Raw genomic sequence first — 120,571 nt, 5'->3', positions numbered from 1 at the left:
GGCTCGCGGACTACAAGTCCCGGCAGGCCGCGCGCCGCAGCGCATGCTCGGCGGGCGTCCCTTCGCGAGCCCGGCCGAGCCCGAAGGCCCTGTCTTCCCCATTGTCTGGCCGGCGGGGGCGGGGCGGGCGGGGCAAGGGCGCGCTCATTGGCCGGGCGGCGCGTCAATCGCGCCCCGCGCCCACCCCTATGCAGGCCCCGCCCCGCGCGCCCGCGCCCGGCCGCCTGGCGCCCCGCCCGCGCCTCAGGACCGGCGGGGCCGCGCGGCGCATCCTGCGGGCGGCGGCGGCGGGCGCGGCGCCGGCGGCCGGACGCAAGATGATGAAGTTTCGGTTCCGGCGGCAGGGCGCCGACCCGCAGCGCGAGAAGCTCAAGCAGGAGCTCTTCGCCTTCAACAAGGTGCGGCGGTGGCGGCGGAGGCGGCCCGGTCGCGCGGGAGGGGGCGGGCCGGGGCCGGGGGCCGGAGCCACGTCGGGCCGGGGGAGGGGGCGCCCGGCTGGGGCGCGGCGCGGGTCTGTCTCGCGGACTCCCGTGCCGCCTCTCCGGGTCCCGGGCCTCGCCGGCCGCGCTGCAGCCGCGGTTGCCGGGGCCCTGCGCCCCTCAGCCTCTGCCTGTGCCTGGGAGGGGGCTCGGCCGTGGGCCCGTGTCGCTGCGTCTCTCGTCTCCGTGTCTCTCCCCCGCCGTGTCTCCGAGGTCTCTTGAACTCGCGCTCTCTCCTCTCTGGCTCTTGGTCTCGGCCCCCCGCGCCCTGCTCATCCCTGGGGGCGGCAGGCCCGGGTTTGTTTTGCTTCGCCCCCGGGCTGGGCGGGACGGGCGGGAGTGGAGGCAGATGTTGGGGGGTGGGGCCGGGAGGTCCCTGTCCTGGCCTTCCCCGCGCCCTGACGCCTGGCTGTGTCCCAAGCCGCACTTGGGGTCGCGGGGCCTCCGTTTTCCTTGCCGTGAAATGGGCCCGCTTCCCCCCTGCTGTGGCTGCCGCCCCATGTCGCGTGGGCGGCTGGCCGAGGGGCGGGTGGGCGTCTGCGGCGTGCTTCTCCCCGGGTAGGGCGGAGGGGCCCGGAGGAAGGGCCCTGGCCCCGCCTGCCCGCGCGCCCCTCCCGGGGCTTGCTCCGGGCTCCGTTCTGCTCCAGAGCCCTCTCACTGCGCAGCCCGCGCTGCCCTTGGGGTAGAGTCGTTATCCCCGTCGCACGGATGAGAAAATCGGGGTTCAGGAAGGGCTGACGACTTGCCCAAGTCACAGTGAGCTGGTCGCTTTGTCCTTGTGTCCCCTTGTCGGTGGGGTTTGACTTTAGCTCGGAGGGGCAGGGATTTTCTCAGGGGCCACTGTGGTCCAGGAGGTCACTCTGCCCCTTTTGCAGGGACAGCTGGGCCTGGAGGGGCAGAGGCACCGAACGTCTCTTGGGGCAGGCAGGGTTTCCAAGGTGCTAGTGGGGGCCTCCAGGACTCTCAGACTTAGTGGCCCAGAGCCTGAGGCCGAGGGCCGGCCCCCTTCCTGTGCTGCTGGTGGGCGGGCCAGCCCCTGTGCGGCCGCTGGGCTGAGGTCGCCTCCCCAGCGGTCAGGCGCAGTGTAGAGGGGGACCTCGGCCCACCTGGCTGGCCCTTGGTCAGAAGCAGGGCTGCAGCTGAGGAGGGTGAGACCATTCTGAGTGGCTGGCAGGGGTGGGGGGTGTGGTCTTGGGCAAGGAGCTTGGTCACCAGAAGGGTCACCACTGAAAATAGGCCCCAGGTTCTCTAGCTGGGGGCCAGGTCAGAGGCGAGCACTGCCTTGGGACTCAGTCTTGGTCCAGGTCCCAGCGCTGCCCTCATGTTGCCTGTGGGAGGTCCATTCTGTGTCAGTTTAACACGTGCTGAGCTCCTGCTGTGTGTGAGTTCTCCTAGGTGCTGGGGATACCGTAGTGACCCGAAGGGACAAACACCTCTTCACTCAGGGGCTGATGTACAAGTGGAGGAGACAGTGAAAAGCCAAATCAAGAGTAAAATATGCAGCAGGTTGGGTGGTGGCCAGTGCTGTGGATTAAATAAAGCAAGTGGGGGCCAGGCATGGACCCTTTGGGCAGGAGTGGCTGCTAGAGCCAGGGGGCCTTAGCGGGCCTTGAGGAGTTGATGCCTGAGCTGAGACCTGAGTGCTGGGAAGGAGCCCGCCCTGAGGCTTTCTGGGTAAAGTGCCTTCCTACTAGAGGGACTGGAGGTGCAAAGGCCCGGAGAGGGGCCTGCCTAGGAAATTGGAGGAGAGCAAAAGATCCCTGGGCCTGGAGTCAAGTGAGCCAGGGGAGAGTGGGGAATGGAGGACAGAGGGGCCAGATGTGAGGATTTGGCTTTGCCAGAGTGAGCTGGGAGCCCGCGAGGGTCCTGAGCAGAGGAGGGGCCTGGGCAGACACCGTCAGGTCCGGAATGGGCATGGCAGTGCCAGTGGGAAAGGGATGCTGCCTCCCTGCCCCTGGCCACAAGGGTGACACTGTCCTCAGGTAGACTTACTGCCCCCAGTGCCCAGGTGGGAAACTGAGGCCTGGAGAGTCCTGAGACTAGCCTAAGGCTGAGCCAACTGCCCACAGGGCTGAGCCTATCTAGATAGGATGAGGCAGGAGGAAGGCTGGGGTGAGAGGCCTGGGGACCAGAGTTTCTTACAAAGTATGTGTCTTGCTGACGCAGTGGTCAGGAGGAACCACTGGCCCACATCTGGTGCCCCACATTGGTGTTGAGGACAGGGGGATGGGGACCCAGGGCTGCAGGCTCCCCAGGGACACTCCACCCCACCTCCAGGCCTCAGGGGCTGAGTATGAGCTGCTTGGGGGGGTGTGCAAACGGAGGAAAACACAAGTGAGTGGAATCAAGGAGCGAGTTCTGTCGACACCCCCAGTGCACAAGCCCCCTTCACACCATCCCCACCACAGATGGGAGGGGAATCTTGTTCTCCAGTTTCCAGGTAGGGGACCCAAGTCTTGGAAGTGAGTGACACCGTCAGAGACTGGGCAGGAAGCTCCCTCTCTCTGGGCCTCAGTCTCCCTGTCTCTGAGTCTGGGGGTGGGGCTGGGTATGAAGAGCCTCTGCCTAGCTAACTTGTGGGTGTTGGCCTCTGACCTCTGCATGGGGTCTGTGTCGGGGAGCCCGTGGACTTCACGTGGGAGCTCAGGCGGCATGACGCCTCCACGAGCTTCAGTCTGTGCCTTTAGGAGTCGGGTGCGGAGCCCCACCCCCCGGGGCAGGTGGAGTCCACTTCCAAGCCTGCACCGTGTTGAGCTTTGTTCTCCCTGTTTGTTGCCAGAGCCCTCTGCACAGTGAAGAGGACAGGGGTTTTGAGAGGGACGGGGCCTCGGCTGGAGGAAGGTCTGTGTGGTGGGGCCAGGGGCTCAGACCCTTGTGCAGTGATTGGAGGTGTGATTGCCCATTTCACAGTTGGAGACACTGAGGCACAGAGTGCAGATGGACCCAGCGCTAGTCCTGCTGTGCAGCAGAGGCAGAACCTGCAGACTGCCTTGGGGTGGGTCTCAGGGTAGGCCGGGGGCAGCCATGCCTGTGTGAGTACCCTCCCTCCCCGCCCCACCCCTGTAGACTGTGGAGCATGGCTTCCCCAACCAGCCCAGCGCCCTGGCCTTCGACCCGGAGCTTCGCATCATGGCCATCGGCACAAGGTCTGGGGCCGTCAAGATGTATCCTTTGCAGGCCGTGGCCTTGGGGGCCTGTGAGGACCACCTGCTTGTGGCTCCCTGTGTGCTGGACTCCTTGGGCTGGGCCCAGCCTAGGAGGCTGACGTAGGTGCTGGGATCCTGGTGGAAGCCCGTGCAGCTTCTACCCTGGGATATCTCCTCACAGAGATGAGGTGTCGATCAACTTGCAGTGGCCACAGCTGTCCCTCAGTGCATTTCAGCCAGCCAGTTACCTAGGTGACCCTGCCATCGTCCCAGCAACTGTGACTGGGGAGGCTGGGCCAGGGGGGCTGGCTGAGCATGGTACCCATCAAGGGTGGTTGGAGGGCGGGGATCACATAGTTGGCTCTTGCCCTGGTGACTGGGCACATGTGTGTGTGCGAAGACACATGTGTTCGGCCGAGGGGCTGGTGGCAGTGCCAGGCTCGGCATGGTGAGCGCAGCTCGGCCCCCACCTGGATGCTGGCGGTCACACAATGGGCTGTGTGAGCTGCACAAAGCGGGCATTTTCCCTGCAGGCGCAGGGTGGGGGTGGGGTGGGGGCAAGCAGGCAGCTGAATGCCTCCTTGCCTGCCATGGAGAATCCCACCCCAACTGCTCGCAGTGAAGCCCTTCAGGCCAGGAAACCGAGGTGCAGAGTCTGGCTGCCCGCTGCTTGGTGAGGAGTGCCTGCCCCCACCCCTCCCTGTTTGACCCTCTGGGTCTCAGTACCCTCGCTGGGGACATCAGTTGGCACAAAGTGAGTCAGTGCCTGAAAAGAGGTGGGCTGGAGGTGGGGGTCTCCCCACCCCGGGGCTGGGGGCACTGGCCAGGCAGGGGTGGGCGCCTGGGCCTGTGGTTTGAGCTTGCCTGCTCTAGGGAATGTGGCCGGGCCTGAACGCCCCTCCTCTCCCTCCCTGGCCCCCTGCCCCCAGGCCCCCACCTGGCCTGGGGGGCACCCACTCCCTGGCCTGCTACTCCCGCCCCTTGCAGGTGCTGTGCTGCCCCACACGTGTGTTGTGTCCCCACAGTGCCCCGCTCCACGTCTCTCTCTGTCAGCCTCTCGAGCGTCCCTGCTGGTGTCCTGGTCTTTCTTGTGCACTGACTCCTCGTGCTCACAAGGAACCTGGTGTGCAGGCAAGGAGATAGCCTCAGAGGAGACCAGAGCCCTCCCCTCCCTCCCTCTTTCCCCGCAAACCACCCCAGCCCAGAGCCCTGGGTGGGGAAACTGAGGCTGGAGAGGACGACGGGCCCTGGCCACAAAAGCTGCCCCTCCCCCTCAAGGCTGGCCCCGTCTCCTTGGCGACCCTGGTTCCCGCCCAGCACTCATGCCCCCTCTTTTGTCCCCTCTTCTGTTCTCCTGGCTCCTGCAGGGAATCCCAACTCCAGCTCCAAGCAACGGCTCCTTCCTTGTTGCCGGGTGATGTTACTGCCCCCTCCCTAGTCTTCCTTCCTGGGGCCCCCTTGGCCCTGCCCATCTGCCATCAAACCTGGAGTTGCTGGGACTCTGGCACTGAGCCTGGGCACTTGAAACCAGTTACCCAACCTCTCCAAGCCTCTGTGTGCTTGCCTGTAAAATGGGCAGGCCGTGGCCTCTCCTCCCTCCTGGTGGGGGCCACTGGCTGCCCGTCCCGGAGAGAGGTTGGTTTCCTTGTCCACAGCTGGAGTTAGGCCTGGAGCTGTGGGAAGGGGCAGCCTGAACTCTCCTCTGCCCTGGGCTTCCCTGCCCAGGCCTGGCCTGGCATCTCTGCCTGTGGGATCCTGACCTGCAGGGCTGGGCTCTCGTGCACATAGACACACACAAGGCTGGCACCGAGTGGAGCCTTGGCTGTGTGCCAGGCCTAGGCAGCATACTGGATGTGTTTTTATTCTTACCTGCCCTGTGCCAGCCCTATGAGGTGGGAGTCACTAGCCCATTTCAGATGAGGAAGTGAAGGTCATACAGCAGCAGCAATTTACAGGAGTTGAGTGGAGCCTGCACTCTGAGCCTGGAGATCCCTTGTGGGTGCAGGATGGTGCTTCCTCAGGGAGGGGCCCCTCCTGGGCTCTGGGGGCTCCTGGATAGGCAGGCCTGGCTGGGACCATTGGAATGGTCCTGGGAAGGAGGTGGCTTGGGCATCTCCTGTGCCTTGGTTTCTTGGTTCTGGGTCCGTGCCTGCTTGTATCTGCCCTTGACCTGTTGCCCTCAGCTACGGTGCACCAGGTGTGGAGTTCACGGGCCTGCACCGAGACACAACCACTGTCACTCAGATGCACTTCCTGCCTGGCCAGGTGAGCCTCTCTCCCCACCAGCTGGCTCCCATGGCCCCCAGGCCCCCCTCCCCAGGCCAGCCCAGTCTTGGTCTTTGCTCACCCTCCAGGGCCGCCTCCTGACTCTGCTGGACGACAGCAGCCTGCATCTTTGGGAGATCCTTCACCATGATGGCTGTGCCCATCTGGAGGAAGCACTCAGCTTTCAGCCACCTAGTCGGCCGGGCTTTGATGGTGCCAGGTACTGGAGGACTTGGCCAGGGACCAGCCACCAGTCATAGGGGAGCTGGGCGGGGGCTGTGGAAACCAGCCGTGCAAAGGTGTGTTAGGGACAGGAAGCTGTCCAGGGGTGGGGTTCAGAGTGGCTGGGTACGTTGAGTTGGGCTTGGGTCCCAGAAGGCAGCATTTGGACCCCTCTTGACTGAGATGTGCTACCTGGACTTTGTGGGTATTAGATGGGGGGTGTTCTGGCTGAGTCCAAGGAGAGCAGGTAGGGTCCGTGCTAGGCCCTAGGACTGCTAGGGCCTTGAGGCCCGGGATGGGAGAGTGTGGGTGTTGTGTCCCAGACTCCTGGTACCTGATGCGTGGCACTGTGCTCCCTGCAATGATGGAGGTGTCTGGGGCCATGGGGCAGATCTAAGCTGAGTGATATCAGCAAGGGTCGCCTGGCCCCTTGAGTTGGGGGTGGGTTGACAGGCAGGTGAAACAGCAGGTTTTGGGGCAAGAAGGGTCCTGCTGGGCTGTGCTGTGTGAGGTGTCAGCAGGAAGCCTCAGAGGCCAACAGAGTGGCCTGGACCACTGGTGAGAGTGAAAGGGGCCTTAGTCCCTGGCTCTGCTGGCCCTTACTGAAATGGCTGGAGTGGGCGAGTCCTTCACGCTGCGAGATGCCTTTTTCTAGCTCAGTGAGAGGCTTGTACTGCTCCTGTTGCGGGCTGGATGACACCCCCACACATCCAGCTGTAACCTAGGGGTGCAGTCCTGGGGTCTCCCAGTCTCTGCAGGCAGGGGTGGTCTAGGTCCCCCTGCAAAGTCAGGGAGGCATCCAGAGGGCTGGTGGCAGGGGTTCCTGGGTGGGGCTCAGGAGAGCTGTGTGTCCTGGAGCTCCTGGTCCTGGCCCAAGGGGTGGCCTGGTTCCTGCATTCCCTTCCTGGTGGGTGGGAGGGGCTTGGGAGCCCGTCTCCAGAACCTGGGGAGCCTATTTTTATCCCTCTCACTGCCGACATCCTGATGAATAATTGAGCGAGCTAATTGCGATGCCCACAGCCACCACCGTCGCCTTGCTGGTCACCAGCCTACTTGATAATCAGGCCCCAGTGAACACAGAGGAGCTGTAACGAACTAACAGTAGTAGCCCAGCTCCCTTTACACCCTCCTCAGCTGGTGGATGGGCCTGCACCCTCACCCGCCTCCCCTTATCTCTCACAGTGGCCCCCCCAGCCTCACCCGCGTCACAGTGGTCCTGCTGGTAGCTGCTGGTGACATGGCAGCCCTGGGCACCGAAGGTGGCAGTGTCTTCTTCCTGGATGTTCCCACCTTGACTTTGCTTGAGGGCCAGACCCTTGGTCCTGATGAGGTCCTGCGAAGGTGAGAGGCAGGCAGACTTCCCAGCACCCGCTTGATGCCCAGACAGAGCTGCTGCTGGCTCACCTGAGCTCCCTCTGCAGTGTGCCAGATGACTACCGGTGTGGGAAGGCACTGGGCCCCGTGGAGGCGCTTGAGGGACACCTGCGGGACCCCACCAAGATCCTCATTGGCTATAGCCGGGGCCTGCTGGTCATCTGGAACCAGGCCGCACAGTGTGCAGACCATATCTTCCTGGGGAACCAGGTATGTGTGTGTTGCCGGTGCCTGCAGCTGGGGCCCTCTGCTCACGGCTGCCTTGCTCATGCCCATCCACCCTGCCCCGCAGCAGCTAGAGAGCTTGTGCTGGGAGCGCAGCGGCAGCACTCTGGTCAGCTCACACAGCGATGGCAGCTATGCCATCTGGTCTGCAGACACCGGCAGCTCCCCGACAACGCAGCCCATGGTAGCCACCACACCCTATGGTGAGTGCTAGGGAGGCCGAGGGCAGCCCCCACTGCCTGAGCACGGGTTGACGGCCGATCCCAAGCTCAGGCACTGGGAGCTGTGTGGCCTTGGTGGGGCTATCCAGGAACACTTGTGGAAGGCGGCAGTGCCAAGCCAAATCTGCAGAGTTGAGACCCTGGGAGGCATGGTGAGGGGCAGTGGCCTTCCTGTTGGAGAGGCAGAAAGCAGCTGCAAGGCGGGGGAGTGATAGAGGCAGGATGTGAATGGGAGAAGAGGTGAAAGGTGCAATCTGGGGCTCTTCTGAGTCCAGCCAGCGAGTGAGCCTGACACTGTCCCATCCCTCCAGGCCCCTTCCCCTGCAAAGCTATCAACAAGATTCTGTGGCGAAACTGTGAATCTGGGTAGGTGGGGAGCCGGGTCTCATGTGTGGGTTGGGGCCTGTGTCTGACTGTGGAGGCAGAGGGTGTGTTCTGGAACATAGGAATGTCCCGCGATGCTCTCTCTGGATCGGTCAGTGTGTGCTCTGGGCCCAAGTGGATCACGTGGCTCCTCTACCCTGCGCAGGGGCCACTTTATCATCTTCAGTGGTGGCATGCCCCGCGCCAGCTATGGTGACCGCCACTGTGTGAGTGTGCTCCAGGCCGAGACTCTGGTGACGCTGGACTTCACCTCCCGCATCATCGACTTCTTCACGGTGCACAGCACGAGGCCCGAGGATGGTGTGTTCCTTGCCCCCCTCCACGCAGTGCCCAGCGCCACCTATCTGTGCTCACTCTACCTCTGTCCCACAGAGTTTGACCAGCCCCAGGCCCTGGCTGTGTTGCTCGAAGAGGAGCTGGTGGTGCTCGACCTGCAAACACCCGGTTGGCCAGCTGTGCCTGCTCCGTATCTGGCCCCGCTGCACTCGTCTGCTATCACCTGTTCAGCCCACGTCGCCAACGTCCCTGCCAAGCTCTGGGCCCGCATTGTGAGCGCTGGCGAGCAGCAGAGCCCGCAGCCTGCCTCCACTGCCTTGGTGTGTGTCGGGGTATCCTGCGGGGCAAGATCTTGGGGAGGGAGGAGGAAGGGTGTTCTCAGTGGAGGGCACTGCGGGCACAGGCCTGGAGGTGGTTAATGTGGCAGCTGTAGATGGGGAACGCGGGAGTGGTTTGGGTCGTGGATGCCCTGCCTGGGGTGAGAGAGAGAAGACGTTTGTCCCGACCTTCCACTTACATCTCTGCCTCCCTCTCTCAGAGCTGGCCTATAACTGGGGGCCGGAACCTGGCCCAGGAGCCATCACAGCGAGGGCTGCTGCTGACTGGGTAGGGCAGACATGTGTGTCCCCTGGACAAGCACAGTTGTGACGTGTGTGTGTGCATGTGTATGTGGGTGAGCAGGGCCTGATAGAGCCCACATAAGTGCAGGAGAGCCCATTCTGGGCCTGGCGGGTACCAACCTGCCTGGTGACTCAGGCCCTGGCCCCTGGTGGGACCAGGTCACCCCCTCCCACCAGGTGGATTGGGATGAAGCCTCCCTAGACCCTGGTTCAAGGCCCTGCCCTGCCCTGCCTTTTGGCCTGGAACTGAGCTCCACCCACCCAGCCTGCCTTGGGACCGGAAAATCTGGGCCGGCCCACGCCGAGCTGCCCAGGGCAGGTGTTGGGGAGCCTGCCCTGCGCCTGGCGGGCGCTGACGTGCTTGGTGACTCAGGCCCCCACTTCCTGCCCTGCCCTTGCCGCCCGCCTGTGCTGGGACCCTCGGGGCTCTGACTCTGACGTCCGCTCCCTTGCTTGAGAACTCTTACCTGTGGTTCTCAGGGCTACTGGAGGTGTCCCAGCCAGCCCTACAGGCTCGCACATCTTCTCACATCCTGGCTCTGGGCTCCTTCCACTGCCCAAGGGCTCCCCACTGGGGCTCTGCAGCTGTGTCCCAAGGCTGCACCCCAGATTTGTTTGCCCCTCCCCACCTGGTCCCTTCCCTGCTTCCTCCCTACCTCCCCAGTCTTCCTGCTGCTCTGCCTACATGGCTGCCTCGTGCCCCGGCTGATCCCTCTGCTCTGTGACTGGCTAACTCCTGATCACCTTTCTGGATGCTCCCATGGGGGCGGAACCCCCGTTCCTTCCCCTGCTCATCACACTGGTGGTTCTTTCCACGCCTTTCCCCCTGTTTGGAGAGCTCAGGTGCTTGTGGCCTGGGATGCAGCAGGTGCTCAGTTATGTGTTAGCCCTGTACATAGGTTCTTCCTGTTTGTGGTGTGCTGTAGGAGTCTGCTCAGTGTTTAGCATATGCAGTGGGTGCTCAGTGAGTGGCCAGTGGATGAGTGGAGGGAGGGGTGCACAGGGACCTGGCATGGGCCTGATGTTGCCGTCCTTGCAGCCACGAGGATGGCACCGTGCGGTTCTGGGATGCCTCTGGGGTGGCTCTGCGGCCGCTCTACAAGCTGAGCACAGCTGGCCTCTTCCAGACGGACTGTGAGCATGCCGACAGCCTGGCCCAGGCTGCCGAGGACGACTGGCCACCTTTCCGCAAGGTGGGCCCCTCCCCCAGCCCCATGGAGCCTGGTCCCAGCTCTGCCCCATGTCATCGCTCCATCCCGCTCCCCAGGTGGGCTGCTTTGACCCCTACAGCGATGATCCCCGGCTCGGCGTGCAGAAGGTGGTACTCTGCAAGTACACAGCCCAGATGGTGGTGGCTGGCACTGCAGGCCAGGTAGGCCTGAGGCCTCCTCAGGGTTGGGGGTCTCAGAGGGCTTTCGGAAGGAAGTGGGCCTGAACTGGAGGGTCTAGTGGAGTGGTAGAGAGACCAACACAGGCAGAAGCCCAGAGGTGGGAATGGGGCTCCAGGTGGGGCCAGCCAGGGAGGTGGGGCCTGTCGTTGGGGGCCTTGAGTCCAAGCTCTGGCTGTAGGGACCCATGGAGGGTTGGGGCCAGGGGCAGGAGCACAGGTGGTAGATAAGCCCTGGGAGGGCAGGGGCCACTGGGTCTTGGTCATTGCTATGCCCCCAGCATTTGTACACTATACAGAAGGTGCTCTACTTGTGCTTATTGCTAAATGGGAGACAGGCTTGGTGCAGGGGGATTTCTTTGCTCCAGAAGGCCAGGGACCAGTGGGTCTTGATCACCACTAGGTTCCAGGGTCCTAGTATACAGTAGGCATTCAGTAAGTGCCTATTCAGCAGATGAACTGGAGACAGTCCTGGGACCAGCCTGGCAGTGGCTTTACAGGATCAGTGGGGCACGGGTGGCCCCATCCTCCATGCTCGCTCCTCCCTTGCCCCGGCTGTGGGCTCAGGTGCTGGTGCTGGAGCTGAGTGACGTGCCATCAGAGCAGGCAGTCAGTGTGTCCAGTGTGGACCTCCTCCAGGACCGTGAGGGCTTCACGTGGAAGGGCCACGAGCGGCTGAGCCCACGCACCGGGCCTCTGCCTTGGCCCACTGGCTTCCAGCCCCGCGTGCTGGTTCAGTGCCTGCCGCCAGCTGCCGTCACCGCAGTCACGCTCCATGCCGAGTGGAGCCTCGTGGCCTTTGGCACCAGTCATGGCTTTGGTCTCTTTGACTATCAGCGCAAGTGTCCTGTTCTGGCCAGGTATGTGGGGGGCAGGCCTGGAGCCTGGTGAGATGGGGTCTGCATCTCTACCTGGCCCCAGCCTCCTCTGGGACTTCTGGTGCTTCCCCATACCTGCCTGGGCCTCAGTTTCCCCTTCTAAGGCTTGGTGTGATGAAGGTGGTCCTGTCGTCTGTGGTAGCTCTGTCCTTATGTGAAGGGCTGCTGGTGGAGTTCTCAGGCCTCCAGCTGCCGGGTTGGTGGGGCAGCATAGACCGGCACCCCTGATGCCTGGCCCCCGGGCCAGCAGGGGCACGGTGGCTGCTCCAGGAGGCTGCTTTCTAGCACGACTGGCGCCTGCCTGCCCTCAGGTGCACCCTTCACCCCAATGACTCTTTGGCCATGGAGGGGCCGCTCTCCCGGGTGAAGTCACTCAAGAAGTCGCTGCGCCAGTCTTTCCGGCGCATCCGCAAGAGCCGAGTGTCAGGCAAGAAGCGGGCTGCTAATGCCAACAGCAAGGTGAGCTGGGGCAAGGCTGCCCAGGTGCTGCTTCTGCAGGCTGTGCTGTGGAAGTGGAGCCTCCTGGGACCCCAGGCTGACCTGGGTGAGTTGGGGAGGGTGGTGGGATATTGGGCGCCAGGCCGTACGGGAGCGGATGGGATGCAGGGAAGGTGGTGTTCCGGAGCGCCACGCCCTTCCAGTTGCAGGAGGCTAACGCACAGCTGGCGGAACAGGCCTGCCCGCATGACGTGGAGATGACGCCTGTGCAGCGCCGCATCGAGCCGCGCTCAGCTGACGACTCCCTCTCGGGTGTGGTGCGCTGCCTCTACTTTGCTGACACATTCCTTCGAGATGGTGAGGCCAGGGGAGGGATGGGCTGGGGAGATGGGCCTCCATTGGCCATCGAGGAAACAGATGGACGTGCAGAAGGGGTGGGACCACACCTTGCAGAGGCCGGAAAGCATTCTGGGTGCCTGATGTGTGCAGGCTGTGTTGGCAACAGGGTCCATCCAGACAGCCCCCTGGAACTTCTGACGGTGCAGGGCTGTTAAGTGAGCCACTGGGGCCTCGGAGACCCAAATGGAGAGAAGGGAGCCCGAGATCGGGGGGAAGAGAGTGTGCGGGGTCGGCCAGTACCAAGGCCCTGAGGTGGCATGTGTTTGGGAGAGTGCCCAGGTGGTGTCTGGAGTGGAGGGACAGGGCTCTGGGAGGCAGTGGTGCTGGCCACCTTGCCGAGGAGCTGGCTTTGACCCTGAGTGGTGGGAACCCTGGGACGGTCTTACTCGGAGAAGAGGCATGGCCAGGTTTATTGACCGATTCATTGGTTGATTTTTAACTTGTATAACGGACAATTTCAACCATACACAAAATTAGTGACAAGGGCAGTCGCCCACATCCCTCCCCTGGTGCCACGGGCTGGCTGCTGCTGCAGCTGTTCCCACCCCACACTCTGTCGTTTATCTGGTTGGAGCATTTTCAGTGAAAACCCTCATGTGAGCTCTTCAGTGTGTCTGACAGATGGAGGCATAGCCACGGTGCGTGCGTCGCACCACGGAGCTGACGCTGATGGAGTCTTGTCATACCTGGTCCATGGGCAGCTCTCTTCATTCATCTCAGAGATGCCTTTCTATAGCTGGTGTCGGGTCAGCATCCAGGGAGTCCGCACATGGCATTCACTGATGCGTCTTTCGGCCTCTGAGTGATTGGGGCGTCCCCCCTTCTGGTGTCGTTTATTTGTTGAGAGCCCTTTGCCCAGTGACTTTTCCCACCGTCTGGACATGGCAGCCCCAGCGGACTTCACCCTGTTCCAGCATCCCTGTGAGAAGGCCGCTGGAGTTCAGGCGCCCAGCCAGCCTGGGCGTTGGGGTGTCTTGGCTGGCCGCATTTTGAGTTGCTCACCAGCTGTTCGCTGGGGTTTGGCTCCCCCTGATGGTTGTTGCTGAGGTCATCAGTTCCTCGGGGCACACAGTGCTGGCGCCTGGGTCCACCTTGCTCCCGTGTCTTTACCTCTGACCTTCCACTAAAGGACCTTCCGCAGAGGTTCAGCTCACACACGTGCGCAGGCTAGACGCCCAGGGCTGGCCTCAGTTCATTTCATCCCGGGCCTGGGACCTTCTGGGTCTGGCTGCCGTGGAAAATGCACCAAGAGGGGTGGGGGTGAAGCAGGGGGCCAGCAGAGGGGCACACCCGGGACCCTGATGCCCCTTCCCGGTGAGGGTCCAGTTGCGAGTATTGATAGGACTAATGATGGGGTGTTGGGGGAGGGTAGGGCTTTATGACGGGGCTGCCTTGCTGAGATGGGGCTGAGGGGGCAGGAGGGTGGGGTTGGAAAGATCAGGGTCCAGTTTGGGTGCCGTTGATGTCCCCATGGAGATGACTGAGAGGCTGTTCCTGTCTCTGCGGAAGACTGTGCCCAAGGCTCCCACTATTGTCAGCAGTCTAAAGAAGGTGCCCAAGGCCATGAGGCTGGCTGAGGTCATTGGGGAGGCACGGGATAGGAGAGAACCAGTCCTGGGTGCTGGAGGTTCAGGCGGGAGAAACCTGCAGCATGCAGGCAGACACCCCGCCTCACCAGCTGTCGCCCTGCAGCGGCCCACCATGGACCCACCATGTGGGCAGGCACCAACTCAGGCTCCGTGTTTGCCTACGCACTGGAGGTGCCAACGGCAGTGGCGGGTGGCGAGAAGCGGCCCGAGCGGGCGGTGGAGGCCGTGCTGGGCAAGGAGGTGCAGCTGATGCACCGTGCACCTGTGGTGGCCATCGCTGTGTTGGACGGGCGGGGCCGCCCACTACCCGAGCCATATGAGGCCTCTCGGGACCTGGCACAGGCACCTGACATGCAAGGTGGCCATGCTGTGCTCATCGCATCTGAGGAGCAGTTCAAGGTGAGCTGCGTGGAGACCCTACAGGTCCCCGCCTCCCTGACACCCTTGGACTCTCTAGAACCCTTGGCCTGCCTATACCCCATACCTCTTGAGACCCCCAAGTTACCCCAACAAGCAGAAATGCCCCCTCAGCCTGTCACATTTCTGCAGGACCCTTCCACCTGAGTCCCACCAGGACCCCTTGACTGTCCCCAGGGCTGTTTGGCGGGAACTTGTGGTCTGGGGGGATACCAGCCATCTAACCCTTACCACCAAGTGTGACTGGTTTTGCCACAGATAGAGGGGCTCTGGGAGGTTTCCGGGAGCAGTGTGAAGCCGAGGTCAAGTCTGAGAATGGCACTTGGGGCGGGAGGGTCTTGTCCAGGCAGAGAAGGTAGTGTGGTCAGGGGTGTGGGACTAATTGGCAGCCTGGGTTCGGAGTGGGGGCTGGTGCTGGCAGCCAGGAAAGATGGGCCCTCGGGGGCATGGACTCCAGTCTCTGCTCACCAGCCACCTGCCCCTGGCCAGGTATTCACACTGCCTAAGGTGAGCGCCAAGACCAAGTTCAAGCTGACGGCCCACGAGGGTTGTCGTGTGCGCAAGGTGGCACTGGCCACATTTGCCAGCGTGGCCTGTGAGGACTACGCTGAGACCTGCCTGGCCTGCCTCACCAACCTGGGCGATGTGCACGTCTTCTCGGTGCCTGGCCTGCGGCCCCAGGTGCACTACTCCTGCATCCGGAAGGAGGACATCAGTGGCATTGCCTCCTGTGTCTTCACGCGCCACGGCCAGGGTGAGGCGAAGGCTTCCTGGGCCAGGGGCCCTGCAGGGCCCGGAGAGTTGCCAGGGAGTGTCAGCAGAGGGCGTTCTAGGCGGGGGGGGGGTCACGTCACCAGCCAAGGTGGGGCAGGTGCCAGGTAGGAGTCTAGCTGAGGGTTGTGACTGAGTTGCCTCTCGTAACTGCCTTCTTCATTCCTCCTCTCCCCACACCCAGGTTTCTACTTGATTTCCCCATCGGAGTTTGAACGCTTCTCCCTAAGTGCCCGGAACATCACAGAGCCACTCTGCTCTCTGGACATTAGTTGGCCTGGCGATGCTGCCCGTGCCAGGTACATGGAGCGGGGAGCCCCTGCCCCCCAAGGCCTGTGACCAAGGCTGGTCTCATCCCCACCCCCACATTCTACATAGAGCAAGGGTGGTTCTCCTTGGTGTCACCCCTTTCTGGTCCCTGGGCTTGGGAATGGGAACCTTGAGGTGCCTGCCTGTGGCCCCCATCATGGCCCCATTTTTGCAGCTACGGGCTCCGAGAGTCGCCCAAGCTGAGCCAGGCTAATGGGACCCCGGGCATCGTCCTGGCCCCACGGAGCCATGATGGAAGCCCCAGTCCTGTCCGCAGCATGGGAACTGGTGAGGGGGCTGGGCATGACATGAGGGGGTGGGGGTACCCGCACGGCTCCGACATCAAGCCAGGTCTCTGCAGGAGGCAAGACTGGAAGTTGGGGCGGGGCATGCAGGCAGGAGACCGGTGGGGGTGTCTGTTGGTGCTGCATCCCACTGTGGGCTGGGTTTGGGACTGGGTCCCCAGGTGCACAGGGTGCCCAGGGATCCTGGCAGGGGCTTGATCACTTCCTCCCTGCAGATACCCCACAGCCACCTGAGGCTACACTCTCACCCATGTCTATTGACTCGGCCACCAGTGCTGATACCACGCTGGACACAACAGGAGACGTCACAGTGGAGGACGTGACGGATTTCCTGGGGTGAGGCGAGTGGGCGGGTCCACAGGAGGGGCTACCCCAGCTCCCCAGTCTTCCTTCTGCCGGGCTTAGGTCCAAGCTGGCGTGGAGGGCCAAGGAGGGGCCAGACCCCAGACGGTGTGGTCACTGCTCTCTTTCCCCAGCTCTTCAGAGGAATCGGAGAAGAATCTGAGGAACCTGGCAGAAGACGAAGCTCGAGCCTGTGCCATCCTGATCAAATGAAGGGCTTCAGGTACGGGACCCTGGACCCACCTGCGCCTTCCCCCTCAGCCTTGACCCTCGAGCCCCAGCCCTGGTCTCCCCACTGAAAGCCTGGCAGGCCCCTGTGGTGGCAGGACTCCTCGAGACCTGGTGCCTGCCAGAGGTGTCCTGGCAGCGACTTCAGGGGCCCACAGAGACAGGATTTTCGTGGTTTGGTGTTAGAAAAACAGGGCCAGCCCGTCAGCCCCTGGATGTCATGGGTGGTTTCTGGAACAAGGTCAGACCAAAACTTAGAGGTGGCAGCAGCTTGGGGCTCAGGGGCTGGATGGCTAGCTCATTTCAGCAGCTGAGATCACCTAGGCACACAAGGTCGGGCCCTGCCAGGTGAGCCCCAAGAGTGGGGCCTGACTCAAGGCCGGCCAGGCCCCGCTCCGGGCTCAGGAGGCCTCCTGCCCAGGTCTGGGGCCCATAGGTCTGACCAACCTATTAGATATCCAGTGCCCCCGCCCACACAGCCTTGCCCTGCACCAGGTACAGACACCCCAGCTGTCTCTTTGCTTTTTGCTGGGGTCACCACTGCCCCCTCTCTGGCCGCGTCCTGACCTCTGTGGGCTGGATGTGGTCAGTGCTCAGAAACTCGGCAAACCCACCTTAGGCTGTCTCTGCAGGGTCCTTGTCCCTAGATGCCTGGGGTGGTTCTTTTGCCTGCCCTGGGCGGGGGGCTGAGTGGTGACACCTGTGTGGCAAGGTCACCTGCCCCTTTGGGCCTCCCTGGCCTTCTGCTGACCCCCCTCCTCTTCCTCTACCAGGAAGGCCAGAGCTACCCAGCCACCACCTGCCCTGTTGGGAGCTGGGATCCGGGACGCCTGGCTCCACCCAGCCCTTCCATAGACCCATGTCTGCTAACCTGTGGCTCCAGCGGGACCTGCCCACCCCGGCCCAGGGCAGCCCAAGGTGTGGGCCCAGGCCTCGGCTCAGAGCCTCTGGGGTGGATTCAGGCCGGCCTCTCCCAGAGACCGTTGGCTCCCCTGGAGGCCGGGTGCCATGGGGGGAGGACAGCTGAGGCTGGCAGCCCATGCCACCTCCCACTCCACACACCATCCTTCCCCCACTCTTTGCAGAGTATTTTTCTAACGCCTGTTCCTGGCTGGACAGTCATTTCTAAAACTATTTTGGTACTTGCCCCTGGGCCAGCCCCCCCGCCTGAGCGTGAGTGCACGTGTGTGCGAGCGTGGATGTGAGTGACTGGGAGCTCCACCAGGACTGGGGCCCAGTCAGGTGTGTGTGGGAGGTCAGGATGGATTTCCCTGTAGATTGTACCTTGGGTTTTTTTTCTATCATTTTGTTAAAATTAGTGTTTTAATATTAAAAATACTGATTTTTAATACTGAAAATAAAAGCATTTAATATCTCTTAAAGGGTAACCACATCTGCTTTCTCTCTGGCATGGGAGGGGGCATCACACGTGAGCTCACACTGGAGGGAGTCCAATTTCTAAGCCCCCTGAGGGCACAGGTCAGGGTTACCCCCACTGGTGCTACTTCAGCTGTGCTGCTGGGGACCATGGCGCTGGGGGGGTGGCTGGAGCAGGGGCCGGCACCTGCATGGACAGACAGGCCCCTAGAGCTGGGGGCGCCACAGGCGGGGCGCTGCCCTAGGCCGGGGCCTGGCGGAAGGCGCCCCAGGCATGGAAGCAGCGGGTGAAGGCGTGCTGCTCGTTGCCCTTGCGGACCAGGCGCAGGCGGCGGGGACGCTCGTGCTCTTTGGAGCGCATGTGCTGGATGTACACCTGGTGAGCGGGACGAAGCGTGAGCCCCGGGCAGTCCTCCCAGCCCGCCGCCCCGCCGCCCCCTCCCCTCCACCCGCTCACCTGGCAGGCCTTCAGACTCAGTTTGATCTCCACTTGGCTTGTCTGGGTCCCCACCCACATGTAGACCTGTGGGGACGGCAGGGCACGTGGGCTCGTGGGGGACTCAGGAACACCTCTCCTCTCCCGGCCTCAGAATGCTTATCTCCGAGTGGGCAGGCTCCTTGAATGGGCATGGTCAGGGGTCTCACCTCTTGGCCATTGTCTAACAACATGATGTCATCGTCTGCCAGGTCATCTTGGCAAAAGTCAGAGCATTTCTCAGTCACTGCAAAGTAGCCCTTCTCGTTGGAGCACCTGGGGGTCAAGGGTCAGGGAAAGGCGTTGGGTCATAAGCAGAGTGCCAAGACTAAGGAGAAAGCTGGGCAGGGGTCAGGGCCCGGCCTCACCGGAAGAGCCGGGTGTGCTTCATGTATTCTGCGTCATCGTCATAAGGCTTCTGTGCCCCGATGCCCACCCAGAAAAAGTTCTCAGGCTCCTCTCCTTCGTTGATGACCTGTGGGAAGAGGGTTGGTCCCAGCCCAAGGCCCTGTCTGTCCTTGCTTGCCTGCTCGTCCCCTGCCCGTCCTAGTCACCTGCTTGCTGTAGGAGGCATCAAACATGGTGTTCAGGATATCCTCGGCCAGCTTGGCCTCGTCGGGATCCGAGGCCCGGCCCACCCACGCGTACACGATGCCCTGGTTGTCCTCGCTTTCAAAGGGAACCTGGGGAGTGTGCAGGGGTTCAGGTCAGGTCCAGCCTACAACCCACCACCCTGACCCACAGTCCTGGTCATCCACGACCCCACCTTGAGGATGAAGCAGAACTCGGAGTTGAGAAGGCTGGAGTCAGTGTTGATCTGAATGCACCTGGAGGAGGGTTGGGTGTCAGCAAGGAGTCAGTGACCCCGCCCACCTGCCCGCCCCTTTACTGTCCCCACAGCCAGGCACCGGGTGCAGAGGGCACTGCCGTTGGTGCGAATCTGGTAGAGGCTGGGTTGCAGGGCACCCTGGGCTGCCTTCCTCTTGCCCCGGTGGATGATGAACTTCCTCTTGAAATGGGACAGGAACTTGGGGTTCTCCTGCTGCTGGGTCATGCGTACCACCTGGGGGTGTAGAAGTGTCAGGGGAAGCCCCCTGGAGTCCCATTTTGCCCATCGCAGGCCAAGCCTGCCTTGAGTCCCACCCCCAGACACCCCCAGGAGGCCCAGGGGTGGCCGTGCACCTCCAGCTTGCCCGGGAAGAGGCTCTCGAACTTCTTCTGCAGGCTGAAGGTGAAGGTGAGCCAGCCCATGTTGGAGGCTTCGCGGCCCTGCCAGAAGTACACGACGCACTGGAAGTCCTCCTCCGGCTGCTTCTCCTCCGCCTCGGCCGCCGCCTCCTCGTCTTCTCTGCCCTCGGCCCCAGCCGCCTTCTCTTCCTTCTTCTCCTCCTCCTCCTCGTACTCCACGGGGACCCAATACCTGTGGCGTCAGAGGGCCGTCAGAAGGGGCCGCCAGCAGCAGGGCAGGGCCAGCAGAGGACGGCACAGGCGCGGCACCTGCACAGGAAGACGTAGCAGTCCTGCGTGTGGAAGTGGCCGAACTCCTCCTCGGGCAGCCGCGCGAACTTCTTGCCCTCGAGCACGAAGCCCTCCATGCCGTCCAGGTCCTCGTTCCACTCCTCCATCAGCTGCTCGGCCTGCGTGTTAGCGCCGCTCGTTGGCCGCCCGGGCCCTCCTCGCCGGCGGGACCCCCACGGCAGCCCCCCACGACGGCCCCACGGCCGCCCGCCCGCGTCGGGGTAGAACCCAGTCCCGCAGCCCCAGCGCGGCCCCGCGCACCTCGGCCAGCGCCATGGGCGGCTGCCGCGGCAGGAAGAGCGCCGTGAGGTCGGCCTTCATCTGGTCTTTCTTTTCGGCGTCGCGCTTCACCTTCCCGGCGAGTCCCGGGCCCTGCAGCACGGCCTCCGCGTTGCGCGTGTAGTCCACCGTCAACACGTCATCCCAGTTCTTGAACTTGGCCTTGAACACCTGCCAGGGCGGAGTGTGGAGGGGGAACTGGGCACGGTTAAGGTTACCGCCGCGGGAGGTCGGGAGGCGGGGCCGGGCAAGTGGGAGGGGCAGGTGGGGGCGGCAGGGGATTGTCCAAGGAAAAGGGTCCTAGGGGGTTGGGGGGCAGGATAGGGGCGGGCCTACGCGGCAGTTCCGGGAAGAGGGGGGCTTGGGCCCAGCTCTGCAGGGTGGTAAGGGACCCACAGAGGGTCAGGGCCTGAACCGTCCGCAGGCTCCTGGGGAGGCGGCCTATGGCCGTGGCCCGCACGGGCGGGTCCACACCGCGCACCTGCGCCTCGGTGCCCTCGAGGCTGCGGCTGACCACGGCGTGGCGCGGCCGGTGCAGCATCCCGCACAGCTCCTGGCCCAGCTTGAGAGCGGCAGCACGCACCAGGCGCGGGGACTTGCGGCCGAGCCAGATGAACACGTCGGACCAACAGTCCAGGATGTACACGCAGCGCGTGTCCAGCAGGCTCTGCAGCTGTGGGGCCGGAGGCTGGAGGTCAGTGCTGGGGCAGGGCCTCTGGGGGGAGATCCCGGCCCCTCGCCCTCCTCCCTTGCGTCTCACCAGCCGCATCCTGGGCATCAGTTCCACCTTGGGCCGCGTCTTATGTTCCACAGACAGCTTGTAGTTGATCTGCGGCAGCTCCAGGTAGCCCAAGCCCAGGCCCACCTGGCAGCGGGAAGAGGCAGCCTGGCGGGGCGGGGTCTGGGACATGAGCCCCGCCCACACCGGCCCCAGATTTGGAGTCTGGCCCTGCCTTGCTGTGCTCTCAGGTCCACTGCCTGCTCCTCTCTGGACACGGTTTCCTCCTTTCACCCCGAAGTGGTTCTTCAGCTATCAGTGGAAGGGCTTTGAAACGCTGCTTTCCTTGCCTGCCCTCTTCGGGTCCTTACTGTTGTTTCTAATTCCCTAACTTGTCCTCTTCCTGCCCACGACACCCCATGGCTTCCTGTCACCTACAGAATTAAGATGAGGTTCCCAGGCCTGGCACCCAGGCACTTCTCAGCCTCGCTCTCCAGCCCCACCTTCCTGGAAACACACAGCCTAATACTATTTCTCCTGGCCCCACTCAGAGCCAACTTCCAGATCTTTGCTCAGGCTACTCCCTGTCCAGAAGGTGGCACCCTCTCCACACAGAAGTCCAGGTGGAACCCACAGCCACCTCAGCGATGCATGGCCCATTCCTCCACCCTGACCGCTGGGGAAGTCAGGCCCGCCCCGCACCCCAGCTCACCTTATAGAGCTTGGGCTGGGGCGGCCAGAAGTCATCAGGCACGTGCTTCTTGATCTCAGAGGGCTCTCCGCCCAGTGCCTCCCAGAACTCTGGGGGCTCCTGGCCCTGCACCATCAGTGTGATCTCTGCCTTCCCTTTCCGCTCATTCTTGTTAATCTTCTCTGCAAAGAGCCTGAGGGCGGGTGCAAAGCCCTTAGTAGGCCCATTCCCGGTCACCATTTTTCTTTGCACAAACACCCCACCATGTCTCAGTGGGGCAGTCCTCGTACCTCGCCTTGGTAGTGCTACTCAGCGTGGCCTGGGCCCCCCGCCACACGTAGATGTCCAGCCCTTGGTCCAGCAGGAAAACAAACCTGGACAGGAGGGGCAGGTGGAGCTGTGATGGGCACAGGCAACGAGTGCCCCCTCCCCCTAACCTCCCCCACCAAATCCCTCGTTATGGAGTCATAGCCCCACTTGCTGATCCTGCCAAGCTCGTGGACAGGAGTTAAAGGGGGTGCTGGAGGCCTCTTCTCCCAGAGCCCAAGCCTGCTCCCCACCGGTGGGAGAAGTTTCGGGGTCATGCACCCCCACCTCATACCATGGGGGCTCACCTCGGGTCCAGGGAGGCCCCCTTGAGTGGCACGGGCTCCAGCTTGACGTTCTTTTTCCCATACACACGGTACATCCTGGGGGCCGGAGCAAGAATGGCTAGGTGGGGGCACCAAGGGGCTGACAGACCCCTAACACTCTCCTCCCAATCCTTCCCAGCTAAGCCCAGCTCAGTGCCGCCCACCCACAGACACCCTCACCTGGTGACATAGTGTGTGTCCTCCACAGTGTAAAAGCCACTGGCTGTTCCGCCCTCGATGTAGGAGATGTCGTTGTCGAACACCTGTGTGCGTGAGGGTGCGCTCCTTCAGCACTGCGCCACCCACCCCCACCAAATACCACCCGTCCGGCGGGTACGGAACTGCGTGCAGCTGCAGCAGGTGCCGCAAATCCATGAGGAAGTGAAAAAAAAACCATAAGATCTGTGGCTATACACGTAAACACACGTTGGAGTGTAAGGATGTACAAAAATGAGTGTCTTCCCTGCAGTGTAGGGTCAGAGACACACAGCACGTTTAGACAGGCGTGCAGCAGGCCGCAGGGGCAAGCAGGGCCACAGAAGAAGCCAACTTGGGCGACCCGATAAACCTGGTGTGGGGTGTCTACAGGTAACCAGCTGGCCCCTGGGCCAGCACAGCTCCCTAACCCTGGCCTCTGGGACTCTGGCCTGCCCTTGGCCCTGCCTCCTTGGTGTCCAGCTGGTGGCCCCGGCCCCTTAGCCGCTATTGGTCCCAGCTCCCCATCTCTCTCCTGGCCTTCCCTGACGCAGGCTCCTGCCCTTTGGCCTCAGCTTGCTCCCTTGACTTCACCCTAGTCGTCCCTGCTGTCTGCCTTAGGTCTCGACCTCACCACCTGTGGTCTCAGCTCCCCGCCCTGCCCCAGCGCCCGGCCTGCCTGCCTTTGGCCACCCCGTGCCCCTGTCCCGCCCCTCTGCGACCCCACCTCCCCAAGGCCCTTCTAGTGGGTTGGCACCTGCAGGAACTCCTCGCTCTCATCGCCCATCTCCTCCCGCACGGTGCGGCACTCGGCACCCAGGTAGTTGCGCAGGTTCACGGCGTGGATGGCAGAGCAAGCCTTCTTGTCGAGTGTGGCCTCCCCGCCAATCCAGTAGTAGATCTCCCAGTTCAGAGAGCCGCTGTCATCTAGAAAGGTCTGGGCGCCAGGCCGCAGGCTGTCAGCCTTCAGCAGGAAGTCCTGGCTTCCCAGCTCAGCCCAGAGAGGCCGCTCGGAGGGGCACTGCGACGCCTCCGCCTGGGCCACCTCCATTGTCCTCCTCTGCAAAGCCCTCCCTCCCACTGTGCCTCGATAAGCACAACTGTGGAGCTGGGGGTTCTGAGCCATCTAAGAAGAGGTCACTGGGGGTCAGGGAGCTGCAGCAGCGTGCCCGGCCCTCACCTTGAGCACGATGTAGCAGTCGGCCTCGTAGAACTTGCCGTGGAAGGCTTCCTCCACCAGCACAGGCACAAAGTTCTCAATCTGCCAGATGGTCAGGCCAGGCAGCTGGCCCACGTCCTCCGTGAAGAACTCGGAGTAGTCGAGGCGAGGCTTCTCCAGGCCCTGGTCCCAGCGCCGCACCTTGCCCCCGGGGGCTCGGGCATCAGTGTTCTCCTGGAGTCACAGTCACAATGCATGGACGGACTCTGTGCAGCCATTCAGGCTGGTCTCTCTACTTGCTACCCACCTCAGGGCCTTTGCATAGGCTGTTCTCTCTGCCCAGAGTACCCTCTCCCTCTTGGCCTGGTCACATTGTCTGTCTTGAGCAGAGCCCAGAGCCGTTGGCCTGGCTTACCTCCTGCTTTTTGTTCTTTTCCTGGGCCACATCTGACATGCCCTTCAACACCTGCTTGGCCTGGTCATCCTGGGCTGAATCCTTGCGCCTCCGTAGCCGCATCTTTCGAGCCAGGGGGTCCTTGGGCCCACTCCCTGCTGGTGGAGGGACAAACAGCTGAGTTCTGGCTGGGCCTGCCCCCTGGGGCATCCAGCCAACCACCTTGCCCCAGGGTCCAGAGAGCTGGGTCCCACCCAATTTACAGATGGGTAAGTTGAGGCCCAGAGAGGTGCCCTCCCCTCCCTCCACTCCCAGGCCAGACGTCCCCCTGCTCACCAGCTGCTGCCGCTGCCACTGTGGCAGGGGAGGCACCCGCCAGCCGTAGCTGGTTCTGCAGCGAGAAGTCGATGTTGTACCACTCGGCGGCACGGTCAGCGGGCTTGGGAGGCATGACCAGGCTGGGGTTCTCGCGCACGTCCAGAACCTGCCTCGGGGGGTGAGCAGAGCTGGCACTGAGCCTCAGTCCCACCTCCCAGCCACACCAAATCGGCTTCTTGCTCTTTGCAGCCACCAGGGCTGAGAGGCCCAGGGCTGGGGTCCGGGGCCTGGGTTCTCCTCCCAGCTCTGTGGCTGCCCCTCATGGGCTCCGGTCTCCCTCTGTGAACTGTGACCTTGCTGGCTGGCTGTGGGCCTTAACGATGCTATCAAGCATGATATGGACATAGGGACGTGGCTCTCCTTGTCCCCAAAGGCACACCGGCACTGGCCCCCCTCCCGTGGCCTCACTGGGTCTCCCGCACGCCAAGGACACCCCTTCGCTTGGTCTGTCCTGAGGTCTGCCTGCACCTCTGCCCTCCCCCCAGGCCATGCCCTCCCGGTGCCAGCCGGGCTCTGCTCTAACCTCGATCTCAGTCAGGAAGTGGATGGCCTCTGGGAGGGTCACCAGGCGGTTCTTGTTCAGGACGAGCTTCCTCAGCTTCGTGCACCTGTGAGGACAGGGCCAGGCTCAGGGAGGCGACAGATCAGAGGCAGGGAACCTCCCAGTCCTGGGGGAGGGGAGGCAGACGGGGCCGGAGGAACTGAGCAGCCCGGCTAGTTAGGAAGCCAGTGGGCCCCGACACGCCGGGGAGGACAGGCTGGAGCCGCGGGGCTGGAGTCTCCTCAAGCTGCGTGACTGGGAAGCTCTTTTTGTGACTTCCTTGGAGTAACATTTTTCAAAATGGCATTCTGCAAAATTAAGGGCCCTCACATATGAGCAAGTGGGCACCAAAAAACATGTTCGGTCCTCAAACTAGCTTGGACGCTGCTAGGGGGTCCTCTGTTCTCTGCTGAAGAGCCGGGAGACCAGCTAGTGGACACTGTGATCTCCACAGGGGACAGAGGTGGCACTGTGTCCCAAACTCAGGCGGCAGTGGAACCCCTCTGGCATCGTCCCTGTCAGTGTCCTCCAAGGGCGCTCTTGGGGAACCCACACTGGGAATCCCTGGCGTGGGCCGTGTGGTCTTTATGCAGAAAGCCAGATCAACCCATCTATCGTGCACGATGCACGAGGACCACAGGGCGGGTCCCGCTACAATTCGGGGTCTATGCCACGAGCCCCGATGCCACCCCCGCACCTGCACAGGCTTTCAGGGATCAGTTCCAGGTTGTTGTTGGCAGCCATGAACTCCTCCAGGCTGGCCAGCTTGCCAATGCCCGAGGGCAGCCCGTCAAAGTCCAGCTTGTTGGAGTTCAGGTACAGCTTCTTCAGCTTGGTTAGCTTGCAAATGGCTGACTGGAGGGGACACAGGCAGGGGTGGGAGTCAGGGTGGCAGCCAGGGTGGCGCAGGGGCCTTCTCCTCCCCCTCCCGGGCCCGGACGCACGGGCAGTGAGGTGAGCTGGTTGCGGGACAGGTTCAGGGTCTCCACGTGCAGCCACTGGTCGATGCACAGGGACAGCTCCGTGATCTGGTTGCTGCTGAGGTTGAGGCGGCGCAGGCTGGGGAGGGTGTACAGGCACTCGGGCACCCGAGGCAGGTCATTGCAGGACAGGTCCACATCTGGGAGACAGGCTGGCGCGCATCAGCCGGGGCCCACAGAGCAGGCTCCAGGGGTAGCCAGCCCTACTGTGAACCGCAGCTCCACCACCTCCAGGCTCTGTGGCCTGAGGCAGGAGACTTAACCTCTCTGAACCTCAGTTTCTCCATTTGGAGAAACCTCCTCAAACCAGGTGGATCTAGACGTAAAGTCTGTGCTCATAACTTGGTGTTACTACTAGTAATCACAATAATGACACAAATAATCATAACATAACCACATTCTTTTCCCTCTGGAAGGGGGTCAGAGAAGCAGGCTTCAACTCCTTCCTCTATAAGGAAGCGAGGAACCTGAGGGGACCAGAGCCTGAGGGGGTCACCCAGGGACTGCCAACCTGTGAGGTTGCTCAGGCCCTCCAGGCTGGTGGGGAGGTTGCCTGGGGTGCGCTGCGTGTTCCGCAGGTGCAGGGTCTGCAGGGCCGTCAGAGCCGGGAGCTGCCTGCGGGGAGACGTGGGCAGTCAGGCCAGGGGCAGGCCCAGGAGCACGGTGTCGAGAGGGCCTGAGGGGACAAGGCCAAGGGTGGCTTCGGGCAGCGTGGGATGGGACAGGGGACTGAGGCGGGGCATGATGCTTAGGAAGGATGGGGTCCGAGCAGCACAGCCCACGTGGGAGCGGTGAGGGTGTGGCCAGGCCAACTCGGGAAGGGCCGGGTCTACTGGGGAATTCAGGGACCAGGCCACATGCCCCAGGGTGAGTTCCGAAGGGGCGTGGCCTGAGCAGGCGCCCACCGGAGCTGTGCGTGCAGCAGCGGGTTCCCATTGAGCACGAGCGTCTGCAGGTGCACCAGACGGCGCATCTGGGGGGGCAGGCTCTCCAGGCGGTTCTCGCTGAGGTCCAGGTACAGCAGGTCGGTGAGGTTGATGAAGAGCTGGTTGGGGATGGTGTCGATGCTGCAGGCAAGAGGGAAGGAGGGAGCCAGGCAGGCAGGGGCCGCTGAGTCAGTGCCACTCACCCACCCTCAAGACCCGCCTGGCTCCCTGCCATGTCGCTCAGACCCCCCCACACCCCCACCGCCCGCCAGGCACCTGTTATGGCTGAGATTTAGCACCAGCATGTTCTTGGCGTTCTCCAGCTCCCTCGGGCACTCTGTCAGCTGGTTGTGGCTCAAGTCCTGGGTAGGAGGGATGCGGCGGGTCGGGGAGTCAGGGCTGGCCCCACCCCCCCAGTTCTCTGCCAGGCCGGGGGATCAGGCAGGGCACCGAGAGGGGAGCAGACGAGGGAGTGTCAGGGCCAAAGGGAGACAGCGGGACCCTCGAAGGAAGGGTGCCTAGATTAGGGATCTGCCTCCAAGAGCAACCTTGGGCAAGGCACTGCCCACTCTAAGCCTCAGTTTCCCCATCTGTAAAATGGGATAACAATGGCTCCAGAAACCACTGTAGTGAGCGGGGACCAAATGGTGGGGCCGGCACAGGAGCCAGGTGGGGGGGTAACCACTGACCAGGACTGAGAGGTCATCCAGCTTGAAGATGTCATCAGGCACTCCGGAATTCTTCAGGCTGTTGGCTCGAGCCACGATGGCCTGGGGATAAACCATGAGAGGCCCTGACTCCTGGCTTCTACCTCAGGAAGGAGCAGAGAGCTCAGGGAGGGACACTTCCTCAGAAAGACCACCGGAGGCCAGGCCTGAGGCCTGTCCCACCCTGCCCTTTGCTCGTAGTCCCTCCACCTGGCGAGCTCCTTCTATCCTCCCAAGGAGCTCCTATTCGCATCTCAAAGCCCAGCTCAGATGTGCCCCACAGCCCAGCACAGGGTCCTCAGGGAATCTTTTCTGATCTAACAATCCCTCTTCTTGCCAATTCCAGAGGGCGAGATAGGGGTGCAGCTGAGTCAGGGTTTCTAAACAGAGGGAGAAAGGTGGACCAAAGAGACACCAGAGCGGGGACTGAGAGCACGTCTATTTTCTCTCCCCTGAGGGCTGAAGCCTCCTCACGCCACAGATGTGCAGGGAGCACACGCAGGACGGCTGAGCGGAGAGGGGCCAGGGTCGCCGCCATGACTGCAAGCGACAACAGAACTAACAGCGGTGGCCGTTCGTTCAGCCCTGCTGCCTGCGTGGTGCCACTCTGCCCTTCACAGGTGCCCCCGAGCCCTCCCCAGAGAGGGAAGGGTGCCCAAGGCCCTGTGGCCAGGAAGTGGGGGAGCTCAGATTTGAACTCGGGCAGCCCGAGTCCGGAGGCTGTGCCCTCAACACCTCAGGGCTCCGCCCTTGCATGGGAATGACCCTTGCAGAGGCCTAAAGGGTCTGGGCCAGGGGCCTGATGTTCTGGGAAGTCAGCGGCTCCATGGAGAGCAGAGGGGTACGTGGTCCACCCCGACCACCTCCCCTCCCAGCCAAACCCCGCCCTACCCCAGCTCTACCGCTGCCTGGCTGTGTGGCCTCGGGCAAGCGACCTGCCTCTGTGGCCAAGTGGCCTCATCTGTGAATTTGGTGGAGGTCAGAATTATATGAAAAAACCCTCATGGAATAGTTGGAACACTGCTTAGCTGGTATCAGCTGTCATTGTTATAGTTGTACAAAATGGGTGGGATTTTGGATTTTTAACCTTTCTCTCAACGGGTGACTTAACACGGGTCATCACTGTATCCTCTCCCCTTACGGTCAGACCCCCAAGCCTGACAGTGACGGCAGAGGTGATGGTCCAGCCTGGGGTCTGGCCCTGCCCTCACGCCCCTGGCTGGACTCCAGCCCCCCTCCCAAGCTCAGCGGGTTCTGGCAGCACTCACCCGCAGTGACGGCAGGCTGGACAGCTCCCCGTGAAGTGTGGTCAGGTTGTTGTGGCTCACAGACAAGTGCTCCTGGGTCAGGACAGAGAACAGAGGCTCAGCAGGGTGGGCAGCGTGTCTAGAGTCCCGCCACAACCTTCACCATCCAGGGGGGCCCTCAGCCACACAGGCGCAGTCTACCTCTGCAGCCTCCCTCCCTCACAGACCCAGCCTCTCTTGCACACCTCCAAGGACAGGGGGCTTACTTCCTCTCCGTCAGCTCTGCTCATGGCCATCAACGTCTTCCTCTATGTCATCAGCCTCCTGCACAGCCCCATCCACAGGGACCCTCCGCGCCTGCCCCCAGCCCCTTACCAGCTTCTGAAGGGCAGCCAACTCCTCGGGCAGGTAGCAGAGGCCGGTGCGGTTCAGCTTCAGCCATCGCAGACTGGTCATGGCCTTGACATTCTCAGGGAAGTAGCCACCCTGGGGAGGGGGTCACGGTGAGGCTGGTCTGGGAGAGGGCCACCCCCACTCTACCGCCCTCCGTGTCCCCCACTGCCCATGGGAGCTCTTAGGGAGCAGCAGAGCCCGCTCTCACCAGCTGTGCAACCCTGGGTAACTCTGTGCCTCAATTTCCTCACCATGAATAGGGATAATAAAAGCCCCTCATGACAAAAGTGTTGTGAGGACCAACGAATTATCAGGATGGCTGTTGGCCAAAGATCTGTCTCTTCTGATGGATTCTGAGCCCCAGGAGGGCCAGGACGGCACCGGCTTGCTCCAGGGGACATCCCCAGCACCCAGCTGTGGTTAGCTCAGCTCAAATGCCTTTGTCTGGCATTCCAGGCCGTGCCTGGGCCACCTGGGGTGAGGGGACCCTTGAGCCTGTGCCCCCATCCTGCCATCAGCATACAGGCCATTTGTAGTAAGGTCCATGCCCCTCGAGCCCCACCCTGCACAGGGGTGCCTGGATGTTGGGTCACTCACTCATCAATCCCTCATACCTGAACGCCCACCTCAGCACCCCAGCCCTGATGGCAGGGAGCCTGGGGCAGCACATGCCTTCAGTGCCCTTGGCTGGTATCCCCTTCCCCCTGTAGCCACATTCCTGGCCAGTGACTCAGACTCTCCCAGTCCGGAGAGGACATATGGAGACCCCAGGTGATGATGGTAGGAATGGAGGCAGAGGAAAGTGGTGTGGCTGCCCGTGCATGGGGTCAAAAGTGTGTGCACACGCTGGTGAATGCAGGAAGAACCTGCCTGCTTCCTTGGCCCTGGTCGGACCTCTGACCCCAGCCAAAGCTTAGGCCCCTGACCCTCCAGAGCCGGGCTGACACTACACGACCCAGCCTGAGTCTGTGGGCTGCCCCCTGCAGCCGGGCTGCCCCTCCCAGGACCAGGCCAGCTCTCAGCTCCACTCCTGCCCTGCCTCCTCTCTGGCCACCAGGGCTCCCACCTCATGCCTGACTCCAGAACTGCTACCCAGTGCCGGCAGGCTGGGCTCGGGTTCCTGTGACCCTGGGCTCTCAGTCCAGCAGCTGCTCAGACAGCTGCCCGCCAGGCCGCACACGCCTGACTGACACTCTCCAAACAAGCTAAACCAGGCCTCCAAGAGGGTGACTTAAAGCCTCTTCACCGGAGGAGAAAACCGAGGCTCCGAGAGGGGAAGTGACTTGCCCAAGACCACACAGGATGGGGTGGCGGGGACAGGACACTGATGAGTCGGCTCCAGACCCGCCCCAGCGGCTCGGCTGTGAGTCAGGGCTTGCGTTGGGCGTGTGACCTCAGAGGGGTGGGGAAGCAGGACCCGGGAGGAGTACAGGCTCCCCGATGGCCGGGCCACTCTCCGGCCCGGGCGGGGCCCACAGCCCGGGAAGGGGCAGGGGGTGGGGGTCGCAGCGCGCCCCAGCGCGACTCCAGCCCAGGCGTCCGCGCCGGCCCTGGCCATCCCGCGCAGACCTCGAGCGGGGCCTCAGGGTCGGTCCGGCGGGGGCCTGGGCCCCGGAGAGCGCCACCGGGGCCCGCCCCAGGCCGGGGCGGCGCAGGCCCCGAGCGCGCGGGGCAGGAGGAGGAGACCGCGCGGGGCGCAGCGGAAGAGAGGCCTGGAGGGAGGCTCGCCGGCCGCCGGCTCACCTTGAAGTCGTTGCCGCTGAGGTCCACGCCGCGCACGAACGGCAGCACCCCGGTAGCCTCCATGGCGCCGCTGTCGCTCCGCGGCCGGCCGGGCGGGGGCAGCGGGGAGCGCCCGGGCTGAGCCAGCGCCCGCTCCGCCTCTCAGCCCGCCCCGCGCGGCCGGCGGGGAGGCGGGGCGACCGCACCCTCGGGCTCCGCGCGCCCCTCTCCGGGCCTCCCCGGCCGCGGTCCCCAGTCTGCTGGGTGACTGGAGGGGTCCGGAGGAGGCCGGGCGCCCCCTGTGCTTGCGCGCCCCTCGCCCCGCAGGTCCCGCCACTGGCCCCGGCGCTGCTGAAGCGGCTGGAGTTGGCGCGGCCCCGGGAGATTCTGCACCCAGTCCCGGGGCGCGGGGACCCGGGGAGGCTGTCTCTGCCCGCTGGGCCCTGCATGGCAACGACTAGTAGGAGGACGCCTGAGTCCTTGGGTCCTAGAGCCCTAGGCAAGCCCCAGGTCTGCTCCTGCCTCAGTTTCCTCATCTGTGAAGTGCTTCCCAAGACTGTTGTCAGGAACAAATGAACAAACGCATGTGTGACTCGCGGCATACAGCAGGCGCTCAATAAGCGGCGCGTTATCGTTCCCGCTTACAGTCAACACCCCCTCCCCGTCTGCTCATTATTTGCGCGCTCGCCCCCCTGCTGGCACGTAGCAGGCCCCATAAACAAACGCTGGATGAGCCAGAGGTTATATGCACAACATCCTTCGCAGGGGTGGAGGGGTCTGGGGTCCCCATTTCGCAAGCGAAAAGACTGAGGCGCGGGCGGAGAGGTGGCCCGCACAAAGTCACATGGAGCAGGTGGCAGGGGAGACCCTTAGTCCTGTCGTGTGCCTGGCGGGGCAACAGATAAGAACAATGGGGCCGCCAAGGCGCTCTCCCAGAGGCGACCTGCGGCTGTCGGCCCGGGCCCCGGAAGGAACGTGGGCCCAGACAGCTGGTTCCACACGGGAGGCTCACGGTACAACCGCACGCGCGTCACGGCGGGAGCTGGGAGCTGGCTCACCCCGCGCCGGGTCACACCATTCACACCACCCGGCCTCGGAACGGGTGCCTGTGCCTTTAAATCCGGAGTGCGTCGGAGCGCCCCGCCCCCGAGGGAGCGCGCAGGGCGGCCAGGGGGCGTGGCCCGCCGCCATTGGCTGAGCCGCGTAGTATTTTGGAACGTGAGTGGGAACCTCGAGCGCTCCGATTGGGCCTGGGGCCTGCTCGTCTGCGTGCCTCGGAGTCAGCGCCCGCCCCGGGGGCCTCGGAGTTCGGTTCCCGGGTCCTCCACGTTCTATTATCAGGCAGGTCCGGGGTCCGGGGCCGGAACAGGCCCGCCGCGTCTGCCGGTCGGTGCGCTGAAGCCGCGACTCAGGTACGGCCGGAGCGCGGCGGGGCGGCCCCGGCATCAGCCGCGGGCCTGGAGCGCGCCCCGGACGCAGGTCGGGGGCGTGGCCTCCGCTGGGGCCCACGGTCGCGGCCCGGGAGGGAGCGAGGGGCTTTGGGCCCCAGGCCTGCGTTCTGCTTTCACCCTGCCCCTTCCCGTCTTGGGTACATCACGCCCCGGGGCCGCGGTGTCCCCCGCCGTGAACGGGGCCCTGAGAGGCACACCCCGCGGCTGCGCCCCGGCCCTGGGTTTGGCGGCCGAGGGGGCGGAGAGGAGGCGTCCCAGGGCGCTGTGGGGCCCGGCTGCGCGGAGCCGGGTTATTTTTAACCCCCCGCGCCCTCTCCCCCTTCCCAGAGCAGGCTGCGGGTTGGGGCCTGCGCAGCCCCGCCAGGGGTGGGCTGAGTCCCAAGTTAGGCAGGTGGAGGTATTTAAAGCGCTTTGCAGTTTGCGAAGTGGACTCCTGGTCCCGCTGGAGGCAGGTGGTAGTATTGATCATCGATGAGGAAACTGAAACTGGTTGCAGGGCTGTGCTGGGTCACCCGGCTAGCCTTTGACCAACCCTGGGCCCTCTTGTTCTATTTTTAGCATGGGCGATTCGGGGGGCGGGTGTTGGCGCTGAATCCTGCAGTGCTTCAGGCTTCAGCTGCTCCAGGCATCTCCTCACTTGGCAACTGAGCCCCGGCCACCCACAGCCGAGCAGGGAGGGCGGAAGTCCTTGGTGTCCAAGCTGGCTCTGAGCTCACGGTCATCTGCTCAAGGCGTCCTCAGCGAGACAGTTCTGCCTGGTGTCTGACTGAGCTTGTCCCCTCACCCTAAACTTGGCCCTTGGTCACACCCCCTCTGCTCTCAGGGCTTGAGGGCAGGGGTCCCCTGGAGGAATCCGAGGCTGGGGCTTGGTGGACTGCTTCCCCTGCCCAAGAGCTTGGCCCGTCTAGTCTCACACAGCCCCACACTTCCGGGCTCTGCACTTGTAACCCTTCCTTGTGGCAGCCTGTGCCATTCTACAGGTGAGCAGACAGCTGGGGCTTCAGGCCCTCAGCTTACCTTCTTTGTTGCTTGGTCTCAGCAGCTGAGGGCAGCCCCCCTGCCCCCCCAGTGTCCCAAGCCCGAGACACCCACAGAGACCGCTATCCAGGATAGTGTGCTGGTCCTCTGTTTGGAGTCTTGTCTTGAGAGGTACCTTGCTCACTGCCCCCACAGCGGGCTGTCAGCCTTGACTGACACATACTTGTTGACAGGCAGCTCCTGGCCTCCCCTCCCCCAGCTCAGCCTGGGCCATCTTACTAGTTCTGTCTCATCCTGTTCTCTGACTTGGTAGTTCTGCCTCTGGGGGCGGCCCTGTCGAGATCTGGAGGGTAGCTGTGGCTCCCTGAGCTTCACCAAGGGCCCGCCGAAGGTCTGAGAGGCCCTCCAGGGCAGGCTGTCTGGGACCCCGAGTTGTGGTCCTCTCTGGGCCTTGGTTTCCTCCTGCTGTGCCCAGCCCTGGTTAGGAACCGGGGTGAGACAGCCTCTAGGACCTGACCATAGGCCTCCAGGGGCCTGATCGGACCATGGGGGTGGGCGAGAGTCTGGAGGCTTTGAGATCCCACCACTCACTGTGTGGTTTGGCAAGCTGTTTCTCTGTAAATTGCGAATGCTGGTGATAAGACCCACCTCACAGTCTTTGGTGATGTTAGGGGTCCTCGAGGGTGAGATTAGGGAGATGGGCCCCCTTCTCTGACCTGCCACAGGCCTCAGGGCCTTCCTGTGCAAGCTCCCCTTTGCAGGGGTGAGTCGGTTGTTTGGGGGAGGGGCCTCAGGCAGCTCCCCATCTCCTCCCAGTAAATGGTTCCTTTCTCCTGAGAAATCCTCAGGAACCTCACGTGTGGGTTTGATTCAGCGACCCCAGCATGGCGGCAGCCAGAGCACGTGCCCACACCTGCCCTGCTGCCAGCCTGGCCGTCCCCACCAAGCCATCTCTGCACTTTGGCTCTCTTACAGACAGAAGACCATGGCAGAGTTCTCCCAGAAACGGGGGAAGCGGCGTGACGATGAGGTGCTGGGCAGCGCTGTGGACTTCCTCCTGGCCAATGCCCGTCTGGTGCTGGGTGTGGGCGGAGCTGCCGTGTTGGGCATTGCCACCCTCGCTGTGAAGCGGGTAAGGCCAGCCTGGGCTGGCTACACCTGGGGCTCCCAGAGGAGGATGACAGGGCTGGGGCCTGCTGCCAGGCCCCAAGAGGTGGGCAGGACTGCCCAAAGCTGGCATCTGTTTCTCTACCCTAGCGACCTGGTTGCTTTGCCCTAAGCTTTGTCAAAGCCGCCTAGGCCCCAAGAGGTGGGCAGGACTGCCCAAAGCTGGCATCTGTTTCTCTACCCTAGCGACCTGGTTGGCTTTGCCCTAAGCTTTGTCAAAGCCGCCTAGGCCCCAAGAGGTGGGCAGGACTGCCCAAAGCTGGCATCTGTTTCTCTACCCTAGCGACCTGGTGGCTTTGCCCTAAGCTTTGTCAAGGCCGCCTAGGCCCCAAGAGGTGGGCAGGACTGCCCAAAGCTGGCATCTGTTTCTCTACCCTAGCGACCTGGTGGCTTTGCCCTAAGCTTTGTCAAGGCCGCCTAGGCCCCAAGAGGTGGGCAGGACTGCCCAAAGCTGGCATCTGTTTCTCTACCCTAGCGACCTGGTGGCTTTGCCCTAAGCTTTGTCAAGGCCGCCTAGGCCCCAAGAGGTGGGCAGGACTGCCCAAAGCTGGCATCTGTTTCTCTACCCTAGCGACCTGGTGGCTTTGCCCTCAGCTTTGTCAAGGCCGCCTCCTAGGCTTTGGATGCTCTTATGTCTCTGCCTGCAGCTCATTGACAGGGCCACCAGCCCACGGGGCGAGGATGAAGCCAAGGGGGACACCACGTGCCTGGAGGACAGCTGGAAGGAACTGAGCCTGCTCAAGGCCACACCGTGCCTACAGCCCCGGCCCCCACCTGCTGCCCTCAGTCAGCCCCTGTCACCCCTGCCCCCCTCCCCCTCCGCCCCAGGTGAGTAGCACTCCTTCCCCTCTGACCTGGGTGAGTACCCCTTTGGTGGTCACATTTGGGAGGTGCAGCCCAGGCTCCACCACTGGCAGACCATGCGACCGGTGCAGGTGCCTGCTCCTCCAGGACCGTGGGCTCCCTATGTGTTTAATGGTGGCGTGTTTCCCCACCCTCCTACCCCCTGGGTGGTGCTGAGGCTCCAGCTACCAGAACATGTGGAGTGGGAGGGTGGGACTGGAGCAAGGCAGCAGCATTATGACAGTGGGGGGAGGGGGTGAGGTGGAGAAATTGAGGTCCAGGGCCTGTCTCTGACTCTACATGAAGCTGTTTTAGCCCCAGGGTGTTGGGCAGCTGGGGCGATGAGAATTTGTCGTCAGGCATCACTATACGTGAGGGCTTTAAGTGCTTTCTCAGGTGGTCACTTTACAGGTGAAGAAAATGAGGCCGAGGGACGGCACACAGCTAGTAATCGGGTAGTACTTTCTTGGCTCATCATGGAGCATTCTGACACGTCCCCTGGCCCTTTCACTCTGCAGAGGGGCCTGCAGATGACCATCCTCAGATGTCACCTCCTTGTAGTTCCCCAGCACCGTTGTGCCTCACGTTCCAGGAGAAGCTGCTGGCATTTGAGCGGGACCACGTGACTATCCCAGTGGCCCATGTGGCTCTGGCCAAACAGCTGGCCGGTGACATTGCCCTTGAGCTGCAGGCCTACTTGCGGAACAAGTTCCCAGAACTGCCCTTCGGGGCGCTTGTGCCCAGCGGGCCCCTCTACGATGGGCTGCAGGCGGGGCTTGCTGACCACGTGCGTCTCCTGGTTCCCCTGGTGCTGGAGCCAGGCCTGTGGAGCCTGGTACCTGGTGTGGACACTGTGGCCAGAGACCCTCGCTGCTGGGCCGTGCACAGGACTCAGCTTGAGTTCCGCTCCCGAGGGAGCAGCCCCTGGGACCGCTTCCTGGTGGGTGGCTACCTCTCTTCCCGTGCCCTGCTGGAGCTGCTCCGCAAGGCCCTGGCCACCTCCGTCAACTGGCCAGCTATTGGCAGCCTTCTTGGGTGCCTGATCCGGCCCAGCGTGGCCTCAGAGGAGCTGCTGCTTGAGGTGCAGCACGAGCACCTGGAGCTCAATGTTGCGGTGCTCTTGGCGGTCACTGGCACCAACGCCGAAGACCGCCTCCTTCTGGCCTGGCCCCTGGAGGGGCTGGCTGGGAACCTCTGGCTGCAGGACTTGTACCCAGCAGAGGCCGCCAGACTGCGGGCTCTGGATGACCATGATACGGGGACCCGCCGGCGACTGCTGCTGCTGCTGTGTGGGGTCTGCCACAGCCACCCGGCCCTGAGCCGGCTGGGCCGGCGCCACCTGACCCAGGTGGTTCTGCGCCTTGGGGAGGAAGAGGTGGACTGGGCCGAGGCGGCCTTGGGGGAGCGCTTCCTGCAGGCCCTGGAGTTGCTCATCAGCGGCCTAGAGCGGGCCAGCCTGCCCTGCCACTTCAACCCAGGCGTGAACCTCTTCAGCAGCCTGCGCGAGGAGGAGATTGATGACATTGGCTATGCACTGTACAGTGGTCTGCAGGCCCCTGAGTGGCTGCTCTAGGTGGGTGGGGACAGGGCAGCCGGCGTGTGTTCTGATGCTGGTGAGCTGTGAATGCCTCCCTTCCAGGAATTTAAATTTGGAAAGCACTTTTCTTGCTTTTAGCCAGAATAAAGAAGAGAGCTTCCTAAGCTCATGGGGTTGGCTTGTGTGTCGGCTACAGTCACTGGAGCCCCGAGAGAGCTTGGGTTGCTGTCACCTGAGCGCAGCCTGGAGTGCCCGCAGCCTGGAGTGCCCGCTGCTCACGCCCTCAGGGCCAGCCCCAGGACCTTGGGCTCAGTCCTTCATCACCAGCAGTGAATTGCTGACAACACAGCTTCTGCAGTTCTCGGCGGGGGATAAGGCCAGCTCTGTTTTCTGTTAAGAGGCTGCGTTAGCGCTCTCTGGGGTGCCAGCTCCAGTCATTTCCAGGCTTCTGGTGCTGGATGGTAAATACCATGTGTTTTGTCGCCCAAGAGCTAGGGTCACCTGGTACCCCTGGAATACAGTCTGTGGCTGATGTAAAGGCTGGTGTTTTCTGATGTCCACTGTGTGCCTAGTTTGCTTGTCGAGCTCCCTCCTCTAGCCTGGAGTGGAGGCTCAGCCTGACGTGCTGCTCACCTCATATCTCGGGGAAAATCCCTCCTCTCTCCAAGTAGGCGAGTTTTTCTTTTTTTGAGGAAGATTAGCCCTGAGCTAACATCTGCTGCTAATCCTCTTTTTGCTGAGGAAGTCTGGCCCTGAGCTAACATTCGTGCCCATCTTCTACTTTGTATTTGGGATGCCTGCCACAGCATGGTTTGTCAAGCAGTGCCATGTCTGCACCCAGGATCCAAACCGGTGAACCCCGGGCTGCCGAAGCAGAACGTGCGCACTTAACCGCTGTGCCACTGGGCCGGCCCCTGTGAGTTTTCTCTTTGGGCAGTGGAGGCCCCTGGGAGAGCCCCTTCCCTGCCTGGGGAGCCAAGGTTCTTTGTGCTGCCCGTCTTGCCCAGAGCCAGGGGTGTCCCACTAGCTGCTACAGGGCCTGGCTGAAGAGCAGGGCCCGGGGCCTCCCGGAGAGGCCTGGTGTGCAGGCCCGGCCTCTGCAGTGCCAACAGGAACTGCTCTCAGCTGACTTCTGTGTTCTCAATGAAGTCTGGCAAAGGCGGGGGCTAGGGGCGGGAGGGTTTGCCTCCCTTCCCAGGCGTCCCTCTCGTCTTTGGCGTCTTTCCTGCTAAAGCAAAGCTATGCCTCAAAGAATGTGAACAAGAATAAAAAGAAAACTTCAAGCATCCGTGTGACTCGTGCTGGTCTCTCACATGCAGCTGTTTGAAGTTCTGGAAGCTTGGGATCAACCTGGAGGTGGTAGGGTTTAACTGGAAGAGGTTATGTGGAAGGGAGAAGATTATAAGGTGCCTGTGTGATGTCTCACTTTGGTAGTAGGAGCCAACTAGTTAGGGTTTTGTTTCTTCCCCAGAGCCTCAATTCCTGAGCCCCCCCTGTGCTTTCTTGATGGGCAGGCCCAAAGCCCTTCTGCCAGCATTGTCAGTTTTCAGAGAAACATGGTCTCTCCATCTCTCCTGCCTCTCCTTGTGGCCCACGTCGGGGGCAAACTGCCCCCCTTGTATAGACAGGGAAGCAAGTGCATCTCAGCGTCCCCGCAGGAGCATACCTGGGGCTCCCTTCCTCTGTCACCACTCGACAGACAAGGGTTTTGGGCCATGTGGGCTTGGAGTGCAGCCACCACAGCTGTGCTGTTCCCATCCTGCTGCTCTCTTCATCCCATCATATTTCCTGAGGCGCCCCCCACCCCTTCAAACTGACTACAGGACAAGGAGGGGGACAGGAGCGGAGTCCTCCTTCGTCCAAGGAGCCGTGTCACATGGGACAGTTGAGATTCCTGTGTATACCGCTGGCTGCAGGACCATGGGCTGCTTCTGGAGGTCACAAGAGATCTGCCTCGGTGATGTTCACACGGGCTTGATGGCTCGGCACAGAGAGGCAATGGCGAGGGTCAAAGAGCAGGAGATTGTCTTAGCCATGGGCCACTCAGATCACGTGGTTCAGGAGCTGCACCTGGGCCTGATGCTCCCGGTGCAGGGAGAGCACCGAGCAGCTGTGTGGCAGCAAGGGTGCAGGCTGGAGGTGGAGGGTGTGCCCTGATATTCGCGTCGGTGAGACAGGGAACCAGGTGATACCTACTTCACAGGGCGGCTCTAAGGAGTAACTGCTGGCTTGGCAGTGTTAACCCAGTGCCTGGCACAAGGTAAACCGCCCCCGAACCAGAGATTTGTGGGCCTCACTGCCTCCCTGACCAACGTCACAGAGCCCAAGCACAGCAAGGAGCTCCTGCTGCCAGGCCTGCATCTGCCCAAGGTCGTGCCCCTTGGGACCACTGGTTATGAAGCGTCTCGGCTCTGTGAGGGGCTGACGTGGGCACAGCTGGGCAGCGGTCAGGAAGCGAGCTGGGTCGAGAGCCCCTCTTCTTAGATGACCAAGCCCCAACACGCAGTCTCCGTGGCAGTCTCCTGCTTCAGCTATCTCTGGATTTCCCCTCACACCATGATTTCAGTAAGAAAAAAAACCAGGAGGAACTAAGAGAGAGAGAAAGGAGGTGTCTGTGGCTACATTGCTCATCTGAGGTTAATGTCTGGGGCTTCGGTTTCTAGAGAATTGGACACAAACCAGCGTTTTGCCGGGAGCCTCTGCAGAGCTCAGTCCTGGGCTGTGCCACCGCGTGGGAAGCCGCTGCTGTTTCACTCACTCCCCTTTGACACAAGGACGATTCCAACTCGGTCTGAGCCAGGTGTGGGCTCAGCCCAGGGTCTAAACGTCTTCATACTTAGGTCGTGGTGGCATAACTTAGCATCCAAGTCCTTGGTGTGACTTCACCAAGTGACCCGAGGCCTGGAGTTCCGATGACTGTGGCCAAGCAGTGATGCTCCCTACTCAGAATGAAAGGACTGCCTGTGCAGACTGAAAGATAACACAAAAATGGCAAATAGAAATGCAGTAATTTAAAACATCACCCGATTTCCTCAACCCTAACTCAAGAATAAGTCTCCCCATATACAAAACGTGTTCCTTTTGAGAATTCACTGGAAAGCATGTCTCCTTAGGAATACTAAGCTGCAGAACAGCTACCAAGGGAGGTTACCTTTCATCCCCTTGAGCTGACCTGTCCAGCTGTTTTAATCTTTGTTTTTTTTTTTAAAAAAGAGCCCTAAAGAAAGTCTTTGTGCACACCAGCTTTGTCATCAGGAGATTCCTGGAAGGGGAAAGTGTTCAAACATTGTTCAGATCCCGTAGGATGTTGCCAAACTGCATTCCAAAGGGACTTCAGTCAGCAGCCAGAAAACCAGCCCCAGAGCATGCGCTGGGCCTGGGGCAGCAAGGGAAGAGCGGCTGCGTTTGGGAGATGGAAGCACGTGACGCCAACCCCCACCACCAGCCTTCACTACCACCTTGCTGCTTTCTCCTAAGCTCCTTTCATCAGATTTTATTACTTTGAGTGGAAAATGGAAGTGCAATTCATACTTCACCTGCAACATCCGTGTGGGTGGCTCGCCGCATTTGCCTGGTGTGGGCTGAGGAAAAATGAAGTCAGCTCAGCGTTAGCTGAGGAGCCTCCTGGTTCGGAGACCTTAACAGGCCAGAAGCCACCTCGAGGACAAGTGCCCCTGAGCTAGTGGACGAGGTACACAAGGAAAGCACTTCCTGACTTGTGGTCCCAAATGGGCCCTTCCTCTTCAGACAGGGGCTTAGCTGGCTGTGAGGCCAGGCCTCGGAGCCCCCAGGAGCAGACACAGAGCTTGCAGGGGCAGATGTGCACCTCCTCTGGGGGCAGGAAGGGCACTGGGCCCGGGGTCAGGGTCAGGGGTTGGAACAGCTCACCCCACAGCCAGAAATCCAGGGCCACTCCTCCACCTCTGTCCTGTTCTCTAAAAAAGGGGCCTCCAACCTGCTACATCATATGTGCCTGTGACACATTTGCATTTTTCATAAGCACATTTTTTTTTTTTTGGTAATCAGAAAAATAAAGATACAGTCTCTAAGAAAATCCTAGTTAACACTACAATTTGGTTGCACTGAATTCACTGAGGAAGCTGAGGCTGTATGGACAAAACTCCAGAGTGGATTCTGAAGGCCAACACAAGCTACTCCGGGGATGCTGTTCTGGGGCGTCCTCGCATGCCTGCCGGGTTCCTCAGACAGCATGGTTCAGGTGGCTGGGGCCACAGGCCCATTCACTTGCGTGATTTCAGAACCAACTCTCCAGACCAACACTGAGCACCGCCTCACAGCATGAACACTGGTGGTCTAAGGCAGGGGTGGGGCACACACATCTATCTGTCCCTCACAGGGACGGCCACTGGGGGTGAGCAGCACCGCTGTGAGTTGAACCTGAGCCACCTTTGTAGTTGAGGGAACTCAGACAGTGTGCGTGATCGCTGAGTCTGACATCTTAAGTTCTGAGCTGCAATAGGCCCTGAAAAGAAAGGCGGCTGTGAATTCACCCCAAAGGGCAGTGGGGTCTCTGCCCAGCATCACAAGAGCTCGTGCTCAATGTGGCACGGCACTGTCGGGCACACTGAGCCTGGCGCGCCAAGAATGACTGGCTGCCCACAAACGGCGCTTATTTTTAGCTTCCAGCTGCTCCAAGACCAGCGCGCAGCAGAGGCAGACCCCCTCAAGCACGAGCAGCTGCGCAGGGTGGCCCACTCGTGCTGTTCGCCGGACTGGGCAGGCAGGGCTGCCTGGAGGAACAGCGCAGGGCGAGTTGGCCAGACTTCCTCTTCTCGAGGACCGGTAGGGGCTGTCCCACTGCCATGGGCGCAGGGGGCTCTTCATCTGGGCATGCAAAATGGTCTGGATTCTCCAAGAGCTCTGAGGTGTAGACGGCGTCAGAGATTTGGTTTCTGCTCCAGCTTAGCTGCTTGTGGGGGAAAGCATTTGTCTGTCAGAGGCTCAGTTCCCACCAAACAGGCAGCAGGTGCTGGCTTGCAGGGGGGCTGGGGGCTGGGAACAGTGTGTGAGCCACCTGGCCTAGCGCCCAGTCGCAGCCAGGGCTCAGTAAGTGGGGGCTGTTTTCTCCTCAGTCCTGCATTGCATAAGCTGCAGATGGGGTTCAAACCTTTCTAATCACCGTCATTGGGGAAGGATCAGTTTCTCCTTGCGCTGAATGCTGTTGGCCTGAGTGAGCAACCAAGAGACACGAACAATTCCCTCACAGGTTCTCTTTGGGAAGTTCTCACCGCACCTGGGCCTGAGTGTAACCCTCCGAGAAAGGGCCTTGGGTTGAACAGCTCCCCATTAGAGGAGGCTCATGGTGAAGGCACAAGCCCGGGGAGGCAGAGCGCGTCAGTAGTCAGGACCCGAGCCAGGTCTGACCTTGGCACAGCCCAATCCAGCAGTTCTCAGTCTTGGCAAACACAGGAGTTACCTGTGGAAAGATTAACCCACAAATGCATCTGGTATGCAGAATCTATAAAGAACTCCTACAACTCAACAACAAAAAGACAAACCCCCCAACTGAAAAATGGGCAAAAGATGTGAATAGACGTTTCTCAAAGATATACAGAACGGCCAATAAGCACATGAAAAGCTGCTCAACATCAACAGTCATGAGAAAAATGCAAATCAAAAAGACAATGAGATACCACTTCACACCACTAGGATGGCCATAATTTAAAAAAAAAAGAAAAGAAAAGAAGTGTTGGGCAGGATGTGGAGAAATAGGAACCCTCCTGCACTGCTAGTGGGAATGTAAACTGGCGCTGTGGAAAATAGTTTAGTGGTTAAACACAGGATTACTATATGACCCAGCAACGCCACTCTTAGGTATATGCCCCAAAGAATTGAAAACAAGTATTCATGAATATTTACAGCAGCATTATTCATAAGAGCCAAAAAGTAGAAACCACCTAACAGTCCATCGACTAACGGATAAACATAATGTGGTCCATTCACACAACAGAATGCCATTCAGTTATAAAAAGGACTGAGGTACCAACGCATGCTACAATGTGGATGACTCTTGCAAACACTACGCTGCGTGAAAGAAGCCAGACACAGAGGGCCAAATACGGCATGATTCCACTTACATGAAGTGTCCAGAATAGGTAAAACCATAGAAAGTAGACTGGTGGCTGCCAAGGGCTGGAGGGAAGGGAAACCCCCACAAACACAGGGCCATGACCCACACCCGCTGACCAGCTCCTCCACGAGCAATTCCAAGCATCCTGACACCCAGCCAGGGCACAAAGCTATTGGTCTAAGAGAAGACATGGAGCCAGGAGTCCCAAGACCTGAGGACGGTTCATTTCTTCACCAACTAGCAATGTGACTCTAGCTAATTCACATCTCATCTCTGCTTATCCTCTAAACCATAAAATTATGCTACTATGGTTATGTATCATTCACAGCGGCAATCCTCTCTGCTCCTCAAGACCAACTGTGCGGCCAGGAGAAGCCAGGCTTACTGCCTACCCTGGGGACAGGGAGGCAGGGCGGGGCTGGGAGGGGAAGTCATGAGAGCCAGTGGATGGCAAGAGGTCCCTTGGGCACTGGCTGGTGTTTGTCCCCGCAGCTCCTGCCAATCTTCACCAGACACTGCAAGATACCCACCACAAGATACCAAGGGGGGGAATTCTTTATTAAGGCACGTGAGCACATGCGTGTCCTGGCAGCAGCATCTACATAAAGGAGGATAAACTTCTTGTAGAGACACCAGCGCCACTTCCTTGCATCACACCCTCCTTTATGGGGATGTGTGGGGAGGGAAGCCCCTTCCAGGCCAGAGCCTGCACTGGCAGTGCCGGCCTTCCCTCAGAAGGCTTTCAGGAGGCCAAGGCAGTCCCGGAGCCACAGCTGAAAGCTCTAGCTACCAGCCTCTCGGCTACACTGACAGCGACAATCCCTGTGGGGTTGCAGGGAGCAGCTTCCATGACTTCTCAGCAGTGCTGCGATCATTCCTGAGCCCCAGGCAAAGGGCCACTGTCCAACAGAGGTGGACTTCTCGAGAAAGCAGTCTGGATCTTGACTCCTTCACACAGGCAGGTCAGACCCCAAAAGTTGCCACTTTCCTCAAAGCCTCCTGGGCAGTGAAGGGCCACCCGGTCCTAGAGAAAACAACTTATTTCCGACCAAAGGGGCAGGCAGAGGAAGTGGCCTCTCTCCCCTCCTCTGCCCTCATCTGTTCTGAGGACAGAAGGGACGGGTGTGTCCAGGCTCATGGCAAAGGCTGCACTTCCGGGGTTTCTTGGTCATGGATCCTGTGTCTGAGGAACCGGCTCGGGCTCTTTTGCTTCTGGCCTCTGGCCTCTGGGTTTTTCCTCTGCCTCCTGGCCAGGGTAGGGCTCCAAAAGCCCCTGTGGGAAGAGTCAGGGGAAGGCTGAATTTAGAATGGACACGCTGACGTAACAGGAAATACAGGTTCCAGTGTTTGGTGGAGGGTGTCCTCCCAACCTTCATGTAGTGACGTCCAGCCCAAAGCCTGCACTCCCTTCACTCCATGTCAACACAGGACGCGTCACCACCTTACACTACCCGGATGCGTCTCCCTAAAGAACCCTGAGTTCTCAAAGGTCTTGGCCCACTCTCGCTGTCCTGGTAAGGAGGGCACTGTTGTCACTTCATACATGCCCTACGCCCTTTTTACAGCAGTAACCAAGCAAGCAACTGGTCTGAGGTCATGTGTGGAGGCAGCATAGACAAGCAGGCCTGTGACCAACAACCTGCTCCCCATCTTCTAAGCAAGGAAACCCGAGGTCCCAGTCTTTTTTTTTTTTTTAAAGATTTTTTTCCTTTTTCTCCCCAAAGCCCCCCAGTACATAACTATATATTCTTCATTGTGGGTCCTTCTAGTTGTAGCCTGTGGGACGCTGCCTCAGTGTGTTTTGATGAGCAGTGCCATGTCTGCGCCCAGGATTCAAACCAATGAAACACTGGGCCGCCTGCAGCGGAGCGCACAAACTTAACCACTCGGCCACGGGGCCAGCCCCCCTCCCAGTCCTTAAGCAGGCCTCTTAGTACTGACTGCGCTGCTACCCAGGACAACTAATCAGCTGGCCTGCAGCTCAGACACCACTTGCTTCCAACGAGGGCACCAGTGGCTCTTGCACGTATGAAGTGTATGCAAGGCCGACTACCTCAAATGGGGGTCTGTCATGGCAATGGCCGTCTCTGGGCCCCCTGGCAGAGTTCTTGGTTCTTCCTGGATGTGTGAGCTGCTCATGTGTTAGAATCACAGTCTGAGACCAACTAAACTCCTTTATAAAACAGGAACCCTAAGAAAGGTATGCAGGTGCCCATCTTATGGTGGAAACTGAGGCTGAGAGGCTGAGTCGTTTGTTCAAGGTTGTACGGCTGGGCTTCGGAACCAGCTCTGTCCAGCAACAAAGCCCCCACCAGGCCTTTTGGTCATTCTCAGAAGCTGAAGCGTCTGCTATATACCGGAGGGGGCAGGGACCATTTCTAAGAGTCTTCAGGTACCTGATCAACCCTGAGCCAATGTCCGGGTACCAGTCCTCACCATCCCCATTTTTGGGGCACGAGACCCAAACTGTGTAAGCTTGGGCAGGTTCCTAGCCATATCAGGGCCAGTTTCTTCATCTGAAGAAATGAGGCCAATGATAATAATCTTGCAAGGGTGACAAGGGCTAGAGGGGCAGAGGGCTGTGGAATCAGGCTGACCTACGTTCAGATCTTGGGCCGTGTTGCTGTGTGATCCTGAGCAAAGTCACTTCCTTTGTCAGGGCTTCACCTTCTTCATGTGTAACATTGTGATCACATGCTTACTTGATGAAGATGAAAGACGCGTATGAAGTACACTTAGCACAGTGCCAGGCACACAGCAAGCTAGTCAATTAATGGTAGCCACTCTAAACTGGAATGAAGACTGTGCCGTTCATTACCTTGCTGAAAGTGATCAGGTGAGGAGATGGAGGAGCAAGGCCACCCACACCTCTCCCAGTCCCACCACGGCCCCCTGCCTTCTCTCTGCTGCCTTTGGTCTCTGAGGTGGACACCACCGTGCAAACCGCAGGCAGGGACCTGCATGCCCCCACCCCCCCAGCCCAGCTCAGGAGCTGCTCCCCTGCAGTGCCGCTGTGGGGACGGCCTGTGTTCTCCTCACCTGGGGCTGCATTCTCGTCCACCCACTGAAAGAAGCCGCACTGCTGCTCTCTTGGCTTGGCGCATGTGTGGAACTGGCGCCCCTTGTTGGGCCCATCCTTCTGCACAGTCCGTGTAATGGCAGGTTGGCTGCACAGGCAGGACGTGCCACCACCACTGTCATCACCAAGGCTGCCAAACCTACCCGAGTGGTTCCCTGAGCTGGGTGGGCGGTCCAGTGAGCCGCCCAGGGGTCTCAATGCAGAGGAAGGAGGCCCTCCTGCCTCCAGATGGCTGCTATCAGCCCACAGGAAGAAGTTGCAACTGCCACTGTTGCACTTATAGAACTGCCGGCCCTGGTTGGGACCCTCCTTCCGGACAGTGAGCAGCACGGCCTCCTGGCCACAGTTGCAGGTCACAGCGTTGCCTTCACCAGTGGCAGTGGCTGGTGGTAGAGCCGGAGCCAGAGCCTTTGAGGGCCTGGTGGGCCTGGTGTCAGGAGGCTGGGGGTGGCTGTGCTGGCTGCTGTCCATTCTGTTCAGGGACTGGCTAGCCTGAAGGTAGCCAGAGGGCCGGCTGCCTGGCTGGTAAGCTCTGGGGGGGCCCTGTGAAAATCTCAGGTCCAAGATCTCCCTCAGGGTCTCATCACATCCGCCAATGCAGCCAACAAACTCCAGAGGCATGGTCGGGGGAAGGCTACCACGTTTGAACTTTAACTTCAACCTAGTGAGGCCAGAAGATGAAAAAAACGTTAGCAGGTGCAAGAGTCTTCTCCTTGGTCCACAGAGGGCTGTGGGCATCCTAGGCCTCCCCTCACCATCCCCACACCCCAGGAAGTCCAAGCAAGGCAGCAGCCAACCACCAGCCCCCTCCAGTCGTCACAAGAGCACAAAGGGGGAGGCAGATGACATCTAAGACTCCAATGAATCACCAAGACACAGAAGCCTCTAAAGGTTCACTTCCCTGCACCAGCAGTTCTCAAAGCGTGGTTCAGGGCCTCCGGGGCTCCTGGGCCCTTTCAAGGTGAGCTCGAAACTATTTTGTAACAACACTAAGAAGTTACATCTGTTTTGCTCTCCTTCTTCCACGTGTGTGCACTAGAGTTTTCCAGAGGCTACAACGCACACAATAAACTCAGCCGACTGACGGCGGAAGCAGACGTGAGAACCCACACCTCTACTAATCCAGACATTAGACTTGCAAAAAGCGGAAACAATGCATCCTTGTTATTTTTTTGCTTTGGAAAATAGGTATTGTATTCTAAAAACATGTTATTTATGTTAGTATGCAATGCATTTGTTATAAACAAATTAATAAATATTCTATCTCCACCTTAACTTAGAATACGGTAAATATTGACAAAACATAACCCACAGTGAAAGCTCTTTGGGTTCCTCAACGATTTTTAAGAGTGTACGGGGTCCTGTGACCACAAGGTTTGAGAACCAGTGCGACAGGGCCCTGGGCCTTTGACCGGAGCTTGGAAATGGTACTGAAAACATGAACACTTTCCTAAGCCCTCGAAGCAGCCTCTAGCTGGACAGGACACGGAAAGGGTGTCTGCGGTTCTTCACGGGGGCTCCTCCTGAGGCACCCCCCCCCCGCCCCCGCGGGCTTCCACACCTACAGAGGCGGAGATGGGGCACGACCACAACTTAGGACCACTGACCTGGCCACTGCTGAGTGCGGCGAACCTCCCCCCGCTCCAGGTGCCTAGAATTAAAGTCCCCGGAGAGGCCCCCGGGGCTGTCTTGCAGCTGACTCAAGCGCGCAGCTTACCTGTAAACAGGGTGTGGCTGACAAACTGGACACACGCTCCCATCCCTGCTGGCCTCCAGCACAGAGCTGGGGAACCACACGGCCGAGCGACATTCTGGGAAACCCGTGCAGCTGAGGTAGAACCTGGGGAGTATGGGAGCAGGGTCAGGAAGGAACCACCAGACCACGCGAGAGATGGGCAATACTCCTAGGCTGGCGCCCACCTGCTAAGGAAACTTCTTCAGCTAATGAAGGAAGACACTCACTTTTCTGGAGGACACTTAAATAAGATACACAGTCACTGATAATGAATGACTTAGAAAAACTGGCCTGCAGTTGATTTCCAACTCCCTAAAAAAAGAAACAGCTATTGCTGACTCTGCTTTCTACTTCACCAAGCCACATACGAACACTTGGACCAGAGCAGGGCCAAGCGCCAAGGGTTCTCACACCCTCCATAACTTCCTTCTCCCAACATCCTATGGATGTTACATTGGAGCAAAGTGAGGCATGGAACAGTCTGGAAACCTGCCCAAGGATGCACATGCAGTGAGTCTTGAAGGACTAGACCTCATCTGTCTGAGGAAAGAGCCTTTACTCTGAACACCTATACCACGTATTTCTTGGCCAACATTTCCTGACGTCTTCCGGTCATGAAACTTTAGGGCTGGACTAGTCAACATGAACGTGATTTACAATGTCCTTTGACCATGCCTGGGTATGACTAGTCCAGGGCAAAGAAACCAACAAACTCTAAACCCCAGTTGTGTAAAGAGCAAACCCACAAACTGAGAAATGGAAATTATCAGATAAACATTGGAGTTGTAAATTCCAGAAGACAATCTCCAGACCTCCCTGAGTGACTCAAATACTTGGAGAATTCACAGCTAACACAGAAGCAAGTATTCTTTCCCCTTGTATTTCAATGATTACTAACCCATTTACCCACTGGTGGCAAAGAAAAAAGCCATCAATAGTGTTTATTAAGCACTTACACGTGACTATCGGGCACAGGCTAAGCCTACAGTGGGACCGGCTTCTACAATGTCTGTGCGCAACATAAGCCCTGCCACCTGCTGCCAGGTCAGGCCCACCGACCTCTGGTTTCTGAAAGCTGGGGAGTCAGGCCAGTGACGGCTGGCTGAGGAGCTAGGGAAATCACCTGCCCACGTAGCAGCATGGAGGCAGCACAATGCTGCAGCGTGAGGGGACCAGCAGAATGGTGAAGGGCCGTGGAGGCTTAAGTTCAAATCCTGCCATCCCTGCTCCCCAGGGCTGCCTAGCTGTGGATGAGCCACCTGAACCTGCGAAGCCTTGGTCTTCACTTCTCAGAAAACTGGGGTAGAAACACCTATCCTGTAGGGTGGTTACGGTGAAGAACGAGATGATGACTGCAGAGCACCCTGCCTCATGTCAGCCACAGGAATGGCATGCGCTAAATGATGGCTGCCGGCACCACTCACCATTCCTGCTGTGAACTTCCCCTAGGCCAGGCTGGGCAGCCTAACCACGGGGTAAGCTGCCCACTCTGACCTACTGCATTGAAAATGGAAAGGCATCTGAGATGCTCAGATCCAACTCAGAGCCAAAAGTAGGAGAGAAGAAGAGAGCAGTGTGGTTGAGTGTCTCGCTCGGTGCTAGACTCTGGACCCTTTTCACTGAATCCTCACCCTTCCCACAGCTTTGAGAGGTAGATGCCATTGCCCTGAGTTTATGGAAGAGGAAACTGGGGCTCAGAGTAGTTAAGTAAGCTGCTTCGGGTACAAAGCTTATATGTGGCAGAAGTGGGATTTGAGCCCAGAGTCATGTGGGTCTGAAGCTCATGCTTCTCCACCATTCTCCACACACTGGGTGAGAGACATCCTAGTCACTGGTGACATAGCCCTGCCATCTCCCAGGACCTCCTCCTCTAAGTTCCCACAGCACTTCCCACTTCCAAGGCCAGGTGCGAGTCTGCTACCATTCTATCTCCAACACCTAGTCCTGGGGCTGGCGACAGCAGGCCTGCCTTTAAAGAATGACACAGAAATGAAACACAGTTTTACAGAGCTGTCCAGCCAACCCGGCAGGTGCTGGGCAAGCAGAGGGGGCGGGGCATGAGCTGGACACTGACCCGCCACTCTTCTTGGTCTTGAGGACCATGTCCTTGTTGCATTGTGGACACTTCCTGATGGGCTCTGGCACGGTTGGGTAGATGGCTTCTTGCTGGGGCACCTCTGCTCCTTCCCCAAAGTACTGGGACAAGGCTTCATCCAATCTGAAGAAACGGCAAAGCATTTACAACCTTCTTATGTGCACACAACATGAGTGTGACCTAGGAACCAGCTGGCTGGTCAGCCACAGGCCTGATGCAGAGAATGGAGGCAGACGGGGAATGGTGCTGGCCAAGCAGCCGTGGCTCTTCTCTGACTCCTGGCTCCTGGTAGCTCCCAGGAGTGATCTAGCTACAGGTTAGATTTCACCTCGACACTGGCCCCAATCAAATAAAGACCGCACAGAGTCCACACACACACTGCCGAAGGGTCTGTGTGGGTTTCCGTTTAAACTAGCTCATGTAGTTCTTTTCACAATTGGCACAGAGGAGAAAACACGTTATTTATATCCAAATGCACACGTGCTGCCAATTGGCCACCTCCAAATACCCCAGAGAACAAGTGAGTCACACACCACACTTGGGTTCAGTGATATTTGAGGTGGTGCTGTCTACTAATTCAAGACACAAAGAAAATCAAGAGAATGGCATTTCTAAAGCTAACAGCCCAGAATAACCGGACCAGATGTCTCTGCTTATTGTTTCTATACTGACAAAGCTCTATGGAAAGGAACACACAAAACTCAGGAGGAAAACCTGAAGGGGGAGGAACTTCATGTGGACAGCTCTGCGCGGTAACGAGACCACTGATGAAGATGAGCTTACCCGGCAGGGACTGAGGAACTCAAAGGGCATGGGCTATGAGGAGTCACACCACCTGGTTTCTGCTGAATCCGCACCCCCCACCCCCAGACTCCCCATTCCTTGGGAAAGTGATGTCTACTGCAGCAGAGATGAACCACCTCGTGCACAGGACAGCAGGCTCTGGCACTCACTTCTTCGCTTTAGCCACTGCTTCAATGAACACCTGCTTGTATTTCTGGACCTGCTGCCTTAAAACCACAAATTTGTCCTTCTTCCCCTCACAGATCAGCTTCAGATCGGCTTCCAGCTCAGCTCGGAGGTCAGGCTTGGACATCTCATAACCCATGGAGTCATAACCTGCAGGGAAAAGAGCAGTGTTTAATGGCCCTGAATGACACCTCAGGGACATTAGCGACATGGCCTCCCCAGCTACCCATTGCAAGCACCCTCCTCCTTACCTTCCACAAGTCCCATGCCCAGGTGCCCAGGGAGAAACCGCTTGTCTGCTGTTAGCCCAACATACATCCGGGCTTTGATTGTCTCGATGTGCTCCGCATGAGTGGCGTCAGTACCTGAAAGCCACCCCTGGTTACTGAGGTTAATGCAGACCCCCCCCCAGGTGTCCCACAGGCACCTTCTTCTGCCTAGACATCCTATTCTAGGTATGACCCCTCCAACCACAATGGCAACCTCACCTCTCTCTCACATCTGCTTACTCACTAAAGCTGTCAGTTCCAGCTTTGAAACTCCTGTAAGTCTTTCCCTTCCACTCCATGTGTCAGAGCCATGGCTGGAGCCCACAGCATCTTATTTGCATCATTACAACACCCTCAGTCTCCTCGTTTTTGCCCTCTTCCTCCACCCACCCCATTCTTCATGCTGTGGCCAAAGGGATCTTTTAAAATGTAGCTCTGCCATCAGGGAAAACAAAATCAAAACCACAAAGAAACATCACTTCATACCCACTTGGAGGGATATAACCAACAAGACAATAACAAATATTGGCGAGGATGTGAAGAAACTCAGCCCTCTTACATTGCTGGAGAATTATGAATTGGTGAAGCCACTGTGAAAAACAGTCTGGACGTTCCTCAAAAGGTTAAACATAGTTATCGTACGACCCAGCAATTCTATTCCTAGGAATATACCCAAAAGAAGTGAAAGCACGTCCACTCAAGAACTTGTATACAAACGTTCATAGCAGCATCATTGATACTAGCCAAAAAATGGAGACCATCCAAATGTCCAACTGAGGAACGACTACACAAAACACAGATCCCTTCAACGTGCACACGGTCCATCCACATGAGAGAGTGCTCACTCGTGAAAAGGAATGAAGTCCTGAGACATGCTGCAACACGGATGCACCCTGACAACATGCTCAGTGAAAGAAGCCAGTTATACAAGGCCACGTATTGCACAGTTCCATTTATAAGAAATATCTAAAACAGGCAACTCTATTGAGTCAGAAAGATTAGTGGTTGCCTAGGGCGGGGAGGACTGGAGACGAGGGGGAGTGGGGAGTGACTACTAATGGGTATGGAGTTTCTTTGTGAGGCGATAAATATATCCTAAAATTGATTGTGGTGATGGTTCCACAATTTTGTGAATATACTAAATACTGAATTGTACATTTCAAATCAATGAATTGGATGGTATGTGAATTATATCTCAATAAAGCTGTTAACATTCTTTAAAAATGTAGCTCTATATTGCTCCTTTCCTTAGAAATCTTAGATGGTTCTCTGCTGACCAGGGGCCAACATTGGAACCCCTCAGCCTGGTGCACCAGGCCCTGCCTCACCTTCTATGACACAACCCCCCTTCACCTCATCTCCCTGCCACAGTGGCATGTGCTTTCCTGTTCCTGTGTCATTCCTCAGGCCCTGCCTATGCTGGGCTTGACTTCATTCATAAGGAATTCTTCCTATGAGGTGTTAAGGTCCCCGCCTGCTCCTTGCAGAACCCATTACACTGTATTTAGTGTGTTGGTTTGGTTTGTTTCTCCTGAAGGGGAGGCCTCTTTGTGTCTTCTTTGTATCCCCAGGCCCTAGACCAAGGTCTAGCTCTTAGGGCCTTAAATTTTTCATGACTAAATCATGATGGGTAAACTAGCTCTAATTTTACCTAAACCGATGGCTTTCTGGAGAGTACAGTGATGGCCAGTGGACTACAGGTGGGAGTGCTTCTTCCTAAGTCAAACAAAACTCACTTTCTAATGAGGCAGCTGTGCCCCAGAGGGAACGGCTTGCTCTGGACACCCCAGGGAGTCGCACTCACCCTCCACCCACTTCCCTCTCCATTGTGCCGCTGGCCCTTCTGGACTACCTTTGCCAGAGACAATCCTTGGAGCCGTGACGAAAACTGACAAGGGGGCAGCAGATCAGCTACAGGGACCCACTTGTAAACCCTGGGCCTCAGGACTTAGTGGGAAAAAAATTCTGGCCCAGTTTTCTCTTTTTGAAACCTGATTTCTGATTCTTAAACAATTATGGGACATGTTTTAATAAACGCTAAGCATATAGCGACCCAAGGCTAACAGCAGGGTGGCAAACTCAGACTCCTCAGGGGCCTGGCACGTAACGAGTAGGTGAGCGAAGCCAAGTGTTAGCAATTGAGAATGCATATCTGGAGAGGGCTGCCACGCAGAGCCAAGCGGCCGCTTCCACACGGGAGTGAAGGCTCAGGTTGCCAGACCTCCTGATACTTCCAGAGATGAAGATACAGATTTTTATGAGGAATCTCTCAAGTTTTAAATGTTGGTACCTTATTAAAAATAAAACAAAAACAACAAAAAAATCCCTGTGTAGGCTAAAAATAGAGTCTATGAAGAGGACGTGGGAAGGGTGCTCCCAGCTGAGACCTCTGAGTTATGGGAAACGTCTATGTCCTTATATGGATGGTGCAGAGCAGCGCTTAAGAATATTGACTGTAGAGTTATTCGAACTCAGGTTTTAATAACACAGTCTGTGACTTTAGGTAAGTTCTTAACTTCTCTAAGCCTCAGTTCAGCTATAAAGTGGGGTGGAGAATATAACACCCACATTGGAGTTCTCATGAAGATCAGAAGAGATATAGTGCCTGGTACATGCACAGCACTCAAGAGCTGCTGGTTACCATGACGACACACTACTGACCGATGCCATGCTTCTCCATGAGGGCAATGAGGTCGGCTTCAGTGAGCAGCTGGGGTGGACTGGTCTCCCCATCCACCATCTCCACAGTGCTGGGCTGAAAGCAGAAGCCTCTCTCATAGACAGGGAGGGTCTACAGAAAGCAGGAGAAGCGTCAGTCAAACCATCCTGCTGTGGCAATCAGGCAAAAGACAACATCCATTTCAAAGAACAAGGCCCCGCTCCATCAGATGGCACCAGGTTTGGAACATGACTATCCTTCCCTCTCCCTGAGGCCCACAGGGTGAGACACGGATTCTGACCTCTGACTGGACCTATGATTTATCACCTTGTTACTCCAGTGATCATATGGGTATACATCCAGATAGTTTCGGGCCAGGATCACGAGGCCATGGGCCACAAAGCGCTCCTGAGCGATGTCAATCTCCACAGTGGTCTCCTGCCCCTGTGCATCCTGGGAGCAGCAAGCTAGGAAATGGCGAACAATAAACTCATATAGTCGCTGTTCGTCTCCCTACAGAGAAAAGAAAAGAGCCTGAAACTCCCTCCAGAATATTACCTCTCAAGGATCTCAGCATCCTTGGTAGTTTAACCTGGTTAATGCCACCCTTCAGCCTAAAGTTCTGCACAGAACAGAGCACACCACTCCTGCAGCCCCCCGCACTAACGTGGAGTGCCAGCCAAAAGTTCTGCATGCTTATGGGTTTAGGCTAATAAACCTCAAATAATCAGGCAAAGATAAGAAAGGGAGTCATCTGCCCTCAAGACTGGGAAGTGAAGCAGCAAAGAAGGAGAAAGCATAATAAGTTAAGAGACCACGTGTATATAAGACACACAAAGATGCGCCTGGCAGTCTTAGACCAATGTGATGAACACAAGGTTTGTGGTGATTTTCTATCAATTCAGTAGTCAAGGATTTAGTGAGGCTCAATCTATCAAAAGCCCATAAGATGTTCATAATCATATCCAATAATTCTCCTTCTAAGGATGTATTCAAAGGAAATAATGAGAGATCTGCACAAATAGTTATCTATACAAACGTTAACTACAGTATATCATGTATCTAAAAGTTGGAAACAGGCGTGACATCAGCATCATGGTGGTGAGTTGTTCCCTTCGTCTCTCCCCTGTTACAACTAAATGGACACCCATGAACCAAGAGAGGATTCCCTACAACAGGACACCTGAGAGATCCATGCAGTTACACATCTGAAGCAGTGGCAGGTGGAATCTGTGACCAGAAGCATCAGGAACCATAGCAGAACCAGTGGCCCAGGCCCCAGTGGTGGCAAGCCTGACACCAGCTCTCCACTAGCAGCAGGGACTGCATACAAGTCCCTGGGTCCCCAAGCCGCCGACAGTGACAGTGACAGTGACAGTGACGCCTGTAAACCCAGCACTTTTGGCAGGGGTGCAAGCAGCACCCCAAGACAACCCAGGAACAGCAGTGAAGCGGTGCATGGGGCACAGTGTCTGAGTCCACGGAGAGTCAGTGGAGGAACATGAGGCATAGACGACCAGAAGCAAAGTAACCAAAGCCACACCCAAATAAGAAAAGGTGATCGTTACCACAAATGCACTGGCAGAGGGTCCACTCAACAGATACCAGGAAGAACTACACTGACACAATAGAACAGAAGGAAAACGACAATTCCCCAGAAACCAAACCTGAAGTCAGAGAAGACTACAATCTAAGTGACAGAGTATTCAAAGTATTTGTCATAAAGAAAACAAGAAAACTCAGCAGACAGTTCAGGGCAGACTCCTGGCCTAACGGTTAATGTTCTGCATGCTCCACTTTGGTGGCCCAGGATTGTGGGTCTGGATCACTGGCGTGGACATACGCACACCACTTGTCTGCCATGCTGCCACAATGACCCACATACAAAATAGAGGAAGACTGGCACAGATGTTAGCTCAGGGCTAATTTTCCTCAAGCAAAACAAAACAAAGTTTAATGAGCTCAGGAAGGAAATTAATTAACAGAAGGAATACTTCAACAAAGAAACTGAAGCTCTAAAAAAACAACCAAACAAATTCTGTATATGAAGAACACAATGAGATAAAAATTAATATAGAAAACATAAAAAACAGAGCAGACGTTACAGAGGAGAGAATTAGTGAGCTTGAAGATAGAAACCTAGTAATGCTTCACGTGGAGCGGGAAGAGGGAACTGAGATTTTAAAAAAATGAAGAAATTCTTCAAGAAACACCCAACTCAATTAGGAAAAGTAAAACGAGGATCATAGGTATCTCAGAGGGAGAAAGGAGCAGAGATCTTGTTCAAAGAAACAGTAGCTGAGAACTTCCCAAACCAGGGGAAGGAACTGGACATACAAGTACATGAAGCCAATAGAACTCCTAATTACATCAATCAATTACAACAAAGTTGGAGATATCAAACTTCCTGAATTCAAATTATACTACAAAGCTATAGTAATCAAAACAGCATGGTACTGGCAGAAAAATAGACACACTTATCAGTGGAACAGAACTGAGACCCAAGAAATAAAACCATACATCTACGGACAGCAAATCTTAGACACAGGAGCCAAGAACACAGTGTAGAAAGGAAAGTCTCTTCAATAAGTGATACTGAGAAAACTGGACATCCACATGCAAAAGAATGAAAGTAGACCACTGTCTTACACCACACACAAAAATTAATTCAAAATGGATTAAAGACTTGAATCTAACACCTGAAAACATAAAATTCCTAGAAGAAAATATAGGCAATACACTTTCTGACATAGGTCTCAAAGCAGTTATCTTTTTGAATACCTCGTCTACTCAGACAAGGGAAACAAAAGAAAAAACAAATAGGACTAGATCAGATTAAAAAGCTTCTGCAGGGGCCGGCCCCATGGCCGAGCGGTAAGTTCCTGCGCTCTGCTTTGGCGGCCCAGGGTTTCGCCAGTTCGGATCATGGGCGCAGACATGGCATCGCTCATCAAGCCATGCTGAGGCTGCATCCCACATGCCACAAGTAGAAGGACCCACAACTAAAAATACACAACTATGTACCGGGGGGCTTTGGGAAAAAAAGGAAAAATAAAATCTTAAAAAAAAAGCTTCTGCATAGCAAAGGAAACCATCAACAAAATGAAAAGAAAATCCACCAACTGGGAGAAAATATTTGCAAATTATCTATCTGACAAGGGGTTAATTTCCAAAACATATAAAGAACTCATATGACCCAACAACAAAAAAAACTCAGTCAAAAAACGGGCAGAGGCAAGAAATAAAACCACACATCTATGGACAGCTTATCTTTGACAAAGGAGCTGAGGGCATACAATGGAGAAAAGAAAGTCTTTTCAACAAGTGGTGCTGGGAAAACTGGAAAGCCACATGTAAAAGAATGAAAATTGACCATTCTTTTTCACCATTCACCAAAATAAACTCAAAATGGATCAAAGACCTAAAGGTGAGACCTGAAACCATAAGCCTTCTAGAAGAAAACGTAGGCAGTACACTCTTTGACATCAGTATTAAAAGGATCTTTTTGGACACCATGCCTTCTCAGAGAAGGGAAACAATAGAAAGAATAAACAAATGGGACTTCATCAGACTAAAGAGCTTCTTTAAGGCAAATGAAAACAGGATTGAAACAAAAAAACAACCCACTAACTGGGAAAAAATATTTGCAAGTCATATATCTGACAAAGGCTTAATATCCATAATATATAAAGAACTCTCGCAACTCAACAACAAAAAATCAAGCAACCCAATCAAAAAATGGGCTGGAGACATGAACAGACATTTCTCCAAAGAAGATATACTGATGGCCAATAGGCACATGAAAAGATGCTCATCATCGCTGATCATCAGGGAAATGCAAATCAAAACTACACTAAGATATCACCTTATACCCATTAGAATGACAAAAATATCTAAAACTAATAGTAACAAATGTTGGACAGGTTGTGGAGAAAAAGGAACCCTCATACACTGCTGGTGGGAATGCAAACTGGTGCAGCCACTATGGAAAACAGTATGGAGATTCCTCAAAAAATTAAAAATAGAACTACCATACGATCCAGCCATCCCACTACTGGGTATTTATCCAAAGAGCTTGAAGTCAGCAATCCCAAAAGTCCTATGCACCCCAATGTTCATTGCAGCATTATCTACAATAGCCAAGACATGGAAGCAACCTAAGTGCCCATCAACAGATGAATGGATAAAGAAGATGTGGTACATATTTACAATGGAATACTACTCAGCTGTAAAACAGAACAAAATCGTCCCATTTGCAATAACATGGATGGACCTTGAGGGAATTATGTTAAGTGAAATAAGCCAGCTAGAGAAGGATAATCTGTGTATGACTCCACTCATATGAGGAATTTAAAAATGTGGACTAAGAACAGTTTAGTGGCTACCAGGGGAAAGGTGGGATGGGGGGTGGGGACAAAGGGTGAAGTGGTGCACCTACAACACGAATGACAAACATTAATGTACAAGTGAAATTTCACAAGATTGTAACCTATCATTAACTCAATTAAAAAAAAAAAAACGGGCAGAGGATATGAATAGACATTTTTCCAAAGAAAATACACAGATGGCCAACAGGCACATGAAAAGATGTTCAATAATCTAATTATTAGTGAAATTCAAATCAAAACTACAATCAGATGTCACCTCACACCCATCAGAATGGCTATAATTAACAAGACAAGAAATAACAAGTGTTAGAGAGGGTGTGGAGAAAATGGAATCCCCATACACTTCTGGTGGGAATGCAAAACTGGTATAGCCACTATGGAAAACAGTATGGAGATTTCTTAAAAAATTAAAAATAGAAATATTATATGACCCAGCCATCCGACTGCTGGGTATTTAACCAAAGAACATGAAATCAACAATTCAAAGAGATTTAGGCACCCCTATGTTCCTCGCAGCATTATTCACAATATCCAAGACATGCTAGCAACCCAAGTGCCCGTCATAAAGATGTGGTATATATACACAATAGAATACTACCCAGCCATAAAAAGACAAAATCATGCCATTTGTGACAACACGGATGGACCCTGAGGGTATTATGTTAAGTGAAATAAGTCAGAGAAACACAAATACCATATGAATTTTCACTCACATGTGGAAGATAAACACATAGATATGGCGAAAAGATTAGTGGTTACCAAAGGAGGAGGGGTGGGAGGAGGGAAAAAGGCATAAAGGGGCACACATGTATGGTGACAGATAAAAATTAGACTATTGGTGGTGAACACAATGCACTATATAAGAAACTGAAATATAATAATGTACACCTGAAATTTACACAATGTTATAAGCCAATATGATCTCATTTAAAAAAAAGTTGGAAACAATCTTTCGAAAAGAGACTTGGCAAAATAAATTACGGTACATCTGTGCAATCACTAAATATCATACTTTAAAATATTTCAGCATATGGGGAAATGCTCATGATATAAAACAGAAAAAAGCAGCTTACAAAGCTATTCAAGGTTATAATTTTATTGCAAGAGTATTACACCCATGCATAGAACAAAGGTGGTTCTTGGTAGGAGGTAAGATTCTGGGTAATTTATTTCTTCCTTATAATCTTTTACATTTCTAAATTGTCTAAAATGAACATGCATTACTTCTAAAGTTAGCAAGAACAATACATGTTATTAAAAGAAAGAAAAAAAGACATTTACTTAGCTTTGTGATAAGCCTGCAGATGCCAAACAAGCCTGACTAGTTCCGGCCCTCAAGGAGCTCATTCCCCAGCTGAGAAAATGACTGAAACATGACACGCTCAAGGACAGCTGAGTGTAGAAACCCTGCAGTGGCTGGGGTATGACAGGGGGGTGATTGTAAAGTTTCGGGAACAGATGGAAACCGATCTGGTCTTGGAAGGATAGACAGGATTCTTCTAGTTAACAAGGATCGAGAAGGCCAAGCAGTTCCATGTGGGTGTGGGGGCTGAGGAGGTACGGGAAACGTGAACTGCCTAGTTCGTGTGTGGAGGGATCATCGAAGCAGCAGAGGGAGCTGATAGAGTGCGGAAATGGGCCTGGATAGAGAACAGAGCCCACCATGGGGGTCTTTCATGAAAGCCAGGCAGAAGATGGTGAAACAGGAGAATTTTAACACTGACATCTCTTTTCCAAAATGGAAGGGATATCTTAAAATCACTTAGTTCCTAAAATAAGAGCCCACAGAGGAAATTCAAATCCTACTACTGAACCCTCACCTCCCTCCGGGTTCCAGCAAGCAGCACAGGCAGGGAAACCAACCTGCAAGTTGCTGGTGTATTTGGTGGGGTGGATAGGAGGGTGAGCTTGGTCAGATTTGTTCCCGTTGCGTGGGGTAGGGCCACCCCGCTCTAAAATGCTCTGGGCAAAGGCCCCCCAGCGTGGATCCGGGGTCTGCTGCTCCACCAGCGCCGTCAGGTTTAGGTCTCTGGGGAAAATGTTTGTTTCAGTTCGTGGATAGCTGATGTACCTAAAACGAAGGCAAACAAATGGAATGAGAAATTGCTACAACTGGTCTATAAACAAACGAATGAGATTGAAAACACCTGGTGACACCTGCATTAACCGATCCAATCCAGCCAACTCAATGGAAGGTAACGCAGGTTACCTACACTGATTAAAGTTCTGAGACGTGACGCCCTAAAGTGCTGAGGAGCAGTAGGCTCTCTTGCTAGGACACTCAAAGAAGCCAAAGGATCAATGAGAGAGGCAGCACAGTGTAGGGCAAGCTCACTACAGCTCAGCTCTGCCAGCAGCTGCTGGCCTGAGGCACATCCTTGGCCCTCTCTAGCGCCAGTCTGACAGAGCAACCCCACGATGTGCCCCACGGCACCGACAGGTGCAACACTGTGTGCTTCTACAACTTTTCTTAAAGGATAATGTGGACCCTACATGTAATCTCAAATTTTCTATTAGCCCCTTAAACATTATTGAGATCATGTACATTTTTTCCCCCTAAAACCTAGTATATATTTTATACTTAGAGCATATCCCATTTTGGATAAGCCAAATTTCAAGTGCTCAATAATCACCTGTGGCAAGCAGCTGCCACATCGGCCAGTGTGGACCACACTGTCACTGGACGGCCCCAGGGTGCTCATGACCCCTGGGGCAGGATCATTTACAACAGGCAAACAACTCCTGAAGGTGCTGCTCGCCACCTGCCAGGGCCCCAGGGGAGGTGCTGAGCAGTAAGAGTGGGATCTGAATTTACTATATAGTAAATAGTAATATAATATATAGTAATATAATAGTATATAGTAAATAGTATTAATCGTTTTAGGAAATAAATGATCTGAAATGTCTTTTCCATATCAGAAAAGAGAAGTCAATGTCAAAATTCTACTTCAGAGCTTAGTCATCGAGACAGCCTGTGTTTCCCTACAGGCTCTATTTCTAAAATATTTCACCCTGATAAAGATGCATCAAATTCTATTCCCAAAAGTAGAATACTTACCCTTGAGTGTACAGCTTTTCGGCAATTCTCATGGTTTCTTTAGCATTTATTCTCAACTTTCGAGAAGCCAGCTTTTCAAGCTCCTGTTAAAGTATCAACAGGAACGTTAGGGTATAGTACGTGAGTCAGAGGGCACAACACGATCACACAACTCATCTTCACAACTGTCTGGCCCCCGTCACTCCAACTGCTGTCACACAGAGGGAGAAAGACTGCTGAAGAAAGAGTTCTGGGCCTGCCAAGCAGAGCTATTCCAATTACAATGCTATAAAAAATAAGCAAATAAAATAAGAAGAGAAGACATCAAGATTATATCAGTGATCCCATAAGGATGACAAGATGATGGGTGATTTATTTTCCTGTTTTTGTTTTCCAAACCCCACTTCAAGTAGTTATATTGCATTTATTCACTTAAAAAAAAAAAGCATTAAGAGGCCAAGGAGGCCCATGTTTTGGGGTTTCTGTTTTTTCCAAGCATTTTCCTCTGCGGCCCTGTGAAGGGTGATGGTTCCTGCCACTGAGCCACTGTCTGAGGCAGAACCCTGGTCCCAACAACAGGAAGTCAGAGCTCCTCAGGGGCTGGCCCAGTCCCTCTAGAACATACCACAGTGTCCAAAGCTTGAGGCCTCCACTTGCTCTTTGCCTTAGACCTGACCTCCACCACGGTCGCCCTGGGATCCTAGAAAGCCAAGAAAAGCAGAGGCCACTTTAACCTGCTGATGCATCTTCCCCAATTTTCCTATAACAAGCCCTACTCAGCATTCCGATCACACTCATTGCCAGCAGAGGCCCCTGCTCCAGCCCGTGAGTGCGCGCCACATAAGGCTGGTTTATACTACACAGTGTGATGGACGCCATCACCACCTTCCTGCTCAAACCAACACTTTGAGGGGCAATTTCACAAGGCCTAAGATGCCTCCTCCAGAGCCTACGAAATACAACAGCCTATGCATCTCCTAAGTATAGTTCTTATCTACACATGCATCGTGTTACTATTTTTTTTTTTAATTCTGATAATATAGAGTTAGAAATAGGAGAAATTACAAACACAAGCTGGAGAACTCTAATCTTAAGATCAACTTCATAATTTTGAGAGACTGCAAATGGACAAAGAACTCAGTTTAAGTGATTTGTTAATGAGCATATTTGTATACAAAAATCTAAATTTGTCACTCCAAATAGACTGAGGACTAGGTGCTCTTGACAACAAGCTCAAAGTATCCCCTCTGCCATATCCCCTCTGTCTTCCTGCACCATATCCTAATAAAGTAGAAAAAGGGCAGGTATTTTTAATTGAACAGACAAACGTGCAGTGTCACAGACACACCAGGTGGTTGCATGACCTTCAAGGTCAAAGAGCGGAATACTGGATAGAGAGGGTGACTCCTGGGAGGCAGCGTGGTCTGCAGGAGCTCAAGAGTCAGACACACTGGCATCCAGTCCGTGCTCTGCCCCTTACTAGCTCCACTGTGCTGTGCCCAAGTTACTTAACTTTCTGTAGCGTCCTCATCTGTAAAATGGGGAGAGCATCACCACCCTCACAGGCGCCCTTAAATAAACTAACACGTAGCATACAGTGTGTCTGGCACGTACCAGGTGCTCAGCAGTTCTTACTCCTCCTTAGCAAATCAATAAACCTGCCAGTGGGCTACAGCCAAGAGGCATACTGACTCACCAAACCCAGAGAGCTGAGTTTTATTTAGGTATCCCTGGGTGCAGCCTCTGGGTTAAAACAGGATATTATGTGCTGACTGACAAGAAGCAACATCACAATACGGACAATCAGTCTAAGGGTTGCAACTTGGCGACTGACTGGCCTCTGACTTGAGCTGGTCGTGGTCCTTTGCATGTGCTGCTCTATTGACCCAAGCTTCCCTGAGGTCCTGTCGTGGCTGTCTCCTGCTAATCACCCTGGCCCTCACTTGAATGTCACCACTGAGATGCCTTTCATGATCGCCACACCTGTAACAGCCCCCTCCCTGCCCCAGGCCATTCTCTACTCCTTTACCCTACTTTTACTTCCAGGCATGTGTTGCTGTGTGAAGTTGACTTGTTCACCTGTTTGTCACTTTCACCTCTCTAGATTTGATGACCTGATGAATGGAAGAGGGAGTTGGACCAGATGCTGTCCAAATTCCTTCCAGCTCCAGAGGTCTATGATCCAGACTGGTCTAGCTGATCCTTATTCTCTGGTGATGGTATAATTGGGAAGGGATTTCAGCTATACAGTTCGTAAAATTTCTGATTTTATCTAAAAGTTCTACAGATCCTTTCCTTCCACGTTTTTTTAGTGCTCTTTTCATGGGATCCTAGTCTCACTGGTCCCCAAAAAGTGATGGCTTGAGATGCAAACTGACAGCTACAGTTCATTGGGAAAATGGGACAAGATCCCCTCTGCCAACAGACATAGGGTGGCTTTGGAAAGTGCAGAATGGTTTTCCTGGATCATTAAGATTTCAAAATATTTCTTACCTCCATACACAGCTGATAGAGGACAAGACAGGCTGTGTGGTTAAAGAGACGATGCCTTTTCCAACCGAATTCTACAATTCCATCTTTGTGGTCATGAGTTACTGTAACAGGGAAAGACAAACAGGAAGGCCATGACTCAGAGAAGCCACATGCTATAACAGATAGGAAAAGGTGTATTACAGTGAAAGTCAAAGGAATATGATATAGAGAAGATCAGTAAACTTTACCTAGATTCTGAATATCATTAATGGGGTAGGGTGAAGGGCAGCAAGACTAAAACATCACACATTTAATTAGTGCCATTTGCCACTGATGCTCCATGGTGCCCCTGGTTATTCCTAGGCCCTTAGGCTCCATACCATAAACAACTCCCCCAGACTTACCTTTAATTTTGTGGAATATTTCTGGGACAAAAGCCTGAATGGCTTTGAACCTCTCCACCACGAACCCCAGTGTTGGGAACTGGCAGCTGCCATAACTGATCAGCTGCTCTGCCAACACCTCAGGGAAAATCTTCTGAAGCCTCAGGGTCTGGAACCTAGTGAAGGCAGCTCCTGGAAAGTAAGAATGGAAAGAACGAACGAATGAGAAAATGATGGGCTGCGAGGTCAAAGCTAGGTGCACATATTTACACACAAACCTCACGTTTGGTTCTACAACCCAACACCCAATAGCCCATGTGGGGCTGCCATGTGGGTCATCAGACGAGTTGGTCCAGCTCCTCACCAATCCTCAGGTCCAGCTCCTGCCTCACGTCCACAGCATCGCTCACTCTCTGATCGGGCTCGGTCAGGTTTTCACAGGCTGTCCTGACAGCTCGGGGGGTGATCTCGGAGAAACGAGCTCTCAACACCTGCAGACTGGGCTTCACTGCGGAACAGAGTCACCGAGGTCAGAGTCAAATCACACCAGGCTCATCATGAAGGGCCTGCTTTCCTTAAACCACCCGAACGGAGGGTGAATCTGTTCAAGAAGCTGTGAGGCATCCGATTTCCGTGATTAGGTGAAATTAACGGTATGCCGTGTAAGAGGGAAACTTCACTATAACTGCTACCCTGAGTGTTGTCAGAAATAATGGTGGAGCAAATCTGAGCTGTTAACTAAAGCTCTCCGGTAAGCCTTTTGCCACTTTAACCTCACTTGCTCTCTTAGACCTTTAGGGAAAAGAAGAATGTTGTTCATTAAAAGGTCCTCTGGGGGGAATTTCGTGTCCTGTTACGGAAATAACACAGGACACAGATACTGCTCCTGACTGTCGATGTATTTAAACCCCAGGAGTCACACAGCTTCAGACACGAAGACAGTCAGGGAGCAGCAACCCCAGCCTGCGAAGCCTGAGAACGGCCTTCCTCCACAGCACCTAAAATCACTAACCCTTCAGAGCCATTTCCATTCACTTCAACGACTGTTTATTACTACTCAGGCACTATACAAAGAATATAGGAGATAAACAAATAGAGTATTCTTCAAACATTCGATAAACATAGAATTATTCTTCATACTTTACATATGGTGTATACATTGTTTTGTAAATATTCTACATACAATTGTAAACAATAGAATATAAAGTTCTTGCTCTCAAGGAGCTGGCAATCTACTTGGACCTAACACATAACAAGCCCTGGACTACAGGGTCTATACCACTTGTAAAGTCATTTAGTCCTCATGCAGCCCTAAGAACTGTGTCAGACCAGTCTGACTTTCCAGATGAGGAAGTGGAGATTCCCAAGGGTTCAGTGACTTGCTCCAGGATACCCAGCCAGTGAGACTCATAGATGGATCCAGGAGGGAGAGGACAGGGGGAGGAGCTCAGCCACAGCCACTCGCACAGATATACAGGAGAACCATCTATTTACAAGGTCCCAAAGTATAGAGACTCAGAAGTGGCATCACTTACCAGCCTTGCATACGTGGATAATCTCAAACCCAATATTTTCACCTTCTCTATCACAGTCGGTCCAGATCACCAGGGCCTGACACTGCCGAGTCTCTCGTTCCAGAGTTTTCTGAAGTTCCCAGTGGGGAAAGAGCAGTGAGAACAGAGCACTTACTTTACACCTCTACACTAAACAGATCTGACTGAACACTTAACGATGTTCTTGAGTGTGCCAACTCGGTGAGAAAAAGAGACCAGAGGAAACTGTTCTTACCAGTTCTAAGGATGGGAGGTCCTCGGACAATTCTCCAGCTTAGAGTCACAGACTTATTAAGGAGTTTATGGAACACAGGGTTTAATACAACTATACAGCATGAAGAAACCTGAAACGCAGCTCTAACACACACTTCTAACTCTAGTGGTCCTGATTATGTCCTGCTTAAAACAAGTTAACCTCGGCCGGCCCAGTGGTGCAGCGGTTAAGTGCACATGTTCCGCTTTAGTGGCCTGGGTTTCGTTGGTTTGGATCATGGCTTGCCAAGCAGACATGGCACCACTTGGCAAGCCATGCTGTTGTAGGCGTCCCACATATAAAGTAGAGGAAGATGGGCACGGATGTGAGCTCAGGGCCAGTCTTCCTCAGCAAAAAGAGGAGGATTGGCAGCAGATGTTAGCTCAGAGCTAATCTTCCTCAAAACAACAACAACAAAAACAAGTTAACCTCTAATTTTCACCCCAAGAAGGGTTCCCAGTTAGCACTGAACCAACTTCAGGTGCCCTGATTCTTGAGCACTCACAACTTACTGTCAAATGACCATTTATAGCTTGTAGTCTCTTCATTCCAAGTAGTGGTGGGGTGGGAGCCAGAATTAATAATTTCTTTTTTTTCTTTTGAGGAAGCTCAGCCCTCAGCTAACATCTGCCAATCCTCCTCTTTTTGCTGAGGAAGACTGGCCCTGAGCTAACATCCGTGCCCATCTTCCTCTACTTTATATGTGGGATACCTGCCACAGCATGGCTTGACGAGCTGTGCCATGTCTGCACCTGGGATGCGAACCAGTGAATCCCGGGCCACCAAAGCTGAATGTGCGCACTTAACCACTGCGCCACTGGGCCGGCCCCTAGAATTAATAATTTAACAATACTTATTCCTAGTGTTTACTTAAACAACTACCCTTCATAAAAAGGCTTACTTCAGCTCCCTGGCCACTTAGTTTAAATGGCCTCATTTATACAATGGGTGGGAATAATTTTTTAAATCATGGTACTTAGTTTGGTGGAAATCTCTCTCTCTAAATTCTAATGCATTCAGACTAGAGAAATCACTCAGTTCCATTATTTTGGGTTGTTCAACTCCAGTGCCATATATCTTCCACAAGATCCTACCTTGATGTCTACAAAATTCTCTGGGCAGTACTTTTCAATTTCTGCTTCAAAGAGGACAAGGGGATTGCAGCTCTGCCTACAAAAGAAATAAAAACACAAAACAATCCTACCTCAGCACATGATGGAAAGTCCTCCATTTTAATAAGAAAAAATTGCTCCAGTGCACTCAGGGATAGATGCCCAACAAAAAAGTCTCACATTAGATGCCAGGATTAAAAGCAAGGCTATGACCCTCTGTACACTGTCCACTTCCCACGACAATTAACAGGAGCTGCGAAGAACTTCTGGAATCCTTTCATACACATCTGCAGCAAGAGGATACATGTAATCCAATGGCTGCATGAAAAAGCTCTGGTTATTTGGGGGAGAACACACCTAAGAGTGACTGTTTATTCTAAACATACAGTAAAAAGTCACAACGAATCAGTTAATCCCAGGTCATTGCAACGGTCTCTACGATTTGTGTCCTCTCCCAAAATTCACATGTTGGAATCTAACCCCAAAGTGATGGTATCAGATGGTGGGGCCTTTGGGAGGTGATTAGGTCCTGAGGGTAGAGCCTCATGAAAGAGATTAGTGCACTTATAAAAGGGACCCCACAGAGCTCCCTAGAGCCGTCCACCATGTGAGGACACAAGGAGAGGTCAGCAGTCTGCAACCTAGAAGGCAGGCCTCACTTGACCATGCCGGCACTCTGGCCTCATACTGCCAGCCTCCATAACTGGGAGAAATAAATTTCCGCTGTTTATAAGCCACTCAGTCTATGGCATTTTGTTACAACAGCTCAAATGGACTCAGTCAGTCATCTTAGTACAGCCACGCGCCACATAATGATGTTTTTGGTTAACGATGGACCGCATATACAATAGTGGTCCCATATAACAAGTACCATATAGCCTAGGTGTGTAGTAGGCTATACCATGTAGGCTTGTACAAGTATACTCTATGATGTTCGCACAATGACAAAATCGCCAAACGATGCATTTCTCAGAATGTATCCCCATCATTAAATGATGTAAAACTGTATTACGTTTAAGTTACACAGTAAGATCAACATGCCTTAAAATTCCTGTGGTATTTCAAAACTTACTGTAATAATCAAAAAGTTCTTCCCCCAGGAATTGTACTGACCATTTGCGAAACTGCATCTGGAAATCATGAGCCAGCAAGTGTCCAGAAACTGAAGTCATTATCATGGTAACATTCTGGATGATAACAAAATTCGAGTTAGTCTTTTAGCAATTACATTTTGCCAAGTCATTCAAATAATAGAGGAACTTCTATTAAAGAAAAAAAAAGTGGCTGCTGGGTAGACAGGGAACAAAGAGGCAGAGCACAGAGGATTTTCAGAGCAGTGAAAACACCTTGTCTGATACAATGATGGACATATGTCATTATACTTTTGTCCAAACGCACAGAACATACACCACCAAGAGTGAACCCTAACGTAAACAAATCTCTTGGTAATTATGATGTGTCAATGAAGGTTCATCAATCACAACAAATGTACCTCTCTGATGAATGATATTATTAATGCGGAAGACTATATATGTGTAGGGGCAGGGGGTATGTGGGAAATCTCTACACTTTCCTCTCAATTTTACTTTGAACAAAAAACAGGTGACTGGGAAGAAACAAATACAAATATAGTTCTTCAAAGCCAAAAGCCATAGTAACACAATTACCATTCTAATTCTAGTACCATGATGCCTTTTGTAGCATTTAAAATTTCCTTAAACTATTGTATATTAGCTTCTTTCTTGTTATAAAGAGCTGAGATGGGACTATATTTTATTAAGAAGAGACATCCTTATAAATTATAAAATGATCACCTGTCATCAGGGATCTTCAGGTTACAACAATAGTTATTCTTAAGACAGTGACATATTCTACAACGGCCAGGCCAATTCTTCTTGATAAATAACTTTAAAACACAAACAATTTAGGGAGGATTTGCAGCAAACAGCTGCTCTTTTTAGCCATAACTAAAACCCCAAGGAATGTACACTAAAATGGCACATAGATCTGAAAGCACACTTCAGCTGTATGACAGAAATATTGCAGCACCTACCTGGCCATACAGATGATAATCAAATTCATAGATCTTGTTGAATTTAGAAAGTCCTTCCCTCTATAAAACAAAATGAAAATTAAAAACTTATATAAATTACATTAAAAAAATGACTCCATAGCATAAAGATCAAGCAAAACCCTGATAAGTGGGTATATTAAAAATGCAACAGTATTTCCCACAGATAAAAACTAGACTAAATTACTAAGACCATTTACTAAGTGGTCCCTCAAAATACAGTTACAAGCATATACTTGATAGAGTCCATGGAGTTTTTATGCTGGAAGGTAACCCTGAGATCAGCTATTTTAAGAACTTTTTATACATGAGAAGGGACTTGTCCAAGGTCACATGACAAATTAATGGCAGATAAAGTATTAGGATATAAATCTCTTGACAATTTTCTCCTTCCTCCTCACACATTTCTACTACTTCCTGGTCATACAATTACACCAATAAACTGGTGACCATGGGCAAGTTATTCACCTTTCCGAACTTCTTTCAAGAACCTTTATTCTTGAACAAAGTTATCTATAAGGTTTCTCTGGCTCTGAAATCCAGTATCACTATGAGCCCCAGTCAGGACTGGAATGCAGTGTACAAAGCTCTTCTTCAGCTGCCCTTGTGGATGAACATGGCATCCCACCTTCTTCTACACAGGTGTTAAAAGCAGGTATGCACGTGAGTTTCACACCAACACTGCCCAGAAGACAAGAGAAAGGCAAAATGGGAACCGGGGAAACGTTCAAGGGCCAAGAAGAATCAGTGTCGAGAGGATTCTCCCTCAGCCTCAAAAAGGCAATCTTTCTGTGTGGACGAGGTTCTCTTTGAGGCATAACGGCAAATTTAAAGAGGGAATTTATTAGAGTATCTGATACTTAAGAGTTCATTGGTTTAATGTTGTCAAGAAAAGAAACTGCCCTCTACAAACTCCAATCGCTAGTTAAGCTCTTTCAGGAACAGAGACTAGAAATTGCCTAATCAATGGTTTCTACTTCTTCTTAAGAAAGCATCGAGGCTTTCCCAAACAAAATCTTCTACAGAGCCTCATATATAACAAGGTTGATGCACCCTGACTGCAACAAAGCCAAGTCCTGCTAACTCAGCCTCTCCCTAGTCCAGACCCAAGTGGCTCCCTAGGTGCACATTCATGGTCCCTTGGGTCTCTTGGGAACACAGTCTGAAATCTACTGTTCTAATCCTCTCCAGGCAAACGACTTGTCTAATAACATGTGTAGAACCCCAGGTCCAGGGCTCTCCCAGGCAGCCTCCTCTACCCATGGACAGTCTTGAGGATGTACTCGCCTCCCTGTAATTCCCACATGAGGATAGTACACAATTACGTGCACTTCCCACTCTTGGGGGAGGTGTTCGGGAAATGGGCTGCTTCCAAAATACAGTGGAGTTTTGGAGCCTAGAGAAAGAAAAACACCTGGTAGAAGACCAACAACGTAGCTTCTGTGATCTCTCTTACCTCTTGTGCAGTGCTATCCACTCTATTAAAAAAAAAAAAAAGAGTTCAAGTCCCATCTTCTCTAAGCACGCTCAAGGAACTGATCAGAATGCTGCCGCTAAATTGACAGTAGGATTCTTTTGTAAGATTTATCTTTCTAAATATAAACACAAAATCTTAAAAAAATTGTACACACAAAGAAAAGTCCTCAGAGATCTTTTAGTTATCAACAATGGTTACTGTGGGCGGCGGGGATGGTTTATTTGACATACATCTGTATTCTCTGAACTGTTTGCAATAATTACCACTGTTAAAAAAGAAACAGAAAACATTCTCTCTCTTGTGTTTTGGTGAATTTCTTTCAAAGATACATATGTATTTGTTTAAAAGTCCTTTCCATCATGTCAAATAATCTATCACAAGGAAATACAATTTATTTTACCATTCTGTTTTCATTACTAGTTCCTGTTATTGCAATTCTTTGCTATTATAAAGCTGCAATGGCTACCATTTGATTCTGAGTTTTGTGTGCCTGCCCGTCTTAGCTCCTCTATCAGAATTTAACTCCTCTATCAGAACTTAAGGTAAGGATAACGTCATTTGATGTGATTTTCATGTAGCAGGTTCTGTTTGAGAGATAAATAAAAGAATAGGACCTGTCAGTGTTCTTAGGGAGGTGACACTCCATGGGAGAGAGACGGACCAACAGCTAGAAAACCTGATGAAGGAGGATTGCTATCATCAAGGGAGACAAAAATGCACCTGGAAACAGAGAAGGAAATGGATGGACAGGATGTTTAGGAAAGACTTCATAAAAGAGATTACATTTAGGTTGTCTTTTATTCTTTCTTTCAAAAGATGAAGAGTTCATCAGGAGAAAAAAGGGAAAATATCATTCCAGGAAGAAGGATCAAAATTTGTAAAAGCATAGTGAACTTGTATCTGTTAAACTCTGATTGCTTCTGTCATTCCCTCTGCTCCCACCCAAACCATTCCAAGGGTCTCCAGAGTTGAGGCCTCTGAACCCTCACATGGAAGACTCCAAGAGCTGACTCTCTACCTCCAGGCTTTCGCTCTTCAAATCCTCTGCTGCCAAAGTGACTTTAGAAAACACAAATACGACCCTGGTTCTCCCTCACTTAAAACCTCTATTGCTGATTTCAACTGATGCAGAAAAAGCATTTGATAAAAATTCAACACCCTTCAGAAGGGGGTTACAAAGCATGGAGTAAGGAGATAGGTAGATAAAATCAGAAAACTGTAGCTATATATCAGAACAGGTTAGCAAATACTCAAGAACAGCATTAAAGATAAAGGGAAGGAAAACACAGAAAACAAACATAATCATGTCACTTTAACCACAAAATGAGAACACGAGGTGGAGTAAGATGTGAGAAAAACGACTTAGGATGGGGTGGGGGGAGGAAAGGGAGGGAATCGGTTCAGTCTAAGGAAACCAGAGGCCATCAGAAAATGGACTATCTTATCTACGAGATTTTGAATACAAACCTAATGGTAACCACTAAACAAAAAAGCAGAACAGAGACACAAACAATAAATAAAGAGAAAACAAAAAAACACCACATAACTCAACTGGTAGAGCAAAATACAGGGGACGAGAAAGAAAGGAAATGCAGGAGAATCAGAAAACGAGCGATAAAAAGGCAGCATTAAGCCCTCATATATTGATAATCACCCTAAATGTAAATGGACTGAATTCTCCAATGAAAAGACACAGAGTGACGAGATGGATTAAGAACAAGACCCAACAATATGCTGCCTCCAGGAAACACATCTCAGCTCCAACGACAAACACAGGCTGAGAGTGAGGGGATGGAAGACGATATTCCAAGCTAATGGCAAACAAAAGAAAGCAGGCATCACAATACTTATATCAGACAAAGTAGTCTTCAAGATAAGACAGGGAAAGAGAGACAAAGAAGGGCAATATTTAATGATAAAAGGGACAGTCCACCAAGAAGACATAACACTTATAAATATCTATGCACCCAACCACAGGAACATCAAAGTATGTAAAGCAACTATTAACAAACCTGAAAGATATTAATAATAACACAGTAATAGTAGGGGACCTCAACACTCCACATACATCAATGGACAGATCATCCAGACAGAAAATCAACAAGGAAACAATGGAATTAAATGAAAAGCTAAACCAAGTGGACTTAATAGACATATACAGCACACTCCATCCAAATACAGAAGAGACATTCTTCTCAAGCATGCATGGGACATTCTCAAGGATAGACCATATGTTGGGAAACAAGACAAGCCTCAATAAATTTAAGAAGATTGAACTAATAACAAGCATCTTTTCCAATCACAATGTATGAAGCTGGACATTAATTAGAAGAAAAAAGCTGAGAAAGAGACAAAGATGTGGAGACTAAACAACAGGCTATCGAACAAGGAATGGATCACTGAAGAAATTAAAGGAGGAATCAAAAAATATCTGGAGACAAACGAAAATTAAAACGTCCCATACCAACTCACGTGAGACGCAGCAGAAGCAGTCCTAAGAAGGAAATTCATCGCAATACAGGCACACCTTACCAGACAAGAAAAATCCCAAATAAGCAATCTCAAACTACACCTAACTGAATTAGAAAAAGAAGAACAAAGCCCAAAGTCAGCAGAAGGAGGGAAATAATAAAAATCAGAGCAGAAATAAATGCTATTGAAACAAAAAAGGCAGTAGAAAGGATCAATGAAACAAAGAGCTGGTTCTTTGAGAAGATAAACAAAATTGACAAACCCCTAGCCAGTCTTACAAAGAAAAAAAGAGAGAAAGCTCAGATAAATAAACTTAGAAATGAAAAAGGACAAATAACAATGGATACCACAGAAATACAACGGATTATAAGAGAATACCACGAAAAGCTATATGCCAACAAAAATGGGCAATCTAGAGGAAATGGATGAATTCTTAGACTCTTACAATCTCACAAAGCTCAATCAAGAAGAAATAGATAATCTGAACAGACCAATCACAAGTGAAGAGATTGAAACAGTAATCAAAAGCATTCCAAAGAATAAAAGCCCACGACCAGACAGCTCCCCTGGGGAATTCTATCAAACTTTCAGAGAGGATTTAATATCTATCCTTCCCAAGCTATTCTGAAAAATTAGTGAAGACACATTCTATGAGGCCAACATCACTCTGATACCAAAGTCTGACAAGGACAACACAAAAAAGGAAAACTACAAACCAATACTGCTGATGAACATAGATGCCAAAATCCTCAACACAATATTGGCAACCTGAATACAGCAATACATCAAAAAGATCATACACCATGATCAAGTGGGATTTATACCAGGGACACAGGGATGGTTCAACATCCGCAAATCAATGTGATACACCACATCAACAAATTGTGGAATAAAAACCACACGATCATCTCAATAGATGCAGAGAAAGCATTTGACAAGATCCAACAGCCGTTTATGATAAAAACTCTTAACAAAATGGGGATAGAAGGCAATTACCTCAATATAATAAAGGCCATATATGACAAACCCACAGCCAATATCATACTCAGTGGGCAAAAACTGAGCACCATCCCTCTAAGAACAAAAACAAGACAAGGATGCCCACTATCACCACTCTTATTTAACATTCTGGAGGTTTTGGCCAGAGCAATTAGGCAAGAGAAAGGAATAAATGGAATCCAGGGGCTGGCCCCGTGGCCGAGTGGTTAAGTTCGCGTGCTCCGCTGCAGGTGGCCCAGTGTTTTGTTGGTTCGAATCCTGGGTGCGGACATGGCACTGCTCATCAAACCATGCTGAGGTGGCATCCCACATGCCACAACTAGAAGGACCCACAACGAAGAATATACAACTATGTACTAGGGGGCTTTGGGGAGAAAAAGGGAAAAAAATAAAATCTTTAAGAAAAAAAAAAAAAGGAATCCAAATAGGGAGAGAAGAAGTGAAACTCTCACTGTTTGCAGACAACATGATCGTATATATAGAAAACCCTAAAGAATCCACTGGAAAACTATTAGAAATAATTAACAACTACAGTAAAGTTGCAGGGTACAAAATCAACTTACAAAAATCAGTTGCATTTCTATGCTCTACTAACAAACTTACAGAAAGAGAACTCAAGAACAGAATTCCATTTACCATCGCAATAAAAAGAATGAAGTATCTAGGAATAAATTTAACCAAGGAGGTGAAGAACTTATACAATGAAAACTACGTTATTGAAAGAAATAGATGATGACATAAAGAGATGGGAAGAGATTCCACGGACATGTATTGGAAGAATAAACATAGTTAAAATGTTCATACTACCCAAAGCAATCTACAGATCCAATGCAATCCCAATCAGAATCCCAATGACATTCTTCATGGTTACAGAACAAGGAATCCTAAAATTCATATGGGGCAACCAAAGACCCCGAACTGCTACAGCACCACCGGGAAAAAAGAACAAAGCTGGAGGCATCATAATCCCTGCCTTCAAAATGTACTACAAAGCCGCAGTTATCAAAACGGCATGGTACTGGCACAAAAACAGGCATACAGATCAATGGAACAGAAATTTTAAAAAGCCCAGAAATAAAACTACACATCTACAGACAGCTAATCTTCAACAAAGGTGCTAAGCATCTACAATGGAGAAAAGACAGTCTCTTCAATAAATGGTGCTGGGAAAACTAGACAGCTACGTGCAAAAGAACGAAAGTAGACCATTATCTCACGCCATACACAAAAATAAACTCAAAATGGATCAAAGACTTGAAGGTAAGTCCTGAAACCATAAAACTCCTGGAAGACAATACAGGTAGTACACTCTTTGATGATTTTAAAAGGATCTTTTTGAATACCATGTCTTCTCAGACAAGAGAAACAAAAGAAAAAATAAACAAGTGGGACTTCATCAGACTAAAGAGCTTCGGTAAGGCAAAAGAAACTAGGATCAAAACAAAGAACAACCCACCAACTGGGAGAAAATACTTGCAAATCATATATCTGACAAGGGCTTAATCTACATAAAATATAAGGAACTCACACAAGTGAACCACAAAAAAACAAACAGCCCAATCAAAAAATGGGCAGAAGATATGAACATTTTTCCAAAGAAGATAGACAGATGGCCAATAGGCACATGAAAAAATGTTCAACATCACTAATCATCAGGGAAACGCAAATCAAAACTACAGTAAGACACCACCTTATGCCTGTTAAAATTGCTATAATCACTAAGACTAAAAAGAACAAATGTTGGAGAGGGTGTGGAGAAAAGGGAACCCACATACACTGCTGGTGGGAATGCAAACTGGCGCAGTCACTATGGAAAACAGTATGGAGATTCCTCAAAAAACTAAAAATAGAACTACCATACAACCCAGCCACCCCACTACTGGGTATCTACCCAGACAACTTGAAATCAACAATCCAAAGTAGCATATGCACCCCTATGTTCACTGCAGCACTATTCACAATAGCCAAGACATGGAAACAATCCAAGTGCCCATCAACTGATGATTGGATAAAGAAAAAGTCATATATATACATATATATATATATACACACACACACACACACACACACACACACACACAATGGAATACTACTCAGTCATAAAAAAGATAAAATTATCCTATTTGCAACGACATGGAGGGACCTGGAGGGAATTATGCTAAGTGAAAAAAGCCAGACTGAGAAAGACAAACACCATATGATTTCACTCCTATGTGGAATATGAATACACTAATGGACGAAGAAAACAGTTCAGTGGTTACCAGGGGAAGGGAGTGGGTGGTGGGCACAGGGGGTGAAGGGGAGCACTTACGTGGTAACAGACAAGAAACAACGTACAACTGAAATCTCACAATGATATAAACTATATGAACTCAATACAAAAAAAAAAAAATTCAACACCCTTCATGACAAAAGGCATTTACAAAAAACCCATGACCAACATCACACTCAATGGTGAAAGATTGAAAGCTTTTTCCTAACATCAGGAACAAGAGAAGGATGTTCATTTTTGCCACTGCTATACAAGATTACTAGAAGTTCTAACCAGAGCTATTAGGCAAGAAGAACAAATAAAAAACATCCAAATTGGAAAGGAAGAAGAATTATCTCTATTCACAGACAACATGATCTTAAAGACAAAAATCCTAAAGAAGCCATACACACACACAAACCTATTAGTGCTAATAAATCCAGCAAAGTTGCACGGTACAAGATCTACACACAAAAACCAGTAGCAATGAACAATCTGAAAAGGAAGTTAAAAAAACAATTCTACTTAGAACAGCATCCAAAAGCATGAAGAAAACGACAACATATTGCTGAAAGAAACTGAAGACCTAAATAAATGGGAAGACAATCCGTGTGCATAGACTGGGAGACTTACTATTAAGAAGGCGATACTGGGGCCATCCCTCTGGCTGAGTGGTTAAGTTTGCGCTCTCTACTTCAGCGGCCCAGGGTTTCGCTGGTTTGGATACTGCGCGTGGACATGGCACCGCTCATCTAGCCATGTTGCGGCAGCATCCCACATAGCAGACCCAGAAGGACCCACAGCTAGAACATACAACTATGTACTGGGGGTCTTTGGGGAGAAGAAGAAAATAAAAAACGGCAATTCTCCCCAAAGTGATCTACAGATTCAATGCAATCCTTATTAAAATTCTAATAGTCTTTTTTGAAGAAATGGAAAAGGCGATCCTAAAATTCACATGGAATTGCAAAGGGCCCCAAACAGCCAAAACAATCTTTTCTTTTTTTTTTGAGGAAGATTAGCCCTGAGCTAACATCGGCTGCCAATCCTCCTCTTTTTCCTGAGGAAGACTGGCCCTGAGCTAACATCCATGCCCATCTTCCTCTACGTTATATGTGGGACGGCTACCACAGCATGGCTTGCCAAGTGATGCCTTGTCCATACCCAGGATCCCAACCAGCGAACCCCAGGCTGCTGAAGCAGAATGTGCGAACTTAACCACTGCGCCATGGGGCTGGCCCTACCAAAACAATCTTGAAAGAGAAGACCAAAGTTGGAGGACTCACACAGCCCAATTTCAACACTTACTACCAAGCTACAGTAAATGAAAACAATGTCGTACTAGCAAAAGGACAGAACAATGGAATAGAACTGAGAGTCCTGAAATAAACCCAAACATCTACAGTCAATTGATTTTTGACAAGGGCGCAAAGACCATCAAATGGTGCTAAGAAAAACTGGAAATTCACATGCAAGAGAATGAAGCTAGATTCTTACTTTACACCACATAGAAAAAGCAACTCACAATGGATCGATGACCTAAATATAAGAGCTAACGCTCGAAGACAACTTGGGGCAAATCTTCATGACCTTGGATTTGGCAATGGTTTCTTAGATTTAATACTAAAAGCATAATCAACAAAAAAAGAAAAAAATAGATAAATGAGCCTCCATCAATATTAAAAACTTTTGTGCATCAAAGGTCACTATCAAGAAAGTGAAAACACAACTGATAGTATGGGAGAAAATATCTGCAAATCATGTATCTAACAAGGATGTAGCATCATGAATATATACAGAACTCTTACAACTCAACAACAAAAAAGACAAACAACCCAATCCAAAAATGGGCAAAAGACATGGAAAGACATCTCTCCAAAGAAGATACACAACGGCCAACCAGCACATGAAGATACTCAGTGTCACTGGTCATTCAGGAAAATGCAAATCAAACCTACAATGAGATATTTCACACCCACTAGAATGGTGATAATCAAAAAAGTGAAAAAGAACAAGTGTTGGGGGGGACGTGGAGAAACTGGAACATTGCCACTATGGAAAACAGTTTGGCAGTTCCTCACAAAGCTAAACACAGAGTTAACTTACGACCCAGTAATTCTACTCCTAGGAATTTACCCCAAAGAACTGAAAACAGGTATTCAAACAAAAACCTGTTCATGAATGTTAATAGCAGCTCTATTCACAATAGCCAAAAGGTGCAACCAACCCAAATGTCCACCAACTGACGAACAGATAAACAAAATGGGATCTGGAATGGAATATTATTCAGCCACAAACAGGAAAAAAATACTAATAGCTACAACATGGATGGATTTCAAATATATCATGCTAAGTGAAGGAAACCTGACAAAAGGCCACGTGTTATATGATTCTTTTGGGCTTTTTTGGTGAGGAAGATTGGCCCTGAGCTAGCGTCTGTGCCAGTCTCCCTCTATTTTGTACGCCGGACGCCCCACAGTGTGGCTGACGAGCGATGTTGGTCCGCGCCTGGGATCCGAACCTGCGAACCCGGGCCGCCGAAGTGAGCGGTCAAAGGTACCCGCTGCGCCACGGGCCGGCCCCTACATGGTTCTCCTTACATGAACTGTCCAGAACAGGCAGATCCTTGGGCACAGAAAGCAGACTAGGGTTGCCAGGGGCCGGGAGGAGCGGGGAACGAGGACTGACTGCTTGAAGGCTACGTGGTTTCCTGCTGGTGTAATAAAAACCTGACACTAGGCAGACGTGACGGTTACACAGCACTGCGAACGTACTGAACGTACTGAATTGTGCATCTCAAAACGACTAACATGCTAAGTGGACGTGCACTTTGACACTTGCACATAAAGCACAGGGCGCTCGGGCCCCTCGTGACGCGCCTCCAGCGGCCTCCCCTCCGGGCCACCTCCCAGCTGCTCACGCGAACCGGCTGCCGTTTCCCGCCGTCGGGCCGTTCTTCGCACGGGCTGCTTCCGCCAGCGGGCAAAGCGGCCCCGCCTCAGCGCCAACATTCAAGCAAAAAACACGTGCGAGCACGTCCCGCGGTCCCCGCCCCGCGCCAGACAGTAGGAGAGCCGCGGCCGGGGGAGCAGCCGGCAGCCCCCGAGCCCGGAGCCCGCGGCGGGCGTCGGACGGCGGCCGCGGAACCGCACCTGCGCACACGCCGCCGCGTCCCCGCCCGGCCGGGCGCGCCGACACCCAGGCGCGGGCCCCCCGCACACGGCCGGGTGGCAACGCGCCTGCTTACCCGCCTCGCGCGGCCGTCGGACAGCAGGTCGGCGATCCCCTTGGCCGCGTCGTTCTTCTCGGCCACACAGAGGATCTTCCGCACGCCTCGGAACGCCACCTCCATGGCGGCGCGGGACAAGGGCCGGACTCGGGGCCGCTGCAGCCACCGGAGCGCGCAGCGGCCAGCCGGGAAGAGCATCCCTAGGTCCCGCGGCCACGGCCGCTCCCCGGGCGCCCGCGCATGCTGGGGGAGCCGGAGGTGAGGTCCGCCCGGTGCCCACCCTAAGGGAACTAGAGCGTCGGGGAGCCGCCACCGCCGCCGCCCGCGGCCCGGGCACCTCCCACCAGCCCACCGGGCTTCAGAGCAGCGGCGACCACGCCTTCTCCTCACCACTACCGCCTCGCGCCGAATCCTGTACCTCGGCAGCCGCTTCCGCCCGCCTTCTCGGGCCACTTCCGCCCGGCGCGAGTCCCACAGGACGGCGAACTACAACTCCCAGACTGCCCCGCGTTACGGGGCCACTCGTCCCAGCACGTTTCCGATTCTCCGCCTCACTTCCTTTCCTTCTGGTCAGTGGTTGGCTAGTCGATTCGTCCTTGGGAGAGGCCTCTCGATAGTCCCGCCCAAGCTTCTCTTGCTCACGATGTTTTTCTCTCCTGCCGGGAACTCTGCGCGGACGCTTCCGGGTCACGCGACGTGGACACTGAGAGTCATGTGATACCAAGATGGCGTCGCCGCGGTAGCTGGCTTCGGGTTGTGGCGTCCAAGGAGTTGCGACGGTTTCTGCGCTCGGGCCGTGGGGACCGCAACGCTTGGCTGGTCCCTGCGGCGGCCCGTAGCCCCTCCTTAGGCGCTCGTTCAGTGCTGGGGCTTTTTCTGTCGCGGTGGGTTCGGGGAAGTGCTGGTGACCTCGCTGCAGGTGCCCTGCGCCGGCCGCGATACCCGGAGGAGGAGGAAGTCAACTGGCTTCCCCGGACTTCTGGACCTGCGGAGTTCATGAGGCCTCCGAGGGCACTGGAGGAGCTACACTTCTGAGGGGGCTGCCTAGTACCCCTGAGGGTAGACGAAGACCGCAGCGACTTTGCTTCCTCCTCCACAGGCCTGGCTTCCCCGCGTTGATTACCCCCGCATCCTCTCCCACTTCCTCTCAATGTTCTCTCCATATATCTGGAAATATGATCAGCGCCCCTGACGTGGTGGCCTTCACTAAAGAAGACGAGTACGAGGAGGAACCTTACAATGAGCCGGCTCTACCCGAGGAGTACTCGGTGCCTCTTTTTCCCTTCGCCAGCCAGGGAACTAACCCATGGTCCAAACTGTCCGGGGCCAAGTTCTCTCGAGACTTCATCCTTATTTCTGAGTTCTCTGAGCAGGTGGGACCCCAACCCTTGCTGACCATCCCCAATGACACCAAAGTTTTTGGTACTTTTGATCTCAATTACTTCTCTTTGCGGATCATGTCTGTGGATTACCAGGCCTCTTTCGTGGGCCATCCCCCTGGTTCTGCTTACCCCAAACTGAACTTCGTGGAGGACTCCAAGGTGGTGCTGGGAGACTCCAAGGAAGGAGCCTTTGCATATGTGCACCACCTTACCCTGTATGACCTGGAGGCCCGTGGCTTTGTGAGGCCCTTTTGCATGGCTTATATCTCGGCAGATCAGCACAAAATCATGCAGCAGTTCCAGGAGCTTTCAACTGAATTTTCTAAAGCTTCTGAGTGCTTGAAGACAGGCAACAGGAAGGCATTTGCTGGGGAACTTGAAAAAAAACTGAAAGACTTGGATTACACCAGGACAGTGCTGCACACCGAAACAGAGATCCAGAAGAAAGCTAATGACAAAGGCTTTTACTCATCTCAGGCAATTGAGAAAGCCAATGAACTGGCCAGTGTAGAGAAGTCCATCATTGAACATCAAGACCTGCTGAAGCAGATCCGCTCATACCCTCATCGGAAGTTGAAGGGGTCTGATCTGTGTTCTGGGGAGATGGAGCGCATCCAGGATCAGCCGGACCAGGCAGCCACTACCTCTAACCCTGATGAGTCTGCTGACACAGACCTTTTTACCTGCAGACCCAGCTACACCCCCAAACTCATCAAAGCAAAGTCCACCAAGTGTTTTGACAAGAAGTTGAAGACCTTGGAAGAGCTCTGTGATACTGAATATTTCACTCAGACCCTGGCTCAGCTCAGTCACATTGAGCACATGTTCAGAGGAGACCTGTGCTACCTCCTGACCAGCCAGATTGACAGAGCACTACTAAAGCAACAGCACGTAACAAACTTCCTTTTTGAAGACTTGGTGGAGGTCAGTGACAGGGTGGTAGACAAACAAAAGAGTGCACCCCCTCAGCCCTGTCAAGACAGGCCACTTTCTAGGTCTCTAGAAGAATGTCCGATCCCTCAAGTGTTAATTAGCATTGGCTCTTACAAGTCTAGCGTGGAGTCTGTGCTGATCAAGATGGAGCAGGAACTGGGAGATCAGGAGTACAAGGAAGTGGAAGTGACGGAATTGAGCAGTTTTGACGCCCAGGAAAACTTGGACTATCTGGATTTGGATATGAAAGGGAGTATCAGCAGTGGTGAAAGCATTGAGGTTTTAGGCACGGAGAAGTCCACCTCTGTGCTGTCTAAGTCTGACAGCCAGGCCAGCCTCACGGTGCCATTAAGCCCACAAGTGGTCCGGAGCAAAGCTGTCAGCTACAGGACCATCAGTGAGGACAGTATTGAAGTCCTCAGCACCTGCCCTTCTGAGGCCCTCATCCCTGACGACTTTAAGGCTAGCTACCCAAGTGCCATTAATGAAGAAGAATCATACGCAGGTGACAGTGAGGGAGCCATCCACTTCCAGGCAAGCATCAGCCCGCCAGTGCTGGATGAGGCAGAGGAGGGCAGCTTGGAAAACACTCCGTCACAAACAGACTCCTCCTGCTGCATTGGGAAGGAGAGTGACAGTCTGGGAATGCCACCCTCCACTCCAGTCCACACACTCTCTGACGAGGATGGAGTAGTGAGCAGCCCCCCACAGCGCTACAGGCAGAAGGACCAGGGGTTCCCTGTGGACTTGGCAGTGGAAAATGCCCACCCTTCCCAAGACAACACTTCTGAAGGCTTCCCTGCTTATGAACTTGACCCAAGCCACCTGCTGGCTAGCCGGGATGTTAGTAAGAGCAGCCTGGACAACTACTCAGACACCACCAGCTATGTGAGCAGTGTAGCCTCCACCAGCTCGGACAGGACTCCCTCCTCTGCTCATCCTGCTGGCCCCTCTTCAGAGAGGCATCAAAAGAGGGCTGGCCAGAACGCCTTAAAATTCATCCGCCAGTACCCCTTTGCCCACCCAGCCATCTACTCCCTGCTCAGCGGGAGGACGCTCGTGGTCCTGGGGGAGGACGAGGCCATAGTCAGGAAGCTTGTGACAGCATTGTCCATCTTTGTTCCCAACTACAGCCGCTCTGTCAAACCTGTGAAGCATTGGGTCTCCTCCCCTTTGCACATTATGGATTTTCAGAAGTGGAAGCTTATTGGTCTGCAGAGGTAATTGGTTACAGGTGGTGGGGAAGGGCCCTGTCCAATTAGAGATGAGGCTTCAGATGTCCATCCCTCTGGGTGAGGTTAAGAAATTGGTGTGGTGGACCCCAAATCAGGAGGCCTGGCCTCCAGGCTGAGCCCAGCAGCGATTCACTGTTTCTTTTGGCAAATCATTCCCCTTGCCTGGCCTCCTGTCCCCCTGCCCGTCACATGAGGGGACCGCAGTTCTTAAGTAGTTGCCAAACTTGGTCTGCACCCTGCTGGCTCAGAATTATTGGGGAGAATTTTTTATTATTATTATTTTTCCCTATAGATTGGCACCTGAGCTAACAACTGTTGCCAATTTTTTTTTCTTCTGCTTTATCTCCCCAAATCCCCCTGGTACCTTGTTGCATATCCTAGTTGCAGGTCCTTCTAGTTGTGGCAGGTGGGACGCTGCCTCAACGTGGCCTGACGAGCAGTGCCAGGTACACACCCAGAATCCGAACTGGCAAAACCCTGGGCCGCCACAGCGGAGCCCGTGAACTTAACCACTTGGCCATGGGGCTGGCCCTGGGAGGATATTTTAAATCATGGGTTCCTGGGCCCCACCCCCAGAAATTCTGATTCAGTTGGTGTGGGGTAAGACATGGAATTTATCTGGTGTATAGCAAGGTTTGAGAAGGACTGAACTTCTAGATCTCAGGTCCTTGCTGATTCCCAGAACACACGATGGTGTAACTAAGAAGAGAGCTGCTTCTGAGAAAGGGCTGTGGTAGTAATAGGAGCAGGCAGCCATCACTGGTGAGAGGGACATCAGAGGGCTCCCGTGGCTTTCACTTCACTGTCCTGGTTGCCCTAGAAGGCTGTCCTAATAAGGAAATGCAAGAGCCAGTTCCTTCTTCCTCTCTTTAAATGCTTTCTATTTCATTTCCTCATGTTACCCAACTTAAGCTTTAGGAGATTCTGTTTTTCCAAATACTCCTTGAGAAGTTGTGTGGCGCAAAGGACTCTCCCTCAGCATATGCACTGTGTTCTGCTTCCTCATTCTCTGAACCCCACTTCGCTCCTCTCTGAATCACAGGTGCTGAGCTAGGTCATCACCGGAGTCCCTGCTGACAGTCTGCTTCCCACGCCACAAAAGAACGACAAAAAGAATTTCTTCCACACTGTAGTCAGCCACCATTTGTTCTAATTTTCCAGCTTTCCATTTACATGGGTCACTGATATCAACGAGGCCCCCATCCCGAGTCTCGCTTGTTGAGAATCTAATCCAGGCCACACCGGCGGGTGCTGGGGTACCAGTTGGAGTACCTGAGCAAGGCCACTGCTGTGGAAGAATTCCTAGTCCAGGAGAGGGGACAGACAAGTGACCAGAGCCTTGCCATAACAGTGGGTGCTGCTTGTGTTCTAAGAAAACAAAGGGAGCAATCTAGTGACTTTCAGGAAGTGAGGGAGAAGGTGCCTGGAGAAGGTCTGGAGTCTTTGGCTTGAGTGACCGGGAGAGTGGGTTGCCAGTGTAGTGGAAGAGTGATGACATGGGGACTTGGTGCGATGTGCCTGAGACAGCTGGACAAGCCCAGGTGCTGGACAGGTCCTGGTGCTGCCTTGGGCATCATAGGAAGCCATCAGTCCTTGCTTACAGATGCAGGGTCTGAGGCTCAGTGGGTTAGGTGACTGCCCCAAGGACCTTTGCAGGCTCCGTCCTTCTCCCAAGATCCTCTCCCTCTGCTGGTGCCATCTCTGTGCTCTCTGGTTTAACCAGTCTGTCCTAGGAAGGGGAGGGCTTTTCAGGGACTGGGATTTGCTATTGTGGTGGAATGATGGGTTGTTATGCCTTACAAACATATCTTCTGTGTCCAACTCAGTCCTTTCACCCCAATGCTGGTCTTTGACTTTTTTTTACCTCAAAGTGGAGAATCTAAAACACACATCAGTCTACTGACATCAGCTGGCTTATCCAGGACCAAGCTCTGGACAGCCTTGCCCTTTCCAGAGGCCTTCCCTGAACTTTCCTCCTTAGAATGTGCCAGAATGGCAAAAGAGATTCATCTCTTATGCTAGCTTGACTCTACTGGGTACCTGACTGGAGTGCTATGTTGAGGAGGATTCTGAGGCCTAGGTTGGGCTGCACTGGAAAGCCTGCTGTCATCAATTAACGATGTCTCTGTGGGTACAGGAGAGGGTAGCTGGCAGGTGGGTGGTGTATTTGGCACCCTAGAGTAGAATAGGAGGTGGTCTGAGTCCAGGGCCGGCCCTACCACTGTTCATCCACAGTGGGCAAGTCACTCCTCCACTTGAGGCTTTGTTGCCTCCTGAGAAAATAAGAGGGTTGGGTCACTGAAAGATCATTTGCCAAGTATTTATGGAGGGCTGTTAAGTGCCAGCTGCTGTACCTAGTGCCAGAATTATAAGGTGAGTCAGCCGTGGTGCATCCCATGGCAAGGTGAGCGTGACCTTCATGGTCAGCCCTCACTCCAGATCCAGCTCTGTCACCGTTTTGTCAGCTTGACCTCTCTGAGGCTGCTTCTATCTGCAGATGGAGCTGGCAAGACCCACCTCGTGATAGCAGATGTCCGAGGGCACATTGCATCGTATCTGTGCCTAGTCAGTGTGAGCGCTCTTCTGATAGCCTAGCAGGGGCACAGACAGACTGCAGGGAAGGTGGGGCAGCAGGAGCTGAGTGTGGCCCTCACGGCCAGACTTCAGAGCCTTGAAGCATCCCTCCATAAAATCAAGAGGCCCATCGGAAATGACAGCTGAGATCTTTCCAAAGACTCCCAAATGGGAGTGATTAACTCTCCCGTTAAGCTTTCCTTCTCAAACCTCCTGAGCATGCACAGATGTTGGGAATTGGGAGCATCTGCCTCCAGAAGGTCCTGCTCAGGCATGAGGTATGGGAGGCAGGGGTTGGAGGCCTTGTTCCCTAAGGGATGTGTCTTTGGAGGGTCAGCTGAGGGGCCAGAAATGCAGTGGGGACTGGATTTGCCACATCTCACCCAAAGAAGTCCTGGGAGGTGAGCAGTATAAGATGAAAATCCGTGGAGTTGTGGTCCTTGGCTGTTAGAGAGGGAGGCAGTAGGTGTTCTGAGTTCAGGTCCTGGTGCTGCCATTACTAGCTGTGTGGATTTGGACCAGTCATCTCCTGTCATTCATTCATTCATTCATTCAACAAAGCCTGTTGAACACGTCTGTGGATGGGACTTACAGTACCCACCATGCAGAGCTGTAGGAAGGGTTGACCCTAGGATGTATGTAAAGCCCTAGTGCAGAGCCTGGCCCTTGGAAGTGTTCAGAGTTGTGGATAGATGGGGAGGCAGATAGGCCCATCTGAGGATCAGCATTGAACAGTACGAGTAGAAGGGGTGCCTTTCTGTGGTCATGAACTTCCCGTCTATGGGGGTGCTCAGCTGTAGAGGGGCTTGGTCCCCTGTGCTGGGCTACTCTGGAATCAGAGCTGACCCACGAGTGTCTCTTCCCCCTTGGGTGCTTTGACTTCAGCTAAAACCAGTTCAGATCATGAACTATTTTTAAGGACTCTCACCCCAGAACAGCCAGTGTCATTGGTCCTGGATTTTTTTCCCCCCTACTAAAGTAGGCCCTCTGCCTGGAAATGCTTCTCAATCAAATCAGCCGTTTGTGGGTATTGAAATCAACTTGGTCTTCTGTTGTTTTAAATCAAAACCAGAGATAATTGTATTGCCTATTAAACAGCAGTAACAAGCCCTGGACTGTTTGAAAAACAGCTCAGTTCTGGTAGAAAACAGTGCTAGTGTGGGTCGGAGGCCGTGGGTTGAGTCCTGGCTCAGCCACTTTCTAGCTGGGTGATCCTGGACAAGGCACAGCTCCTCTCTAGGCCTCAGTGTCCGCACCTCTACAGAGGTTGCCTCCCTGGCTTTGGGATGAGCCCTCATGAATCTAGACAGGTGTGGGAGGTGAAGTCTCAGGCTCCCAGGCGCCCATGCAAAGCAGCCAAGGGACAGAGGCCTGGGGCTTACCTCTTCCCATGTAATCTGGCATCCTGATGAGGAACTTTGAGGGAAACAGAAATGGAGTGAGAGTTAGAAGGAGCAGCATCTTCTAAAAGGAGTGTGTGTGTGGCTGGGGGCCTCAGAGCTGCCTTGGGAGAAGCTGGGCCTGAGGCCAGGGGGATGAGTGGCTGAAATGGAGGGGCAGGAAGTTGAGGTGAGGCCTACTTATGCCGCTGCCGCAGAGCCTCGGTGGGCTGGACATGCCAAGCCCGAGGTGGTGTTTGGCTCATGGCCTGGCCCCCTTAGGGGAGGTAAAGGTGCCTCAGGAGCAGACTGAGCACCCTGGGGGCATGCGGGAAAAGGCCTGCCTCCCTGAGAAGCCAGTGTGACACCTGCAGGCTGCGTTTCCATCACCCGTGGGATGCGGGCTGCAGCCCACTGCTCTCCTTCTGGTTCTCAGAACAAGTGGCCCATGTGGCTCTCTGCTTTCCCATCTCTGTGACCTTGCTCTTGCCGTGTTCTAGAATGCCTTCCACAGTTCCCAGAGCCCACCTCTCTTTCATGGCCCAGCTCCAAGGCCACTCCTCTAGGACCTTCCTGGCCACAGGCCTCTCGTGTGGAGACTGAGCCCATGTCTCCCCTCACTCGTGTACTTGTGTGTGCATCTTCCCAGCCAGACCAGGCTCGGTCTTCATTGCCTGCTCAGCCCCCAGGTCACTGGCTGGAATACAGTCAATGCTCAGTGAATGAATGTTCGCTATACAAGAAGGTAACCCCCAGGAAAAAAAATTATGGGATTACCTTGGTCCCAAGTGACTGTGAGTCCTTTTTATGTGTCACCTTTGGTCTGACACAGCCCTAACTTCCAGAGCTGTGTCAGTCTTGCTCAGCCAGCCATTTGCAGGACTGCAGGTAATCCCAGCTCCTCAGGGAGAACTGGCACCTGAGGAGGGTTTTAAGGAGCTGCTTACTCAGGCTGACCACTCTGACCTCCTTCCCTTCCTGAACAAACCTGCCCACCTGCCTCTGATGTGCTGGGCACAGTACCAAATCAGGCACAGTCCTGGATCTGCAGAAGCTCTTGTCCAGTGGGCAAGATGAAAAGACAAACAGTAGTCACCACACTGGTCACTACCAGGCTGATGATACTGAGGGCCAGGCACTATCCTCAGCACAACTCATTTGTCTCTGCAACAACCCCATGAGGTAGGAAATGTTATCTCTGATTTATAGATGAGGCTCAGAGAGAGTAAGAGACTTGACCAAGGTCACATAGCAAGAAAGCAGAGGAAAGGATCAGGGAAGGCCGGATAAGGTTTAAATTGGCATAAGCCAGGTACAAAAGGGAGGGAAGGTTATTCCAGGCAGAACAAATAGACCTGTGATTTTGAGGCTCCACCAAAAGCTTGGCATGGCTGAAAGGGACAGTCATCCGGAAGGTAACAGCAGAGGCCTCCGAGGCCAGCAGTTGTGCAGGGCCTTTTGGGCCACACCAAGGCACTTAAACTTAGTCATGAGGGTAGTGAGGAGGCCTTCAAAGATCGTGATGATCAGATCCTTCCAGAAAGAGCCAGTGAATGTTGGCCAGGTGGGAGCAGGCCCAGAGACAGGAAGCCCCACCCCCAAGATTCTGCCTCCATCTTCCTGGTCCTTGCTCTTCCTCTTGACCTTGGCCTGTGTGTTTCAGAGTGGCGTCCCCTGCTAGTGCTGGCACCCTCCACTCTCTGAGCCGCTACAGCCGCTACACAAGCATTCTGGACCTAGACAACAAAACCCTGCGCTGCCCGCTCTACAGAGGCACCCTCGTGCCCCGGCTGGCAGACCACCGCACTCAGATCAAGCGGGGCAGCACCTACTACCTGCATGTCCAGAGCATGCTCACCCAGCTCTGCTCCAAGGCCTTCCTCTATACCTTCTGCCACCACCTGCACCTGCCTGCCCACGACAAGGAGACAGAGGAATTGGTTGCCAGCCGCCAGGCAAGCTTCTTGAGGTTGAACCTGGGCTTGGTGAATGAAGATGTCAAGGTGGTCCAGTACCTGGCTGAGCTGCTGAAGCTGCACTATATGCAGGAGTCTCATGGGACCAGCCATCCCACGCTCAGGTTTGACTATGTCCCCAGCTTTTTGTACAAAATCTGAGGTCAGTCCCAGCCACTGTGACCAAGACCTGTGACTCAGGGTATGGGGAGGGGAGGGATTGGCATGACGAAGCAGTCCTCTGACCTGTTGAGACTTCTGGTGTAATCAGTGGGAAGGAAACTAAGGTGGGAGCCTTGGCTCCAGGCAATCTGTGAGTTGGACTTGGGCAGACAAGGGAGCCTGGCTCTCTCTGAAGGCTTCTGGAAGGACAGTAACAGCTCTCTCAGCTCCTTGGTGAGGAGTGGCCCCTGCTGAGGACTGGTAGCCAGGGCAGAAGAAAGGTTTGAGGGGGTGGGATGAGGGGCAGGAAGGCAAGGCCTGATGGGAGGAGCATGCTGGCCTCATTCAGTTCTGCTGAACACTGGAGCAGCAAAATCAAGGGAAGCAGTCCATTAACTGGAATGATTTGGTGGAAAACAGGATGGCGGACCATCCATTGCCTCGTTCAGACCCCAGCTGGGACCTTTTACTTGGCCTCCTAGAGCCCATCATCCCAGGGGAGGCCCCTGCATGAGTGAGGTGGAGGGGAGAAAGCTTGGCCCCAGCTGGGTGATGGAAAACACACAGCCTTTTGAACCCCAAGACACCCTGGCCCCATCCTCACTTCTGCTTGTAGGTGGGCCTTGGAAATCACTCCCATGGTCAGCAGAAGTGACTAAACAGTCACTAGTCCCTGGTTGTGAGGAGGAAAGCCCAGGAGACAGGCAGGGCCAAGGTGTCATGAGGCCATCACCACTGTGCAAGCAATGAAGAGCCAGCAGGCTCTCGGGCCCGGTCCACCAGCTTTTCTGGCCAGAGTGAGTGAGCACTGTTCCTTTGGGCAAGGTCTGCAGATATGCTGGAACTCGGCAGAGGTCACCCCCCAGTCCTCTCACCCATAGCAAACCTTTGCAACCACTTCACTACCTCTCACAGGGTCTCGTGGGCAAGGTGACAGCAGAGTTCTGTGCAGCTGGCTGGTCTTGGGTGGACAGCCCAGCTGGTGATAACTCATAGCAGGATTGTCTCCACGAAGGAAGAAAGCCTCCTTGTGTGGCTGTCTTTGTTGATTTGCCTCTGGGAGGCCCCGGAGGCCGGAGTATGCACATCTCACGGCAGCTCACTCCCACCCCAGCATGTCCCCCAGGTACACACACACCACCACAGCTCACTCTCCCCTCATGCGGGTCTCCCAAGTTGTGGAATGAGCCACTCCCTGGTTCACCCAAGACCTCCCTGAGGCTTTATACACAAATGCCACTGGTACGTAGATGGTTTCTTGCAACCTTGAAAATTTTGTACCTTTTTTCTTTTCAAGCTGTTTTTTCCCCTAATTAGGGAGAACTCTTGGTATTACTGCTTTTTAATTTGTTCCCAGAAAATTGTGATAAAATAGACCTGAACCAGCCACAAGTGGTTGCTCCTGAGCATGTGTGTATACGTCTAGTGGGGCCACGTTCCCTATAGCTGGGGTCCTACTGTTGAGACATGGTCTACCCTCCAGCTTTGTGGCACACTGTTGAGGTCACAGAGGGGAGGCAGAAACCCCTGGTGACCAGGGAAGGTTTGTGTCCCATGACTCCAGTAGTCCCTTTTTTGCCCAGGTCTTCTGCACAAGATATGGTTGTTGGCTCCTGGCCACTGGCTCTGCCCAGGGTCCCTGTTCCTGTCAGAGGGTGTGTGTTTGCTTCTGAGGCTGTGCTCCTTGTGGCAGATGGTGCTGCCTCCATCTCATCCATTTTCTTTATACCTGTGCACATTGCATATATTCACAGAGGAGTCACCAGGACTGTCTTGGCAGCTTTTAAATGTGAAGTGTGTGTTTGCCCATGGGGAAGGCTACATGGGAAGCCTGTTTCTCTCCATGGGCTCCTCTTATCTGTTACCACCTCCCCTCCCTCATGTTCTGGATGCTGCTTGGTTTTCTAACTGGGTGGCCAATTGCTGACTATTTAGGCCTCCAGGGACATGACCTTATGACATTTATCTCCAAGAGAAGAGAGGTCTGTGGGGTCCAAATGACAAAATGGAAAGTGACCACTGGCACCACCATGGCTATTTCTTTCCTGTGTTTCACTCCAATGTGGACTCTACAGTTAATGCTGTTCTCAACTGGAAAACTGTTAAAGGCAGAAGGTCAGTCATACTTGGCCTTCTAGAAGCAAAAGCCACGTACTGCCGTGGGCTGAAGTAGAAGTCCCCTTTGGAGGGTGTTTGCTCAGAACCTCCAAGGACTTGAAGGCAAGAGACCAGAGGGGTGTGAACAGGACGCACTGTCCTGTGGGGCCAGCCACAGAAAGAGCAAACGGGGAGCATCTCACTTGAGTTGTTTGTTCGTTAAGAAATAAAGCTGGCTTCATGGACTGACTAGTGGTTGAACTCAAGGATTGAAATTTTTGGTTAAAATCTAACACTTCAATGTGGCACTTTCAAAGGATTGCTTGATGCCAAGTATGTTTCTTTGCAAAGGGATCAAGTGGAGCTAGGACTGAGCCCCTCTGGGCAGAGGCAGGTGAGGCCATGAAGCTGCCCCTCCCCAGTGCCCCCCACTTGGGAGAAGTGGAACCCACTGAAGACTCAGACGCATCTATAAATCTTCATGGTAGGAGTAATCTCTTCAAGAATTTTCACTTGAGGCTTTCCTCTAGTAATAGGTCATTAAATGTTAATAAGACATTTAAAAACACTTCCCAGAAAACAGGACATCAGAGCCCCTTAGTGCTTCTTCAGTCCCATCACTTTGAAGGCCTAGGCACCCGACCTTTGAGGTTTGTTTCACCCTTATTTCTAATCCATCACCTGCCCCTCCCTTTTTAAAGCAGTCCAGGTTAAGGAAAACCTGATCAGGCGAGCGTTTACACAGTAGTGACTTCCAGATGCTCTAATTTAGAGAAGTCGTTTCCAGCTGGAGCCTTTTATAGCACTTGGGGCACCAGGGACACTCCAGCCTGAGCTGCTCGCACCTCACAGCTTCCCTAGGGCCCTTGCTCCTTTAGTGGAATCTTTTGATTTTAGAAATTGTGACTTTTCTGTAATTTACTGCGATGGCTGAAATTAATACACATTGCACCAGAATGTGGAGATGGGCCGTGATGGCTCACCTGTGATTTCCCTAGCTTTTAACTTCATTTCAGATCAGTTACTATATTCAAGGTAGAGTAGACTTCAATCGCGAACAAACAACAAATCCCACTTCAAAATCCTAGGAAGGCCAAGAGATTCGACCCCAAGTGCCAGGGCTGCTGCAGTTCAGTGACATGTTTCTGGAGGCCAAGTGCACGCAGTCTTGAAAATCTCACATGCACACTGACCACCACTTCTTCCAGTGCCAGACGCACGCCCACGCCTCCCCGGACCTGTTGCATGTTGCATGGCAGGCCAGCTTCTTGTGCTGCTGCCCTGTCGTCTTTGCACAGGTAGTAACACTCCCTAGCTGGCGGGGATCCACTGGCAGGTGGACAACCTTCGGAGGCACTGATCCCCCAAACCAGCAATCTGATTTTACCTCCCATCTCTTCAGTCAGAAGGAAGTGCCTTGGTTCGTGCTTTCAAGCAAACCAGCCAGCTTTCTGGCTTTTCTCCAGTAGTGTGATGGAAAGTGATAAAACTGGAATCTTTGAAAGAGAGAGAGTATCAACAGACTGAAATAAGGAAAAAGCATCAAATTTCTACTTCTGGCTGGAAACAAAACCAGTCTCAGATGATGAGGTCTGAGCACACCAAGCTCTCCTGAGCCCTTTCTCCCTTGAGCATGACCTAATCTGGCCTTGGTTGGTAAGCCTGGGTTTTGGCCATGGGAAGGAGGAAGCAGGAGTGGCGAGGGGATGGAACAAGCACTTTGCAGTGAATTAAGCTGCTGCTATGAGGCTCCGGCTTCCTGGGATGACTGTTCAGCTCCAAAGTGGAGGCTACAAAGAGGTCTTGGAGATGTCCCTTTGTCTTCAGTTGGAGAAGAGTCAAACCCTGAATGTAAGACTGTTTTGGCAGCATAATGGTCCCAAAGTGAATGGAGAGATATGGGACTGGTGTGTCACCCACACCCCATGGAGACTGCAGCAGCTGTCCCAGCCGTGCTGGAGCATACCACCACAGGGACGCCTGCCAGACAGGACCACCGGGTGCCTCACCCACTGACTGCCTGACACTGGCTGGCTGGCTGCACAGTTGGGTGGAGATAAATGCCACCTTTAAGGTTTTAGTGAAAAGCATAGTCGTGAGGAAGTCGTATTTGTTATTTTCTGGAAAGCTATTTTATTACTGCATGTTCCTCTGTCTGTGTGTGTGAATGTGGGTCCGGCCACCACGTGAGCTGTGGTCATCATCACGGTGGCTGAGGACAAGAGTATGCCAGACAAGTGTGTGACAGCAGCTCCTAAGTGTGGCTGCACCAGAGTTTAACCAGAGTAAATGCCAAATAGTATGAGAAGTGTACTTTTTAAGAAATTAATTTATTTGAGTTGTGATATTTTTGAAATATAAAAACTGGTTGTATTTTTTAAAGCTATAATTCTTGTAGACATTCTGTGGTTAAAAACTTGATTCTGCTTATTAAAAATGGTCATCCATGTTTTGCACTTCAGCTTTGTGAAAAATAAAGTTTCTCTGGGAAGGTGACATTTGGTTTCCTGACTACATGAGGGAGGTGGTTGTCTCAGGCAGAGCAGGAAGGGCCCGAGCTGGTGCTCACACCAGGACGGGACTAGGTGCCCCAGGCTCCCCCACCTGCCTAGGGGGATAGGTGATGGAGACCATTTCCACAGTGTACTGAGCTGCCAACAAACTCTGGTGGCACCCGGCGTGGACTTGACTAACTTACAATTCTTATTGAAAGCACACAGCAGAAACTTCAGGAGGATTTCTCTCTTCAATTGTAACCATCACAATTCAGTTCTCCTTTGGCGTCCTGCCAGGTAACAACACATTAAGAATGGGCAGCTTTTATGAGCCATGAACTTGAGTGTTTCTTATTTGTTGCAGCGAGTCAGGAGGAAGCCCAGTAACTAAGAGAAGGGTGAGTAAAATTCCTGGAATCTTTCCAATAGCTCTGGCCTACTCAATTGTCTAAATGAATTAAGGCTAAATGCTAGATAGTATTTCATTTTTCCAGAATAACTGTATTTATAGCTGTGGGAAAGTGAGGTTCAAATTTAAATTCCTTAAGAACTTGTCCCAGAATTACTAACAATGGTCCTTAAACAAATTTTGATTTGTCAAGAAGATAATGTGATGAAAGTCCAAAAAGAAATCTAAGAGGCACAAAGAAGTCGGTGAGGTCCCGTGTGGGGCAGCTCTTTCTCCTCAGAAGGGCACTGGGTCCTTGAGCAGGTGGCTCCTGGGCAGGCCCAGTGCTCCGGTGTGGGGGCAGGTGCGACCGTGGGCTCCTCTAGAAGGCAGGCAGGCCGGGCAGAGGGAAGAGAGAGGCGAAGCTCTCCACCTCCTCCCTCAGAGCCCTGACAGCCTGTTGGTGCTTCTCGTCCCCTGCCAGTTTCTCCTTGAACTCCTTCAGGGTGGCCTTGATGCCCACATCATTCTGAATCTGCAGAGTCAGTTCTATCCCTGTGGCGGCAAAAGACAAACGAGTCCCCTCTGGGCCACAGTGCTGTGCTGGGGCTCAGCGGGCCCGAGACACACCCGAGGCCCGGCTGCCCCAATGCCCTTGGCAGCCGGGGGCGTGACAGCTGTGGGCATTAATGTGCACCCCAGAAACAATTCTTGTATGCTCTCTCCCCTGGGTAAGACCTCTCAGAGCAGATGGGTTAGTAGGTGATTTTTGCTGTCTCCTGTCCCCAGCACTCAGCCTCGACACAGAAATATCCTTCAGTGGCTAGGTCTCAACTGCTCTGTCACGGAGCCTCCACACACAACACCACGTGGCAAACCTCCAAACCTTTATCCTTACCTCTATGAATAAACTGGGCTACTTTTTGGAACTCTTTTTCCAAAAGCCCGCGGGAGGTCAGTGCTGGGGTCCCCAGTCGCAGTCCGCTGGGCCGCAGTGCACTTCTGTCACCTTCAAGATAAATAAGTTTTGTCCCTGGGCCCACCAGTGACCACCTGCATTACAAAGGATACTTGGGCAAAAGGAACAGGCTTGCGGATGCTGGCTCAGTCCCGCGAGAAGGGCACAGCTGGTTCCAACACTAGAGGCAGAAGCAAGGGCACAGGAGACAGGGGCACATTCTGGCCGCCCTGTTTTAAATAGTAAGAAAGTCCCCTTCTGTGACGTGGCCCTTGCTCCTACGAGTGAGGCTGGCATCTGTCTGGGTTTGAGATGCGTCACATCTGATTAACAACCCAGTGAGAAATTGGGCCTGTTTTCAAGGCCCCTTCCCCTCATCGTAATGCCCCCCCACCTCCAAGCACTCTGCCTGTCCCTCCGTCTCTGTCCCTGGCAGGGTTAGAGCCGTGTCAGAAAGAGCAGGCAGGAGAGCCATGACTTGGTTCCCATCCAGCATGGGATGTCTATGCCCCCAAGTCATTTGATGTCTGTCCCCAGAGCCATATTATCATCAGCTATAACTCTGACTATAAGAAATGCAGACAGGAGAGGTAGAGAGGAGAAGACCAAGGAGGATTCTCACCTGGGCAGGTGTTCTTGTTGCAGGCAATAGAACAGGCTTCTAGCACCTTCTCAGCCCTGCCACCATCTGTGCCTTTGGAACGGAGATCCACGAGGATCAAATGGTTGTCAGAACCACCTGGAAACCAAGTTGGACATGTAGGAATGCAGAAGGCCAATTCCATGCCAAGTGAAGGAATCTCTCTCCTCTAAGAAATGAGGATGAGGGCCGGAGGGGCCACAGCAGAGGAGGTGAGGAAAGTGCGTACCCCATCGTGTGTCCGGGAAGGCTTTAACCACCTGCCAAAGAAGATGCCCAGGGCCTAAGAGCTGAAAGGACAGAGTAGTTTAAAAAGGGTACCTGATGACGCAGAGGGGGCCTGTGAAGCTGAGAGGAAAATGACCGGTGGTTTCCACAGCCCAGACTACCCCCTGCCATGACCCAACACACCAGGAGCCGGGGAAGGGCCTGGAAGCTTGTCTGGGGAGTGACAGTGTGTTCAGTGCCATTTGTGACTTCTGTTTTCTCTGACAAATCACTTGGGAATTTCTCATGTGTCTCTGAAATCCATCTTCAAGATTCCCCCTAAGTGGCCTCAGAGTAGCAGGTAGCGGTTCAATTTATGGTCACGGTGGGTGACCGCTACATTCACTGAGCACCTTGTAGGCACCAGACACTGCTAGTCTGTCATATATTTTATCCCTAATCCTGCGAGGGTGACAGTATTACCAAAACGGTGCAGATGAGGATATTGAAGCTATCAGAACTCTCTGGAACTGGCCCAAGGCCACCCAGGAGTCCGAGCACCTGCATCTTTCCACCTTGAACTCTTGCTAATCCTAGGTCACTGAGCTGGATAACAGCAACGACTTCAAAGATTCAGGTAAACTAGGTCACAGCCACCCACTTATTAGCGATGTGGCTCTAGTCAGGCAGCTCAACATTTTAGAACCTCAGACGCCTATTTGTAAAGTAAGACCAATAATTCACAAGCCTGTTTTGAGGTTTAAAAAAGGCAGTGTATACAGTGCTTGGCGAGCACCAGGCACAAAGCAGCTATCCACAAATGCGGGCTGTTCTTGTGGTCACATCGTCTGTGTCAGCTATCTGCATGTGTCCTCAGAGCAGAGTGAACGAGGGCTGAGGGCAGGCCTGGGAGCTTAGTAAGGTGGGGAAGACTCGCTGGGAGGCTTTGAGCAGTGCCAGGGCTGCCAGGCTGCCATGTGACGCCTGTTTGGCCTAAATCCTTGCAATGCCAAGCCTGGTTCCTGGACCAGCATCACTTGGGAGCTGGTGAGAAAGGCAGACCCCAGCTCAGACCTATGGAGTCAGAACCTGCATTTTTACAGGGTGCCCAGGGGATCTGTGTGCATATCCAAGTGTGAGAAACAGCGACCTAAAGGACCTTGAAGGTCACGGTCCACACTGAGATTTCTGGGGCTTTCTTACTGGAAGATGTAGAGGGTGAAGGAGAAAGCAAAGAAAGGAAGGGAAGTAACACAGAAAAGAAGGGTCCTACCTAGCTCTGCCCCTCACGAACACAAGGCTTGGTGGGGGCCCACTCCTCAGACTGGGGCCTGTAGACCCCGTGAAGGGCAGCGGGCAGGGTGGGCCCCCGAGCCTAGGGGATGCCAGGAACCACCTCCCTGGACCACCCCACGGCTAGCATACACGGCAGCCTTGTGAGCAGAGGAAAGCTGCCCTTCCTCCGGATAACATAGCACGCTGTCTGCCAGAAATGCTGTCCTGATTGTGGCAGCCGCAGGGACAGGCGGACGGCAACGAGTGGGCCCTCCCTTGGCAAGTCCATCTCACTCAGGCCACTCAGCGCCACTATCTTTTGTATGAAAGCCAACATGGACATAGCAACCGCCCCCGAGCTCCCGTGGGAGGGCCTGTTGTGCCCTGACCCTCGGGGGTAGTGGGGACACTCCAGTGGGACAGTGCGAGGCACTGCTGTCAAGAAGGCCCTGGGTCCTGCCCTCCATCAGCTATGTGACCTCTCAGCTGAGCCTCAGGAACTCCTTGTAGAAAGCTGTTCCGAGGACTTGTGGCCTCACTCGCCAGGCAACAAACAGCAATTACTATGACCATCATTTACGGCGTGGCCGAGGAGGCAGCTGGCATAGTGCAAGGGGGAGGCCACAACGGGCATGCCGGTTCCTCTGGAGGAGCCCAGGGCCACCGGCCCACAGCCACAGCCTGACTGGACGGACCAGGCTGCAAGTCTCAGTGCAACCACGAGGAGCAGGGTGCCAGCCAGCACTTTCCGTCGGTACCTGTTACTACTGTGTAGCCCAGTGCCATCAAGCTCTCAGCCAGAGCCCTGCAGTTGGCCACCACCTGGCGCTGATAGAGTCTGAATTCCGGAGTCATGGCTTGCTTCAGGGCCACAGCAACCCCTGGCAGGAAGAGACCACGGGTCAGGAAGGCCGGACGGGATCAAAAGACAGACTGTGAGTCAAAAACCCCTCGCTTCCACTCAGGCTCCCCCGCATCTCAGTGTCACCAAAGGGGCTGGGTTACATTTCCCCCCAAAATGACATCTATTTTTAACCCTACAATTACCTGGCTAGACCTCTAGACCTCCTCTCTTTAGGGAAGTGCCTTTGAGGCAGCCTTTCCCCAGGCATGGACGTCTCGGGCTAATGAGATTACCACAGGAAAGCTGCACTTAAGCAAGAGGGATTTTCCAGTTCTTTTTAAGCTTGCTAGGTGAAAACAATTACTTAGCTGCCCCAAAAGCTGATGCTTTATTGCCAAATTATGCAGATCTTTCAGCTCAGAGTCCAGCTGGAGGAGCAGGCTGTTTTATCCTGCTCCTCCAGAGTCATCTGGTACCTTGTACTCAGTCCCGAGGGCTGTGTAAAGGGGCACGGAAGATGGAGGAGAATGCAAAATATGTGTGCCGGAGTCTGGCACAGAAGCCTCCAACCAATGTTTGTGGAAATGACTGGAAATGGCCTGGACTTGCTGGAGACCAGGCGATCCCACCATCCTAAGATTTGAGAAAACTGCAGGTGCTGGGCTTGGAGGTATAAAGGGGCAACGTGAAAACACCCCGGTGGACACGCGCCCCTCCCCAGCCCCGGGGGCCTCAAATTCCCCACTCACTGCTTCCTCCACTTCGCTCTTTGGAAAAGCTAGTGCTTCTCTTGATGGAGACGTTACACCTTCCCCCTGGGCCCCTCTAACAATTGCTTTGTTCCAAATGAGATAGTGGGATAACTTTGAAATCATCACAAATTTTCTAAGCCACTTGTATAAACAGAGAAGAAACAAGTCAAACAGCTTGCTGGGCGATCGCGGAACTGGACCCACGAGTTACCAGTGTGACCCTAAGGTCAACAGTGTGAGAGTCAGACACAGTGCCTCCACGTCCACCGGAGGTCAGGATGTTAGGGGAGCAGCAACTTTTCCTTGCTAATCACACACTCCCTTGGCTATGCCTGCTTCTATTGTCACATCCCCTCCCTGTTGTTTCTTTACGAGGGCTGCACAGGGACCCTGGCCTGGCTCTCAGTTTTGCCTAGGGGTGGCCATGCATGTGGAGTGGCCATCATTCCTTCTTGTCCCTACCACACCCATCACCACTGTTTCCCTTTTCTTCCTTGTTAGCATCTCCTAGACAGAGCTGTTCCTCTCGTTTTACTCCAGCGTGGAAGGCCTGGCACACACTTTGGGTGGACAGGTGAGATGGGAATTAGGGTTCACGGGATGAGCAAAAGTGAGAGAACCCCAGACTGCCAGGGCCACTGTCAGGTGAAGGGCCATCTGAGGGCTCTTGGGTGGCTGCGGGAAAGTTTTACCAGCGATGGCGTGGTTGTGGGGACCTCCCTGGAGGCCTGGGAACACGGCGGCGTTGATGAGTGACTCTAGGTTGTACAGGCTCTCTTTGCCAGTCTTGGGATCCACACTGCGCACTCCTGGATGAAGACAAATATCAGAATGGGAACACCGGATAGGCTGTCCCCTCTGTATCCTCCCTGCTTGGACTCAAACCCAGACTGGCTGTGGGGGCGCTGAGCACAAGCCTGGCCTCTGCTCCTGGAGGCTAGACCTGGTCCACAATGCTGCAGAGCAGAGGGGGGCAGGCCACCCTTTCACAGATGACACGGGAGGATAAAAATTTTCCCCCACTGAGATCGTAACAAAGAAACTGCGTTGGGCATATTCCCTCAAAGAAGTGTCCAAGAGAGCAGCCTTCCAAGATGAATACTCCGAAGGGGAGGAGACTCACTTGGCTAGATACAGGGAATAAGCTTTCTTTCTGACAAAGAGTTAATCATCAGTAATAGTAACTACTACTGTCCCTCTAATAGAGAGCTGCTTGTGAGCCAGGACCTGCTCTAAGCACTTTAGCTAAATTAATTCATTTAATCCTCGCAACAGCAGTCTGAAGGGACAGGTACTATTATCAGACCCTACTGTGAGGTGAGGTAATAAGGCACAGAGAGGCTGTACAACTTAGTCCAAGATCACACAGTGTATACGTGGCAGAGCCATCTGGCTGGCTGGATCAAACAAATCACACCAACAGACAGTGGGAAAAACAAACATCTCCCAGGCAGGTGGGAATGGCTGCCTGCCTCAGAAACCTCAGCATGACTGAAGAAGGACCTCAGAGGAGCTTGGAGGCAACAGGGCACTGAGAAGCCATGAGTGTGTCCAGCCCTGGCCAGGGGCTGGGTGAGGAGACCCTGCCTTGGAGGTAAAGAGAAACCCATGCACCAGAGGGCAGGTTTCTCTGCTGATGCAAGGTTACTGCACAGGTCTCACCATGGGCTGAATGATGATCTGATCACTATCTGGCTGTCTCAGGTATGGGAATCCCAAAATAAGGGGAGCACCTGCACACGGATTGTAAGCATGCCATTACTGGAAAGAGAAACTCCTCACTAAAATGACTAAACTGGTACTACGGGTTATACATCAGTGTCTCATGGTTTGACTACCATGGAGCCTGCTCTGGGACAAGCATCCTAGACTACAGTGAGCTCAGCAGAGCTGCACTGAGAGGCCTTCCGGTGGCCCCCGCCAGCCACGCACGCCTTCCTTTCTCTCCGACATCTGCCTCTCAGGCAAGGTTAGCTGAGCTAAAAGACACTGGCACCCAGCACAATGCCCTTGTTCCTCCCCAAGGACCTGGACAGCTGTGCTCAGGGCCTCCTTCTAGATCGCTTCTATAAAGCCTGTTGTTGCCCCCTCCTAAGGAACTCTTTAAGAGATCCTAAAATATTCAAGGGCTCCCAGGTCAGAGCTTTCCCCAGCTTCCTAAACCAAATGTGAGCCTCCAGAGGAAAAAGGCAAACCCCGGCACCCCGCCTGTAGCCCACGTGCAGGAGCACACCTCTCCTGTAGAAGATCATGCCAGCCCGGCAGCCTCGCAGGGTTTTGTGGGTGGTGGTGGACACCACGTGGCAGTGCTCGAAGGGGGAGGGCACCACACCAGCCGCCACCAGCCCACTGACGTGTGCCATGTCGGCCATGAGATACGCCCCATTGTCATCTGCAATCTTCCGCAATCGAGCGTAGTCCAGGTTTCGGGAGTAGCAGCTGGTTCCTAAGATGGTAAAGGTGACACGATGGAGCCAGAGATGCCCGTGGCCAGCGCACAGTTGGCCGCAGTGCAAATCTGCAAAGTGGCCTCAGGGTATGCATTATTTGAAAGCTTGGAGATTTCTCCCTCTAAAATGTCTGGGAACAGAAATGAAGAATGCCCACGAAAAACATCTTTGTGTCAAAGGCAACCACTCTGATCACTGCCTCTTTGATGTCATGGTGGTTGAGATGGCCACCAACTATTATTACCACCCCCAATCAGTCAGGGATTAACATTTCTAGATGCTTCTCTAAGAACAGCCTTGGATCTTACTCCACCCTAGTACTAATGGTGGCAAACATGACATTTGTCCTGAAAGAAAAGAATACAGGGGCTGGCCCCCATGGCCGAGTGGTTAAGTTCACGTTCTCCGCTGCGGCGGCCCAGAGTTTCGCTGTTTCGGATCCTGGGTGCAGACATGACACCGCTCATCAGGCCATGCTGAGGCGGCAGCCCGCATGCCACAACTAGAAGGACCTGCAACTAAGATATATACAGCTATGTGGGGGGGCGGAGTTTGGGGAGATAAAGCAGAAAAAAAACCCAAAAAGATTGGCACCTGAGCTAACAACTGTTGCCAATCTTTAAAAAAAAAAAGAAAAGCATACACTTAGACCCCAGCAGCTCAGCTATCTAAGGCAGAAACTAGCAGTGCAGTAAGCAAGGACAGTGGGAGGCATCTTCACATCTTCCTTCTGCACAAGCCATGATCTGCTGACCCTACAGCTGCTCTCTGCCTGGTTCGTCACCTGCGATAATGAGCTTTGGGTGGAAGAGGCGAGCATTTTCCTCCAGCTGGTCGTAGTTGATGTAGCCAGTCTCTGGGTTCACCTGTGGAATGTCACAGAGATAGCAGGCTCAGGCTGCTTCCTCAGCCACGGTGTGCCTCCCTCCCACCTGCACTCCCGCCAGCTGTCAAGGCTAAGAGGCCTTCCTGCACCTGCCCGAAGCTGCTCACTCTGCGCTGCCATGGAGACAGGGAGATGCCCCAGACCAGGGCTTGAGGGCGAGAGGAGTGCCAGTGTATTCGGCCTGCACAAGTGGCATAGACAACCAGGTATCGCTCACAGGGCCAGGGTGCACTGAGGGGTTCCAGGGGCAGGGCTCTACCACTTGACGAGAAGGAACCAAAAAGCTGCTGCAGAATGAAATAGGAGTGGCAGACACGCACCACGCAACAGTGTTTCCTCCAGGAGTGAGATAAAATGCCCGCCAACAGGACTTCCAATCCAAGTACAACGAGCAAGAAAAAGAAAGAAAAAGCATAAGGGTGAGAAGACATAAGCTGACATTACACAAAGACACTGAGACACTGCATCTGGAAAACCGAGACTCCACATGCAAGCTATTAGAATTAGTAAGTAAATTTAGCAAGGTCACTGGATACAGGGTCAAAAACCAAAAATCAATTATATATGTATGCAACAAAAACCAGAAAATGACATTTTAATAGTATCATTAGTGTCAAAACCCATAAAATACCTAATGAAACATGTACAAGGCCTCTACATAAAACACTATTGAGAGAAATTTAAGAACACTTAAAAAAGTTCTAGTAACTAAGGCAGCGTGTGCCTGTAGAAGAGCAGCCAGTCTTCCGGGCGGAACTGAACCCCTGGTGACACAGTCATCGATGGATGACAACGGTGGCACTGCAGGGCAAGGTGGTCTTCCAGTAAATGGCACTGGGTCAACTGCTTATGCACACACAAGACGATGCTCTCTGGACAGCTGCCTCACCCCACACACGCACATCAACTCCAGACAGACTGTGGATCCATCTACCTGTGAAACGTAAGACAAGTTCTTCTTTTCTGGCAACACATTTCTTAGTAAGTTCAGTTTGTTAAAGTTAGATTAAAGCACCAAAAAAGTGCCAAAGAGAAGTAAAAATGATCAAGGGGGCTTCCTGTAGGTAAACTTAGGGGCGCTGGGCATGGGAGCCCTCCGGGGAGGAGGTCATGAGAGGAATTTCACGTTCTGAAGCCCCTGCCCCCAGAGGGAAGGGTTTCGGGTTTGGTGGTTACCCCTCCCAATAAAAAAGAGCGCTTACAATTCAATTCAATTACGAAGCTTGTGGGTAAGGGGACAGGAGCCCAGGCACCATCTGGAAAGGCAGGCCGAAGGACCATTTGGGGTTTGGTTTTGTGAGTTTGTTTTGGGGGTGTGAGCCCATCTTTCTCAGTCACCTGAACTTGGCAAAGAAACTGTTATCTTAATGAAAAATCAACAGCTGACCCACAGTAAAAAAATGGACATAATTCTAAAAATTTTTTAAAAGACATAATTACCAAAAAAATCTATTGCCATGCTCTCCTTTCACATTTTGCTTTTTAAACTTGTGGGACTTTCACAAAGTTTTCCTGCTTTTTTACTCTTGAAAATTCAACAAAAAACAACTCCTGGAAGAATTTAGGGGTCTTGGTAACAAAGTACAGAGGAGCTGGAGTGCTGCGGGGGCAGCGGGCAGGAGGGCAGCCCCGCAGCTGCTCCGGCCGGCGGGGAGGCGCTCGTTAGTCACGGCTGGAGCTCGTGTTGCTGTTTCTCCAGAGATGAAACGCTTGGCTCGTGTGGGACAGCTGCCTGGAGGGTGGAGAGAGTCTCAGGGAGTGGGCAGGGGTCCAGGCAAAGGCTGGGCAGGGAGGCAGCTTGGTGGGCAGAGGAGCCATGCTGGCTACTGCTGGAGGCCAGTAAGGCTGTGTCCTCCCTGCCCACCAAGGCCGGTGCCCACAGGTAAGCTGTGCCTCCTGCTGCCCAGGCTGGCCAGGGTCCCAGGCCCCATTGCTTCGCATCCCCCACTGCACCCACGGGGGTGCCGCCTGAGCAGTGCGCGTCAAAAACAGGGGCGGCTGCGGGGGACCGGGGTGCAGCCCTGAGCTTGCCAATGTCCAGAAGAGACTCTTCAGTGACACAGGACATTGGGCTAAAACGCATGGGGCTGCCCAAGGCCTCATTGAAGGTCTGAAAACAAACCATTGATGACTCTCTGCCACCATTCTTTCCACAGTACAAGAAACTGGAGAAACTGGCTTTTGTGTTCTAAGTGCAAAGACAGAGCGTTGGCACTATTGTCACATTTCAAAATCCTTCTTCAAGGGCAGCACTGGCCAATGAGGATAGCTGTGACTGGAAACACCTAGGCTTTCCATGAAAAATGAACTGTCATCTATACACAAAAAGCACATGTGCAATTACTAGAACTGAGACAGAGGCTAATAAAGAGTGAGCAATCGAGGGTATGCAACAAAGACCACGGATGCCAAGAGAGAACACGGGCTTGATTTTCTTAAAAGGATAAAATCATGTGTCTGATATCCTGCCAAGCGTAATGATGCACTGCCACCACTGCTCATGGTGGGACACATGAAACTAACCATCAATCAACACAAGAGGACAGTCCCTGGACATGAGGAAGAATCAGCATGGGCACCATAAACAAGTATGCAAGTTACCTCTTTTCTACCCACCACTCGAATCATCTTTATAGACAGTCACTATGCCTCACGCGAGCCCATGAATCTTAATGCATTTTCTGACCAAATTGTTTATAATGACAAAGACCCTCACATAAATACATGCTGGGCATATGGCTTGTACTGGCTGTGGCTGGCTGAGGGCAAGTCTGTGCGGGAAGGTGGCAGGGTGCAGGGGCAAGTTGTTCCCCTAACAGCGACATCGTAGGCGAGGGTGGGCATGCAGCCCTGGCTCCAGCCTCCCGGCCGCAGGGGCTGGCTCTGACTGAGCTGTGGAGGGCTGGGTGCTGACACAGCTGCTGGCATCCGTGCTGGAGCCAGGGCTGCAGCTGCTGGCCCGCAGGGGTTCCGAGCAGGGCTGTCACTAGGCGCCAGGCTGTAGCTGCCCTGGGAGCTGGGAGCTGTCACCCCAGCTGTCGTTGCCTCTAGTTCTGAAGCAGCCAGCACCCCTGCTGTAGCTGAAACCTCCTGGGCAGTCACCTCCCCCACCCATCTCCCTGCACTTCAGCTCAGCACCCCTGCTCTCCATCCCAGCTGACCCCAAAGAGCCCTGAATGCCTGTGGAGTCCCCAGAGCAGGGAATGACAAACAGTGACAGATGGGGGTTTCTGTAGTGCCAGGTGAACAAAACTACTTATTCCTAGAGGCACAGTGAAATGCTGGAGGTTTTGTGAGGAAACAGACCACCGGGCTATGAAGAGAGACGCACTCCTACCTTATAGGGCATAGATTCAAAAAAGATGGATGTAGCAGAGATTTTCTTCTTGTCTGTCATGAACCCATGGGTCAAGTGGCCCCCATCGGGCAGGTCCAGGCCCATGATGCGCCCATGGGGCTCCACCAGGGCGGTGTACACTGCGAAGTTTGCAGGGGAGCCTGGAACACACACACCAGAGGAGGCAGGATTATTTCCCAGAGGCATTAAGAAGTGCCTGGAGCTTGGCAACCAGGCCATCAACCAGGAATGGCCAGAACAGGCCTGGCTGCCATTATGCATTCCCCAAGCCCCCTAGAAGTTCCCCGACAACAACGCCTTTGATTGTAGGTGGAGGGGCACGTTCAGAGACAGGACACCGCCTGGGCGGGGCGAGTGCAGCTGGGAGCCAAGGGCAATGGAGAAAGACGCACAAACCAGGAGGGGCTTAGCTTATTTTTCACTTTCATTTACGGGCAGTCCTCTTTAGGACTTCTTGCTGTGAACATCAGCCCGGGAGACTGGCAGGAAGGGGGCTGCCCAGGCCTGCCCGGACATGGCAATTACCTGAGTAGGGCTGGACGTTGACCCCCCAGCACTGGGGGTCCAGATCATAGAGCTGCAGCGCTCGCTTCTGACAGAGGAGCTCCAGTTCATCGATAAACTCAGTCCCGCCGTAATACCTGCGAGGGGAAAGCAAGAGACTTGGGCCCACTCTGGCCCCGAAACTCTGTGCTCAGTGCAGAGGCCACAGCTTGGGGTAGGACAGAACACCACAAGTGGAAAACTGGTTAGGACTTGTATCCTGAACCCAACACAACTCATCTTCCATCAGTGCCTCCAGTGCTGAGGTCAGAAGACCCAGGCAGCTGTGTGACTCTGAGCAAGTAGCTCCTCAGCTGTAAAGAGGGGGTGGGTTCCAGCTTTAAAAAGAGAGAAAATTCTGACACATGCTATATGAATGGACCTTGAGGGCATTACCATTATGCTAAGAGAAACAAGCAGTTACTACTGTGTGCGTCCCCTACATGAGGTACGAAGAGCAGCCAGATCCATAGAGACAGAAAGCAGAGCGGAGGTGCCAGGGGCTGGCAGCGGTGTGTATGTGTAACCACCGGGGGGTGGTTATTGGGGTTGTTTTTGCATTTCCAATAAAATTTTACTTTTTGTTTGACAATTACATATCAAAATTTACCATGTATTTATGTTTTTGATTATCTGTATACTATTAATAATCATAATAACTCAATCCAGAAGAAATTTTTTCTTTTTGCTGGGAGAGATTCACCCCAAGCTAACATCTGTTGCCAATCTTTCTCTCTCTCTTTTTTTTCCTCCCCAAAGCCCCAGTACATAGTCGTATATTCCAGTTGTAAGTCCTTCTAGTTCTTCTGTGTGAGCCACCGCCACAGCATGGCTACTGACAGACGAGTGGTGTGGTTCTGCACCCGAGAACCAAACCCGGGCTGCTGAAGTAGAGTGTGCGGAACTTTAAGCCCTATGCCATCAGGGCTGGCTCAGAAGAAACTTTTAACACTTGGGCCTTGTGCTCACAAACAGCTTTAAAATTTTTAAATGAAACATATATACATTTTTTTATTAGACTAAAAAACACATAAAATTTACCATCTTAGCCATTTTTAAGCATACAGTTTAGTAGTGTTTAGTTAACTATATTCACATTGTTGTGCAACAGATCTCTAGAACTTTCTCATCTTGGAAACCTGAAACTCTATACCCACCAAACAACTCTCCATTTGTTCCCCCCCATTTGTTCCTCCCCTCAGCCCCTAGCAACCATCACTCTACTTTCTGTTTCTATGAATTTGACTACTCTACGCACCTCACGTAAGTGGAATCATACCGTATTTGTCTTTCTGTGATTGGCTTACTTCATTTAGCATAATGTCCTCAAGCTTCATCTGTGTTTTAGCATGTGACAGGATTTCCGTCTTCTCTAAGACTGAAGGACATTCTATTGCATGGATAGACCACATTTTGCTTACGCATGCATCGGTAAATGGACACTTGGGTTGCTCCCACCTCTTGGCTATTGTGAATAATGCTGTAATAAACATGGGTGTGCAAATATCTTGAGATTCTGCTTTCAATGCTATTGGCTATATACCCAGAAGTAGATAGCTGGATCATGTGGTAATTCTATTTAATTTTTTGAGAAACCCCCACACTATTTTCTACAGTGGTTACATCATTTTATATTCCTACCAGCAGTACACAAGGCTCCAATTTTTCCACATCCTTGCCAACATCTGTTATTTTGTTTTTCCGATAGTAGCCTTTATAAAGGGTGTGAGGTGACACCTCATCGTGGTTTTGGTTTGCATCCCCTGATGATTACAGAGGTTCAGCATCTTTCCATGTGCTTGTTGGCCAGGCGTTATTGTATAATGAGACAGAGCTTTTTTTCTGCAAGAGGAGAAAGTTCTAGAGATGGGTGATGGTGAGGGTTGCACAACAACGTCAATGTACTTAATGCCACTGAACTGTGCACTTAAAAATGGTAAATTTTATGTTATGCACATTTTACTGCAATAAAGAAAAGAAGGGGAACGAGAGGTTCTAACTGACAAGATTTCTGATGCCAAATGTGTGGGGTTTTTCCCTCACATCAACCGATTCTGACACCAACTAGGGTCATACAATTCACTTTAATTCTGACCTAACTACCCGGAGTTCCCAGAGACCCCACAGTTAAGGGCTCAGTCCCACAGGATGCTCACTTCAGAGGCCAGTTGCAATTATCAGGTCCCCAAGTTACCACATTTCTGTCTGACAACTTGGGGATTCCCACGACACCCCTCAGGTTCGATAATCCAATAGAATGACACAGAACTCAGGAAGTACTTTCCTTATTATTACCGGTTTATTATAAGTTATTATAATAAACTTATTATTATTATACTTGGCTGCAACTCAGGAGCAGCCAAATGGAAGCGATGCACAGGGAAAGGCATGGGGAAGGGCTCAGAGCTTCCATGCCCCCTCCAGGAGTAACGCCCTCCCAGCACCTCAATGTGTTCACCCCCCCCAGGAAGCCCTCCAAACTTCCCCGTTTAGGGTTTTTGTGGAGATTTCATTATGAGGTGTGATTGATGAAATCATTGGCCATTGGTGATTAACTCCGTCTCCAGCCTCTAATGCGTTGGTCTTTCTGGCTACCAGCCCCCATCCTAAAGCTACCTAGAGGGCCACCAAGAGCCACTTCCTTCACATAAACTCAGGTTTTGTCTCGAAAGGGCTCACTATGAACAAAAGACGCTCAAGGCATTTGAAAGGTGTGTCAGGAATGGGACAAAGACCAGGGGCTGGCTCCGTGGCTGAGTGGTTAAGTTCGCGTGCTCTGCTGCGGCAGCCCTGGGCGCAGACATGGCACTGCTTGTCAGGCCACGTTGAGGCAGCGTCCCACATCCCACAACTAGAAAGACCTGCAACTAAGATATACAACTATGTACGGGGGGTTTGGGAAGATAAAACAGAAAAAAAAAAAATAAAGAAGAAGATTGGCAACAGTTCTTAGCTCAGGTGCCAATCTTTAAAAAAAAAAAAAAGACCAAATATCTTTCTATGGTACCATAGGGGGTTTCCATTGAACTGCACACTTTACTTGGGTGAACTGCATGGCATGTACATTATATCTCAATAAAATTGCTATAGAAAAATTAAAAACCAGAGCTTTGTTTTTAGATTTGTATCAAGCAAAGTCATTAACGCTAGATCAATATTGTTTTCATACGTTAACTTTGATCACTAATAACATCCCAAAAGATAAACTGATGTTATTAAGAAAACATGATCATGAAAATGGGTAATAATCACCTTTTAAAAGAGTCCTTTAAAACGAATAAACGATTTAACTCTCTTCTATTTAAGTTTTTCTAATATATATTAGTCTCATTTGGTTCACCTATGTAATTAAAAATCATAGAATGAGTCTTGAAACCAAAAGGGGCTCCACTGAGTAATCTTGAAGGTCCCTTCCAGCCTCATTCTCTGCTCTGTGACCAAGGGAGGGTGTGGTCTCCCCAAGCCTGAAGGAGAGCAGCTCATGCCTGGAACCATCAGAGATGTCAGGGCTGAAGGGGCCTTAGCAAAGAACCGTCTTCCAGGGGAGCAAACACAGTCCAGCGATTCATGGTCATGGCGAGGCCCTGAGCCCCTGCCTGCCTCATCTCCAACAGACAAGCCGCGGCAGGGAGCCGCGGAAAGCGTGTGCTGTGCAGACAGCGCCCGTGGGAACCCAGTTCTCTTTACCAGCCGTGGGACTGGGGGCACCTATTTCACCCACCCAAGTCTAATTCCTTATCCTGAAAGACCCTGAGAGTGCTGACTCTGCAGTCCGGCCGCAGAGCACAGAAGAATGGGGGCCGCAGGGGATTGCACTCAGCCCAATCCCTAGAACACGCACTGCTGTGCTTGCTCAGTTTGAGACGCTCAACCACAAGATGACCATTGCCTTATTAATGACTGAGGAAGAGAAAAGTATTTTCAATTATATTATGACTCGCTATCAATCAGATTCATGCCAATTTCAGAGACATTAAAATGTAAAAAAATGAGAGCTGAGTGCTGATGAAGCTCAGCCAAGCACTCAATAAACGCCAACACAGTTCCCTGCTGCTGTCTCCAACTGTGTGGGGACCCCAGCTCTCGGCAAGGGATCCAGAAGCCTAATGTGGCCTGGCAGCTAAGCTTGCTCTTCAAACTGACTTCACCTAACACTAAGACTCTTCATCTGTGTCTGTTCCCCTTTGCAACAAAACTCACGGAGGAGTGAGATGCCACCAGTGACCAATGGGTGCCCTCAAACCACAGCAGCGAACACAGTGACTCTTTAACACCTCATGGGGGCCAGAGACCACCTGTCTCCACTCCCCAGACATGGGAATCCCTCTGTTCACCAGGTGGGGACGGGAAGCCCAGGACCCATCAGAGTATTTTCCACAAGATCAACCACAAATGTTGAAACTTCTGGGCCAGCCTGGGATTTGGAGCGTGTGTGTGGTTTCCCAACACCAACAACCAATTCTCAGACCCCCAACTGGGTGTCCAACAGTTCCATTCAACTCTGACACCAACGAGCCAGAGTTGGCTCAGACCTCACAGGTTAAGGGTGCCCCCACTTCAGATGCCAGTCTCAAGTGCCAGGTCCCCAGGCTACCCACATTTCTGTCCAACTTGGCTACAATTCAGGGGTCCCAATAACCAGCCCTCAGGCTTGATAATTCACTAGAACAACTCACAAAACTTAAGAAACTGCTTTCCTTACGATTACTGGTGTTGACGAAAATAATCCATAACCAATCTATAAATGAAAATTTGGGAGAGTTTATTCTGAGCTGAAATCTGAGGACCATGGCCCGGGGCCCTTATTCCCAAAGGAAGAAAGGGCACCAAAGAAGTGAGGTATACAGAGTGGTTATATACCCCCAAACAGGACGTTTCACATATGATTGAAATGTCCCTCCCACAATAGTCACAAGATTGCCCTGTCAGCACAGTGCTTGATGGACACAGCAGGTAGTGGGTCTGCTATCTCGGAGGGCGTAGCAGGAGGCAAGTCTATTGTCTCGAGCTGGGCGGTCACAGGTGAGCGCAGCAATCAGTTTCTAGCCTAAGGAAAGATGCTTAATCCTTAAGGAGATGCCAACGTTGGGAGGGGGAGGGAAGTTGCACCTTTATCTCAAGGGCCTTTGTTCTTGCCATAGGGAATGTCTAAGCAGATATACAATGCATGCTCAACGGCCTCGGTCAGGCCCTTTTAGAAAGACAAGGTCAGGCCGAATTAGGTTTATACCAAATGGCTTCCTCATAGTCTCCAATATATCCTATTGCTTGCCATTTTTATTTGTCACTGGTCTATTATAAAGGATTCAACTCTGGAACCAATGGAAGAGATGCACAGGGCAAGGCATGGGGGGCGTGCCACCCTTCCAGCACCTCAAGCTGTACGAGCACCGGCTCCAGCCTCCCCTCCCATCCCTGGAGGTTGGGGGTAGGGAGCTGAAAGTTCTGACCTTCACATCACAAGTCTGATCTTTCCGGTGACGAGCCTCCATCCTGAAGCCATGCAGGGGCCCCACCCTGAGTCACTGCATTACCATAAACTCAGGTGTGGTCAAAAAGGGCTCATTATGAATAACAGAAGACACTCCTATCACCAAGCAATTCCAAGGGTTTTAGGAGCTCAGTACCAGGAACCAGGGACAAAGTCCGGATATTTATTTTTTATCACACCACAGTGTGAAAACATCTGGAGTCGAGTCCCAGCTCCACTACCTGTGTGCACACTTGACAAGTCCCTGAACTCTGGTGAGTCTCAGATTCCCCATCTTTAAAATGTGGAGCACAGCACCCACTGCCCTATAGGGCTGCCATGAGGGTCACACGACATATCAGTGGTGAAAACACCCAATGAGCTCTTCAAGGCACAGTGTAAGAGCTGGTGATTCACAGCAGGAAAGACCCTCAACTTGGGTCTCAGCTCTGCCACAGAGAGCTTCAGGGGTGTCTCAGGATAGAAGGCCACTTCAACTCCATGGTGGCCTTTCTTTTTCCATGTCCTTTGGGATACAAATGTACAAATGTGCAATGTTAAATTCTGTGATCATCATCTTTGCCTGATTATGATGACCGTAAAGAACAAAAATGAGTATACTTATCATGGCTCTCGGGGTGCAGGAGCTGACTGAAATCACCGCATATGTAAATCCCACATTTATAATGCAGAAACCGTTTCCAGCACAACAGATTCAGTGTGACAGACTCAGTTTCCACTTCCGGGTCACTCCTGATACAGATTCGACTACCCACACGGCAACAGCAACCTTCCATGGCATCACTCAGAGTACTGACCTTTTCTAGAAGCTTGACAACAGTCCAGCAGCTCCACACTCATTATAGACTGGCCTATTATTCTAGAAAGCCCCCAAAGGGACTGCTAAAGTGACCCTGACCTCTTTTGAGTTATGTCAGCGAGCAGGAGTGGAAAAGAAGTCACCACAGTTGAAAACTTTGTTGTTTCCTGAAATTTCCAAATTGTCTGGACTCTATACTCCCTCAGTACTTCACATGACGATGTCAGAAGCAGGTCTTTGACCACATTCACGTACCTCTGGCCTGGGTACCCCTCAGAGTACTTGTTATTTAAGCAAGAGCCCAGGGCCTCTAAAACGGCTCGGCTGGCAAAGTTCTCGGACGCGATCAGCTCCAATCCGACCCTCTGCCGGTTACTCTCCTTCTTAATGATGTTATAAACCTGAGGAGAAGAAAACAGATGCTAAACCTTTGGACATTTTGGTTTAACATTTTGCTGTAATCAAAGCAATAACCTAATAAAGAGAAGAGCCACTATTATAGATTCATATTTTGCCTCAGAAGCTGACCATAACCCAAAATAACCAAACTGAGAAGGCTCCCATAGCACATAAGGGATAGAGAAATCTTCCTCAAAGATTTTAGCATCTAGGAAGGAATTAATAGAAGACAATGAATTAAGAAAAACAAAATGACTGGAGAGAAAACGATCTTTTTTTTTTTCCTTTCTTTTTCTCCCCAAATCCCCTCAGTACCTAGTTGTGTATTTTTAGTTGTGGGTCCTTCTAGTTGTGGCATGTGGGATGCCGCCTCAGCATGGCCTGGTGAGTGGTGCCATGTCCGTGCCCAGGATCCAAACCGGTGAAACCCTGGGCCGCTGAAGCGGGACATGCAAACTTAACCACCCGGCCACGGGGCCAGCCCCTGCAAATGATCTTTAAAATATGTATCCCACCTAATTTTTAATTCTACGCCATCTTCTTAATTTTCATCCCTACATTTTACCAACTTTCTCCTTCCCTGAACCTTACTCCTTGCTCCTTTTCCTTAAAATAAAAGATGCTTAGATAAATCCATACAGACAGAAAGAAGACTAGTGGTTGCCTAGTGGTGGGGAGTTAGGCAGGGCCTAGGGGCGACTGCTAATGGGTTCGAGGTTTCTTTTTTTGCTGGGGGAGGGGGGGACAACACACGATTCTCCCTAATCTAACATCCATTGCCAATCTTCCTCTTTTTGCTTGAGAAAGATCGGCCCTGAGCTAACACCTGTTGCCAATCTCCCTCTTTTTGCTTGAGGAAGATTGTTGCTGAGCTAACACCTGTGCCAGTCTTCCTCTGTTTTGTATGTGGGGCAGCGCCACAGCACGGCTTGATGAGCAGTGTGTAAGGCCGTGACTGGGATCTGGGCCCATGAACCCTGGGCTGCTGAAGCAGAGCATGCAAACTTAACCACTAGACCACAAGACCAGCCCCAGTTCAAGGTTTCTTTTTGACAGGATGAACATGTTCTAAAATTGATTGTAAATATACTAAAAACCACTGAATCGTATCCTTTAAATGGGTGACTTGTATGGTAAATGAATGATATCTCATATATAAAGCTGTTATAAAAATACATAAATAAAAGATGCTTCTTGGTGTCTAGATATGCTCCTCTAAACAGTAAGGAAAGGGTCAGAGCTCAGTGACCCCCTGCTTCTGCCCCCCTTTCGTCCAGAGCCCCCAGCACATTGCTCTGCACTTTGTAGAAACTCAGAAATATTTCAATTTACCTTCAAAGGACTTTTAGCCACTTTGTCAGCCACTGCCTCTAAATCTGACACTTTTATACTACTTGTAAGGCTGTTGAACAAAGGTTATTTATGATTAGAAGTAGAGATGGAAGCAAGAGCCTCCAATTTAAGAACATCTATGAAAACCCACAAACCTCACCTCAGTGTCGCTGTCTTTAAGGGGCTGTGCCATCATTTTATCATGTGAGGACCACAGGTCAGCATTCTCGTGGGCCCCATTGACTGGAGTCGCCATTGCACTGGTTCGAAGTTGCCTAAAAATGGAAAAACTTCCGTTAAATTTAGTCAAAGCTCATCGCAACCTGTTAGTTCTCCAAAGTTGCCAAAGTGCTGACACATTTTTTTAGCCCTTCCCTCAGAGCTGCTCAGTAAACATGAAGATATTCGACTGCAAGACCGTGGTGTGGCCCTCTGGTTCCTTTGTGAACTGTGGCTGTCAGCTTGCTTTCCCGCTAGTAACGAGAACCGCCCCCACCGCATGCCCCACCGGCCGCACCACCTCCCTCCACTGAACTTTTCCTGGGCATGGCTGATCCTCCCAACCAAGCTATCATCCTCGAAGGCAATGGCTGAGAGTTTCTTTTTTTTTTTTTAATTCTCCCACAGTCCCCAGCACAGATGTACCTGAAGTAATATTTGCCAAATGACTGAACAAATGAACTGCTGACATAAGTATTATTTTTTCCATTTTTCAAGTAATGAAAATGAGGCTCAGAAAAGTAAAGTGTCTTAGCCCTGGACTGCACAGCAAGCTGGCCAGGAAGATTAGAATCAAAACTCCAAAACGCACGCTCTAAGTAGCCTGAGTTCCCGCAGGAGCTGTGAAGGAAGCACACGCTGGCAACACAAACCCTCCTGTGAGAATTGCCGGTCAGATCCACCTGTCTACATTTCTCATCGGAAAACTGCATCCCATTAAAATACAGCCGGCTGCAAAATGTATGTTTCTTAACATGTTTCTACAAAGAACAAGAATTTGTGATCAGTGGAACTTCCACTAGTGCGAAAGGTGAAATATTTACAGGAACTAATCTCCCTTAATCAACAGTTCAGTACTTTCCCATTAATTTGGTAAGTTTTCATGTAAAGTTTATCCATTTGATAACCATTTATTGAGGGCCTTCCCTGTCCAGCCACGGCGTTGGTACTGGGAACACATGGTGAACAAAACTGACAGGGGCCCTGCCTTCATGGGGCTTCCATTGTGGGGAAGACAGCAGAAAACGAAACAGGTGCCCTAAATGCAGACGGATAAGACGAGGGGAGTGCCACAGAGGGCAAGCCCTGGGTGCTGGACTGGCAGGCTCACTGGACAGCTGGGTCGGGGTAGTCTACGTGAGGAAAGGACGTCTAGCCTGAGAGAGAGCAATCACGAGGGAAGAGCACTGGGAAATAACAGTCTCTGCTCCTAAGGCCTTGTGGTTTCCTAGGTGATGAGAGCACCAGGGGCATCTTTTGCTCTAACGTAGTGATTCCAGGTGGGCTCCTGGATGGGGGCTGCTCACCAGAAAGACCAAGCCATGATTAGAAGCTTGGGATTTCCAGCCCCATCCCCCATTCTCTGCAGAGGAGAGAGGGGCTGGAAATGGAGCTAATGATCGATCACGCCCATGTGATGAAGCCTCCATGAAAACCCCCAAAGTGTGAGTTTGAGGAGCTTCCAGGTTAGTGAACACATCCCTGTAGCAGGAGGGCGGTGCACCCCAGCTCCACGTGGACAGAAGCTCCTGCGCTCAAGACCCTCCCGGACCTCGCCCTATATACCTCATCACCTGGCTGTTCATCTGGACTCTTTATGACGTCCTTTGTTATATGATAAACTGGTAATCATGTTTCCCTGAGTTCCGTGAGCTGTTCTGGCAAATGATCAAATCCAAGGAGGTGGGTCATGGGAACCTCAGATTTGTAGCAGGTTGGACAAAAGTGTGGGTAACCTGGGGACCTACTGCTTGTGACTGGCGTCTGAAGTGGGGGCAGTCTTGTAGGTCTGAGCCCTCAGCCTGTGGGGTCTGCCCTAACTCCGGTGAGTGTCAGAAGTGAACGGCAGGATACCCAGCTGGTGTGACAGAATTGCTTATGTGTGGAAAACCCCCACATCTGGAGTCAGAAGTGTTCTGAGTGTGGTAGTAGTGTGAGAATAAAGGAGACACACAGCAGGAAGGGTGCAGTTTTCCTATACAAGTACACATACGGTATCATTTGCTAGACAAATGTACCCATTAAGTAAAATAGCCTAAGAGTCCCAAATCACAGTGATCCTCGTTAATCTCTGGCAGAGCTACTAAAAAGAAACTATCAATATTGTTTAACCAGGAAATTCCTAAGGGGGGGGTTTCCAAAGCAGCCATTTTTTGAACAGAAGCACAGCACTTTCAGAAACACAGCCACGGCTGCAAAACGCAAAGCCACACTGCAAGCACGTGGACTCAAATGCAGTGGACACCTCTGCAGCAACAGCAATGCCACCTCGCTGAAGGCCGGCAGCCTCCAATGAGTCTGGCATGTCCACGTTCCCGTCAGAGGTGAAGCGAGGCGTGTAGATGGTTTGGGCGCTATGCCCATGATTCTCTGCGCTGACCTCTGTACTGGAGAATGGCCAGTGCAACCCAACGACCTCTGCATGGGCCACACACGTGCCCTCGGCAGGTGGTAAACACAAAAAAGCACAAGAGCCAAAATAGGCCCTCTGGTCCTAGAATCTCAAAGAGAAAAACGTCTTTTAAATATTGACTATTCAAGGTTAAAAAGGACTCAATGACGGCAAGCAATGCAGAGAAGATATTTCTCAACCACCAAATAACCGAAGTCCACTTGGAACCCTTCTCCTCTAAGGACGGTTGAACGTGCAACCATTCCGTGAAAGGCATTCAGTTCCACTCTGCCCGGGGAAACACAGCCTCCACCTCCAGCTGTGGTCTCACTCATTTCACACCAGCATAACCACCTGCTGCCCTTCGCCCTCACTGCAAACCTTTTTTGACCCAACACGCTAATTCTGAGTCACAGTTACCTCGTGATGCCCCCTCAGGCCTGCAGGGCCATCCTGCTCTCACTGCCCGCCCACCTGAAGGAGTTTTCTCCCCTGCACCCTATTACATACAGATCACGTCATCCCCCAAGTGGAGGACTTCATCCATGCCCCCATGAAATCCCAACTGGAGCCCAAATCACACTGTTTTTAACCATGAAAAAGTCTGAATTTTTTATTCAAACAAAGAGCTCAAGAGTCTTTGTCGTGTTTCAATTAAATCAAGTATATCTTACATCCTGGGGCATTCAGAATGACAGTGAGAAAGACAAAGATCCTGAGACTGTACGTTTTAAGATGTAGAGGGAAGATTATCACGTTTAGCTAATCCTATCTTCAGGGAAGACATACTCACAGCATCTTTTCTCAAGGTCTGGAGGTTGGCTGAAAAACAATATACCTTGAACTTCTCTCTCATATTTTTTTGAAGTGTGATAAAAATACACATTACATAAAATTTACCATTGTAACTATTTTTAAATCCACAATTCAGTTGTGCAACCATCACCACCATCCATCTGCAGAACTTTACCATCTTCCCAAACTGAAACCCTGTCCCCATTGAACGACTCTCCATCCTCTTCTCCCCCAGCCCGTGGCGGCAACTATTCTACTTTCTGGTCTTGAATTTGACTATTTCAGGTAGCTCGTGTCAGTGAACTCATACAATATTTTTGTGTTTGGCTTATTTCACTTAGCAAAATGTCCTCAAAGTTCACCCTTGCTGCAGCATGTGTCAGAATTTCCTTCCGTTTCAGAGGAATAATGTTCCATTGTCTGCATACACCATGTTGTTTATCTGTTCATCTGTCGATGGACACTTGGTTTGCTTCCACCTTCTGGCTATTGCTAGTAACGCTGCTATGAACATGGGGGTACATTATCAAGGCCCTGCTTTCAATTCTTTTGGGAATATACCCAGAAGTGGAATCTCTGGGTCACAGAATAATTCCATGTTTAATATGATCATATAGTAATTCTATCTTTAATTCAAAATAAACTTTTGATATTTAAGAGCTCTACTCCACTACTATTAGCCTACAAGGAATTCACTCATTTCTTCAGCAAATATCTATTAAGCAACTCCTATATTCCAGGCACTCAACTAGGAACTAAGACTGCCAAGGCCAACGAGACACAGGCCCTGCTCTCATGAGAAACAGACTATAAGCTAGGAAAAAAGCAGCACACAGGATAACTTCAGGCGGCGGTGATTGCTACCAGGACAATAAACGAGTGGGGGGCTTCTTTAGACGGGGCCTGGAAGGCCCCTGAGCTGAGAGCTGAACAGCGGAAAGGAGCCAAGCTTATGAGATCAGGGCTAAGAGGGAACAAACACCGGGCGGAGCAAACACAGGTGCAAAGGCCCTAACACAGGAAGAAGCTCGCCTTGTCAAGGGTCAGAAATCAGGCCTGTGCAGCTGAAGCCTGGGGAACAAAGCACAGCACGGAAGAGATTCAAAGGCCCAAGGGTAAGAGGAAGATGGGAAAACAGATTGTCACCGTGACAGTACATGTTTCACAAGTTTCAAACTGTTTTCTAGAAACTTTGGTTTGGGGCCATTTCTCAATCCATCTGTGAAATCTGAAGCTAACAACTAGAGAAGATCAAGGTTTATGTAAAACAGCAGGTGGCCATCTCACAAGCTGGACACCTCGATCCTCCCGCTTCCCAACAGGGATGGCCACACCGGAGCAGACGGTGCTGAGGCTCGCCACAGAGCCCGACTGCTGGGTTCAAATCCCGCTCTCCACTTCCTCACATGCAACCCAGGGACTGACACCTCTGTGTCTTGTTCCCCTCAATACAACACAGGGATGATGAGGGTTCTGAAGCTGGCTGTGAGAATCAAGTGAGGTATCAGACAGAGAGCACTCAGAACAGTGCCAGGCACAGAGTCAGTACTACTCAAAAAGGACCTGCTACTATTGTTGCTAGAGAAACCTGGGCATCTTAGGGCCATCTTCATTGCCACTCAGTAACCCCTGCTGGGCACCCCAGGGGCACACGGCTCACTGAGGCTGCCACTGTCACTACAGGGTTAGATATTTCTACTGGGGAAATGTCATTCATGTGTGGCATGATCCTCACCTCAAGCCCAGGGAAACAGACCTAGTAAGTGAAGTCACTCATCAAGGTGACCAGCCTCCCTACGCCTCCAAATCTCCCCTGGGCCATTGTCATATACGTGGAACCAGCCAGGAGTCTGCTGAGGGAACTACACTGTCGGATGCCATCTGTCTATCATAGGTATTGTGATCTCTACAGAAGAGGAAACTGGCGCTCAGAGAGCTGAGTGGTCTAAGATAGACTATTAAGTCAGCATCTGAACCCTGGTTTACTTCTAGTTCCAAAGCCCTTTTCGTGACACAGCACTAAACAAAAGTGCAATTACCCCCTCTGCTACACGCCCTCTCAAGTAACAGATTAAAGATATGACTCCATAAGTACCTAAGCTGGTGTTTCCAGTCTAGCAACTGCCCGATGGAAAGCACAGGTTTGTGCTGGTCTCAGCTGACCAAGGGTCGCTTAACTTCCAGGACCTGAAGCACAGGGCACCAGGCCAAGAACCCTGCAGGGCAACATTTGTTTCCTAGACCAAGAGGTGACAGATTGCAGACAACAGGCGCAGCCCGGACCCGGTCGCACGTTCCAAAGGCAGGTGGACCATATACGTAGTGGTTGAGGGCACAGGCTCCGAGATCCTCGCTTCGCCTGCCGGCTGTGCCATTCTGCTAGCTTCAGGGTCGCGCCTAAGTCGGCTCTTCTCTCCGAGCCTCTCTGTAAAGCGGGCTACAAGACAGCGCCGGACTTGCAGCTCTGTTGTGAGGATCCTGCCGCGAGGTGAAAGGCTGCACTTAAGTTTAAGAGCTCAACGAGAAAAGTACTCAATAGAGCGCGGCTACCTGTATCAGCAACAAGCCTTCGCTCCATGTCAAAGGCCGAGGCCGCCACCCGCGCTGCACCGATCTGTGACCAGGGACCAGGCGCTCTGGCTCGGCTGTCCGACCCTTCACCCCAGGCACTAACAGGCGCGCCTCACACTTCCGGCTTCGCAGAGGCGCGGGGCAAGCTCGGCCGGAAGGCGCGCACCCAAAGCACCCCGCGAGCGCCGGAGACACCGAGGGCCTGGTACCTGAAGCCGCCTACCTACCGGAACGGGGCGCGCACCAGCCTGAAGACACCGAGGCCACACGCTCCTGCCGGCGCGAGCAGAGTCCGAAAGCAGCCGACCTGCCGTGGCCGCGCGCCTGCCACGTGACCCGCCACGCTAGTCTGAAGCCCCGAACTTGGCGCGCGGCGGCTTGCGCACCGCCGGGGGCCCAGCCCCGCCTGGAGACGCCCAATCAGAGTGCGCAGCCAGGCAGGGCCACGCCCCCCGCCGCGCCGGCGCTATTGGCTGCGGCGGAACGGTGGGCGGGGCTGGCCCCGGCCTGGCCGGGTCCCGCGGGGCCCCTGCTCTCCCGGGCCTGGCGGCGCTGGGGCCGTCCGCTGGGCCACGGGCCGGGGGGCGGGGCTTTCCGGAAAGACAGCGGAGGGCCTGCCCCAGTTAACTTGGGTGCGCCGTGGAATTAAGGGTGAAGTTTTGTGATTATGTTTAACTTTTCCATTGTCCTACTTAGAGTTTAGCACAGTGGTTATTTAAATAGGACAAACGTGGGCTCGAACTCTGCCACTGTTGCTCTGTCCATTCGGAATCCTAGACCAGTCACTTCTCTTTTTGAGCTTCGTATTTCTCATTTTTGAATTGGAGATCATTGTATCTACCTGGCAGGGCTGTCAGGAGGATTAATAGCATATCTAAAACAC

The 120,571-nt window shown here is 52.9% G+C and overlaps 6 protein-coding genes across 40 annotated transcripts; 3 read left to right on the top strand and 3 right to left on the bottom strand.

The window, feature by feature from the left end:
• Positions 1-217: 217 nt before the first annotated feature.
• LLGL1 (LLGL scribble cell polarity complex component 1) lies at positions 218-17,657 on the top strand. Of its 23 annotated transcripts, none has more exons than XM_070563598.1 (24): positions 252-398; positions 3,546-4,379; positions 4,613-4,756; positions 4,993-5,890; positions 5,980-6,110; positions 7,295-7,453; positions 7,534-7,696; positions 7,779-7,914; positions 8,244-8,298; positions 8,462-8,616; positions 8,689-8,912; positions 9,131-9,198; positions 10,252-10,405; positions 10,480-10,584; positions 11,167-11,459; positions 11,789-11,936; positions 12,119-12,272; positions 14,007-14,302; positions 14,810-15,074; positions 15,276-15,390; positions 15,576-15,688; positions 15,921-16,041; positions 16,182-16,270; positions 17,049-17,657. In XM_070563598.1, the coding sequence occupies exons 4-23, from the start codon at positions 5,870-5,872 to the stop codon at positions 16,258-16,260; spliced, it is 2,955 nt and encodes a 984-aa protein (XP_070419699.1). In that variant the 5' UTR covers positions 252-398; positions 3,546-4,379; positions 4,613-4,756; positions 4,993-5,869; the 3' UTR covers positions 16,261-16,270; positions 17,049-17,657. The 23 variants fall into 23 exon arrangements, with proteins under 23 accessions (XP_070419694.1, XP_070419697.1, XP_070419695.1 ...); XM_070563599.1 differs by having other exon boundaries at positions 270-398; positions 4,651-4,756; XM_070563604.1 differs by having other exon boundaries at positions 374-398; positions 4,679-4,756.
• FLII (FLII actin remodeling protein) lies at positions 17,618-30,787 on the bottom strand. Of its 2 annotated transcripts, none has more exons than XM_070563590.1 (30): positions 30,629-30,787; positions 28,868-28,978; positions 28,514-28,585; positions 27,228-27,308; positions 26,815-26,900; positions 26,518-26,679; positions 26,124-26,227; positions 25,577-25,752; positions 25,330-25,487; positions 24,615-24,699; positions 24,050-24,197; positions 23,735-23,871; positions 23,341-23,553; positions 22,918-23,097; positions 22,146-22,228; positions 21,948-22,022; positions 21,624-21,707; positions 21,355-21,526; positions 20,685-20,789; positions 20,406-20,597; positions 19,907-20,095; positions 19,625-19,764; positions 19,310-19,547; positions 19,036-19,190; positions 18,894-18,954; positions 18,682-18,810; positions 18,496-18,602; positions 18,298-18,403; positions 18,110-18,175; positions 17,618-18,028 (listed from the first exon to the last, which is right to left on the bottom strand). In XM_070563590.1, the coding sequence occupies exons 1-30, from the start codon at positions 30,689-30,691 to the stop codon at positions 17,894-17,896; spliced, it is 3,813 nt and encodes a 1,270-aa protein (XP_070419691.1). In that variant the 5' UTR covers positions 30,692-30,787; the 3' UTR covers positions 17,618-17,893. The 2 variants fall into 2 exon arrangements, with proteins under 2 accessions (XP_070419691.1, XP_070419692.1); XM_070563591.1 differs by having other exon boundaries at positions 23,735-23,868; positions 30,629-30,785.
• Positions 30,788-31,799: 1,012 nt separating this feature from the next.
• On the top strand, positions 31,800-37,871 carry MIEF2 (mitochondrial elongation factor 2). 5 transcript variants are annotated; one of them, XM_070563627.1, is made up of 4 exons: positions 31,800-32,019; positions 34,012-34,249; positions 34,635-35,031; positions 35,565-37,871. In XM_070563627.1, exons 3-4 carry the CDS (start codon positions 34,827-34,829, stop codon positions 36,617-36,619), a joined length of 1,260 nt encoding a protein of 419 aa, XP_070419728.1. In that variant the 5' UTR covers positions 31,800-32,019; positions 34,012-34,249; positions 34,635-34,826; the 3' UTR covers positions 36,620-37,871. The 5 variants fall into 5 exon arrangements, with proteins under 5 accessions (XP_070419728.1, XP_070419727.1, XP_070419729.1 ...); XM_070563626.1 differs by having other exon boundaries at positions 31,809-32,019; positions 34,012-34,168; positions 34,851-35,031; XM_070563628.1 differs by having other exon boundaries at positions 31,832-32,019; positions 34,012-34,335; positions 34,820-35,031.
• A 5,342-nt stretch (positions 37,872-43,213) lies between these two features.
• On the bottom strand, positions 43,214-79,662 carry TOP3A (DNA topoisomerase III alpha). 7 transcript variants are annotated; one of them, XM_070563622.1, is made up of 21 exons: positions 79,596-79,662; positions 69,218-69,430; positions 68,732-68,791; positions 67,792-67,865; positions 66,859-66,965; positions 66,661-66,736; positions 65,296-65,404; positions 64,125-64,268; positions 63,782-63,952; positions 63,399-63,499; positions 61,531-61,605; positions 60,927-61,009; positions 59,732-59,939; positions 53,808-53,993; positions 53,483-53,612; positions 50,804-50,917; positions 50,537-50,702; positions 49,563-49,706; positions 47,471-47,593; positions 45,714-46,414; positions 43,214-43,947 (listed from the first exon to the last, which is right to left on the bottom strand). In XM_070563622.1, coding segments are annotated over exons 5-21 (2,712 nt in total). In that variant the 5' UTR covers positions 66,861-66,965; positions 67,792-67,865; positions 68,732-68,791; positions 69,218-69,430; positions 79,596-79,662; the 3' UTR covers positions 43,214-43,768. The 7 variants fall into 7 exon arrangements, with proteins under 7 accessions (XP_070419723.1, XP_070419722.1, XP_070419718.1 ...); XM_070563621.1 differs by lacking the exon at positions 79,596-79,662 and adding an exon at positions 79,196-79,331; XM_070563617.1 differs by lacking the exon at positions 66,859-66,965 and having other exon boundaries at positions 79,196-79,650.
• A 166-nt stretch (positions 79,663-79,828) lies between these two features.
• Positions 79,829-93,390, top strand: SMCR8 (SMCR8-C9orf72 complex subunit). The gene is made up of 2 exons (XM_070563623.1): positions 79,829-82,712; positions 88,344-93,390. Exons 1-2 carry the CDS (start codon positions 80,353-80,355, stop codon positions 88,795-88,797), a joined length of 2,814 nt encoding a protein of 937 aa, XP_070419724.1. The 5' UTR covers positions 79,829-80,352; the 3' UTR covers positions 88,798-93,390.
• SHMT1 (serine hydroxymethyltransferase 1) lies at positions 93,206-120,227 on the bottom strand. Of its 2 annotated transcripts, none has more exons than XM_070563624.1 (12): positions 119,916-120,227; positions 113,872-113,986; positions 112,236-112,381; positions 105,673-105,788; positions 105,127-105,287; positions 101,688-101,769; positions 100,687-100,899; positions 99,146-99,262; positions 97,616-97,738; positions 95,358-95,474; positions 94,676-94,786; positions 93,206-94,332 (listed from the first exon to the last, which is right to left on the bottom strand). In XM_070563624.1, exons 2-12 carry the CDS (start codon positions 113,965-113,967, stop codon positions 94,160-94,162), a joined length of 1,455 nt encoding a protein of 484 aa, XP_070419725.1. In that variant the 5' UTR covers positions 113,968-113,986; positions 119,916-120,227; the 3' UTR covers positions 93,206-94,159. The 2 variants fall into 2 exon arrangements, with proteins under 2 accessions (XP_070419725.1, XP_008530660.2); XM_008532438.2 differs by having other exon boundaries at positions 119,668-120,039.
• Positions 120,228-120,571: the final 344 nt, after the last annotated feature.

Source organism: Equus przewalskii, chromosome 10 (assembly GCF_037783145.1).
Source record: "Equus przewalskii isolate Varuska chromosome 10, EquPr2, whole genome shotgun sequence".
Lineage (NCBI taxonomy): Eukaryota > Metazoa > Chordata > Mammalia > Perissodactyla > Equidae > Equus > Equus przewalskii.
Note: the sequence above shows the minus strand (reverse complement) of the source record. Positions and strands in the feature narration are given on the sequence as shown.

Excerpts from the sequence above, each read along its gene's own strand:
- LLGL1 (XM_070563593.1), top strand. The coding sequence starts at position 318 with ATGATGAAGTTTCGGTTCCGGCGGCAGGGCGCCGACCCGCAGCGCGAG. Across the intron at positions 3,644-5,808 it reads AGGTCTGGGGCCGTCAAGAT|CTACGGTGCACCAGGTGTGG; the intron begins GTATCCTTTGCA and ends TGTTGCCCTCAG. Across the intron at positions 15,075-15,275 it reads CTTCACGCGCCACGGCCAGG|GTTTCTACTTGATTTCCCCA; the intron begins GTGAGGCGAAGG and ends CCCCACACCCAG.
- FLII (XM_070563590.1), bottom strand. The coding sequence starts at position 30,691 with ATGGAGGCTACCGGGGTGCTGCCGTTCGTGCGCGGCGTGGACCTCAGC. Across the intron at positions 22,023-22,145 it reads GACACACACTATGTCACCAG|GATGTACCGTGTGTATGGGA; the intron begins GTGAGGGTGTCT and ends TCCGGCCCCCAG. Across the intron at positions 19,191-19,309 it reads TCTTCCCGGGCAAGCTGGAG|GTGGTACGCATGACCCAGCA; the intron begins GTGCACGGCCAC and ends CTACACCCCCAG.
- MIEF2 (XM_070563626.1), top strand. The coding sequence starts at position 34,022 with ATGGCAGAGTTCTCCCAGAAACGGGGGAAGCGGCGTGACGATGAGGTG. Across the intron at positions 34,169-34,850 it reads CCACCCTCGCTGTGAAGCGG|CTCATTGACAGGGCCACCAG; the intron begins GTAAGGCCAGCC and ends CTCTGCCTGCAG. Across the intron at positions 35,032-35,564 it reads CCCCTCCCCCTCCGCCCCAG|AGGGGCCTGCAGATGACCAT; the intron begins GTGAGTAGCACT and ends TTCACTCTGCAG.
- TOP3A (XM_070563616.1), bottom strand. The coding sequence starts at position 79,375 with ATGCTCTTCCCGGCTGGCCGCTGCGCGCTCCGGTGGCTGCAGCGGCCC. Across the intron at positions 64,269-65,295 it reads TATCCACGTATGCAAGGCTG|TGAAGCCCAGTCTGCAGGTG; the intron begins GTAAGTGATGCC and ends TCTGTTCCGCAG. Across the intron at positions 43,948-45,713 it reads GGACGAGAATGCAGCCCCAG|GGGCTTTTGGAGCCCTACCC; the intron begins GTGAGGAGAACA and ends CTCTTCCCACAG.
- SMCR8 (XM_070563623.1), top strand. The coding sequence starts at position 80,353 with ATGATCAGCGCCCCTGACGTGGTGGCCTTCACTAAAGAAGACGAGTAC. Across the intron at positions 82,713-88,343 it reads AAGCTTATTGGTCTGCAGAG|AGTGGCGTCCCCTGCTAGTG; the intron begins GTAATTGGTTAC and ends TGTGTGTTTCAG.
- SHMT1 (XM_070563624.1), bottom strand. The coding sequence starts at position 113,967 with ATGGCGACTCCAGTCAATGGGGCCCACGAGAATGCTGACCTGTGGTCC. Across the intron at positions 105,789-112,235 it reads GAGGGGTACCCAGGCCAGAG|GTATTACGGCGGGACTGAGT; the intron begins GTACGTGAATGT and ends TTCCCCTCGCAG. Across the intron at positions 95,475-97,615 it reads GGGCTACACAGTAGTAACAG|GTGGTTCTGACAACCATTTG; the intron begins GTACCGACGGAA and ends CTTGGTTTCCAG.